The sequence below is a fragment of the Drosophila navojoa genome, chromosome X, assembly GCF_054131105.1.
Source record: "Drosophila navojoa isolate 15081-1374.11 chromosome X, UAZ_NAV_1.0, whole genome shotgun sequence".
Classification (NCBI taxonomy): domain Eukaryota; kingdom Metazoa; phylum Arthropoda; class Insecta; order Diptera; family Drosophilidae; genus Drosophila; species Drosophila navojoa.
In genome coordinates this window covers 32,704,314-32,830,022 of record NC_142895.1, presented here as the reverse complement: position 1 = coordinate 32,830,022, position 125,709 = coordinate 32,704,314, and the positions used below count along the sequence as shown (strand labels likewise).

The window sequence follows — 125,709 nt, the reverse complement described above, 5'->3', positions numbered from 1 at the left end:
TAGTACCTATCATGCGAAGATAATTTGAAGGAACTTTGTATTCATAGCAGCATTTGCCCAGTCTTCGCAAACCATATCTGTGTGTTATATTAAATAAAAAAGTAATATATATATCGGTATCATCTTTTCACTCTCAATAAAATATTACCTTATGCTAAGAATACTGTTTATTGTGCTTAGGCTCATTGAGTTCCTTAACTTGGACTTTACCAAGTTAAGCTGGCTAAATACGCGTTCCACCTCCGCGTTGGACCATGGTAATGAAAACATTTGCAGGGCAACAGCTGCCAAGTCAAGGAATCGGCGGTTGCCGCCAGAATCCTTGTAATTGGAGACTTCATTCCAAAATTCGGAGCTGTCATTAACGTTTTCCCACGTAACTAGATTAATATCATAGTACTGCCGCTCAATGTCGGCTATTCTGTCTACTTGGAGGTGTTCCAACAATTCTGTAATTACTTTTTTTTTTAGTTGACACAATTTTATCAACGGAAAAAACGTCAATGTTTTTTAAGACTTTAAAATTGTCGGGGAGACTGCAGATAAAATCAAAATTATTTAACGGTCGGTAGAAGAATCAGAAAAATTGGTTACCTCTGCTTTAGCTGCTTGATAAGTTCAATAACAAAAGAAGAGCAGCGAGCACGAATTTCTTGTTCGAGGCCTGCATCGATATTTAAAGACTTGATTTTCTTTTCAAAATCATACCCTTTGTACATATCGGATTCTACATGCTCTTTTCTTACAAGTGGCAACCGCCATGTTAACCATGGTGCGCGCAGAGGTTTGTGCAAGACTTAGCTTAAGCACTAACCAGAGAGCACATAGACCGGACACGTAGTGTAAAGTCTTTTGCACACTTATTTTCGAGGGTAATCTCCCAGTCAACTTCGTATTTGCTCGGCTCATCACTTTTAGGGGTCGGACTACAAAAATATGCGAGAGCACAATCATTTCGCTTTATGCGCTCGACCGAGATGGTCGATGGTTGAACAATAGATCCCTCTGCGCTCAATGTTTCCCTTGCTCTCTCTCTCTCTCGATGCTCTTTGCTCTCTCAAATGTGTATATGTGTGTATGCATGTGAGCAGAAGCAGCAGCTCTGAGCTGCCAGCTCACGAAAATTGAAATTTCTTCGCAGCAAGAACCCATGCCTTCCCTTCTGTGTGAAGAGTATACCGAACTTATCAAACCGTTTGCCAAGCTCGTACAAAATATGTATATGTGTTTTCGATTTTATTTGTGGAAAGAGTATGAAAGCGTTGGTGCTCATAGTGAAAATGCCTTCGCGACGAGCGTGCACGCACACACTCTCCCTTGCTACATGTACTATGAGCATTTGTGTGCCTGTGTGCGAAGCTCTTGCTGCCAGTAACAATTTTAAATCCCAGCATTTGCATTTATTTGGTCGATCTTGTGAAGTGCTCACATACATACATATGTATGTACATATATACATTTGATTGTGTGTACGCATGGGCTGCGATGCTTACAATTATGGGAGATCACTTGTAGAAGCATTTCTATGCCTATGTGATTTCATATGTGCGTGTGTGTATGGGCATGTGTGCTTGGGAGATGAACATTGGCGTGTGCCTGCCTCAACTTAGAATGATGTGAACGATTTTGGGCTTTTGTAGCTTTACTGACTAGCTGAAGCGACAAGTGCATGTGTGTAGTATATTGACTGGCGAGTAACTCGCGCTTATATTTAAGCACCTGATTTCATTTCAATGAATGCATTTTTTTTAATACTTGATATGCACTTGTCAATACAGCGTATAAGTTTTTTTTACTTGCATGCATGTATATATAATAACAGGTGCAAGGGATTGCTTTCCATTAGCTTAATGAACTTAATCAGGTATTACATATTTTTAAAAAATGCATTCATTGAAATGAAATCAGGTGCTTAAATATAAGCGCGAGTTACTCGCCAGTCAATATACTACACACATGCACTTGTCGCTTCAGCTAGTCAGTAAAGCTACAAAAGCCCAAAATCGTTCACATCATTCTAAGTTGAGGCAGGCACACGCCAATGTTCATCTCCCAAGCACACATGCCCATACACACACGCACATATGAAATCACATAGGCATAGAAATGCTTCTACAAGTGATCTCCCATAATTGTAAGCATCGCAGCCCATGCGTACACACAATCAAATGTATATATGTACATACATATGTATGTATGTGAGCACTTCACAAGATCGACCAAATAAATGCAAATGCTGGGATTTAAAATTGTTACTGGCAGCAAGAGCTTCGCACACAGGCACACAAATGCTCATAGTACATGTAGCAAGGGAGAGTGTGTGCGTGCACGCTCGTCGCGAAGGCATTTTCACTATGAGCACCAACGCTTTCATACTCTTTCCACAAATAAAATCGAAAACACATATACATATTTTGTACGAGCTTGGCAAACGGTTTGATAAGTTCGGTATACTCTTCACACAGAAGGGAAGGCATGGGTTCTTGCTGCGAAGAAATTTCAATTTTCGTGAGCTGGCAGCTCAGAGCTGCTGCTTCTGCTCACATGCATACACACATATACACATTTGAGAGAGCAAAGAGCATCGAGAGAGAGAGAGAGCAAGGGAAACATTGAGCGCAGAGGGATCTATTGTTCAACCATCGACCATCTCGGTCGAGCGCATAAAGCGAAATGATTGTGCTCTCGCATATTTTTGTAGTCCGACCCCTAAAAGTGATGAGCCGAGCAAATACGAAGTTGACTGGGAGATTACCCTCGAAAATAAGTGTGCAAAAGACTTTACACTACGTGTCCGGTCTATGTGCTCTCTGGTTAGTGGCTTAAGTGTGTGTTAGTGCTACATATCCGAACGATATACATATTAGGCTAAGGCAATTAGCATTCGATATATACAAAAAATATATACAATATTTAATACAAAGTACATGTTTTCAGTATTAAAAAAAATCGAAGTATTAAAAAAAATCGAAAAAAGCCTAATTCATTTTCAAAAAAAGCCAGAATTCCCGCTTCCCGCAATTCTTAAATATTTCCCGCAATTTGTCTTCGGAAAAAGCCAGATTTGACGGGAAAAAAGCTGAATTGGCAGCAGTGTTATGCACATAGCATTCGAGTGCGAAGGCCTTCGGGTACATTGCTTACAGCGCAAAACTCTTTCGCAATAAGTAATATGATACATCCTCACTCATCCGCTGCGTCGGCATACATATGTATGTACATATAAACATATTTTTATGTAAACATTATATATACACCCCCGTTCTGCCGCTGTTTTAGCTAAAGAATTCTTTATGTAAACTTTATGTATCTTAGGCTAAGACCTTGAACGAATAAAACACAGAGAACATTCACTGCACAACACTCAAATGAAAGAGTTGTTTTTTGTTGCCCCTGTTGGGACTACTGTAAGCCAGAATGTATTGTATGGGATGGGGGAAGTTGTTTTACATCAACGGAATTTGACCAATTTCTAGTAGAAGCAAAGGTAGAGCATATATTAGGATCGCCACAAGCGAATGGTCAGGTGGAGCGAATAAACAGAAATTTAGGTCCGATGATAGCTAAGAGAAGTTGATAATGGACAGCATTGGGATACGATAATTGAAAGTGTGGAATACGTTCTGGATAACACTCAACACTGTAGCACCAAGCAATTTCCAAGCGTAATGTTATTCGGAATAGCGCAAAAATGGGAAATTAGTAAATAACAATTAGAGAAAATAACAGGATTAGATACATCCAGTTCACAGAATTTAGAAAAAATTAGAGAACAAACACAACATTATCAATCTGCATCACAAGCACGAAACGAAGGGAACTTCAATAATAAAGAAAAGCTGCAAACGTATACAAGCCAGGAGACTACGTAATGGTTAAACATTTTTGACAGCACATGGGGAATATCAAGAAAGTTGATACCAAAATCTAAAGGACCATATGTCATAGATAAAGTACTGATGAACGAAAGGTATTTGATAAAAGACGTTGACGACTTCCAACTGTTGGAGTGCAAACAATAAAAGATATTGGATAAAAGCATAAGAGAGATTATGACTCCTATTGTATATAATAATTTCATAACTAGAGTTCAATATTATGATTAATAATTTAATTTTCAGAACATGTAAATATAATATCTATAAGAATTTTTTATCAATCATGTAAACACAATATTATTTTAAGAAGTTAAGTTGTCGACAAACAAAGATAGAGAACTATCTCATTGTCAGGATGGCCGATTTGTAGCAGGCTAGTATAAGATTTAAGGGAACAGCAATATGGTTAACCATCGATAGATACACATCTATCAATAGTTAACCATATCGGCTGGGAGGTCGTCGATATGTGACGTGCATTTTTGAGTAAAGGAAAAAGAAGAAAGTGATCGGGAGATTTAATCTTGATTGGAAGTAGAGAATACGTTTGTGTGAAAATAAGAAACTTAGAAAATAAATAAATTGCCTCTTACAACAGTTAACTAACAACGTAAATTTATACAGCTTACTTAATTATAGAGTGCTGGCTGCTGAGGCCATCTCTTGTTGTGATTATATTTTTATACACTGAACCCATTGAAAATGGGAAATCAGGGTATAATGGTTTTGTTAAAATGTAACAGGCAGAAGGAGGCGTGGCAGACCCCACAAAGTATATATATTCTTGATCAGGGCGACGAGCTGAGTCGATTTAGCCCTGTCCGTCTGTCTGTCCGTCCGTCCGTCCGTCCGTCCGTATGTTTGAACGCGTCGATTTCAGAAGATATAAGAGCTAGAGACTTCAACTTTTCTTTTAAATGTCCGTAAATACAGCGCGCATATCGAGTTTATCACTAAAAAACGATAACTCATTCCGATACTTTTTTATCGATAAAAAACCTTATCGAAGATCACTTAAATAATTATATCTCCTACATCTTTCAAGCTAGAGTCTCCAAATTTAAAATGTATATTAGGATTCATTTTATAAAATTTCGGTTTTTGTTAAAATTTACCCCCCACCCCTAAATCCACCCCCCCCATATCAAATACTAGAGACTTGTGCTTCGGTATACACATACATTTAAACATCATGATTACGTTCTGAAAGTTTCATTACGATCGTACGTCTAGAAATTAAATTATTCAACAAATAAGTTCTCATAATATTGCCAACACTGCAGCGCAACCCAAGCTCAATAGGTTATAAATTTATATCTCCTACATTTTTAGAGCTATAGTCTCCAAATTTTAAAAATATATTCCAATGCATTTTATACAATTTCGGTTTTTGTTATATTTTAGATACCAACTCCAAATTCACCAGAATCACCAGTGAAGGTCAGATGCTAGTATAGCTAATTGTGAATGATTTGACATGTTTTTTTTAAATGCCAAATATTCAATAGAATATGTAGATCATATGCTGAAAGTTTCATTAAATTCGGTTTAGTCAATCGACGTTAAAAAATAACAAAATGTTTGGCCAATTAACAAACGCACGTGCTGCAGCAACAGCAGTTTTCCAATACGTGTGCACACATACATTCAAACATCTTCTAGCACATTCTCATCAGCAGTTAGTTTCGTTTAGTTCTGCTAGATGGCGTTGCATCAGTGAATCTATTTCAGTTTTGACATTGCAAAAAATAACAGAGGAGTGGCGTCATGGTAGAGGGCGCGGCGCTCGATCGTGAGGTCTCTGGCTCAAATCCTGCTGGGCGTATTGTAGTTTTCTTTTAATTGCTTCAAAACTTTTATATATTTGATTAAATTTCTCTTATATTTTTTCAAACATCGAAATTGAAATTTTAACATTTTTATTAGTTTGGTTGTTCTTGCACATTCTTAAAGTCACATCAGCAGTTAGTTTGACTTAGATTTGGTAGATGGCACTGTAGCAGTGAATCTATTTCAGTTTTGACATTGAAAATCAAAACAGAAGGGTAGCGTCAAGGTAGAAAGAGCGGCGCTTGATCACGAGGTCTCGGGTTCAAACCCAGAGCGTGTCGTAATTATTTCCTTTAATTGTTTCAGAATTTTTATTTATTTAATTAAATGAGTTTTCTATTTTTTTAAATACATCGAAATTGAAATTTGAACCATACTAAATGTGCTTTTCTATTAGTTTGGTTCAGGGTAGTATCTAGTCGAGCGCTCTCGACTAGAGTTTTCTTACTTGTTATATGTATATTCATGTCTATTTTATATAATTTCATTTTTTGTTAAAATTTACCCCCTCGACCCCTCACCCGCACCTTTGTAAAAGGCGTATTTCAAGTAGTAGAGACTTTGGAATGTACATACATTTGAACATTATGATCAAGCTCTGAAAGTTTCATTAAGATTGGACGGCTAGAAATTAAATTATTCAACAAATAAATTCGTATTATATTGCCCACACAGTATTATACAGCCCAAGCGCAGTCGCTGCTTACTGCGCATGTGTATGTATGTGTGCCTAAAAAAAAGTGCAGAGTGATTGGAATATCAGACTGGAGGGTTCAGGGTATCTCCTAGTCGAGCAGTCTCGACTAAAGTCTTCTTAATTGTTTTAATATTTTTCGCACTTCGGTTACGCTTTGAGGTTTAAGCTCATCTAGTATTTCTGCTTCCTCTATGTTTCGTAATTCGTTGCAGTAGATTACTCCCTTAGTATATAAAATTTAGTGTCTTGTGTTCAGTGGCTTCAACTTCGATATCGGCCATATTTTTTATTTTTAGTAATTTCATTGTTTGTAAGGTATTTTTATACCCTGAACCCATTGAAAATGGGAAATCAGGGTATAATGGTTTTGTTGAAATGTATGTAACAGGCAGAAGGAGGCGTGGCAGACCCCACAAAGTATATATATTCTTGATCAGCACGACGAGCTGAGTCGATTTGGCCCTGTCCGTCTGTCTGTCTGTCCGTCCGTCCGTCCGTCTGTCCGTATGTATGAATGCGTCGATCTCAGAAGATATAAGAGCTAGAGACTTCAACTTTTTTTTTAAAATGTCCGTATATATCGCGCGCATATCGAGTTTATCACTAAAAAACGATAACTCATTCCGATATTTTTTTATCGATAAAAAACCTTATCGAATGTCAGTTAAAAAATTATATCTCCTACATCATTATAGCTAGAGTGTCCAAATTTTAAATATATATTAAGACGTATTTTATACAATTTCGGTTTTTGTTAAAATTTACCCCCCGCCCTTATATCCACCCCCTCACCCTCATCTTTGTAGAAGTCGTATATCAAATACTAGAGACTTGAGCTTTGGTATACACATACATTTATACATCATGATTACGTTCTGAAAGTTTCATTACGATCGTACGTCTAGAAATCAAATTATTCCACAAATAAGATCTCATAATATCGCCAACACTGCAGCGCAACCCAAACGCAATCGCCTCTATATGCGTGTGTGTGTGTGTGTGTGTGTGCGTGTGTTTGTTTGTATGCGTGTGTGTGTGTGTGTGTGCGTGTGTATGTGGGAATTATTATTGAAATATCAGTTGCTCGAAGGGTTCAGGGGATCTCGTAGTCGAGCAGTCTCGACTAGAGCTTTCTTACTTGTTTGTTTTAAGTAGTAAGGTGCCGGCGTGAGTTTTTTTTTGCATAAGTCGACTTCTCCTCCACATGTGCAGTCTACTGTTTTTTTAATTAGAAACTGTGATACATTTCCAAAGGATTTATTGTCTTTTCTGTTAATTACAATGTATTTTCGATTGTTTAGGTTTTGATATTTGGTGTAGATTGGTTTTGTTGTTGTGTTTATGTCGGGCGGCTTAAGCATTGTTGTTGTTTTTCTCGGGCTTAGGCCCCGCGCTTTGGTTTGTGACTCTTGCAGTTGTTGTTTTTTATTTTCGTATTCTGTTATGTGCACTTGCTTGTTTGTCTGATCTAACTGATAAGAGTTTTTGTAATGCTTTTTGGGCACCGCCGAAACGCAGAAGCAAAACGCCTTATCTCGATGAGGGTTTGAGTAAAACTGAATCTGTAATTATAAACATATAATTTCAATGAAATGATAAAATTTATTGAGCCAAATACAATTGGAACATTTCTATTACAACTGTAAAATAGAATTGCTTGGAAAATGGTAATAAAATTATAAGCATCCATCTGTGCAAACCGCAAATAAATGACATAATTATAAGTGAAAACCATTTTCAACTAGAAGTTGACCTTACACGATTGTATTCCCCAATAGAGGAGCTCTTCCCATAGAAAATTATTAATGTAAATATTCCCAAACTTTGTATATGTAAACAGGGAGCGGCCAAGCTGGCGATTCTCCCCCACGATCGACATCGATCGAAATAAAATCACAATCAACACAAAAATTATCCTATAAGATGGCGAACCGCGAACTTACTTTGCATTGCGTTTTCGCTTTACATAGCGATCATCTGCCATAACATGCAGTCTTTTGTAGTGCGTAAGTTAGATAAGAGATTTCAGCAGATTTGAATGGTGGCGAGCGCGCGCAACCTCGGAGATCAGCAATGCAACCATGCAGTTTAAAAGCTCGCGTGGGCGAATAGCTGAAGCTGTGGTGAAATTCCATTGCCATTGGCGAAAGGAACTGCGAGGCCAAGGAAGGCGAGAGCTGAAAGCTGCAAGCCAGAGTTAGTCAATTTCGAGGACTCGGCGTGAGCGCATGCGGCTCTAAAATGAAGGGCATAAATGTAAAATCAGATCGACGCGCGCACGTGACAGCAATTAGTTACCTCACTAATATATTAATCTCTTCCCCTTCTGTAATTCTTCATGTCCCGTAGAACTTAACAAATTTTCTTGAAAGTTCTGGCCCTGGTGAGACTGAGTTCTAACCGACCGTAGTAAAAAGTAACCTTACAACCCACATATAAACATTTTTTCGCAGCAGCATGCAAAGTTGCTAACATTCTGTTAGAGCTCACTTTATTATTCAATAGACACACGATTGTTAGTCTTAAGCTACTGTTCAATAAAGCAAATTTTCATAAGCTAACTTTGACTTTTTCTTTTGAATTACATTAACCTTGCTGCAAGCATATGTCGCGGCATTTATTCGACTCATAACATATAGTCAATTATATATACTCGGGTTGACCACCAACCAAGACCAAAAAGATATGGTGGATATATGTCGTCCCTTCTGTGTAAAGAGTATTCCAAACTCTTCAAGGTTTTTGCCAAGCTCGTGCAAAATATTTGCGTTTTCATTATTATTTATGGGATGGGTAAGACAGCGTTAGTGGTCATAATGCAAACTTTACGCGACGAGCGTGCACTTTACTTTATTTAATTTGATTTTAAAAAAAAGTACAATTTGATTCTGATTTCGATGAACCGCTTTATAAAATTCTTATTTGGGACTGAGCTTAACAGAACTTATTTCGTTAATTTATACTATGCGACGTCCACTGCAGTTGTTGTTGTTGTTTATGTGATCAGCTATTGGGTGATCGTCCGCAAGCGGCTGGTGTAATCCGATATTCGCTTGGAGTGTCGGTAGAAATGCAGAGTTAGCAAATATTTTAATAAAAGTTGTGCAACAGAATTGTTGTTAGCTCTTCCCGCGTAAATCCAACCTTGTCCTCAAGCGAAAGACAAAGACGACTATCACCACAATGGACAGGACGATTATCGCTGTAGCCCCATAGGTTTCTAAATATAGTGTTTTTTAATTTTTTGTTTGTTATTTATGTGTAGAGTTTGGAGAGCTTCTAGCGAGAGTATCTTTAGTCGCTTCATTTCTTCGGGGTGATTTGGATTATCGGGGTTCCTAGCTTCATCAGAGTGCTTTCGATGTTGCTGAAACCCCTGTGGTTGGCGTCGATAGTCTCGTTCCAGAAATTTATTAAGTGCCCCTTAGCTTCGTGGTGTTTATGTGTCGCGTTATAGTTCCGTTAAAGTTTTATAGTAGAATGAGTCCGTTGTTGATTTCTTCTATTTCGCTGCTTTTACTTTGCATTACTAAATTTACAAATTGATTTTTCTCGATTAAGGAGCAAATATGGGCTGTCTCTAAGACTTATGATCTCATTCTTATTACAAATTTTAATGTTATTGAAATTTTTGCAATCTTTTATAATACCATAATTTTGTGTTTTAATTAGCAGTATTTCTTTAAAATCCATTGAACAGTCAGAAGGAGGCGTGGCAGACCCTACAAAGTATATATATACATATATTCTTGATCAGGGCGAAGAGCTGAGTTGATTTAGCCCCGTCCGTCTGTCTGTCTGTCTATCCATCCGTCTGCCAGTTTGTTTGAACGCGTCGATCTCAGAAGATATTAGAGCTAGAGACTTCAAATTGTTTTCTTAAATGTCCGTATATAAAGCGTTAGTGTTTCATCCCGTTATTTTTATCGATAAAAACTTTATCGAAAATCAGTCGTAAGATCATATCTCCTTCATCTTTAAAGTTAGAGCACTAACCAGACAACACATAGACCGGACACGTAGTGCAAAGTGTTTTGTACACTTATTTTCGAGCATTGGTTCCCAGACCGTTCGTATTTGCTCGGCTACTCATTTATTAGGCTTGTGCTACGAAAATATGGGAACACAAAATCATTTCTCTTCATGCGCTCGACCGAGATGGTCGATTGTTAAACAAAAGATCCCTCTATGCTAAATGTTTCCCTTGCTCTCTCTCTCGATGCTCTCTGCTCTCTCAAATGTGTATAGGTGTGTATGCATGTGAGCACAAGCAGCAGCTCTGAGCAGCCAGCTCACGAAAATTGAAAGCTCGTAAAAAATCTGTATATGCGTTTTCGATTTTATTTGTGGAGAGGGTATGAAAGCGTTGGTGCTCATAGTGAAAAGGCTTTCGCGACGAACCTGCACGCATACACTCTCCCTTGCTACATGTACTATGAGCATTTGTATGCCTGTGTGCGAAGCTCTTGCTGTCAGTAGCAATTTTAAATCCCACCAACTTCCTTCCCCTTCTGTTTATTAATGCAATCTTTATCCCTTTCCGCTGAGTCAGCGAACTCCCCTACTAAATCGTGTATTCCTGGAATCTTGTCCCTAATTACTCGATTGAACATTAACTCAGTAGGACCGGTGCCTGTGGTTCCATGAGGGGTTACATTGTACATCAGGGTGAAAGCTTGAATTTCATCCTTAAGATTTTTCTTGGTTTGATGAGCTATCTTCAACCGCTTTACTAATGCCTTGTTCATATTCTCGACCTCGCCGTTGGCTTGCGGCCAATAAGGAGGTGTTGTTAGTTGCTCGATGCCGCACGATTTAAAGTAGTTTTTGAACTCCAGGCTTATATATTGTCGGCCATTATCAGTTCGCAATTGTTTCGGGTAACCCAGCCTACTAAATTTTTCCTACACGCCCCAATTAATGATTCAGATGTGATGGAGCGTAGAAACTTAAACTCCATGTATCTGGAGTAATAGTCTATTAGAACTAAGATATATTCATTGTTGGGTAACGGCCCTAAGAGATCTGTAGCGACCGAAATCCATGGCCCATTCGGAAATTCTGTTCTCTTCATTGGTGGTGGATTTGTTGCTTGGGACACCAGAATACAATCAAAACAATTCTTCACGAATTTTTCGGTGTCCCTGTCAATTTGGACTTTGGACCTCAATCTCCGCTTCATGGCCGATTCCCCTGGATGTTCCTCATGTGCCAGCACCAGCACTTTTTGTCTCAATGTTGTTGGGATAACGATTCGAACTCCTCTAAGCATAATTGCTCCAATAGCCGACAGTTCATGTCGAAATGGATATAATTTATTCGACATTGCCGAATCCCAAGAGCCCTGTTGAAGGCACGTCATCGCGTCTACTATTTCCTCTTCTATTGTGCTGTTTTCCGCAATTTCAGATATAGATATTGGTATTGGTGCAAAGCTTTCAACAATTCGCAATCTGCTGTGCTCCCCCTTGATGTCGTCGCAACTGGATGGTGTTTGCTCACACAACCGGGACAGACTATCAGCAATGTTTTCCTTTCCCGATTTGTAAATAACTTCAAATTTATATGCTTGAAGACGCAGAAGCCATCTCTCGATACGCGCTGGAGGCTTTGATGTTGGCTTAAAAATGGTTTATAGTGGCTGTCACTAATTCAAACTCTAGTCCTATCAAATAGAAATAATATCATACCAAAGCTAAACTCTCTTTTTCTGTCTGGGAGTAACGCTTTTCTACATCTGTTAGGCTTCTACTAGCAAATGCGATTATGTTTGGTTCCCCCTCATCGTTAAATTGTAATAGTACCGCACCCAGAGCCACAGGGCTGGCATCAGCGATTAATCGTGTTTTATTTTTGGGATTAAAATATGAGGTTCGGGATCTTAGTCAATACTGACTTTAGTTTCTGAAACCCATTTTCTTCAGTTGGTTCCCAAGTAAACTTCCGATCTTTCTTTACTAGCTCACGTAAGGGTTCCGTTAGGTCTGCTAGGTCTGCGATGAACTTGCCCACATAGGTTACTAGTCCTAGGAAACTACGAGTCTCTTCCTTATTTTTGGGTGCCCGAAATAATCTAATAGACTCTATTTTGTCAGAATCTACTTCAATTCCTTTGTCTGTTACGATGTGTCCTAGAAATTTAATTCTGTTTGTTTCCCAACTGCATTTTTCATTATTTAGAGTTACATTATTATCTTTAAAAATGCTTCTAATCTGTTCCAGTGTTTTATCGTGCTCTTCTTTGCTATCCCCGAATATTATAACGTCGTCGATATAATTCATTACGTTGTTGCACGGTGCTAAGAGCTCTTCCCTTCGTCGTTGAAAGATTTCCGGCGCCGCATTTATTCCAAACATTAGTCGCTTATACCTAAATAGGCCCCGAGGTGTAATGAAGGTCGTTATCTGCCTACTTGATTCATCCAACTCCAATTGATGATACGCGTCCTAAAGATCCAGTCGTGAAAATATTCTGGCGTTTTTTAACTTAGTCATAAAAGATTCAAATGTTGGCAAAGGGTAGTTCTCACGAAGAATCGCCCGGTTGGCTTGCCTCATGTCCAAGCATATACGAATATCACCATTACCCTTGAACGTGATCACCATCGGATATATCCACGGGCTGTGACCCTCGACCGGTTCAATGATGTCCAGTTTTTAGGCTTCCTCTAACTTGGCATTGACTCTCCCTTCGAGCGCCACCGGAATGCGCCTCATTGGTTCTTAACGGGATTAACCGGTAGTCCCACTCGCAGAACGTTCAACTTCGTTGCCGTTTCTCGTCCCAGCAGTGACTGCCGTCCTTTTTCAATTACGAAAAAGGATGCAATCACCTCGGGGTTCAACTTGATAGATATTGGTGCCTCGAAAATACAAATAACGTTAAGAATTTAATCTGAGGCATATCCCCTAAATTGATGTTGTGATCTTCCGCGGACATTAAAAACTGTTGCCTTTTTCAATTGAAGAGTTAACCAATCGTCTTGCGAGATAAGGTTAAATCGAGTTCCCGAATCAATTACTAGTGAAACATCCACTCCTCCAATTCTGCATTGCATCATCTCCTCATACTCCTCGTCACTGTCTATCTTAAAACAATTTTGTTGGATTGTCTTATTTCCCTCGGAATTGCCGTCTTCAATTCTATGCACATATTTGCGCTTGGGATTTCCTATCGCTTCTTTATTATTCGAATGTGGGTATGGGCGTTTAAGGTTTGTTCTGCATCTGCGGGCAAAATGACCTACGCGAGAGCAGCGACTGCACTTAACTTGACGTGCTGGACACATTGGACTGTCTTCCCTGTGTCCTGGCCGTCCGCACCTTCCATAATCCCCAATCTTCCCTGATTTTAAATTAGTTATTTTATGTATGGTTTCTGGCACTGGCTTCGATTGCATCAGCTGCGACTGCTTATTTATTTCCTCGTCCACTTGGCAGGCTTCGATAATTTCGCTTAAATTATGTTCTTTTTCTAATAGTTTCTTTTTTAGCTCTGTACTAACCCACGTGTCGATGATTTTATCTTTAAAACAAATTTCTTCTATTTCGACCTTTGTAGATCCAAAATTACATTTTTGAATTTGTTGAAGCAACCGCAAAATGAACTTTCCAAATGTTTCAATTTCTTCGGGATAGATTTTCCTAAAAAGGTGTCTTTCAAAAGTCGAATTCTGCTTTGGGGAGAAATAAGCTGTCAACTTATCGACTAAAACAGTAAAGACATCGTTTTGATCGGCCTCGCTAAATTCTACTATGGCACCCGGCAATGCGTATGCAACCGTTTGCAACTGGGTACCACCTAAATGTAACAATTTTGTTCTTTTCTGAATTACTGATTTGACATCTTCCACCTCCAGATAAATCATAAAAGCTCGCAACCATTTTTCTCATTCATTCTGTAGTAGTGCGTTTCCCAAGCTTTCACATAAGAAAGATTTTATGACGCTTTCGGTCATTGCGATCAAGTATAGATGTTTGTCTGTAAATAAAATCAACCATTAATTAGAGGCTTCTGTCTAGCAAGTTGCATTTTATTGACTTTCTCATCGGCGGACTGCCACTGAACACTGTCAGATAATATAAGAAATGTTTATTAAACTTTTGTTTAATATCTAATCGGCATTCCGCCTCTGACCTTTGTCAGATAATTCTATTTATTAAACATTTGTTTAATACTTATCGGCGTTTTGCCTCTGACCTTTGTCAGATAATTTATTTAACATTTGTTTAATACTAATCGGCGTTTTGCCCCTGACCTTTGTCAGATAGTTATCTTTTTAAACATTTGTCTAATGTTTAGTCGGATTTCCTTTCCCCTGACCTTTGTCAGATAATACTTCTTATTTCATAATAATTTAATAATTAATCGGCATCTCTTTCACTTTCTTCTTTTTTTTTCATTGCCCGTGAGCAACGCATTTTACTTTATTTTGCATGTTCATGTGTACGCGTCCGTATGTGTGTATACATTCACACTTACGCTTCTTGTAATTACATTGCTTTAGGGTTTCTCTTACGAATATTTCTCTTTCTTTCTCTTCGAACTCGCGAGCACAAAGAACGTCACGCGAAAAGGGAAAGACAACGAAAACTAACGGATCCTATCCAGGCATTGGAATTGCATTGACACAGCCACGCTGCATTTATATTGTTTTTTTTTTTTCTTTTTCACCGTTCTGTTTCATCTTTTTCTTTTTATTTAACTATAATTATCTAGTTTGTTATATTTTTACACTTTTTTCACCTCGTCGCCAATGTAATAACCCGCTACTTTAAATAAAACACTTTACTTCCAAAGTAATAGTGCATATATTGTTCCGCTTCAATGCGGCCGCTTAGCTTGTCACAAAAGTACTAAACGCTAGAACTTGAATGGGGAGAGAAGAAACAAGAGATTATCAAGAGAGAGTGTTAACGGGCTCTGCTTTGTAGGCGTCGCTTTTTGCTTAGCATCTCGGTGCCGGTTCCCACATCCCTCCTTTCTTCACGAGCTTGAGATTTAGTCCCTCAGTGGAGTTTCCGTGATCCTCTGCTGATGCTTGGACCTCGAATTGTGCGGCTGGCTGTGGAGTTGGTTTTGTGGCCGGTATTGGAACCGATTTCGCGTTGGTGACATCGGCCGGTTCCGTTTCACCCGGGACCCTTTTAAGGTGATTTGCATTCCTTAAGAGCGTTTTCCCTCCCCCACTCACTTGTACTATATTCCCTTCTTTTTTTAAACCTTCGTATTCAGTAGTGTCAAACATTGGTGTTAATTTGTGGGGAAAAACTACATTTTTGAGAACCACCTTATCTTCTACATTTATATTTACTTCCTTTGCTCCTCTCCTCTTGTCTGCAACTTCCTTCCCCTTCTGTTTATTAATGCAATCTTTATCCCTTTCCGCTGAGTCAGCGAACTCCCCTACTAAATCGTGTATTCCTGGAATCTTGTCCCTAATTACGCGATTGAACATTAACTCAGTTGGAGCGGTGCCTGTGGTTCCATGAGGGGTTACATTGTACATCAGGGTGAAAGCTTGAATTTCATCCTTAAGATTTTTCTTGGTTTGATGAGCTTCAACCGCTTGACTAATGCCTTGTTCATATTCTCGACCTCGCCGTTGGCTTGCGGCCAATAAGGAGGTGTTTTTAGTTGCTCGATGCCGCACGATTTAAAGCAGTTTTTGAACTCAAGGCTTATATATTGTCGGCCATTATCAGTTCGCAATTGTTTCGGGTAACCCAGCCTACTAAATTTTTCCTTACACGCCCCAATTAATGATTCAGATGTGATGGAGCGTAGAAACTTAAACTCCATGTATCTGGAGTAATAGTCTATTAGAACTAAGATATATTCATTGTTGGGTAACGGCCCTAAGAGATCTGTAGCGACCGAAATCCATGGCCCATTAGGAAATTCTGTTCTCTTCATTGGTGGTGGATTTGTTGCTTGGGACACCAGAATACAATCAAAACAATTCTTCACGAATTTTTCGGTGTCCCTGTCAATTTGGGGCCACCAGACTTTGGACCTCAATCTCCGCTTCATGGCCGATTCCCCTGGATGTTCCTCATGTGCCAGCACCAGCACTTTTTGTCTCAATGTTGTTGGGATAACGATTCGAACTCCTCTAAGCATAATTGCTCCAATAGCCGACAGTTCATGTCGAAATGGATATAATTTATTCGACATTGCCGAATCCCAAGAGCCCTGTTGAAGGCACGTCATCGCGTCTACTATTTCCTCATCTATTGTGCTGTTTTCCGCAATTTCAGATATAGATATTGGTATTGGTGCAAAGCTTTCAACAATTCGCAATCTGCTGTGCTCCCCCTTGATGTCGTAGCAACTGGATGGTGTTTGCTCACACAACCGGGACAGACTATCAGCAATGTTTTCCTTTCCCGATTTGTAAATAACTTTAAATTTATATGCTTGAAGACGCAGAAGCCATCTCTCGATACGCGCTGGAGGCTTTGATGTTGGCTTAAAAATGGTTTATAGTGGCTGTCACTAATTCAAACTCTAGTCCTATCAAATAGAAATAGTACTTCTCTACTGCCCATACTAAGCTAAACTCTCTTTTTCTGTCTGGGAGTAACGCTTTTCTACATCTGTTGAGCTTCTACTAGCAAATGCGATTATGTTTGGTTCCCCCTCATCGTTAAAGTGTAATAGTACCGCACCCAGAGCCACAGGGCTGGCATCAGCGATTAATCGTGTTTTATTTTTGGGATTAAAATATGAGAGGTTCGGGATCTTAGTCAATACTGACTTTAGTTTCTGAAACCCATTTTCTTCAGTTGGTCCCCAAGTAAACTTCCGATCTTTCTTTACTAGCTCACGTAAGGATTCCGTTAGGTCTGCTAGGTCTGCGATGAACTTGCCCACATAGGTTACTAGTCCTAGGAAACTACGAGTCTCTTCCTTATTTTTGGGTGCCCGAAATAATCTAATAGACTCTATTTTGTCAGGATCTACTTCAATTCCTTTGTCTGTTACGATGTGTCCTAGAAATTTAATTCTGTTTGTTTCCCAACTGCATTTTTCATTATTTAGAGTTACATTATTATCTTTAAAAATGCTTCTAATCTGTTCCAGTGTTTTATCGGGCTCTTCTTTTCTATCCCCGAATATTATAACGTCGTCGATATAATTCATTACGTTGTTGCACGGTGCTAAGAGCTCTTCCCTTCGTCGTTGAAAGATTTCCGGCGCCGCATTTATTCCAAACATTAGTCGCTTATACCTAAATAGGCCCCGAGGTGTAATGAAGGTCGTTATCTGCCTACTTGATTCATCCAACTCCAATTGATGATACGCGTCCTTAAGATCCAGTCGTGAAAGTATTCTGACGTTTTTTAACTTAGTCATAAAAGATTCAAATGTTGGCAAAGGGTAGTTCTCACGAAGAATCGCCCGGTTGGCTTGCCTCATGTCCAAGCATATACGAATATCACCATTACCCTTGAACGTGATCACCATCGGAGATATCCACGGGCTGTGACCCTCGACCGGTTCAATGATGTCCAGTTTGTAGGCTTCCTCTAACTTGGCATTGACTCTCCCTTCGAGCGCCACCGGAATGCGCCTCATTGGTTCTTAACGGGATTAACCGGTAGTCCCACTCGCAGAACGTTCAACTTCGTTGCCGTTTCTCGTCCCAGCAGTGACTGCCGTCCTTTTTCAATTACGAAAAAGGATGCAATCACCTCGGGGTTCAACTTGATAGATATTGGTGCCTCGAAAATACAAATAACGTTAAGAATTTGATCTGAGGCATATCCCCTAAATTGATGTTGTGATCTTCCGCGGACATTAAAAACTGTTGCCTTTTTCAATTGAAGAGTTAACCAATCGTCTTGCGAGATAAGGTTAAATCGAGTTCCCGAATCAATTACTAGTGAAACATCCACTCCTCCAATTCTGCATTGCATCATCTCCTCATACTCCTCGTCACTGTCTATCTTAAAACAATTTCGTTGGATTGTCTTATTTCCCTCGGAATTGCCGTCTTCAATTCTATGCACATATTTGCGCTTGGGATTTCCTATCGCTTCTTTATTATTCGAATGTGGGTATGGGCGTTTAAGGTTTGTTCTGCATCTGCGGGCAAAATGACCTACGCGAGAGCAGCGACTGCACTTAACTTGACGTGCTGGACACATTGGACTGTCTTCCCTGTGTCCTGGCCGTCCGCACCTTCCACAATCCCCAATCTTCCCTGATTTTAAATTAGTTATTTTATGTATGGTTTCTGGCACTGGTTTCGATTGCATCAGCTGCGACTGCTTATTTATTTCCTCGTCCACTTGGCAGGCTTCGATAATTTCGCTTAAATTATGTTCTTTTTCTAATAGTTTCTTTTTTAGCTCTGTACTAACCCACGTGTCGATGATTTTATCTTTAAAACAAATTTCTTCTATTTCGGCCTTTGTAGATCCAAAATTACATTTTTGAATTTGTTGAAGCAACCGCAAAATGAACTTTCCAAATGTTTCAATTTCTTCGGGATAGATTTTCCTAAAAAGGTGTCTTTCAAAAGTCGAATTCTGCTTTGGGGAGAAATAAGCTGTCAACTTATCGACTAAAACAGTAAAGACATCGTTTTGATCGGCCTCGCTAAATTCTACTATGGCACCCGGCAATGCGTATGCAACCGTTTGCAACTGGGTACCACCTAAATGTAACAATTTTGTTCTTTTCTGAATTACTGATTTGACATCTTCCACCTCCAGATAAATCATAAAAGCTCGCAACCATTTTTCGCATTCATTCTGTAGTAGTGCGTTTCCCAAGCTTTCACATAAGAAAGATTTTATGACGCTTTCGGTCATTGCGATCAAGTATAGATGTTTGTAAATAAAATCAACCATTAATTAGAGGCTTCTGTCTAGCAAGTTGCATTTTGTTGACTTTCTCATCGGCGGACTGCCACTGACCACTGTCAGATAATATAAGAAATGTTTATTAAACTTTTGTTTAATATCTAATCGGCATTCCGCCTCTGACCTTTGTCAGATAATTCTATTTATTAAACATTTGTTTAATACTTATCGGCGTTTTGCCTCTGACCTTTGTCAGATAATTTATTTAACATTTGTTTAATACTAATCGGCGTTTTGGCCCTGACCTTTGTCAGATAGTTATCTATTTAAACATTTGTCTAATATTTAGTCGGATTTCCTTTCCCCTGACCTTTGTCAGATAATACTTCTTATTTCATAATAATTTAATAATTAATCGGCATCTCTCACTTTCTTCTTTTTTTTTCATTGCCCGTGAGCAACGCATTTTACTTTATTTTGCATGTTCATGTGTACGCGTCCGTATGTGTGTATACATTCACACTTACGCTTCTTGTAATTATATTGCTTTAGGGTTTCTCTTACGAATATTTCTCTTTCTTTCTCTTCGAACTCGCGAGCACAAAGAACGTCACGCGAAAAGGGAAAGACAACGAAAACTAACGGATCCTATCCAGGCATTGGAATTGCATTGACACAGCCACGCTGCATCTATATTGTTTTTTTTTTTTTCTTTTTCACCGTTCTGTTTCATCTTTTTCTTTTTATTTAACTATAATTATCTAGTTTGTTATATTTTTACACTTTTTTTCACCTCGTCGCCAATGTAATAACCCGCTACTTTAAATAAAACACTTTATTTCCAAAGTAATAGTACATATATTGTTCCGCTTCAATGCGACCGCTTAGCTTGTCACAAAAGTACTAAACGCTAGAACTTGAATGGGGAGAGAAGTAACAAGAGATTATCAAGAGAGAGTGTTAACGGGCTCTGCTAAGCATCTCGGTGCCGGTTCCCACATCCCTCCTTTCCTCACGAGCTTGAGATTTAGTCCCTCAGTGGAGTTTCCGTGATCCTCTGCTGATGCTTGGACCTCGAATTGTGCGGCTGGCTGTGGAGTTGGTTTTGTGGCCGGTATTGGAACCGATTTCGCGTTGGTGACATCGGCCGGTTCCGTTTCACCCGGGACCCTTTTAAGATGATTTGCATTCCTTAAGAGCGTTTTCCCTCCCCCACTCACTTGTACTATATTCCCTTCTTTTTTTAAGCCTTCGTATTCAGTAGTGTCAAACATTGGTGTTAATTTGTGGGGAAAAACTACATTTTTGAGAACCACCTTATCTCCTACATTTATATTTACTTCCTTTGCTCCTCTCCTCTTGTCTGCAACTTCCTTCCCCTTCTGTTTATTAATGCAATCTTTATCCCTTTCCGCTGAGTCAGCGAACTCCCCTACTAAATCGTGTATTCCTGGAATCTTGTCCCTAATTACTCGATTGAACATTAACTCAGTAGGAGCGGTGCCTGTGGTTCCATGAGGGGTTACATTGTACATCAGGGTGAAAGCTTGAATTTCATCCTTAAGATTTTTCTTGGTTTGATGAGCTATCTTCAACCGCTTGACTAATGCCTTGTTCATATTCTCGACCTCGCCGTTGGCTTGCGGCCAATAAGGAGGTGTTTTTAGTTGCTCGATGCCGCACGATTTAAAGTAGTTTTTGAACTCAAGGCTTATATATTGTCGGCCATTATCAGTTCGCAATTGTTTCGGGTAACCCAGCCTACTAAATTTTTCCTTACACGCCCCAATTAATGATTCAGATGTGATGGAGCGTAGAAACTTAAACTCCATGTATCTGGAGTAATAGTCTATTAGAACTAAGATATATTCATTGTTGGGTAACGGCCCTAAGAGATCTGTAGCGACCGAAATCCATGGCCCATTCGGAAATTCTGTTCTCTTCATTGGTGGTGGATTTGTTGCTTGGGACACCAGAATACAATCAAAACAATTCTTCACGAATTTTTCGGTGTCCCTGTCAATTTGGGGCCACCAGACTTTGGACCTCAATCTCCGCTTCATGGCCGATTCCCCTGGATGTTCCTCATGTGCCAGCACCAGCACTTTTTGTCTCAATGTTGTTGGGATAACGATTCGAACTCCTCTAAGCATAATTGCTCCAATAGCCGACAGTTCATGTCGAAATGGATATAATTTATTCGACATTGCCGAATCCCAAGAGCCCTGTTGAAGGCACGTCATCGCGTCTACTATTTCCTCATCTATTGTGCTGTTTTCCGCAATTTCAGATATAGATATTGGTATTGGTGCAAAGCTTTCAACAATTCGCAATCTGCTGTGCTCCCCCTTGATGTCGTAGCAACTGGATGGTGTTTGCTCACACAACCGGGACAGACTATCAGCAATGTTTTCCTTTCCCGATTTGTAAATAACTTTAAATTTATATGCTTGAAGACGCAGAAGCCATCTCTCGATACGCGCTGGAGGCTTTGATGTTGGCTTAAAATGGTTTCTAGTGGCTTATGATCTGTCACTAATTCAAACCCTAGTCCTATCAAATAGAAATAGTACCATACCAAAGCTAAACTCTCTTTTTCTGTCTGGGAGTAACGCTTTTCTACATCTGTTAGGCTTCTACTAGCAAATGCGATTATGTTTGGTTCCCCCTCATCGTTAAATTGTAATAGTACCGCACCCAGAGCCACAGGGCTCAGCGATTAATCGTGTTTTATTTTTGGGATTAAAATATGAGAGGTTCGGGATCTTAGTCAATACTGACTTTAGTTTCTGAAACCCATTTTCTTCAGTTGGTCCCCAAGTAAACTTCCGATCTTTCTTTACTAGCTCACGTAAGGGTACCGTTAGGTCTGCTAGGTCTGCGATGAACTTGCCCACATAGGTTACTAGTCCTAGGAAACTACGAGTCTCTTCCTTATTTTTGGGTGCCCGAAATAATCTAATAGACTCTATTTTGTCAGGATCTACTTCAATTCCTTTGTCTGTTAAGATGTGTCCTAAAAATTTAATTCTGTTTGTTTCCCAACTGCATTTTTCATTATTTAGAGTTACATTATTATCTTTAAAAATGCTTCTAATCTGTTCCAGTGTTTTATCGGGCTCTTCTTTGCTATCCCCGAATATTATAACGTCGTCGATACAATTCATTGCGTTGTTGCACGGTGCTAAGAGTTCTTCCATTCGTCGTTGAAAGATTTCCGGCGCCGCATTTATTCCAAACATTAGTCGCTTATACCTAAATAGGCCCCGAGGTGTAATGAAGGTCGTTATCTGCCTACTTGATTCATTCAACTCCAATTGATGATACGCGTCCTAAAGATCCAGTCGTGAAAATATTCTGGCGTTTTTTAACTTAGTCATAAAAGATTCAAATGTTGGCAAAGGGTAGTTCTCACGAAGAATCGCCCGGTTGGCTTGCCTCATGTCCAAGCATATACGAATATCACCATTACCCTTGAACGTGATCACCATCGGAGATATCCACGGGCTGTGACCCTCGACCGGTTCAATGATGTCCAGTTTGTAGGCTTCCTCTAACTTGGCATTGCCTCTCCCTTCGAGCGCCACCGGAATGCGCCTCATTGGTTCTTAACGGGATTAACCGGTAGTCCCACTCGCAGAACGTTCAACTTCGTTGCCGTTTCTCGTCCCAGCAGTGACTGCCGTCCTTTTTCAATTACGAAAAAGGATGCAAGCACCTCGGGGTTCAACTTGATAGATATTGGTGCCTCGAAAATACAAATAACGTTAAGAATTTGATCTGAGGCATATCCCCTAAATTGATGTTGTGATCTTCCGCGGACATTAAAAACTGTTGCCTTTTTCAATTGAAGAGTTAACCAATCGTCTTGCGAGATAAGGTTAAATCGAGTTCCCGAATCAATTACTAGTGAAACATCCGCTCCTCCAATTCTGCATTGCATCATCTCCTCATACTCCTCGTCACTGTCTATCTTAAAACAATTTCGTTGGATTGTCTTATTTCCCTCGGAATTGCCGTCTTCAATTCTATGCACATATTCTTCTTTATTATTCGAATGTGGGTATGGGCGTTTAAGGTTTGTTCTGCATCTGCGGGCAAAATGACCTACGCGAGAGCAGCGACTGCACTTAACTTGACGTGCTGGACACATTGGACTGTCTTCCCTGTGTCCTGGCCGTCCGCACCTTCCACAATCCCCAATCTTCCCTGATTTTAAATTAGTTATTTTATGTATGGTTTCTGGCACTGGCTTCGATTGCATCAGCTGCGACTGCTTATTTATTTCCTCGTCCACTTGGCAGGCTTCGATAATTTCGCTTAAATTATGTTCTTTTTCTAATAGTTTCTTTTTTAGCTCTGTACTAACCCACGTGTCGATGATTTTATCTTTAAAACAAATTTCTTCTATTTCGACCTTTGTAGATCCAAAATTACATTTTTGAATTTGTTGAAGCAACCGCAAAATGAACTTTCCAAATGTTTCAATTTCTTCGGGATAGATTTTCCTAAAAAGGTGTCTTTCAAAAGTCGAATTCTGCTTTGGGGAGAAATAAGCTGTCAACTTATCGACTAAAACAGTAAAGACATCGTTTTGATCGGCCTCGCTAAATTCTACTATGGCACCCGGCAATGCGTATGCAACCGTTTGCAACTGGGTACCACCTAAATGTAACAATTTTGTTCTTTTCTGAATTACTGATTTGACATCTTCCACCTCCAGATAAATCATAAAAGCTCGCAACCATTTTTCTCATTCATTCTGTAGTAGTGCGTTTCCCAAGCTTTCACATAAGAAAGATTTTATGACGCTTTCGGTCATTGCGATCAAGTATAGATGTTTGTCTGTAAATAAAATCAACCATTAATTAGAGGCTTCTGTCTAGCAAGTTGCATTTTATTGACTTTCTCATCGGCGGACTGCCACTGAACACTGTCAGATAATATAAGAAATGTTTATTAAACTTTTGTTTAATATCTAATCGGCATTCCGCCTCTGACCTTTGTCAGATAATTCTATTTATTAAACATTTGTTTAATACTTATCGGCGTTTTGCCTCTGACCTTTGTCAGATAATTTATTTAACATTTGTTTAATACTAATCGGCGTTTTGCCCCTGACCTTTGTCAGATAGTTATCTTTTTAAACATTTGTCTAATGTTTAGTCGGATTTCCTTTCCCCTGACCTTTGTCAGATAATACTTCTTATTTCATAATAATTTAATAATTAATCGGCATCTCTCACTTTCTTCTTTTTTTTTCATTGCCCGTGAGCAACGCATTTTACTTTATTTTGCATGTTCATGTGTACGCGTCCGTATGTGTGTATACATTCACACTTACGCTTCTTGTAATTACATTGCTTTAAGGTTTCTCTTACGAATATTTCTCTTTCTTTCTCTTCGAACTCGCGAGCACAAAGAACGTCACGCGAAAAGGGAAAGACAACGAAAACTAACGGATCCTATCCAGGCATTGGAATTGCATTGACACAGCCACGCTGCATCTATATTGTTTTTTTTTTTTTCTTTTTCACCGTTCTGTTTCATCTTTTTCTTTTTATTTAACTATAATTATCTAGTTTGTTATATTTTTACACTTTTTTTCACCTCGTCGCCAATGTAATAACCCGCTACTTTAAATAAAACACTTTATTTCCAAAGTAATAGTACATATATTGTTCCGCTTCAATGCGACCGCTTAGCTTGTCACAAAAGTACTAAACGCTAGAACTTGAATGGGGAGAGAAGTAACAAGAGATTATCAAGAGAGAGTGTTAACGGGCTCTGCTTTGTAGGCGTCGCTTTCTGCTTAGCATCTCGGTGCCGGTTCCCACATCCCTCCTTTCCTCACGAGCTTGAGATTTAGTCCCTCAGTGGAGTTTCCGTGATCCTCTGCTGATGCTTGGACCTCGAATTGTGCGGCTGGCTGTGGAGTTGGTTTTGTGGCCGGTATTGGAACCGATTTCGCGTTGGTGACATCGGCCGGTTCCGTTTCACCCGGGACCCTTTTAAGGTGATTTGCATTCCTTAAGAGCGTTTTCCCTCCCCCACTCACTTGTACTATATTCCCTTCTTTTTTTAAGCCTTCGTATTCAGTAGTGTCAAACATTGGTGTTAATTTGTGGGGAAAAACTACATTTTTGAGAACCACCTTATCTTCTACATTTATATTTACTTCCTTTGCTCCTCTCCTCTTGTCTGCAACTTCCTTCCCCTTCTGTTTATTAATGCAATCTTTATCCCTTTCCGCTGAGTCAGCGAACTCCCCTACTAAATCGTGTATTCCTGGAATCTTGTCCCTAATTACGCGATTGAACATTAACTCAGTTGGAGCGGTGCCTGTGGTTCCATGAGGGGTTACATTGTACATCAGGGTGAAAGCTTGAATTTCATCCTTAAGATTTTTCTTGGTTTGATGAGCTTCAACCGCTTGACTAATGCCTTGTTCATATTCTCGACCTCGCCGTTGGCTTGCGGCCAATAAGGAGGTGTTTTTAGTTGCTCGATGCCGCACGATTTAAAGTAGTTTTTGAACTCAAGGCTTATATATTGTCGGCCATTATCAGTTCGCAATTGTTTCGGGTAACCCAGCCTACTAAATTTTTCCTTACACGCCCCAATTAATGATTCAGATGTGATGGAGCGTAGAAACTTAAACTCCATGTATCTGGAGTAATAGTCTATTAGAACTAAGATATATTCATTGTTGGGTAACGGCCCTAAGAGATCTGTAGCGACCGAAATCCATGGCCCATTAGGAAATTCTGTTCTCTTCATTGGTGGTGGATTTGTTGCTTGGGACACCAGAATACAATGTTCTCTTCATTGGTGGTGGATTTGTTGCTTGGGACACCAGAATACAATCAAAACAATTCTTCTCGAATTTTTCGGTGTCCCTGTCAATTTGGGGCCACCAGACTTTGGACCTCAATCTCCGCTTCATGGCCGATTCCCCTGGATGTTCCTCATGTGCCAGCACCAGCACTTTTTGTCTCAATGTTGTTGGGATAACGATTCGAACTCCTCTAAGCATAATTGCTCCAATAGCCGACAGTTCATGTCGAAATGGATATAATTTATTCGACATTGCCGAATCCCAAGAGCCCTGTTGAAGGCACGTCATCGCGTCTACTATTTCCTCATCTATTGTGCTGTTTTCCGCAATTTCAGATATAGATATTGGTATTGGTGCAAAGCTTTCAACAATTCGCAATCTGCTGTGCTCCCCCTTGATGTCGTAGCAACTGGATGGTGTTTGCTCACACAACCGGGACAGACTATCAGCAATGTTTTCCTTTCCCGATTTGTAAATAATTTTAAATTTATATGCTTGAAGACGCAGAAGCCATCTCTCGATACGCGCTGGAGGCTTTGATGTTGGCTTAAAAATGGTTTATAGTGGCTGTCACTAATTCAAACTCTAGTCCTATCAAATAGAAATAGTACTTCTCTACTGCCCATACTAAGCTAAACTCTCTTTTTCTGTCTGGGAGTAACGCTTTTCTACATCTGTTGAGCTTCTACTAGCAAATGCGATTATGTTTGGTTCCCCCTCATCGTTAAATTGTAATAGTACCGCACCCAGAGCCACAGGGCTGGCATCAGCGATTAATCGTGTTTTATTTTTGGGATTAAAATATGAGAGGTTCGGGATCTTAGTCAATACTGACTTTAGTTTCTGAAACCCATTTTCTTCAGTTGGTCCCCAAGTAAACTTCCGATCTTTCTTTACTAGCTCACGTAAGGATTCCGTTAGGTCTGCTAGGTCTGCGATGAACTTGCCCACATAGGTTACTAGTCCTAGGAAACTACGAGTCTCTTCCTTATTTTTGGGTGCCCGAAATAATCTAATAGACTCTATTTTGTCAGGATCTACTTCAATTCCTTTGTCTGTTAAGATGTGTCCTAAAAATTTAATTCTGTTTGTTTCCCAACTGCATTTTTCATTATTTAGAGTTACATTATTATCTTTAAAAATGCTTCTAATCTGTTCCAGTGTTTTATCGGGCTCTTCTTTGCTATCCCCGAATATTATAACGTCGTCGATACAATTCATTGCGTTGTTGCACGGTGCTAAGAGTTCTTCCATTCGTCGTTGAAAGATTTCCGGCGCCGCATTTATTCCAAACATTAGTCGCTTATACCTAAATAGGCCCCGAGGTGTAATGAAGGTCGTTATCTGCCTACTTGATTCATCCAACTCCAATTGATGATACGCGTCCTTAAGATCCAGTCGTGAAAGTATTCTGACGTTTTTTAACTTAGTCATAAAAGATTCAAATGTTGGCAAAGGGTAGTTCTCACGAAGAATCGCCCGGTTGGCTTGCCTCATGTCCAAGCATATACGAATATCACCATTACCCTTGAACGTGATCACCATCGGAGATATCCACGGGCTGTGACCCTCGACCGGTTCAATGATGTCCAGTTTGTAGGCTTCCTCTAACTTGGCATTGCCTCTCCCTTCGAGCGCCACCGGAATGCGCCTCATTGGTTCTTAACGGGATTAACCGGTAGTCCCACTCGCAGAACGTTCAACTTCGTTGCCGTTTCTCGTCCCAGCAGTGACTGCCGTCCTTTTTCAATTACGAAAAAGGATGCAATCACCTCGGGGTTCAACTTGATAGATATTGGTGCCTCGAAAATACAAATAACGTTAAGAATTTGATCTGAGGCATATCCCTTAAATTGATGTTGTGATCTTCCGCGGACATTAAAAACTGTTGCCTTTTTCAATTGAAGAGTTAACCAATCGTCTTGCGAGATAAGGTTAAATCGAGTTCCCGAATCAATTACTAGTGAAACATCCGCTCCTCCAATTCTGCATTGCATCATCTCCTCATACTCCTCGTCACTGTCTATCTTAAAACAATTTCGTTGGATTGTCTTATTTCCCTCGGAATTGCCGTCTTCAATTCTATGCACATATTTGCGCTTGGGATTTCCTATCGCTTCTTTATTATTCGAATGTGGGTATGGGCGTTTAAGGTTTGTTCTGCATCTGCGGGCAAAATGACCTACGCGAAAGCAGCGACTGCACTTAACTTGACGTGCTGGACACATTGGACTGTCTTCCCTGTGTCCTGGCCGTCCGCACCTTCCACAATCCCCAATCTTCCCCGATTTTAAATTAGTTATTTTATGTATGGTTTCTGGCACTGGCTTCGATTGCATCAGCTGCGACTGCTTATTTATTTCCTCGTCCACTTGGCAGGCTTCGATAATTTCGCTTAAAGTATGTTCTTTTTCTAATAGTTTCTTTTTTAGCTCTGTACTAACCCACGTGTCGATGATTTTATCTTTAAAACAAATTTCTTCTATTTCGGCCTTTGTAGATCCAAAATTACATTTTTGAATTTGTTGAAGCAACCGCAAAATGAACTTTCCAAATGTTTCAATTTCTTCGGGAGAGATTTTCCTAAAAAGGTGTCTTTCAAAAGTCGAATTCTGCTTTGGGGAGAAATAAGCTGTCAACTTATCGACTAAAACAGTAAAGACATCGTTTTGATCGGCCTCGCTAAATTCTACTATGGCACCCGGCAATGCGTATGCAACCGTTTGCAACTGGGTACCACCTAAATGTAACAATTTTGTTCTTTTCTGAATTACTGATTTGACATCTTCCACCTCCAGATAAATCATAAAAGCTCGCAACCATTTTTCTCATTCATTCTGTAGTAGTGCGTTTCCCAAGCTTTCACATAAGAAAGATTTTATGACGCTTTCGGTCATTGCGATCAAGTATAGATGTTTGTCTGTAAATAAAATCAACCATTAATTAGAGGCTTCTGTCTAGCAAGTTGCATTTTATTGACTTTCTCATCGGCGGACTGCCACTGACCACTGTCAGATAATATAAGAAATGTTTATTAAACTTTTGTTTAATATCTAATCGGCACTCCGCCTCTGACCTTTGTCAGATAATTCTATTTATTAAACATTTGTTTAATACTTATCGGCGTTTTGCCTCTGACCTTTGTCAAATAATTCTTATTTCATAATAATTTAATAATTAATCGGCATCTTTTTCACTTTCTTCTTTTTTTTTCATTGCCCGTGAGCAACGCATTTTACTTTATTTTGCATGTTCATGTGTACGCGTCCGTATGTGTGTATACATTCACACTTACGCTTCTTGTAATTACATTGCTTTAGGGTTTCTCTTACGAATATTTCTCTTTCTTTCTCTTCGAACTCGCGAGCACAAAGAACGTCACGCGAAAAGGGAAAGACAACGAAAACTAACGGATCCTATCCAGGCATTGGAATTGCATTGACACAGCCACGCTGCATTTATATTGTTTTTTTTTTTTTTTCTTTTTCACCGTTCTGTTTCATCTTTTTCTTTTTATTTAACTATAATTATCTAGTTTGTTATATTTTTACACTTTTTTCACCTCGTCGCCAATGTAATAACCCGCTACTTTAAATAAAACACTTTATTTCCAAAGTAATAGTGCATATATTGTTCCGCTTCAATGCGGCCGCTTAGCTTGTCACAAAAGTACTAAACGCTAGAACTTGAGTGGGGAGAGAAGTAACAAGAGATTATCAAGAGAGAGTGTTAACGGGCTCTGCTTTGTAGGCGTCGCTTTTTGCTTAGCATCTCGGTGCCGGTTCCCACATCCCTCCTTTCCTCACGAGCTTGAGATTTAGTCCCTCAGTGGAGTTTCCGTGATCCTCTGCTGATGCTTGGACCTCGAATTGTGCGGCTGGCTGTGGAGTTGGTTTTGTGGCCGGTATTGGAACCGATTTCGCGTTGGTGACATCGGCCGGTTCCGTTTCACCCGGGACCCTTTTAAGGTGATTTGCATTCCTTAAGAGCGTTTTCCCTCCCCCACTCACTTGTACTATATTCCCTTCTTTTTTTTTAAACTTCGTATTCAGTAGTGTCAAACATTGGTGTTAATTTGTGGGGAAAAACTACATTTTTGAGAACCACCTTATCTCCTACATTTATATTTACTTCCTTTGCTCCTCTCCTCTTGTCTGCAACTTCCTTCCCCTTCTGTTTATTAATGCAATCTTTATCCCTTTCCGCTGAGTCAGCGAACTCCCCTACTAAATCGTGTATTCCTGGAATCTTGTCCCTAATTACTCGATTGAACATTAACTCAGTAGGAGCGGTGCCTGTGGTTCCATGAGGGGTTACATTGTACATCAGGGTGAAAGCTTGAATTTCATCCTTAAGATTTTTCTTGGTTTGATGAGCTATCTTCAACCGCTTGACTAATGCCTTGTTCATATTCTCGACCTCGCCGTTGGCTTGCGGCCAATAAGGAGAAGTTGTTAGTTGCTCGATGCCGCACGATTTAAAGTAGTTTTTGAACTCAAGGCTTATATATTGTCGGCCATTATCAGTTCGCAATTGTTTCGGGTAACCCAGCCTACTAAATTTTTCCTTACACGCCCCAATTAATGATTCAGATGTGATGGAGCGTAGAAACTTAAACTCCATGTATCTGGAGTAATAGTCTATTAGAACTAAGATATATTCATTGTTGGGTAACGGCCCTAAGAGATCTGTAGCGACCGAAATCCATGGCCCATTCGAAAATTCTGTTCTCTTCATTGGTGGTGGATTTGTTGCTTGGGACACCAGAATACAATCAAAACAATTCTTCACGAATTTTTCGGTGTCTCTGTCAATTTGGGGCCACCAGACTTTGGACCTCAATCTCCGCTTCATGGCCGATTCCCCTGGATGTTCCTCATGTGCCAGCACCAGCACTTTTTGTCTCAATGTTGTTGGGATAACGATTCGAACTCCTCTAAGCATAATTGCTCCAATAGCCGACAGTTCATGTCGAAATGGATATAATTTATTCGACATTGCCGAATCCCAAGAGCCCTGTTGAAGGCACGTCATCGCGTCTACTATTTCCTCATCTATTGTGCTGTTTTCCGCAATTTCAGATATAGATATTGGTATTGGTGCAAAGCTTTCAACAATTCGCAATCTGCTGTGCTCCCCCTTGATGTCGTAGCAACTGGATGGTGTTTGCTCACACAACCGGGACAGACTATCAGCAATGTTTTCCTTTCCCGATTTGTAAATAACTTTAAATTTATATGCTTGAAGACGCAGAAGCCATCTCTCGATACGCGCTGGAGGCTTTGATGTTGGCTTAAAATGGTTTCTAGTGGCTTATGATCTGTCACTAATTCAAACCCTAGTCCTATCAAATAGAAATAGTACCTTACCAAAGCTAAACTCTCTTTTTCTGTCTGGGAGTAACGCTTTTCTACATCTGTAAGGCTTCTACTAGCAAATGCGATTATGTTTGGTTCCCCCTCATCGTTAAATTGTAATAGTACCGCACCCAGAGCCACAGGGCTGGCATCAGCGATTAATCGTGTTTTATTTTTGGGATTAAAATATGAGAGGTTCGGGATCTTAGTCAATACTGACTTTAGTTTCTGAAACCCATTTTCTTCAGTTGGTCCCCAAGTAAACTTCCGATCTTTCTTTACTAGCTCACGTAAGGGTACCGTTAGGTCTGCTAGGTCTGCGATGAACTTGCCCACATAGGTTACTAGTCCTAGGAAACTACGAGTCTCTTCCTTATTTTTGGGTGCCCGAAATAATCTAATAGACTCTATTTTGTCAGGATCTACTTCAATTCCTTTGTCTGTTAAGATGTGTCCTAAAAATTTAATTCTGTTTGTTTCCCAACTGCATTTTTCATTAATTAAAGTTACATTATTATCTTTAAAAATGCTTCTAATCTGTTCCAGTGTTTTATCGTGCTCTTCTTTGCTATCCCCGAATATTATAACGTCGTCGATATAATTCATTGCGTTGTTTCACGGTGCTAAGAGTTCTTCCATTCGTCGTTGAAAGATTTCCGGCGCCGCATTTATTCCAAACATTAGTCGCTTATACCTAAATAGGCCCCGAGGTGTAATGAAGGTCGTTATCTGCCTACTTGATTCATCCAACTCCAATTGATGATACGCGTCCTTAAGATCCAGTCGTGAAAGTATTCTGACGTTTTTTAACTTAGTCATAAAAGATTCAAATGTTGGCAAAGGGTAGTTCTCACGAAGAATCGCCCGGTTGGCTTGCCTCATGTCCAAGCATATACGAATATCACCATTACCCTTGAACGTGATCACCATCGGAGATATCCACGGGCTGTGACCCTCGACCGGTTCAATGATGTCCAGTTTGTAGGCTTCCTCTAACTTGGCATTGCCTCTCCCTTCGAGCGCCACCGGAATGCGCCTCATTGGTTCTTAACGGGATTAACCGGTAGTCCCACTCGCAGAACGTTCAACTTCGTTGCCGTTTCTCGTCCCAGCAGTGACTGCCGTCCTTTTTCAATTACGAAAAAGGATGCAATCACCTCGGGGTTCAACTTGATAGATATTGGTGCCTCGAAAATACAAATAACGTTAAGAATTTGATCTGAGGCATATCCCCTAAATTGATGTTGTGATCTTCCGCGGACATTAAAAACTGTTGCCTTTTTCAATTGAAGAGTTAACCAATCGTCTTGCGAGATAAGGTTAAATCGAGTTCCCGAATCAATTACTAGTGAAACATCCGCTCCTCCAATTCTGCATTGCATCATCTCCTCATACTCCTCGTCACTGTCTATCTTAAAACAATTTCGTTGGATTGTCTTATTTCCCTCGGAATTGCCGTCTTCAATTCTATGCACATATTTGCGCTTGGGATTTCCTATCGCTTCTTTATTATTCGAATGTGGGTATGGGCGTTTAAGGTTTGTTCTGCATCTGCGGGCAAAATGACCTACGCGAGAGCAGCGACTGCACTTAACTTGACGTGCTGGACACATTGGACTGTCTTCCCTGTGTCCTGGCCGTCCGCACCTTCCACAATCCCCAATCTTCCCCGATTTTAAATTAGTTATTTTATGTATGGTTTCTGGCACTGGCTTCGATTGCATCAGCTGCGACTGCTTATTTATTTCCTCGTCCACTTGGCAGGCTTCGATAATTTCGCTTAAAGTATGTTCTTTTTCTAATAGTTTTTTTTTTAGCTCTGTACTAACCCACGTGTCGATGATTTTATCTTTAAAACAAATTTCTTCTATTTCGGCCTTTGTAGATCCAAAATTACATTTTTGAATTTGTTGAAGCAACCGCAAAATGAACTTTCCAAATGTTTCAATTTCTTCGGGAGAGATTTTCCTAAAAAGGTGTCTTTCAAAAGTCGAATTCTGCTTTGGGGAGAAATAAGCTGTCAACTTATCAACTAAAACAGTAAAGACATCGTTTTGATCGGCCTCGCTAAATTCTACTATGGCACCCGGCAATGCGTATGCAACCGTTTGCAACTGGGTACCACCTAAATGTAACAATTTTGTTCTTTTCTGAATTACTGATTTGACATCTTCCACCTCCAGATAAATCATAAAAGCTCGCAACCATTTTTCTCATTCATTCTGTAGTAGTGCGTTTCCCAAGCTTTCACATAAGAAAGATTTTATGACGCTTTCGGTCATTGCGATCAAGTATAGATGTTTGTCTGTAAATAAAATCAACCATTAATTAGAGGCTTCTGTCTAGCAAGTTGCATTTTATTGACTTTCTCATCGGCGGACTGCCACTGACCACTGTCAGATAATATAAGAAATGTTTATTACACTTTTGTTTAATATCTAATCGGCATTCCGCCTCTGACCTTTGTCAGATAATTCTATTTATTAAACATTTGTTTAATACTTATCGGCGTTTTGCCTCTGACCTTTGTCAGATAATTTATTTAACATTTGTTTAATACTAATCGGCGTTTTGCCCCTGACCTTTGTCAGATAGTTATCTTTTTAAACATTTGTCTAATATTTAGTCGGATTTCCTTTCCCCTGACCTTTGTCAGATAATACTTCTTATTTCATAATAATTTAATAATTAATCGGCATCTCTTTCACTTTCTTCTTTTTTTTTCATTGCCCGTGAGCAACGCATTTTACTTTATTTTGCATGTTCATGTGTAGGCGTCCGTATGTGTGTATACATTCACACTTACGCTTCTTGTAATTACATTGCTTTAGGGTTTCTCTTACGAATATTTCTCTTTCTTTCTCTTCGAACTCGCGAGCACAAAGAACGTCACGCGAAAAGGGAAATACAACGAAAACTAACGGATCCTATCCAGGCATTGGAATTGCATTGACACAGCCACGCTGCATCTATATTGTTTTTTTTTTTTCTTTTTCACCGTTCTGTTTCATCTTTTTCTTTTTATTTAACTATAATTATCTAGTTTGTTATATTTTTACACTTTTTTCACCTCGTCGCCAATGTAATAACCCGCTACTTTAAATAAAACACTTTATTTCCAAAGTAATAGTGCATATATTGTTCCGCTTCAATGCGGCCGCTTAGCTTGTCACAAAAGTACTAAACGCTAGAACTTGAATGGGGAGAGAAGTAACAAGAGATTATCAAGAGAGAGTGTTAACGGGCTCTGCTTTGTAGGCGTCGCTTTCTGCTTAGCATCTCGGTGCCGGTTCCCACACGGTCTATGTGTTGTCTGGTTAGTGGCTAGAGTCCCCAAATTTTAAATACATATTAAGATGCATTTTATAAAATTTCGATTGTTGTTGAAATTAATCCCCCACACGCTCACCCTTACCTTTGTAAAACGTATTTCAAGATTTGTACTGCGGCATATACATACATTTAAACATTATGATTACGTTTGGAAAGTTTCATTGAGATTGTACGTCTAGAAATTAAATTATTCAACAAAAACATAAATAAATAATAAATAAATTCTCATAATATTGCCAACACTACAGCGCAGCCCAAACGCAGTCGCCTGTGTATGTACGTGTGTGTGTGTGTGTGTGTGTGTGTGTGTGTGTCTAAGCACTCGCGGAAAGTTATATTTGTGTCTATCATTTATTTATTTATTTCTTAAAGCTATTGACAAAAACGAGAGTCAAATTTAATTAAAAAAAAAAGAAAAAGCCTAAACAAAGTACAGGATATAATATCAATAGTAACACCGACCCGATGGGGGTATTTTATTTGCCAGTCCGGCCAGCTATGCCCACGTCTCACAGCCAAATATGGTCAGTGAAACTAATGATGCTATAAAAAGAAGTGTTAGTAAGAAAACTTATAAAAAAACATTATATGTAGATTTATTAACAACATATAAAATAATAAATAATTCTTAAAATAAAAAATAAAAACAAAAATAATAAAAAACAAGTAAGAAAACTCTAGTCGAGAGCGCTCGACTAGATACTACCCTGAACCAAACTAATAGAAAAGCACATTTAGTATGGTTCAAATCTCAATTTCGATGTATTTAAAAATATAAATGAAATAGAAAACTCATTTAATTATATATATAAAAATTTTGAAACAATTAAAAAAAATAATTCCGATACGCTCTGGGTTTGAACCCGAGACCTTGTAATCAAGCGCCGCGCTTTCTACCTTGACGCCACCCTTCTGTTCTGATTTTCAACGTCAAAACTGAAATAGATTCACTGATGCAACGCCATCTAGCAGAACTAAACGAAACTAACTGCTGATGTAATTCTAAGAACGTGCTAGAAGATGTTTGAATGTATGTGTGCACACGTATTGGAAAACTGCTGTTGCTGCAGCACGTGCGTTTGTTAATTGGCCAAACATTTTGTTATTTTTTAACGTCGATTGACTAAACCGAATTTAATGAAACTTTCAGCATATGATCTACATATTTTATTGAATATTTTGCATTTAAGAAAAAACATGTCAAATCATTCACAATTAGCTATACTAGTATCTGGCCTTCACTGGGGATTCTGGTGAATTTGGAGCCGGTATCCAAAATATAACAAAAACCGAAATTGTATAAAATGCATTGGAATATATTTTTAAAATTTGGAGACTATAGCTCTAAAAATGTAGGAGATATAAATTTATAACCTATTGAGCTTGGGTTGCGCTGCAGTGTTGGCAATATTATGAGAACTTATTTGTTGAATAATTTAATTTCTAGACGTACGATCGTAATGAAACTTTCAGAACGTAATCATGATGTTTAAATGTATGTGTATACCGAAGCACAAGTCTCTAGTATTTGATATACGACTTTTACAAAGATGAGGGTGAGGGGGTGGATTTAGGGGTGGGGGGTAAATTTTGAAATTTGACAAAAACCGAAATTGTATAAAATTCATCTTAATATACATTTTAAATTTGGAGCCTCTAGCTTGAAAGATGTAGGAGATATAATCTTTTAAGTGATCTTCGATAAGGTTTTTTATCGATAATAAAATATCGGAATGAGTTATCGTTTTTTAGTGAAAAACTCGATATGCGCGCTGTATTTACGGACATTTAAAAAAAAAGTTGAAGTCTCTAGCTCTTATATCTTCTGAAACCGACGCGTTCAAACATACGGACGGACGGACAGACAGACGGACAGGGCTAAATCGACTCAGCTCGTCGCCCTGATCAAGAATATATATACTTTGTGGGGTCTGCCACGCCTCCTTCTGCCTGTTACATACATTTAACAAAACCAAATTGAAGTTAAGCTGCCTAGATTGTAAGTGAGCTAACACATTATTGACAGTTTTATTTAGAAGTGATCTTTGTTTTTGTTCATTTTTTTCTACATATTCAATGTTATGTTTTTCATTTGCATATTTAAATTAATGAAATAATATTAAACAGATTAGTATTTTAAAACAAGTAAGAACGTTGCAGTACTCATTCACACCCTATTAGCAATTTAGTAGCCAAGTTTAGCTCTAATAATGTAGAAAGTTCAGTTTTCTCGATTTGCCACGCCCCTACCGGGTGTAGATACTTCATTTTTGGCCGGCTCATGGAACAAGCTAACCGTAACCTCGTTGCAAAATTAGGATACTTACGCTAAAAAAATGAAAAAATTACAGAGTATTTTTGATTACCACGCCCATAAAGAAGCGTAACAATCTTATTTGGGGAATCGATAGACGAGGTTACTGGTAATTTAACTATCCAAATTGAAGCATGTAGCTCTTATACCTTATGATACTTTGCCACGCCCTTTTGGGCGGAGATAAATCCATCATAGTCCGTTCAAGTCGGACCTTGCCACGCCCCTAATGGGCGTAGATATAGAATTTTTCCACCCATCTTTAAAGAATCGAAACATTAGCTCACGTGCCAAATTTCAGCATTCTAGATCGACAACTTTGGGAGATACAGTTTTATCCGATTTGCCACGCCCCCAACGGGCGGAGATATATTCCCCATATCTGGTGATCTTGGGTAGTCGACGCGGATCTACATACTAAATTTCAGATTTCTAGCTCTTCAACTAAAATGATTTCTGGCATATCGGGAAATGCATTTTCCACACATTGGGTAAACCTTTCACAGAAATTGCCCAAATGTTTTTGATCTCTCAGAAAACGAAAAACAAAAAGCACCTTACAAACAATGAAATTACTAAAAATAAAAAATATGGCCGATATCGAAGTTTGAAGCGACTGAACACAAGACACTAAATTTTTCTAAGGGAGTAATCTACTGCAACGAATTACGAAACATAGAGGAAGCAGAAATACTAGATGAGCTTAAACCTCAAAGCGTAACCGAAGTGCGAAAAATATTAAAAAATTATGAAGACTCTAGTCGAGACTGCTCGACTACGAGATCCCCTGAACCCTTCGAGCAACTGAGCACACACACACGCATACAAACAAACACACGCACACACACACACACACACACACACGCATATACAGGCGATTGCGCTTGGGTTGCGCTGCAGTGTTGGCGATATTATGAGAACTTATTTCTGGAATAATTTAATTTCTAGACGTACGATCGTAATTAAAGTTTCAGAACGTAATCATGATGTATAAACGTATGTGTATACCGAAGCTCAAGTCTCTAGTATTTGATATACGACTTCTACCGAAGCACAAGTCTCTAGTAATTGATATACGACTTCTACAAAGGGGTGGATTTAGGGGTGGGGGGTAAATTTTAACAAAAACCGAAATTGTATAAAATACGTCTTAATATATATTTAAAATTTGGAGACTCTAGCTTGAAAGATGTAGGAGATATAATTATTTAAGTGATCTTCGATAAGGTTTTTTATCGATAAAAAAATATCGGAATGAGTTATCGTTTTTTAGTGAAAAACTCGATATGCGCGCGATATATATGGACATTTAAAAAAAAAGTTGAAGTCTCTAGCTCTTATATCTTCTGAGATCGACGCGTTCATACATACGGACAGACGGACGGACGGACGGACGGACGGACGGACAGACAGACAGACGGACAGGGCCAAATCGACTCAGCTCGTCGTGCTGATCAAGAATATATATAGTTTGTGGGGTCTGCCACGCCTCCTTCTGCCTGTTACATACATTTCGACAAAACCATTATACCCTGATTTTCCATTTTCAATGGGTTCAGGGTATAACAAGTAAGAAAGCTCTAGTCGAGACTGCTCGACTACGAGATCCCCTGAACCCTTCGAGCAACTGATATTTCAATAATAATTCGCACATACACACGCACACACACACACACACACGCATATACAGGCGATTGAGCTTGGGTTGCGCTGCAGTGTTGGCGATATTATGAGAACTTATTTGTTGAATAATTTAATTTCTAGACGTACGATCGTAATGAAACTTTCAGAACGTAATCATAATGTTAAAATGTATGTGTATATCGAAGCACAAGTCTCTAGTATTTGATATACGACTTTTACAAAGTTGAAGGTGAGGGGGTGAATTTAGGGGTGGGGGGTAGATTTTAACAAAAACCGAAATGGTATAAAATACATCTTATACATTTTAAATTTGGAGACTCTAGCTTAAAAGATGTAGGAGATATAATTTTTTAAGTGATCTTCGATAAGGTTTTTTATCGATAAAAAAGTATCGGAATGAGTTATCGTTTTTTAGTGATAAACTCGGTATGCGCGCGATATATACGGACATTTAAAAAAAAAAGTTGAGGTCTCTAGCTCTTAAATCTTCTGAGATCGACGCGTTCATACATACGGACAGACGGACGGACGGACGGACAGACAGACGGACAGGGCTAAATCGACTCAGCTCGTCGCCCTGATCAAGAATATATATAATTTGTGGGGTCTGCCACGCCTCCTTCTGCCTGTTACATACATTTTAAAAAACCCATTATACCCTGATTTCCCATTTTCAATGGGTTCAGGGTATAAAAAGTAAGGTATTAAAAGAAATTGCAAGAAAAGTTAATAATAAAAAAAAATAAATAAATAAATAAATAAGAAATAGTAAAAAGAAAAGAGTAAAGGAAGAGCACAGAATAGAATATAGGATAGAATTGAGAAATCACTACACAACATTGACAACGCAAATGTATACCAATGCTTATGCCTGGGCATTTTGAGTGATTTCCCTAAGATAAGCTAATAGCAAACTTTTTATTTTAGGAAGAGAGAGCTCTAAGGAAAAAACGTGATAATATTTATTAAAATTAACACTAAGAACATGACACGCACTGTGCAAAGAATAATCACTAGTGCACACCGGTAAATGAAGCGGATGATAGTGTCTAGTTGTTCGGGACGGAACCGAAAAGTTTAGACGACCCAACAAAGAGGACGAATCAATATCACCACTAATCAATTTATGCAAAAAACCATTCCTAAAATTGTTCTGCGATTGATTAGCGATGGAAGATCAATAAGCTGGAGCCTACTATGCTAAGACGGTAATCGTAAATTACTGTCCCATCGAAGATCCCTTAAGGCAAAGAGAAGAAACTGTTTTTGGACCGATTCAATGCGATCTTGATGCAGTTTATGCTGCGGAGACCAAACAACAGAGCAATACTCTAAAATGGGACGCACAAGCGACGTAAATAAGCGCTTGGCGATAAAAGCATCTTTAAATTCCTTGGACCAATGTTTAATAAAGCCAAGCACACTTTTGGCTTCATTATTGATGGTAGAAATATGAAGATTAAAATTTAGTTTACAATCGAAAGAAACACCAAGATCTTTGATTGTGTGAATGCGTCGTAAGGAAATATTGCTAATTTTATAATCAACAATTAGAGGAACGGTACGACTGAATGTCATTGTCATACACTTTGAGCAATTTAAGTCCAGCTGGTTTGCCACAAATTTGCCACCAAAGTTGAAATTCATTTAAGTCATCTTGAAGGTGATGATGTCCATTTGCACTGGAGTATGGAAGGCAAAGTTTTACATCGTCAGCATACATAAATAAAGTAGAATACGAGATACAACTAGGAAGGTCATTTATAAAAAGGGAAAAGAGTAATGGACCCAAATGGCTACCCTGAGGTACACCAGACGAAACAAAGATAACTTTAGACATAGCTGTTCTGAGCAGGACTCTTTGGGTTCTACCAATTAAATAGGATGAAATCCAAGATACAAGTCTAGGCGAAAATCCTAAGCGTTCAAGCTTAAGAATTAGTATGTGATGATGTACTGAGTCAAATGCTTTACTAAAGTCAGTATAAATAACATCCGTTTGCATTTTTTTAGAAAAACTTTCATTGACAAGCGAAGTAAATTCAAGTAAATTAGTGGACGTTGATCGATTTTGTACAAAACCATGTTGAGATGGTTGAATAATCGATTTTCAAAAATGCTGCAAGCCCGATGTTATAATTTTCTCAAATAACTTCGGAATGACAGATAATTTCGCAATGCCTCTATAGTTGGAAATATCAGATCTTCCACCTTTTTATACCCTGAACCCATTAAAAATGGAAAATCAGGGTATAATAGTTTTGTTGAAATGTATGTAACAGGCAGAAGGAGGCGTGGCAGACCCCACAAAGTATATATATTCTTGATCAGCACGACGAGCTGAGTCGATTTGGCCCTGTCCGTCTGTCTGTCTGTCCGTCCGTCCGTCCGTCCGTCCGTCCGTCCGTCCGTCCGTCCGTCTGTCCGTATGTATGAACGCGTCGATCTCAGAAGATATAAGAGCTAGAGACCTCAACTTTTTTTTAAAATGACCGTATATATCGCGCGCATATCGAGTTTATCACTAAAAAACGATAACTCATTCCGATACTTTTTTATCGATAAAAAACCTTATCGAAGATCACTTAAAATATTATATCTCCTACATCTTTTAAGCTAGAGTCTCCAAATTTAAAATGTATAAGATGTATTTTATACCATTTCGGTTTTTGTTAAAATCTACCCCCCACCCCTAAATTCACCCCCTCACCCTAATCTTTGTAGAAGTCGTATATCAAATACTAGAGACTTGAGCTTCGGTATACTTATACATTTATACATCATGATTACGTTCTGAAAGTTTCATTACGATCGTACGTCTAGAAATTAAATTATTACACAAATAAGTTCTCATAATATCGCCAACACTGCAGCGCAACCCAAGCTCAATCGCCTGTATATGCGTGTGTGTGTGTGTGTGCGTGTGTTTGTTTGTATGCGTGTGTGTGTGTGTGCGTGTGTATGTGCGAATTATTATTGAAATATCAGTTGCTCGAAGGGTTCAGGGGATCTCGTAGTCGAGCAGTCTCGACTAGAGATTTCTTACTTGTTTATATAAGGGAATGATGAAAGGTTCTTTCCAAATTGAAGGGAACACAGCAGTATCCAAGGACAAGTTAAACAATTTTAGTAATTGTGACTGAAGAGAAACACTGCATTCTTTAATCACACAACTAGGAACATTATCGGCACCGGGAGAGAAAGATGATTTCAACGTCCTAATGGCCGCAGCCAGAGAGGCTGCAGTCACTTTAGGAGTATTTATAGACCCATATTCAGAAAGAGGATATGGATATGAGTTGTTGTAGAGATTAGCAGAAGAATAAGTTGATTGAAAAAAGCAAATAGATCAGAGGAATCCTGGTCATTGCAAGTTTTTTCATCACCAAGGACAAATGAGGACGGCAAACCAGAAGATTTACGCTTCAAATTTACAAATGAATAAAATTAGTATAAGATAATTCTCATAACAGCTAGAAATCAAAAGATTGAAGTTTGACTTGGCAATGGAATATTTGAACCAATCAACACTTGAACCAGACTTTTTATAATTTTTAAAACATTTAGTTTTAATGTTTCTCAAGTTCAAGAGAGTCTTGGTAAGCCAAGGTGGCTTATTTGAAACTGGCGAAATACGGCAGAGAGGGACACAAACATCCAGAATAGAGTTTAAGGTAGAGTAAAAAAACGATGCTGCCAAATTAATATCATTCGACTCATATAAAGTAGACCAGTCTATTGAATTAATTAATTCATTAAGCAAAACAAAATCGCATTTACGATAACAACGACTTGGAATAGAAGGCAAAGGAGTATAATTGGGATGATTATCGACAGCTAATAATACTTCTAAAGTGGGGTGATGTATATACTCAGGTATACAGAAAGGAGTCGATCTCACGACATTAAAGAGCGAATCGTGATTAGTAAACACCAAATCAAGTGTGCGATTTAGGTGATTAGAAATAGAGTTAATCTGAAACAGAGACAGGTTAAAAAATTCATCAAAAAGATAGTGATCAATTGTCGGAATAAAGTAATTTGTATTACAAGTTGCTGACCAAGAAGTGTTGGGAATGTTAAAATCCCCCAACACAAGAAGCAAGTCTTTATCATTCACATGCTCATAAACTTCTTTAATACAATTAATATGATGAGCATAAACTTGTAAATCAGAAGAAGGAGGGATATAAGAACATGTAATAAAGAGTGAGCGCAATGGGAGAGTTAATTTAACCCCTAAAATCTCCGCATCATGAAGGGACGAAAAGGTAAACACATCAGAGAGGATACTGGATTTAACCGCAATTAGCACTCCACCCCCTCTGCGCATTGAACGATCAAGTCTAAAATTAGTGAAATTATTTGAAAGTATTTCACTATTATGAATATTATTACTTAGCCACGTTTCAGTAAATGCAATAATATCATATTGTACACTAAAACTGTGTAAGAATAGACTTTTAAGTTTAGAATTCAAGCCGCGTACAAATTAAATATGCGAAAGCGGTTTTTATATTAAAAAAAAACGTTTATTTACTTTCGGAGTTTGATTAGAATTAACTTAAGAATAATTATACAAGTACTATTTATATGAAAGCTGCCGCTGCTGCTATTGGCGTCGCTGCTGTTGTTGCTGTTAGGTGTCTTGTGACACGATGGCTCTCACGGTGGTGCTGATCAGTGCGCTGACTCGGCGCTCGTGGCGGAAATGCTCACGTTGACCAGAATGTGTTTTGGCCAAGTGCATTGATCTTATTAATATTGCTGACGATAGGCTCCCACGGTTGCGGTTGCGTTGCTGTTGTATTCTGCTGACAAAGCGCACGTGTCAAAAGTGCATGCACTGGAGCTGTGATATAATTGGGCCGGTGCAATGCCCTTTTGTAGGGTCTGTCGTTAACTCTTCCCCCCTTAGATGCGGACGTCCTCGGTCGCAATATAGAAAACTTGAGCATTTTCTCTCTTTTCTGCTTCGGATGTTGTGACTTGGCCTGTGGTGGCTGGGGTCTTCCGTTTCAGCAAGTATCCAACTACTGCCATAATTATCAGTAGAGTTCCAGAGAGTGTTATATTGATTGCTGCTCTTGTATCGTTGCTGCTCTTTAGGGTTTCTAATTTTCTTGTGTTGTTTAGATTTATTTCCTTGAGCATTTGCAATGAGAGGACTTCATCGATCTTGTTTGTTTCCGCCATGATTTGAAATAGCGGTGGGGTGGCTTCTGCGAAGGACATTACTTTTGATTCGTATACGTCATCTTCGATGCGTATCGTGGAGTTTTCGAATTGTACCAGGAAGGTACCATGGAGCTCTACTTCCTCTTCGTCGATCTTGATTGGTCCATTGAAATCGTTGAGTAATATTGTTCCGACAAACAGCTGTTCGTGATTGGGTACGTGTTGATTGTTGATAGCACGGCAGTTTGGAGGTTGGCTTTTCAATAGTGGCAAAGTACAAGTATCATTTCTTAAATCGACTAACTTATTTTTATTACAAATTGTTTTTTCATTGTGTGACTCACATGAGTCTCTTATGGCATAGATTGCATTTTCGCATTTTACAATATTTTCGAATTTTATTTCATTGATATAGTTTTTTCTTTTAATTGGCTTAATTAACATGGTTGTACAAACTTCATTTGAGATTAAAGGTATGTTGATTATATAGAGTATATTTTTTCCATTACTTACGATTTTTATTTGGCTAAATTCTAACAATTCTTCTGCATTTAAAAACATGATTTTTTCTCTTTCTAGTATCTGTTCTATTATATTGACTTCAGATTCTGACAATATTATTGAGTTTATTGTATATGTTTTTGCCCAGTCTATGGCATGAATTAAATTAGTTAAATCGTCTTTAAAGATTTGGAGCTTGTATTTAAAAAACGTGATTCTTTCTTCTTGAATATTAGAGTGATCTTTTACAATTTTCATTATGTTGTTTGAGGTTTGTGTGATTTCGTTGATTCTATCTTGCAATACTCGATTGATGACTACTTGTCTATTATTATTTTCTAATTGTTCATTTATTTTTGAAATTAAAACCTCATGGTCACTGTGGCCATTTCCATGCTGTTCCCAATGCATTAATTGCTCTTGCCACTCTTATGGAGGGTTTGAGTCTACGCAAGTCATTTCTGACGCTATTTAATTCATAATTTAGCAGTGCGTACATCTGGTGTGAGGTACTTATATTGTTAAGGGTTTCTTCGAAAGTTTCGAAGGTTTTTTCGTATTCTGAAATGTCAAATATGTGAATAATTTTGAAAGTTCCGTTCTGCATTGCTGAAGTTCCTGTCTTTATCGGAATTAGTTGAGAGTGTGAGTAGTCGAGGATTGTGGTTATACCCAGACATAGCGGTGCGAATATCCTGTAAGTTACGTTCGAATGTTATTTTTATACCCTGAACCCATTGAAAATGGGAAATCAGGGTATAATGGTTTTGTTAAAATGTATGTAACAGGCAGAAGGAGGCGTGGCAGACCCCACAAAGTATATATATTCTTGATCAGCACGACGAGTTGAGTCGATTTGGCCCTGTCCGTCTGTCTGTCTGTCTGTCTGTCCGTCCGTCCGTCCGTCCGTCCGTCCGTCTGTCCGTATGTATGAACGCGTCGATCTCAGAAGATATAAGAGCTAGAGACTTCAACTTTTTTTTAAAATGTCCGTATATATCGCGCGCATATCGCGTTTATCACTAAAAAACGATAACTCATTCCGATACTTTTTTATCGATAAAAACCCTTATCGAAGATCAGTTAAAATATTATATCTCCTAAATCTTTCAGGCTAGAGTCTCCAAATTTAAAATGTATATTAAGATGAATTTTATACAATTTCGGTTTTTGTTAAAATTTACCCCCACCCTTAAATCCACCCCCTCGCCCTCAACTTTGTAAAAGTCGTATATCAAATACTAGTGACTTGTGCTTCGGTATACACATACATTTTAACATTATGATTACGTTCTGAAAGTTTCATTTCGATCGTACGTCTAGAAATTAAATTATTCAACAAATAAGTTCTGATTATATTGCCAACACTGCAGCGCAACCCAAGCGCAATCGCCTGTATATGTGCTCGTGTGTGTGTGTGCTTGTGTTTGTTTGCTGCCTGTGTGTGTGTGTGCTTGTGTTTGTTGGTTTGCGTATGTGTGTGTGCGTGTGTATGTGCGAATTATTATTGAAATATCAGTTGCTTGTAGGGTTCAGGGGATCTCGTAGTCGAGCAGTCTCGACTAGAGCTTTCTTACTTGTTGTGGATAATTTTTCCTGAAACTGTTCTAATGGTTGAATTTCTGTTTTCTGCTACAATTTCCTTTTTGTATTTGGGTGTGAGTTTTGAACCTAGGCGCTTGTTTACTTTTACATAGACTATCTCCCCTTGTGTGTAAGTTTTGGTTTCCTGTCTCTCTTTATTGTGGTAATTTAAGTCATATTTTTGTTTATCTAGTAGGGTGTTGGATATTATTTTCCTATTCTCTTCTGTTTTTTTCTGGGTTATCCTGAACTGTTGTGCCGAAAAATATCTCTATTGGTTTTCTTTTAGTAACTGAATGGTAGGAGGCGTTATATTCCTGTACTGCTTTAAAGAGTGTATCTGTGAAACTCATATCTTTATTGTCTTGTCTTAGGCAAGTCATTATCTCTGACAGGGTGGAGTGAAATCTCTCTATTTGTCCGTTACTTGTTGAGTTATAGGGAGGGATAGTATAAACTTCGATACCTAGTTGGTCTTGCAGCAAAAACTTTATAGAGGCTGAATTTAAAGCTCGCTCGTTGTCGATTACTACGGTTCTGGGCATGCCGAATGCAATTAGGATTTCTCTTAATGGGATTTTTATATCCTCTGCAGATCTTGAATTTAGAATCTTAACTTGAACGTATTTTGAAAATTTATCGATGCTAGTTAAAATAGTCTTATTTTCTGTTATATAAATATCTATATGAATGATTTCGCCTGGAAATTTGGGAATTGGTGTTGCTTGAATTGCGGGATGTGGAGGGTGTCTATCATATTTTGATTTTCTGCATGTTAAGCATGATTTTGTAATTTCTTTAACCTTTTTATGTAGTTGTGGGAAGAAACATTTTTCTAGAATTTGGGCTTTATTTTCCGATGCATTTCTGTGTGCTCGTCTATGCTCTTGTGTTATAATTTTATACTGTTCATCGACGCTCGTAATGTCTTCTACCTTTCTTTGAGTGTATCGTATTTTATAATTGGAAAAGTGAAGTGGGTAGAATTCCTGTATTTTGCCCATTATATGTTCTGGGGTAAATAAGCCGTTAATAAGTCTTGGGTCAAGTCGTTTCTTAAAAATGTCAATTAACTCGTCTTCAGTAAAGTGGGGTTGTGTTACTGTATGCCTATGGTATGTAGGGAAGGGAATTTCGAATTTATAATCGTACTTTTCGCCGATTACTATGAATAGCTGATTCTTGAAAACATTAATAGGTGTTTCTATTGTGGGGATGAGGTTGTGTGATGAACTTTCATCACTCATAACTGTGGTTTCTGTACTATTGACTTCGTTTATTGGGTTCCTTGATAAAGCGTCTGCTACTACGTTAGTGGTTCCTGGTTTATACTTTAACTCGTAATTGAACTCTTCTAAGTAACTCTTCCAACGTTTCAGTTTTCCGTTGTGATTTTTATTACTTAGAGCAAAGGTTATTGGTTGGTGGTCTGTGAATATAATAACTTTGGCAGTTCCATACAAATAAATTCGAAGGCTTTGCAATGCCCAAACTATGGCTAGCATTTCCTTTTCATTTGTTGCATAGTTCTCCTCTGTTTTTGACAATGTTCTTGATATGAAAGTAATGGGTCTGCCTTCTTGTTCAAGGACTGCACCGATTGCGTAATTCGAAGCATCGGTTGTTAAGTGGAATTCTTTGGAGAAGTCTGGATATTTTAAAATTACGTCATTAGAACAAAGAGTTTGCTTTATTTTATTGAATGCTTCTATTGCCTTGTTGTCTAGCTTTATCTGTACTTTATCTGATGCTTTTGCTGATATACGACCATCTTCACCTCTGAGGTGAGTTGTATAATCTTTTATGAATCTGCGGTAGTAGCCGGAGAGGCCTAAGAACGATCGTAGTTCTTTAAGTGTTTTGGGTATGGGGAATCTGGAAATCGCTTCAACCTTTTCTGGATTTGTCTTAACGCCACTGTCTGAAATGGTGAATCCTAGGAAATTTACTTCCTTTTTGAAAAATTCACACTGGTCCATTTGAATTTTCATATTAGCGTTAAGTAAAGTCGTGAAGACTTGTTTTAGGTGATGAGCATGTTCGTTTTCAGTTTTGCTGAAAACAATGATGTCATCAATGTAGACATAGCAGATTTTTCCAACATGATCCCTTAGAATATCATCTAAGGCTCTTTGGAATATTGAAGGGGAATTCTTGAGACCAAAAGGTAGTCTTGTAAATTCGTACTTCCCTCCGTTAACAGAAAATGCTGTCTTTTCTATGCTGTCTCCTTCAAAGGAATTTGGTGGAAACCACTTTTGAGGTCGAGGACCGTGAAGAATTTATTATCCCCTAAGTGGGCTATGATGTCCCCTATTTCTGGCATGGGGTATCGATCGGAGATTGTGACCAGATTTAGCTTGCGATAATCAATTACAAGTCGGTATTTCTTTTTTCCTGAGGCATCGGTTTTCTTTGGTACGATCCATACTGGAGCGTTATACGGTGATCTAGAGAGTCTAATGACTCCGTCGTCAAGCATTTCTGATATCTGCTTTTCGACTTCTTGCTTTAGAGCAATAGGATATGGGTAATGCCTGCTGTAAACCGGAGTATCGGTATTGGTTCGGATCTCTCCTACTACTTTAGTCGTGTAGGTTAATTTTTGCTCTGGGTCTGCAAATAACGGTTTAGCTTCTTGAATTAGTCGATCTATTATGTTTTTCTGGCTATCGGACATATGATTTGTTCGGACCTTTATATTGTTAACTGCTTGTGCAGGTAATTGCTTGATTCGGAATTTATTACTGCCATTTACTATCATATATTTATTTACTATCATATATATATATATATAGGATATCATTCCTGACGTCGATAACAACATTGAGTTGTTTCATTGTATCATTGCCTAGAATGCCATGAAATGTTTTTAGAGTGGGTAATACGAAAAATCTGATTGGAGTGTTGAGGTTAAAAAGATTGAGCAATATATGATGAGTTATGGCTATTTTCCCGCCTATAGAATTAGCGAAACAAGTTTCTTTGTTCTTTTTTGCGTTGGTTACTAGGGAAGATTGTATGTAATTCTGATTGGAACCTGTATCAATGAGGAAGTTCAGTACCTGTCCGTCCCTCGTTTTGCATTGGAAGTAGGGTAACGAGGAACGATTTAAGCTAAAAAATTGACATCGGACAGTAGGAAGTAGGGTAACGAGGAACGATTTAAGCTAAAAAAATTGACATCGGACATATCGGCAATTTCTGTGGTTGCTTCGTTCTCGTATGGTGTTTCGACGATACCTTGCTCCTCTGCAGCAGCATAGTAGGCCTGTTCACTCATACACTGTTCGTATGCCTCGGCATAAGCTTCGGTGGCGTATGCGTTTGCATATGCATTTGCGTAAGCGTTAGCTTCGTCATCTACGTTCTGCGCTTGGGTTTCCCCAGTATTGATATGAAATTGTCGTTGTTGTTTGAATGGGTTTTCTGCCCTAGAAGATAAGGGTCTCTTCCCAGTGAATTGGTTATTATTTGGCCTATCATATAATTCACATTCCTGGTTCTGATAGACGAGTCGACTTCCATTGGTTGTGGAGCCGGTTGTGGTTTTGGGGCTATTGGTCTTGGTGGTGCGTTAAAGAACTGTAGTGGTTGTTGGTGTATGGGTCTAGGTATGAAACCTGAATTCTGGGGGTTAAACTTAGGCTTTGGTGGATAATACAGATTCGGATTAAAGTTGGTTCGATTTAAGATGTGTGGGCTATTGTGTCGAAATGAAGATTGAGTAATTCTATTTTGATGATTGTACCTCGGAGGAAGCGAAGGGGCTCTTATAGGGTTAACGGAATTCCTAATCGACTGGTTCTCAATCAGTCGGCACAAGTGAAGGGCATGTTTAAGGTCGGTTGGCTCTTTGATGGCTAATAACCTTGGTAAGTCTCCGTTGAGACCTCTGATAAACGTAACTAATGCTTTGTCCCTATAAATCTTGGTAATAGCTCTTACTGATTCTGCAGATGAATCGTGGTTATTTATCTGATTCAATATTAGAGACAGATGATAATAAACGGCTTGGTAAAATTCGTCTATTGATCGCCCATTTTGCCTAAGAGTATAGAGTTGGTACTCCAGTGTCTTAAGATCTCTGCGATCTGCGAAATGGTCAGTGGGACATTGGGATATTGCTTTCCAATTTAGTGGGGTATTATATGCTTCTAACACAGCATCGGCTTCGCCAACTACTTTACTTCTTACTACCATTAAGATACCATAATGCTTTGGTGTTCCCAGTACAGTAGAGTAGGCCTCAAATATCCAATTTTCTGGTGGTGGCATGTTTATTTTAGAGAATGCGTTCGTTAGTTCGTCAATGGTCACGGACAGACTTAAAGAGTTTTTATCGAATCGGAAAATGGTGGTGGTTTGTTTTCAGAATATGTTCTTGGAATCTTAATTTATGTTAGTAAATTCCTACGCGATCAACGCAGTGATCTTCCTGGCTATTATTGTATGGCTTTACGGGCCATACGCTATACCGGGCAACTAGATGTCGCTCAGTAGTACAATTTTCAGAGTTTTCTTAAATACTAAGTGTTAGAGTTCAATATTTCTTTTGTTTTTCTTAATTTCTAGGTGAATTGTTTAATATCTTTGTTGCTTATTTCTTTTTTTTTTTTTCAAAACTTATTCACTATGCTTACAATATAATCATCAGCATCGTTGACTCCCGCGATGATGGTCCGGATTGCTCTCTTTCGTCGGATTCCAGTATTAGTGGTGTCTCCGTTACTAAAGATCCTGCGACGCACACTGATTACGCGGTACCCTACGGGCGGACACTTATAGGGTGGCAACAATGTTTTTGACCCACGACCGTACCTCGTTTACGTAATTAAAGTCACTCTTTCACGAACACGGTGTAGCTGCGGATTAGGCACTATTACGGATCGTTCGAATGCTCCCGTTAGTTACGGATTAGGTACTAACGTTTCGATAGTTGCGGATTAGGCACTAAAGATTTTTCGTCGCGTTCACTAGCAGCTATATTTCGTTATAGGTGCTCTCGCGAACAATAGTTGATACTATGTTTTTCGACGCGTAAACTTTCTAGGATAACAATCGCGGGTCCCTGCTCGGGCGCCAATTAAATATGCGAAAGCGGTTTTTATATAAAAAAAAAACGTTTATTTACTTTCGGAGTTTGATTAGAACTAACTTAAGAATAATTATACAAGTACTATTTATATGAAAGCTGCCGCTGCTGCTATTGGCGTCGCTGCTGTTGTTGCTGTTAGGTGTCTTGTGACACGATGGCTCTCACGGTGGTGCTGATCAGTGCGCTGACTCGGCGCTCGTGGCGGAAATGCTCACGTTGACCAGAATGTGTTTTGGCCAAGTGCATTGATCTTATTAATATTGCTGACGATAGGCTCCCACGGTTGCGGTTGCGTTGCTGTTGTATTCTGCTGACAAAGCGCACGTGTCAAAAGTGCATGCACTGGAGCTGTGATATAATTGGGCTGGTGCAATGCCCTTTTGTAGGGTCTGTCGTTAACTTACATTTTGATTAAGCAGAGACAGCTGAGAAGAATATAGAAAAGAATTTAGTTTTTTGGTACAGTGTTACATGACGATTGCACCAAAGGTATATTTACAGCAATGGGTGTAGATCTGTTACGATTTTTAGGTCTAAATTCATGAACAACCACATGAGGTGGCCAGAAGTTTGGATTACATAAAGTTTTAAAATGTTCTATCGGCACATTTAGCTTAAAAGAGGCGATTTCACGCGGAGCTGCGAAGCTAAACTTCGATTAAAAAACCTTAGCCGAAGTCTTGCTTGCTATAAAAGCATATACTGCCTCACAGGTCTAGATATGTAAACTTGCTTTCGAGGAGAGACGACTGATAAGGATATGCCGGGAGTGGCTGAATTATTAACACTCATGGCTTGAACAGCAATTGGAGAAGATTCCAATTTTTGAACAGAAGCCTGAGTATCAATAGCAGTCTCAACAGAAGAACCAATAGCTTCAGGAACAGGTGATATAGGATCGAGGAAATTAGGAGTGGATGACAAAACTGAAGCGCAAGGTGAGGGAGGGGCAAGCGAATTAGGTGACGGTGTTGGTACAGAGGGAGGTACCAACAACGATAAAGACTCCAAATGAGGTGGGGGACTCTCGAAATTATACTGGGTTAATATTTCTTCAGCAGCAGCCATATCACTGGATAACTGCTTAGAAATTTTTTGCAGTTTTAAAAACTGAGCCCTTACAGCGCTGTACATTTTAGAAAAGTTGATCTGTCTTTCTAAACAAATCGGACAAGACCAGCGTACAACCCCATTACCAATTTTTACCGTGGACATAATCTTGTCATAATCACAGCCAGTGAGACCTGCACATTTAATATGCATCATATTATCGCACAACCAGCAATTGACAAATTGCGCTTGTGCAGAGTCCACTGCCTGCCTGAACGTACAAGATTTTTTGCAGCAGCTCATATTGGCAATTGGGATCACAGTAGAAATTAAAGAAAAGCAGCAGAAATAAAAAAAAGAAGAGAGTAAAATATGCTGACAGAGCGAGTCCAACAACAATCAACCGTTAAAGAGCAGAACGAATGATTATATTGAGAGAGATAGTCAACAACAAAAACCGCCGTTACAGAGCGTAACGAAAGAAACACAGAGAGTTATTACTGTCAACCAGCTTCGTATGCGATTGATACTTGCACTACACATATCTTCAGCATCTTTAAGCTCCTTGCCAATGGCGACGACAGATACATCATCAGCAACGCCAGTGCTGTGCGCACCTGCGAGTAGTTCGAAGCGCCGTACGCCATCGTACATGATATTCCATAGGAGAGGCCCCAGCACGGAGCCTTGGGGTACTCCAGCTGACACTGTTTGAGTTTGGAGACCCTCACCAGTGTTGTACACCAGTGTTCTTTCTCTGAAGTAGCTCTTCATTATCTCTTTTAGATAATTAGGGATATTCTATTGTGATAGCGCATCCAGTATCATATCCAACTAGCTGTGTTGAGGGCATTCTTTACATCCAGTGTCGCGATGATGCAGTTTTGCTTCGTTCCGTGCCTCCATCTGGTGCCTTGGATGGCGGAAGTTGCCAGGCCAACAACCTTTTTCTAGCGCATATGTTGTTGGCCGGGCCTTCCGGAAACCAAATTGTTTAGGTGACAGACCTCCCGCGCTATCTAGAGCAAATCAGTTTTTCAAACACATTTCCCATGGTGTCTAAGAGGCAGATTGGTATATACGACGATGGCTCTTCCGGTGGTTTGCCAGCCTTGGGTAGCAATACCAGGTTCTGGGCTTTTCGTTTTGCAAGGAACGTCTCCTGAATGAAATATTCATTGTATAACTCGGCAAACGTTCTAGGGTGCAAGGCGAGGGCTCGCTTTAACGCACAATTTGGGATCTCATCCGGTTCTGAAGCTGTGTTAGCTCTGAGACCTCTGAGAACTACTAAAATTTCCTTTGGCTGTAGCTAAAACTATTTGAGTGCTCGTTAAGCTGCATAGATGGAGTTCAATCGTTCTGGAAAGAGCGTTTCCACAATTGATTTAAGCTCCAAGCGATCTGTAGGCTGCACCTGTCTACCTGCGTATAGTCTTTTAACTACTATCTTATATGCCCTGCCCCAAGGTCATATTCGGCTGAGTCAGACAACTTTAAAAAGCATTCCCTTTTACTTGTCCGAATGGCCTTTTTCAACTCTTTTTTAGCTGCCTGGTAAGCTAGTTGTTTCTCAAAAAACGTAGACCTACTGCGAGCCCATTGGTAGCTTCTTCTCGCCTGGATGCATTTGTGTCGAGTGTCACCTATTTGTACATTCCACCAATACATAGGCTCCTGTTGTCGCGTGAACTGTTTGCGACGAAACATAGTCCTATTAAAGGCACTCTGAATTTGGGCTACCATTTGGCATGCTCTAGCCTAGGCATTACCAATTGTGCCCAGAGATTGAATATCCTCTGAGAAGACCGCGGGTTCAAAAGCCGTTACGATTCTCTCCACAAAGTGGTCTGGGAACTAATGCTTGAAAAATTGTGCAAAACGCTGTACACTAGTGTCTGGTCTATGTGTTCTCTGCACATATGCAAATACATATGCAAATGCTCGTTTCACGAGGCCGACCAATGGTAAATTTTGGGTTTTACAATCTGCACTGGCAGTAAGGGTTCGTCCAAAGGCACACAAATGCTCATACATTTTTCCAGATAATGCAATAGTGTGTGTGCACGTCCGTCGCGAAATCATATTATTTATGAGCATTAACACTTTCTTACACTTCCTAGATATAATCATGAAAACGCTAACATTTTTTATGATTGTGGCAAACGCTTTTTATAACCTTCACTCAAAAGGGAAGTGCTGGGATCGTCTCGAACAAATTTCAATTTGTTGCGCTGCTGAGTTGGGTGATTGCAGAGCTCATAGAGAGGGAGAGAGAGAGAGAGAGAGAAGAGCGATAGATTGTGAGAGAGGATATGACGAATACCGCAAGGCACAAAGTGGGACCATTTCGTTTGCGTTTTTGCAGCGTACTGATTTCGTCATTCTGATTTTTATGATAAAAACAAGTAAGAACGTTGCAGTCAGGCGCTACCGACTGCGGAATACTCATTCACAGTCCGTATACATAATGCTATGTTTACAAAGGGGCATTTATTCTTATTTCAAATTTAATTTGGCTTTAAAAAAATATAGTACAAAACAATTATGCTTTTTGATTATATTGTAGCATTTGGTAATTTTTATCGAGTAATCGATAATTATTATATTGATCGTGCACTTTTTGAGTACAAATGTATGGTAATTTTCGTTGATAGCTTTCGGTCACACCTATTGCAGATTCTTAAGCGTTTGCTTACATTACAAAAGCGCGCTTTTTAGCATTCTAAGAATTGCGATTGATTTCTGGATTTTCTAGCTGTTATTGTAGTTTTGTCAGATGACGCTCTGTTATTAGCTTGTTGTATTTTAGCTACCAGATTGTCAAGCAAAGCGATAGCGTGGGTGATAGAGGCGTCGCAAGTTAAGTTACAGCGGCGGAGGTTCAAAGCCCCTTCAATGTTGTGTATTTTTTTCATAAATATTTCGTTTTTTATAAGAAAGATACTTATTTTATTCTTTTTTCTAATTGACAAATTTTATAAGTTTAAATTTGTTTCTTCTTAAATAGCCCTCATATATGTATGTACGCATTTATGCATGTATATGTATGTACATAAGTCTCCACGCATATGTAGCATCAAGCATTCCAGCCTTTCTTATGCACGCGCTCATTTGTATGTGTGTATGTATGTACACATAAATGCATACTCTAGCGTTGAAATGAGACTGATTTGTTTTTGCTTTGTTCTTGAATTTACCATCCGCTACTCTCATAACAAGAATCTTATTTTTGGATTTCATTTTAATTACGATTGTTGACAGTAGGTGGTGGCGCTGTCGGCAAAGGCGCCGGCTCAATTTTTGTTTTGTTATTTTGACAAACATGACTTGAATGCGAGTTCAAATCCCGCCGAAAACTCTTTTTTGTAAATTGCAAATTTTGTTATTTTAGCTTCAATTGTATTTTTTAAATATTTAAATTTTATTTTTAAATTTTATAAAAATGTTTCCTTCCGTGTTATCAATGCCTATTAAGCCTATTTGTATATACATGTACATACATAGATAGCTCAAGCATATAAATGTCGCAATTTGATAATACAAATGCCGATTGCCACGTAGTTGCCGTAGACACCTCATTTTTGGTCAGTTCTTAGAAAGAGCTAACGGTAACGTAAATGCGAAATTTGAATGCTTGCGCTCAAAAAATGTGAAAATTACAGGATATTTTTTGATATGCCACGCCCCCAAAGAGGCGTGACAATTATTTTTGGGGCATCGATAGAGGAGGTTACCAGTAACTCAACTATCCAAATTTGAAGCTTCTAGCTCTTAAACTGTAGGAGATATAAAGTTTTGCGGTTTGCCACGCCCCCTTTGGGCGGACATATATCCACTATAGCTTGTTGGACTTGGGAGGTCAACTCGCGTATATATACCAAATTTCAAGTCTCTAGCATCAATAGTGCCTAGAATATAGCCAAATTTGAAATATCACTATATCTTCAGGTCCGATTTGCCACGCCCCTAGTAGGCGTAGACATAAAATTTTTTCATCAGTCATTATAGAATTATAGCATTAGCTCACGTCCGAAATTTCAACATTCTAGCTTTAGAACTTTAGGAGATACCGTTTTATCCGGTTTGCCACGCCCCCAATGGGCGTAGATATATCCACCATAGCTTTTTGGACTTGGGGGGTCAACGCGGTTCTACATACCAAATTTCAACTTTCTAGCTTTTCAACTAACATGATTTCTGGTATATCAGAAAATGCATTTTCCTATTTGCCCCGCCCCTAGTGGGCGGATCGGGAAAATTTTAACACTTTATAAATCGAGTATGTGTTCCAAATTTCAAGTCTCTAGCTTCAATAGCGGCGAAATGAACTGCGTTCATACGGACAGACGGACAGACGGACGGACGGACAGACGGACGGACAGCAAGACGGACATTGCACAAAACCAATATACTAATTCACTTCGTGAATGAGTATAAAAATACCGAGCTGAGAAAATATCAAGTTGGTTGGTACTTGCGAGACAGACTTTTCTGTGTGGAAAAACTTTTATACAGCTAATTTTGTTTTTTATCATTTTGGGATTTTAAGTTTAATATTTTCAAAGTCATTATTATTGTCCTTCCAAAAGGAGTGCAATGGTCCAGAATTATAAGCAACTTGCCGTCTCTTCGAATTAAAAGGCAAGTGTTGGCAACAGTGGTTCAATTTGTACTATTTTATTGTATACAAGAACGCAAGCGCAGCTTGCACAGTGAGAGCGCATCTATGCGCAAACAGCGAACGACATTATCAGAGCGCACTCCCTTGGTCGCGCTCTCAACAACAAATATTTACAATGGCTCTTAAAAGTCTACTACGTCAATTAAGATTTCAAGGCAAATGCCTTGACATCGGCCGCGTTGAAAGGCCGTAGGGCTTCAATAAAATAATTCAGGCATGTTAGCTAATTAACAGCGGGGCAACGCGAGATTTTGTCTTGACGACAACGACGCTCACCCTACCATGGCTTCTGTCACCACGCCCAGCATCCACTGTTGTGGAGGAGCGTTGTCCTCTCCCACTAGCACGACTGCGCCGACCTCTACGTTCCGCCTGTCCTGCGACCACTTCGACTTCTGCTGGAGGCTGAGCAGGCCGTCCCTTGACCAGTCGCTCCAGAACCGCCGCTGGATGTTTGATGTCAGCTGCAATCTTTTTAAGTGCGTCAGCTTGACGTCGTGACTGGCTCGGTGGACACGGTTGGCAGCGGCACGAGCGTTGCTCCGATCAGTGCCCTGGCGTGAGCACTTCGCCTTCGTTCGGGTTGCTGCCGGGAGCGACCATTGGCCGCGAATTGAGCACGGCCTCGACCTCGACCAGCACGGTGGCCACCTCGTCCTGGCGCAAGATTGCGCTGCCCATTCCCTTCAACAGCAATCCCTTGGCAGATTTCACTGCCGCTTCCCAAGGCCGCCGAAATGCGGCGCTCGAGGAGGAATGAGAACGACTTCCATTCCCCGCTCCGCAGCAAACGTTTCCGTATCCGCGGTCCAGCGTGCGTGCAGCACCCACGAAATTGGTGGCATTGTCGCAATACAGCTTCTGGACAAGCCGACGTCGACCAAAGAACCTGGATAAACACATCAAAAATGAATTCGAGGTCGAATCGGTGACTAATTCAAGATGCTCTGCCTTCGAAGTGAAACAAACAAGTATGGCAATATATATTTTGACTGGCGATTTGCCACGAATTATCAGCGAAACTAGTATTGGACCACAAAAATCCACTCCACTGATCTCAAATGGCCTATTACTATGTAAGCGATCAGCGGAAAGATTGCCCATTATTTTGGATAAGAGTTTCGGTTTGTAGCGAAAACAATTTTCGGACTACTGCACTGCAAGCCTCTCGAGCATTGACCAGCCAAACTTGCTGCCGAAGCAGGCCCATTAGTACTAGTGGATTGGCGTGGCAATGAGAGCGATGCAAATGCTCTAAATAAAGCGTCACGAAACGACACCTTTTTGAAAGCAATAAGGGGAATTTGGCATTATGTGCTAATGGTGCCTTCAATAGACGACCTCCTACTCGTAGCAACCACAACACACGCCTGCCATGCCGATGTGGGTGCAAAAAAGGCGTCAGTTTTTGCAATGACGGTTGCAACATGATTGATTTCTTTATTTTCTCAATTTCTTCGCTGAACTCAATGTGTTGAATTACAGATATGACTGCAAGGAATGCGAAACTTAATTCAGAAGCTGTAGGAATCAGTGAAGAATGACTCTCTTGTTTTCCATTAATAAAGCGCAACATATATGCAACTATGCGGATTAACTTAGAGAATGACGAAGTTAATTCAATAAGTTGTGCGATGGGGTTTGTCACCTCATCGACCGCGATCATAGTAATTGCAGTTCTACGCTTCTCTAGCAGCTCTAACCCTTTTGATAAGGTCAAGGCTCAACTGAACATCCCCGAGATACAATATCTGCTGGGTTATCTTTCGTTGGTACATAACGCCAAGATACTTTTGTAAGGCGGCTCGCTGAACCGCCTCACATAATTTTACTATTTCTTAAATGGGTCAAGGGACGCGCGCAAGTCGCGGCGACCAGCAATGCAACCCTGCCCTGGGCAGACTGGCGCTGCCTCGGCATGGGTATGTATATGTATATATTTATGTATATATATATATATATATGCGCGGGTATGTGGACCCGACCTGCGTAACGCAAGAACGAAAAGAATAGCACTAGCAGCGGCAAACAACGGTGTAAGCGTAACGGCGCTAAAGGACAGTGCAGGCTTAACCTAATGTCCGTCACCACCTCCCGGAGACTTGTGTTTGGCTTCTTATGATTTTTGTTATTGATTATCTTTAAGAATATATGAAACTAAAGTAATGTAAGAAAAAAATTCTGAGAAAAAGTGCCTTTCCTAATAAAATATGATGTTAAAGTTGAATTTGAACAACTTTTTTTGTTTTGCAAACAATTAATGGACATACTGTATATTGAATGTTATGTTTTGAATTTATGACTTCGATAGGCAAGCACATGATCATATCCATATACAAAATAAAAGGTGCTTAAATACAAGCGCGCCTCTTCAATTCGAACCCTAAATCGGTCAATTCTAAGTTGAGGTAGGCACATAGGCGCTTATATTTATGTTAGTAGCTTTATTGACTATCTAAAGCGACAAGGGCATGTGTGTATATTTAAGCACCTGATTTCATTTCAATGAATGCATTTTTTTAAGTTCATTAAGCTAATGGAATGAAATCCTTTGCACCTATTATTATATATACATGCATGCAAGTAAAAAAACTTATAAGCTGTATTGACAAGTGCATATCAAGTATTTAAAAAAATGTATTTATGTACATACATATGTACGTATGTATGTATGTAGCAATTCACAAGATCGACCAAATGCAAATGATGGGCTTTAAAATTGCTACAGGCAGCAAGAGCTTCGCACACAGGCATACACATACTCGTAATACATGTAGCAAGGGAGAGTGTGTGCGTGCACATTCGTCGCGAAAGCATTTTCACTATGAGCACCAACGCTCTCATACCCTTTCCACAAATAATATCGAAAACACATATACATATTTTGTACGAGCTTGGCAAACGGTTTAAAGAGTTCGGTATACTCTTCACACAGAAGGGAAGGCATGGGTTATTGCTGCGAGGAAATTTCAATTTTCGTGAGCTGGCAGCTCAGAGCTGCTGCTTGTGCTCACATGCATACACACATACAGTGTGCCACTAAAGTCACCGTACTCTTGTTGTATTTTCGCGAATCACCCTGAAACTTGGCCAAAAATTTTTTAAATTAAAAAAATTTAATGCAGGATTATAAACTAATATATTTTCTTCTAAACTAAAAAAGAAAAACAGTGAAATTTCAAACTTAACATAATAATATTAATTAAAAACAATAGGAACTCCAATGTCTGCGTCAACAAAAGTCTACGTACTCTTACAAACTAATAGAAACTTACTAACTATAAGGAACAATCTTTTCAATTAAACTTCAAATTTAGTATCTAGTGGGATAACCCTTCATCTTAATCACCTCTCTGAGGCGATTTGGCATTGAAAGCACCAATTTTTCGATATATTTGGGATCTAACGCGCACCACTCCTGGTGTAATGCCTCTCGCAGGCGGTTTTTGCTGCTTATTTGGTGCTTCCTTATTTTTTTTTCGAGCATATTCCAAACATGCTCGATTGGATTGATATCCGGGCTCTGTGGCGGCGTCTCTAAAAGATGTGGAGTGTTGTACGCTAGATACAACCTAGTATTAATTGCTTTATGTTTAGGGTCATTGTCCTGTTGAAACCAGAAATCAGACCCAATTCCAAGTTTCTCGGCGCTGCTCTTTAAATTTTTTTTTTAAATATCAATGTACACATATTGGTCCATCACTCCGTCGATGAATTCCAAATTTCCGACTCCTGCTGCAGCTATGCAACCCCAAACCATATTACCTCCGCCGCAGTGTTTTACGGTTTTTATTGTATTTTTGGGGTTCAGTGCTTCTCCTGGTCTCCTCCAGACGCGGAGACGCCCATCTGAACCAAAAATGTTATATTTAGACTCATCTGAGAAGATAACCTTCCGCCAGAAGTCCATTGGTTTGTCCACATAGGCTTTGGCAAACTCTAAGCGCTTTCTCCTGTTTGTTAAATTTATAAGAGGCTTCTTGCGAGGCGTGTTGGACCTAAAGTTATAGGTTTTAATGGCTCTACGGACTGTTTCCGGGTGAACTTCCTTGTCAATTGTTCGACCCAGCTCTGACGCATTCTGCACTGCGCTACAAAAAGGATCCTTGTCCACCAGATGCTTTATTGTGCGCTTGTCACGATCGGATAGTACAGGTGGCCGACCAGATCTCTTGTTGTTTTTGATGCGCCCTTCATATTTGAATCTACCAATGACAGTCTGTATAGTAGACTTGCTTCTGGACATGATTTCTGCTATCTCTGCATACGACTTTTGCTCCTTTGTGTGGAGATGCAAAATCTTTCCACGATCTTCAAGCGATAACTCTTTTCGTGGCATTTTTACTGCAAAACTCAAATATTTTGTCCAGCTCAAGTAAAACACGCCAACTATTAAGAATTTACTCATTATTGCATACATATTTCGAAAACCCCCGTTATTTCTAAGAAGAACGCTGGCGCCAGACAGTGCAAGAAAATAAGAGTACGTAGACTTTTGTTGACGCAAATATTTGGGTATGTTTACATTCGCTGTAATATTATGGAACTAAAATTAAAAGTAAATGTTTTTCTTTTATAATCTAGAAGAAAATATATTAGTTTATAATCCTGCATTAAATTTTTTTAATTTAAAAAAATTTTGGCCAAGTTTCAGGGTGATTCGCGAAAATACAACAAGAGTACGGTGACTTTAGTGGCACACTGTATACACTATTGAAAGAGCGCAGAGCATCGAGAGAGAGAGAGCAAGGGAAACATTGAGCACAGAGGGATCTTTTGTTCAACCATCGACCATCACGGTCGAGCGCATGAAGCAAAATGATTGTGCTCTCATATATTTTCGAGGTCCGACCCCTAAAAGTGATGAGCCGAGCAAATACGAAGTTGACTGGGAGATTACTCTCGAAAATAAGTGTGTAAAACACTTTACACTACGTGTCCGGTCTATGTGCTCTGTTGTGTGGTCAGTGTTGTTCTAGTGTGATCAAATTGAGATAATACAACACTGACGTCAGTAAATGCTGATATCGAGTGTGGCTCAGGGTTGTGTTGGGTAAGTCTGATGATTGTTATCGATATTGATACATATATATATATATATATATATATATATATATATATATATATATATATATATATAATAACCAATGTTAATAATAAAATGAAGTGTGCGGCCTCGTGAGCGGATATACCTCAAGGCACGGTACAACAGGGTAAGCTAGCGGCTCTCAGGCCATAAAAGTGCAGTGCACATTGGGTTGAGAACGAGATAAACTTAGGCAAAATAAGTTACAGTAAAACTGCATAAAACGAGAAAATATAAAGAGAGGTAGAAAGGGGAAAAAAACAGTAATAAAGTAAATAAATGAATAAAGCGATAATAATAATAAACCTAAAATAACAGGTAAATAGCATTACATGAAATGATAGTAAACGGAAGTAAAATAGAACTACACAAAATTTAAAGGTGGAAAAAACATACATTTACACATGTATATATAAGTAATAATAATAATAATTTTTTTTTTTTTGTGAGTTGAGGTAGGAAAAAAATGCTTTATGCACCGTCAGTCAGGTCGTCACTCCGACCGGTGTGTCGGACTGCATGACTGCTTACCGACTAAAAAATCCTCCTCTTCTGGGGCTCGAAATCACCTTGGAACCAGGAGTTATCCCGCATTAACCTTCAAGGTGGAGCCCCATATTGTGCTCTAAATGAGCATTGCCCTCTGTGTGCCTGCGTCCAGGTCAGACTTCTTCCGCTGAAGAACCTTTTCGGCGAAGTCATAAACTTTTTTCCAAGCATCTATGCTACTGCACATTTGCTGTACGAATGTCTCTACTTTGACTTCACCGACTGTTTCTGCCAGGTCGATTCCTTCTTCCGACCACCTGTTGCAGTTGAAAAAAGTGTGTTCTGCATCGTCCATTGCATTTCCACAATAAATACAGCTGGATTCAGTAGTTTTTCCCATCTTATTAAGATACTTTCGAAAGTATCCATGTCCGGAGAGTAGTTGTGTCAAATAGAACGACGTTCACCGTGTTTTCTATTTATCCACTTCTCTAGATCGGGGATTATTCTAGCGGTCCATCTTCCATACCTTTAACATGACCATCTCGCCTTCCACGAGACTATGGTTTGCTGTCGTATACTCTTTGCCGCCCGTTCTGAGAATTCTCCTCTTTGCCGAAGATTCCATATATTTTTGCGCTCTTGGGCAAGCAAGTCAACCGGTATGACTGCTGCTATCACAGTCACGGCAGCCCCGGAGACTGTGGGGTACGCCGATGTTATCCTGAAGGCTGCTCTTCGTTGCACTGATAACATCGGCTTTCACATTACATTCGCCTTTAAGGTGTCCGCCCACACTTCACTTCCGTATAGCAATATCGCATTTGTCGCTTTCATGAGAAGTCTTCGTTTTCCTGCCGTCGGGCCGTCGATGTTTGCCATCAGTCTACTCAAAGACCCCGTTGCTGTCGCTGTTTTCCGCGTGGCATGCTTCAGCTGTTCCCAGAAGGTAAGTTTACTGTCTAATCTAACGCCTAGATAGTTCACTGTTCTCTGAGTCCTTATAAGGTTTCCGCTTACTCGCATCTCTATTTCGGTTGGGATCTGCTTCCCCGTGAACAGAAGTAACTCTGTTTTATGGGTGGCAAGTTCCAATCCTCGAGAGCTGAGCCATGTTTGCGTGCGGATCATGACTTGGGTAAGTCTCTTTTGGGCCTCTACGGTGTTTCTGGCAGTAATAACAGCTGCTGTCGGTATAACCAATTAGGAAAGTGTCTTCAGGCATATCCAGTCTTAGGATGTCGTCGTAACTGATATTCCACAGGTCTGGTCCCAGGATTGACCCCTGTGCAGCTCCTCCAGTCACTCTATACCGTTTCGTACCAGTCTGTGTGAAGTACAAGAGTATTCGATGCTGCAAATAGCTTCTTATCATATTTATCAGGTACTCCGGTATATGGAAACGATGCTCCAAGGAAGTAAGCATATCGGTCCACCTTACACTATTAAAGGCGTTTTTAACGACCAGCGTTGCTAGCAGGACCAGTGGGCGCGAGTATGCATTTCCTCTTTGCGTAGCTCTGGCTGCCTGAACCACTTCATCGATAGCTCCCATTGTGGATTTTCCAGCTCTGAACCCGTATTGCCTGGGGCTAAGTCATCCAGCGGCCTCTACTGCAGCGAGTAGTCTGGGTCTTATGAGCTTTTCTAACAGCTTCCCCGCTGTGTTTAGCATACACAATGGGCGATAAGCCGAAGGTGAGTTGGGATCGCCTTTGCCTTTGCTAATGAGCACCAGTGTCTGTTCTTTCCACGCTTCTGGGAATATCCTTTCTTTTAAACATGCGTTATACATCCTAAGGAGAAAAGCAGGCCGTCCTGATGCTATCACCTTCATTATCTCTGCCGGTATATTATCTGGTCCCGGCGCTTTCTTATTCTTTAGGGAGAGAGCCGCAATCTTGAGTTCTTCCACGGTGAAATTTGGGACTGAAACATCGAACTCAACGGGTGTCCGCACATGCGTCTCGTGGATGTGTGTTGGAATTAGTGTTTCCACTATGTGATCCATCGTTTCATCAACCACGCTTGGCACTGCTCCGTAATCGAGGGTGCGTACGAACCGCGAGAGGAACCGAACGCCGCGCTAGAATCGGAGAAGGATGAGTCCAAGCTGCTGGCCGACATGGCCGACATCTTGGACGGCTGGGAGCCGAATTTGTTCGAAATCCTTATGGGGGAGAGCCCCCCTACATTCGACCCAGCACCCTTCATCCCACCAGGCTGGAGGATCCGGTCACCGGGGGCCTCAGTGGATGAACAGACAAACCGAGCGGTACAGTGGGAGCTAGGGACGCGGAAGCTACCTCACAGAAGGGCGCGTTTCCGCGTTGGGACCGAGAGCGCCACGGTCAACGTGACGGTCGCACCCTCGGTGAACCTCGCTGAACCACCTTACATAATTTTACTATTTTTTAAATGGGTCAAGGGACGCGCGCCAGTCGCTGCGATCAGCCGACGCCGTGGTGAGTTGTATTGCCGACGCCGAGGTGGATCGCGCGGCGGAAACGTGGAGGCGGCTGACTAGGAGAGAAATTATAAGTTTTCGAGCAGCGGAGAACAGCGGGTGAGCGCGAACAGCTGATTAGAGTTTGAGCCTCCTCAGAGCTGTATCTATGCAGTATGGTATGGTGCGGCTTAGAGCACACACGACAGTGAGCTGATTTGCAAGCAGCCACTGAGTGTCCCGTTCGCAAACAATTTATACAGAGCGGATAGCTCTTTGCGAACGCAAACCGTTTCTGACAGGACATTGCTGCGAATGACGAGCACGAGTGAATGAAGTGATCATTCTTTTTACAAAACACGCATTTAGGATTCTGTGGCTGACTTGGCAGAGCGACAGCCAGTGAAGTTTTTCCAATTCTTTTCTTACTATCCTGAGCTACCTTACGACTTGGACCAGATGATTCTTCAGCACTTAAATGCTGATACCGTCTGTTCAAGGCAGCTTCACAATCTTGCCACAATGGAAGTTTATTGTAGTCAAGATTCTCTTCCCACCTAGAGCGCGTGCCAGCGTCCGCTTTCATCATTACTAAATGGATGAGCATGGCATTCGAAATCTGCTTATCAGATCCTAGCGATAATAGAGACTCGTAAATGACACGTACTGAGTCAATCAGCATGAGCAACGATGATGCTGATGGTTCGGACATGTGTGGGAGATCAAATAGTTTCGAAATGCTGTTAAAAAATATGAGACACTGATTGTCGTACACATTTTTTAAAGCAGCTAACGCTTTTGGGTAATTAGCATCTGCCACCTGATATGCCTTGACAGTACCTAATGCTTCCTTGTCCAAGCATGACAACAGGTGATTAAACTTCCCTATATTTGATAGCCCTTGCTCGTTGTCAACTAAACTCTCAAAAAGTCTGATGAAATTATTATATTCCGAATATTCTCCGCTAAACTTTGGCAACTTTATATTCGGTAGATTACTAGAGTGTGACAGTGAGCTAATCATTATAGTTAGCGAGACTCTCAATTTTAGGTTGGCTATCATTACCTCGCTTCATTGACACACATAAATTGGTTGACACGCATAAATCCTCTAACGTTGACCGAGGTACTAAATCTGCGTTAATGTCGTCCAACTCTTGTTGTGTCTTAAATGCCCTTTCTATGTAGCAGTTCAGTATCTCAAGTCGACCTTCAATTTCAAATGGCTCTACTGGTTTAGTGTAATCCTTCAATGATTTGTTTATGCGAGTTATATCGTTTGTAACATTTTTGTATACGGCCAACAGAGTTCCGATGTTGACTCGACCATGGACCGATTCTTTCCTCGCTTGCCAGTCATGATGCAATAAGTGATGCTTTAATCGAAACAAATCAAAGTTCACTTTATTTATGACAACAAGCGAAGAGCAACTCAAGAATATTAACAAATGCGCGCGATCGTAATAAATCTCAATATATTACGCTGGCAGTGTTAATCTATACTTGAGTGACTGTTACCGACAGCTGTTAACAATATAGCGAAGAGTGAAACCTAACTATGTAAATCGATTGAGTGCAATGCATTCACACATACACATGCTTAAGCGAGAGAGCGCCGGTATGTGAAAGTGAGAGCTCAACGATATTGCAAGCTTGAATGCCAAAGATTAATTAGTGCGGATCGAGCTCATACGATGAGCGCAAAGCGAGAGTGATAGTTTTGAGCGACAATAAATCCAAATTATGAGCGCAAGTAGTGAGCGCGCAACGAGAGCGCTCTTGTGTGTGCAAGCGAGGGTGCAAACGATATTGCAAGAGAGCATGCAATGAGCGCAAAGTGAGCGCTCACTAATATGTGCAAGCGAGACAGTAGAAACGAGAGCGCAAAGTAAGAGCGCAATTTACTGTGCGCGTGTGTAAACGATATTGCAATCGTGCATGCAAATTAAGAGCGCAATGCTCTTCCTTCGAATTAAAAGGCCAGTGGTTCAATTCGTACTATTTTATTGTATATAAGAACGCAAGCGCAGCTTGCACAGTGAGAGCGCATCTATGCGCAAATAGCGAGCGACATTATCAGAGCGCACTCCCGTGGTAGCGCTCTCAACAACAAATATTTACAATGGCTCTTAAAAGTCTACTACTTCAATTTAGATTTCAAGGCAAATGCCTTAACAATTATTGTATATTGTGTACAAATACAGATATGTATTTATATTGCCTTATAATCGCTGTAAGTGAAATGACATCAAAGGTATTCTCTATTTATACAAATGCTTTGTTACTACGATGATAAATGAATATATGTATATATAAAGGTATATTATAAAAAATTTAATCATATGTTCCAATAATTTGTAGATTAAAGAACTTTTTTGAGAGTAACAATTAATTAGAGTACATATAAAATAAAAAAAAAAAAAAACATAGTAAACTCGGCATAGGCCTTGATAGCAGAAAAAAGGCCATACTTGAGATGCACTTTAAAATAGCTAGATTAGCATCACTGTAGATAAAGATAGTAATATGCGAGTTCATTTCAAGTTATATACATATGTATGTACGTATGTACCTTCAGTTTCGAATTTTAATTTAATTCGTACTTAAAGAGTCTTGCTTTAGTTGAATTTTTTAAACAGTGCTACTCTTAAGAAAACAATCTATTTCGCTTGGATCTGTCGTAAACAATAAACACTCAAATTTGACCATTAACAACACAAAAAAGCAATTAAATCATTATGGTACATTTATAATTATATTATTAGTCTATAAAAACTTAGCGTTGAATTGTTCCGCCGCTCTGTGAACATTAATAAAAGCAACAATATTTTTTACAAATTTAAAAACAAAAAATTAAACTACGTATTAATATTAGCATTGATGTTAAGTTATTTATAATGTAAATGGATTAGTATTATGGAAATTGAAACATACAACGAAATACATACATATGTATGTATGTACATATGTATGTAGTACACTACGCGTCATCAGGTTAGCGCCCACCAACACACCCAACTTCAATGCTAAATAAAATCAAAACCATTAGAGCTTCATCTCTAAAATTTTATTTATATTGTACTTAATGTATTTCTCTTCAAAATAAAAAATGGGTACTGTAACAATGTAATAAAAATTTGGTCGTCAGATTAGCGCCCCTGCGATAAATTCAATTTATTTATGTAAGTTGATGACCAAAAATAACACTTGTATATTAAGTTATTATTATTTTCAAGTGATATTAGTAGTGCGTAGTGCCACCTTTGTTTGAGATTACTTCAAAAATTCGATTAGGAATGGAATTATAAAGTTGCTCAATATAATTCAAGGATATGGTTGACCAAGCGTGTTCACGTTTTCAATGATGTTAAGGTCGGGTGAGTTTGGTTGCCGCTCCATGAGATCAACTTTTTGGCTCTGAATCCAGCACTTCGCAGATCGTGCGATGTGAATTGGAGCATTATCGTGCTGAAAAGTCCACTGCCGGTCTTGAAAAAGGTTTTGGAAATGTGGAAAAGCAGTTCTTAAAACGATGTTATAGTCCTGTGCGTTCATACGGGATGTCAAAAATTGAATCTTGCAAGTGCCGTAGTAAAATATACGGTGGCTCACACCTTATTTCGTGCAGCAGCATAGTAAAACTTTGAAACCGTATTCCCGCTAAACCAGTAAAGATATCCAAAAAATTTAAATGGGGTCTTATTTATTAGTTATTCATTATATATTAACGCTTTCAATTATTTTTCTATTATAATTAATAAGATTTAAAACTAAAGAAAACTAAAAAAACAGCCCTTTTCCGTGTCACAGCTTATTTAGTGCACTTCACTTTCAATGGCTTTATTGTCCAAAAATTCTTAAATTAGGATTAAATTAGAATTAAACCAAATATGAGCTATGGCAGTGGCTGTTGCATGGTTGGGCCTGCAAGTCTGGTTTGGGAGTTGGATACTTAATTTTCATTGATGGTAATATGAACAATAACATGGTACCTATCCTTTTTGAAGAAGAATTTGCTCCAAAATGCAGGAAAACTGGGTCTAGAAGGGCGATCTCGATTGCATCAGGCAAATGACCAAAACAATAAACCGGGTATTGACTAGTCCTGGTTGATCTGGAACAGTCCAAATGTGGTAAATCCGCTGGCCCAGTGGTCATATCTGAACGTTATAGAAAATTTGTGGGCAAAACGGCGGAATCACCCGAAAATGAGTCAACTCGATGGAATCACGATTCAAAGAAGTGATTAAACAAAAATGAGTTTAAAAAAAATCCTAATTTAAGAATTTTTGGACGATAAAGTCATTGAAAGTGAAGTGCACGAAATAAGCTGTGACACGGAAAAGGGCTGTTTTTTTAGTTTTCTTTAGTTTTAAATCTTATTAATTATAATAGAAAAATAATTGAAAGCGTTAATACATAATGAATAACCAATAAATAAGACCTCATTTAAATTTTTTGGATATCTTTACTGGTTTAGCGGGAATACGGTTTCAAAGTTTTACTATGCTGCTGCACGAAATAAAGTGTGATCCACTGTACCTACACGAATGCCACACCACCGCCCCGCCGCCAAAGCTTGGCAACTGTTCCAAATAATGTTATTCCATGCGTAGGGAAATCAGTGTATAATGTTTTTGTGAAAAAGTATGTAACAGGCAGAAGGAATCATCGCAGACCCCATAAAGTATATATATTCTTGATCAGCACGACGAGCTGAGTCGATATAGCCATGTCCGTCCGTCCGTCTGTCCGTATGAACGCCGAGATCTCAGAAGATATTAGAGCTAGAGAGCTGAAATTTGTGCATACTCGTGTATACAATATGCAGTACGAGCTTGCTTTATTTTTTCGATAACTCATCCGATAACTTTTTATCGTGAATAATCGAGAAATTGATTTTGTTTTTTGAGCCTCATAGTAATAGTATTTGTATCAACCCGTGTTTGCCCGGGTCTAAGTAAACACAGTTACCGGTTAGTTGATTTGCAAAGTAATATTTATTTATTCACCCGTCGTTTACAATGATCAGCCACGCTCGCTGGCAAGAAGAATAGAAGTAGTCAAAGGAACAAAAGTAACAACAGTAATAAAGCTCGCATACGAAAGCTCATTCCGTGGCTTGTGCCGCGGAGCTTTCTGTGTGTGGAGCGTCATCCACAGAAAGCTCTCGTGGTACGGGTCTCCACATCCCTCCAATATTTTTCAGCTTCATCTTCAACCCATTGTCCTGCGCGCCGGCTCCAGTTTCCGGTACTTGAGGCGTTTGCCTATGTGTGACTATGTTCTGGACACTATCGGTTGTCGCTGCAGCTCCATGAGTGCCTGTAACTGTAATCTTTTTTAAATGACTCACCTCCCTTGTTAGTGTTTTTCCTCCTCCTTGCACTTGAACTATATTCCCCTTTCTGTTGATCACCACGTACTCGGTTATATCGAACGTGGGTGTCAGTTTATGTGGGCACAGGACATTCTTCAGCACGATTTTGTCGCCGGGTTGGATATCCGATGTTTTGGTGCCTCTTCTCTTGTCTGCTCTCTCTTTTCCCTTTTGTTTGTTTAAGCAATCTAAGTCTCTTTACGAGGATTCACCAACATCACCTACCAAGTCCTGAATGTTTGGTATCTTGTCTCTAATAATTCTGTTAAATATCAATTCCGACGGGGCTGCTCCTGTGGTCCCATGCGGTGTTACGTTGTACATCATGACGAAGTTTTGAATCTCTTGTTTATAGTCTTTCCCTTTCGACCACGTGATTTTTAGGCGTTTTACTAAAGACCTGTTCATATTTTCTACTTCGCCATTCGCCTGTGGCCAATATGGTGGAGTCGTTATTTGGGTAATACCGTTATTCCGGCAAAAATCTTGAAATTCGAGACTTACGAATTGCCGACCGTTGTCGGTTCTCAGCGTTCGTGAAAATATCTCCTGCATTTGTTCGATTAATACTTTCGAAGAGATAGTTTTGATAAATTAAAATTCCATGTATATGGAAAAGTAGTCGATTAACACCAGTACATGGTCGTGGCTTGGCAAAGGGCCCAGTAAGTCGGATGCGACACATTGCCAAGGGCCAGCTGGGAGCGCATATCGATCCATTGGTGCTGGTTTATTTGCCAACGATACGGAGATGCAATCTTTATAGGCCTTGACAATTTTGGTTCCGCGTAAAAGTACATTGCCAACATCCGATAGCTCCCATCGGAATGGATAATATGGACTGGATGCGTTTGCCTCCCATGAGTTGGTACTAAGGCAGCTTATTGTATCAATTATTTCCTCGTCCTGCATACTTTTGTCCATGATTTCCGATATGGTTACCCCTTTTTATACAATTTGAAAATTTCTAAAGTCTTATGGTCTGTTATCAGATCAAATTCCAGTCCCGCTAAGTAGTAGTAGAATTTCTCCACTGCCCACACTAGTGTTAAACTTTCTTTCTCCGTTTGTGAAAATCTTTTCTCCACGTCAGTTAGGCTTTTACTGGCGAACGATACGATATGATGCACGTTGCTGTCATCAATCTGCACTAGAACAGCTCCCAATGCCATCGGGCTTGCATCGGCTATGAGACACGTACGAAAATTTTTATTAAAATATGACAGATTTGTTACCCCAACGACTTGCTTCTGCAGGAAATCGAAAGCTCGTTGTTCCTTGTCGCTCCATTCGAATGTGGTGTTTGCCTTTATTAATCTTCTCAACGGCTCAGTCGTGTTGGCTAGATCTGGTATAAATTTTCCAAAAATTAAATTTTCTCCTTATTTTTGGGGGCCAGGAAGCCTGCGATCACCTTGACCTTCTCTAAATCCGCTTCAATACAGTCTGACAGAATGTGACCTAGGAATTTGAGTTTATTAGTTTTATACACACATTACTGCTCATTCAGCACCCCGTTGTGGGCATCAAAGATTTTCAGAACTGCTTTTAGTGCCTTGTCGTGCTCCTCTTCGTTTTTGCCAAATACGATGACATCGTCAATATAGTTAAGAGCATTTGAACAGCCTGCTAGCAATTCTTCCTGCCGCCTCTGGAATATTTCTGGGGCCGAGTTAACCCCAAAGAATAGTCTTTTATAACGAAATAGTCCCTTGTGTGTAATAAATGTAGTGATCTGCCGACTCGATTCGTCGAGCTCCAATTGGTGATAGGCATTTCTCAGATCCAGCCTAGAAAAGTATTTTGCCTCTCGAAACTTGGTCATAAACATGTCGAATGTTGGCAGTGGGTGATTCTCTCTTGAGATGGCTAGATTCGCTCTTCGCATATCCAGACATAGCCTTATTTCTCCGTTCCTTTTAAATGCAACTACCACTGGCGAAATCCATGGGCTCGGTCCACGAACTGGTTCTATGATATCTTGCTGCACCGCCTGGTTTATCCTTTATGCGATTTGGTCCTCTAACGCAGTCGGGAATCTGCGCATTGGCTGCTGCACTGGTCTCACATTGTGGTCAATGGCCAGTCTCACAGGTGATGCTTTCCATTTGGGAAAACATGTGTGAGCTTCCACTCTATTTACGTTTAAGCCAAGTTTTAGGACGTTGAGTTGCACGGCTGTGTCTCGACCCAGTAACGATTGTCTCCCATTTTCGATTACATAAAATGTAGCAATCATTTCTGGTCTTTCTTGAACTCTAATCGGAGCTTCAAAGACGTTAACCACTCTGAGCGTCTCGTCCGACGCATACGCTTTGAATTGGGTAGCCGAAGTGGTGCGAATATTAAACACCGTCGTATGTTTACGATTCAGTCGCAGCCTATCGCCGTGGCTTATCAGGTTGTACCGCGATCCTGAGTCAATGATCATCTGTAGCTGGGATCTCCCAAGTAGGCATGACACGGTTTCTTCTCCTCTTGGTTCGCTAATCACTTCAAAACAGTTTGACCAACCCTGGCCGCCCTGACTTTTAGTCTCTTCCTCATCGATGGCGTACACGTGGGACTGCGAGGTTCGCGGTCGCTTGCGTTGATACTCATATGGTGTGCTACGCTGCCTCTTTAATGAGGTTTTGCACATACGAGCATAATGTCCGAACCGGGAACACTTATTACATTTCGATTTCCTTGCCGGGCATGCCATATTCCGTTTATCATGGTCTTCTGCTCCACACTGGCCACACACGACACCTACTTTGTCTTGTCTCCTTGACTGAACCGCGATTTTCTTTACAATCTCGGTATCCGCCGGGATCAGCATTGCCTCTGACTGCTGGTTCACTTGTTCTTCAATGGTGCACATATTTCTTATCTCCTCCAGCTTCAGCTCCGATTCCAGTAGCTTCTTTTTAAACGTGGCCTTAGCCCAGGCATTAATTATTTTATCAGCAATGCAGATCTCCTGGATTTCAATCTTGGTTGTTCCGAACGAGCACTTGCTGGCTTGTTGTCTTAGACGCAACAAGAACTCGGCAAAGCACTCACCTTGACGAGGCGTCATGCTGCGAAACATGTGTCTCTCGAAAACTGCGTTACGTTGCGGTGAAAAGTATTCATTCAGTTTATCCACCAGTGGAGTAAATACGTCATTTTCGATGTTCGCATCGTATGGCACCAACACGCCTGGAAGACTGTACACTACCTCTTGTAGCTGTGGTCCCCCTAGATGGAGTAATTTGTTTCGCTTTTTGACTACTGACGAAATTTCTTCTGTGTCTACGTAGATATTAAATGACCGTAGCCACTTATCCCACTCATTGCGCCACAACGATTTTTCTATGCTAATTCTGTCATTCTACCGATCTGTTGTAGCTTGCACTTTTTATACCCTGAACCCATTGAAAATGGGAAATCAGGGTATAATGGTTTTGTTAAAAGTATGTAACAGGCAGAAGGAGGCGTGGCAGACCCCACAAAGTATATATATTCTTGATCAGGGCGACAAGCTGAGTCGATTTGGCCCTGTCCGTCTGTCTGTCCGTCCGTCCGTCCGTATGTATGAACGCGTCGATCTCAGAAGATATAAGAGCTAGAGACTTCAACTTTTTTTAAAATGTCCGTATATATCACGCGCATATCGAGTTTATCACTAAAAAACGATAACTCATTCCGATACTTTTTTATCGATAAAAAACCTTATCGAAGATCACTTAAAAAATGATATCTCCTACATCTTTCAAGCTAGAGTCTCCAAATTTAAAATGTATATAAAGATGTATTTTATACAATTTCGGTTTTTGTTAAAATTTACCCCCCACCCCTGAATCCACCCCCTCACCCTCATCTTTGTAAAAGTCGTATATCAAATACTAGAGACTTGTGCTTCGGTATACACATACATTTTAACATTATGATTACGTTCTGAAAGTTTCATTACGATCGTACGTCTAGAAATTAAATTATTCAACAAATAAGTTCTCATTATATTGCCAATATTGCAGCGCAACCAAAGCGCAAACGCCTGTATATGCGTGTGTGTGTGAGTATGCGTGTGTTTTTTTGTATGTGTATGTGTGTGCGTGTATTTGTTTGTATGCGTGTGTGTGTGTGCGTGTGTGTGTGCTAACTATTATTGAAATATCAGTTGCTTGTAGGGTTCAGGGGATCTCGTAGTCGAGCAGTCTCGACTAGAGCTTTCTTACTCGTTTATCGATAAAAAACCTTATCGAAGATCAGTTTAAAAATTATATCTCCTACATCTTTCAAGCTACAGTCTCCAAATTTAAAATGTATATTAAGACGCATGTCATACAATTTCGGTTTTTGTTAAAATTTACCCCCCACGCCTAAATCCACCCCCTCACCCTCATCTTTGTAAAAGTCGTATATCAAATACTAGAGACTTGTGCTTCGGTATACACATACATTTAAACATCATGATTACGTTCTGAAAGTTTCATTACGATCGTACGTCTAGAAATTAAATTATTCAACAAATAAGTTCTCATTATATTGCCATACTGCAGCGCAACCAAAGCGCAAACGCCTGTATATGCGTGTGTGTGTGGGTACGCGTGTGTTTATTTGTATGTGTATGTGTGTGCGTGTATTTGTTTGTATGCGTGTGTGTGTGCTAATTATTATTGAAATATCAGTTGCTTGTAGGGTTCAGGGGATCTCGTAGTCGAGCAGTCTCGACTAGAGCTTTCTTTCTTGTTCAAATATATATATTTTTTTTTGCGTTCTTTCATTAATCAACTTGCACGGACGTTTGTTTTGCCTTGCTCAGCTGTTTTTCTCTTATTGGCATGTCTTAGAGTCGCCTTTGCGCTCTCTCAACTCAGCTCATGTACTCTTGTACTTTTTGCGATAGTTTTTTTTGTGTGTGGTTTGTCTTAGAGTCGCCTTTGCACTCTCACAACTCAGCCTACGTATTCACGTATTATTATTACAATGATTTTGATTATTATTATTTTTTTTTTTTATACCCTGAACCCATTGAAAATGGGAAATCAGGGTATAATGGTTTTGTTAAAAGTATGTAACAGGCAGAAGGAGGCGTGGCAGACCCCACAATGTATATATATTCTTGATCAGGCCGACAAGCTGAGTCGATTTGGCCCTGTCCGTCCGTCCGTCCGTATGTATGAACGCGTCGATCTCAGAAGATATAAGAGCTAGAGACTTGAAATTTTTCCTAGGTCCGTGTATATCACGCGCATATCAAGTTTATCACTAAAAATCGATAACTGCTTCCGATATTTTATTATCGATTAAAAACCTTATAGAAAGCTGGTTATTCATTTATATCATCTACACCTTTAGAGCTAGAGCTTCTAAATTTTAAATGTAGACTTATGTGTATTTTATATAATTTCGATTTTTGTTAAAATTTACCCCCACCCCTAAATTCACCCCCTCTCCCTCACTTTTGTAAAAGGCGTATTTCATATACTAGAGACTTGTGCTTTGTAATGTACACACATTTTAAACATTATGTTTACGTTCTGAAAATTTGATTAAGATCGTACGTCTAGAAATTAAATTATTCAACAAACAACTTCTCATAATATTGCCCACACTGCAGCGCAGCCCAAGCGCAGTCGCTGCTTATTGCGTAGTTGGCAGAGCGAGTTCTACTACGTGCGTTTTTATGTATGTGTGCCTAAAAGAAGTGTAGAGTGAGTAGAATATCAGATTGGAGGGTTCAGGTATCTCCTAGTCGAGCAGTCTCGACTAGAGTTTTTTCTTTTGTTTATGGCGGTGCTCTGTGGAGTGCTGGATGGATAGATTCGTATTTAACCTCACTTTTTTTTCCAATTGGTAGGCCGCGTTTTCTTTATGTTCTCTTTCTTCTTTTTTTTTTTTGTGTTTTCACCTCGTCGCCAATGTATCAACCCGTGTTTGCCCGGGTCTAAGTAAACACAGTTACCGGTTAGTTGATTTGCAAAGTAATATTTATTTATTCACCCGTCGTTTACAATGATCAGCCACGCTCGCTGGCAAGAAGAATAGAAGTAGTCAAAGGAACAAAAGTAACAACAGTAATAAAGCTCGCATACGAAAGCTCATTCTGTGTGTGGATCGTCCTCCACAGAAAGCTCTCGTGGTACGGGTCTCCACAGTATTCCTATTTGACGTGGAGACATCTGATTTACTGTGTATATACATATGATGAATACAAACATTTTGTAATCAACAGCTTTAGGATACCACGCTTCCTTCGCCTTCAATTTCTAAAAAACGTATTTCAAATAGTAGAGACTTGTGCTTTGGAATGTACATACATTCGAACATTATGATTACGTTCTGAAAATTTCATTAAATTGTACGTCTACAAATTAAATTATTAAACAAATAAATTCTCAAAATATAGCCAACACTGCAGCGCAGCCGAAGTGCAGTCGCTGCTTACTGCGCAGTTAGCAGAGCGTGTTTTTATACGTGTGTGTGGATGTATGTATGTGTAATTTAGTCTGTTTTAGGTGTATGTAAAATTTCAACCTCCTTGCTCTGTTTATATAATTGATGCCAAATTTCGGGCTTTTTTCCAATAGTGCACTGCAGCCCATATGTATGTATGCAATACATATGTATGTATGTTTAATGTTTAATCAGGAAGAAGCAAAGAATTATTTATATATTAGTTCCTCGAGTGGTCCAGGGAATCTCGTGGTCGAGCAGTCTCGACTAGAGCGTTCTTACTTATTAGAAATGTATTGGTTGCGGAATATTTAAAATATTTAAGACGGTATATATTTTTGTATGTATATACATACATACATCATACATATGTATGTACATACATACAAAAATATATATCGTTCTAGATATTATGTATGTATACGTACATACACATATAAATCGTCTTATATGTATTATGTATACATATGTATGTACATATATATGTATTTAAATGCATTTGCATTTTTAAAGTATTAGTCCAAAGCAAGTGTTTTATGTGCTTAAAAAAAAAAAATAATTTGCTATTAACAAGAACTGCATTCTTATACATTATAATACTTTATTTGATGTAGGAAATTCAACAATTGGAAATATTATGCAAGCAGCTCTATGAAGCAACAGACGCAAACATACGTGCTGATGCAGAAAAGAGACTGGTGATATTTGTTAATAGCCACGATGCTTTACCAAAATGCCAGTTACTGTTAGATCGAGCTGATTCCAGTTATGCACAACTTCTTGCAGCTTCTACCCTAACAAAACTTATTCAAGGAATAACTCTCGGACAACGCATTGATATTCGCAGTTATGCTCTTAACTATTTGGCAACCAGACCTAATTTGCAACACTTTGTAGTGCAAGCACTTGTAACACTTTTAGCAAAAATTACAAAATATGGATGGTTTGATTCATGCAAGGGAGAATTTATCTTTCAAAACATACTTGAGGACGTAAAAAAGTTTTTACAGGTTCGTAATTATTAAAAATGCAAATTATCCTTATAAGCAAAGCACTTGTTTTTTTTTTAACAGGGCTCAGTTGAGCATTGTACTATTGGCGTCCAAATTCTGTCGCAGTTGGTGACAGAAATGAATTCAATTGTGGAGCTAGATGCAAACTTGTCATTTTCAAAAAACCGTAAGATAGCTACATCTTACCGAGATCACCAACTGTACGATACGTTTCTACTTTCCTGTTCCCTCTTGATAAATGCTCGAGATAATAGCAAGAATTTAAACTTTCTGGATGAGTCGCAACAGGCGTAAGTTCATCAAAAACATTAAGATAAGAAGACTAATTATTTAGATAAATAAAGGTCTAAATTATTTATCCAATCTAGATGTCCTATGCCATAATACCATTTATACTCTGCTCAAAAGGGAAGAAATTATATTGGTTGCGATGTCCATTATATTGTGCAATGTCCGTCTTGCTTTCCGACCGTTCGACTGTATGATTGCAAACCATTTATACGTTATTGAATTTAAAAACATGAAACTTATAACATATTCTTGATCAGGGCGACGAGTTGAGTCGATTTAGCCCTGTCCGTATGCTTGAACGTGTCTATTTCAGAAGATATAGAGCTAGAGACTTTAACTTTTTTCTAGGTTTGTGTATATCACACGCATACCAAGCTTTTCGCAAAAAAATCGATAACTTGTCCTGTTATTTTGTTATATTATCGGTGATAATTTAATAATTTACCCCCACCATTATATTCCTTTATATTGTAAAAAACATATTTTAAGTACTGGAGACTTATGCTTTGGCAAATACACACCTATGAACGTTGCTATAACGAGTTGAGTCGATTTAGCCCTGTCCGTCTGTCCGTATGCTTGAACGTGTCTATTTCAGAAGATATAGAGCTAGAGACTTTAACTTTTTTCTAGGTTTGTGTATATCACACGCATACCAAGCTTTTCGCAAAAAAAATCGATAACTTGTCCTGTTATTTTGTTATATTATCGGTGATAATTTAATAATTTACCCCCACCATTATATTCCTTTATATTGTAAAAAACATATTTTAAGTACTGGAGACTTATGCTTTGGCAAATACACACCTATGAACGTTGCTATAACGTCTTGAGCATGTTCCCACTACAAGAAAATTATTCAACAAATAATTTCCCATAATATAGTCCCTATTGCAGCTCAAGCGCAGTCGCTGCTAAAATTAAGCAGAGCGCGTGATTATGCGTAGGTGGAAATGCATGCGTATGTGTCTGTGAATGTGTTTTTGTATGTTTGCATAACAGTTACATAGATTGCTTGAAAAATCAGCTCATTACAGGGTTCAAGGACCTCATAGTCTAACAGCGTCGACTACAATACTATTGTGATACAGTTTCTCAGTTTCTATACTCATTCACGAAAGTGAAATGAACGCAATTTATTTTATATATACATATACAGTGTGCCACTAAAGTCACCCTAATCTTGTACTTGCGCGAATCACCTTGAAACTTGGCCAAACTTTTGTTAAATTAAAAAATTTTATTGCAGGATTATAAACTAATATATTTCAAACTTCCGACTCCTGCTGCAGCTATGCAACCCCAAACCATTATACCTCCGCCGCCGTGTTTTACGGTTTCTATTGTATTTTTGGGTTCAATGCTTCTCCTGGTCTCCTCCATATACGGAGACGCCCATCCGAGCCAAAAATACTATATTTAGACTCATCTGAGAAGATGACCTTCCGCCAGAACTCCATTGGCTTGTCTATGTAGGCTTTGGCAAATTCTAAGCGCTTTCTTCTATTTGTTAAATTTACAAGAGACTTCTTGAGAGGCGTGTTGGACCTAAAGTTATAGGTTTTAATGGCTCTACGCACAGTTTCTGGGTGAACTTCCTTGTCGATTGTTCTACCCAGCTCTGAAGCAATCTGCACTGCGCTACAAAAAAGCTCCTAGTCCACCAGATGCTTCATTGTGCGCTTGTAACGATCGGATAGTACAGGTGGCCGACCAGATCTCTTGTTGTTTTTGATGCGCCCCTCATATTTGAATCAATCAACCAATGACAGTCTGTATAGTAGACTTGCTTCTTGACATGATTTCTGCTATCTTTGCATACGATTTGTGCTCCATTGTGGGGAGACGCAAAATCTTTCCACGATCTTCAAGCGATAACTCTTTTCGTGGCATTTTTACTGCAGAACTCAAATATTTTATCCAGCTGAAGCAAACCACACCAACTATTACGAATTTACTCATTATTGCAAACATTTTTCGAAAACCCCTGTTATTTCTAAGAAGAACGCTGACGTCAGACAGCGCAAGAAAAATAAGAGTACGTAGACTTTTGTTGACGCAAATATTTGGGTATGTTTACACTTGCTGTAATATTATAGACCTAAAATTAAAAGTAAATGTTTTTCTTTTAAATTATAGAAGAAAATATATTAGTTTATACCTGCATTGAAATTGTTTATTTTAATACAAATTTGGCTAAGTTTCAGGATAATTTGCGCGAGTACAACAAGAGTACGGTGACTTTAGTGGCACACTGTATGTCGGCGCAGTTCGTGCTGTGTGTGTGTGCGTGAGGCATTTAACACGAATGTTATTTCATAATAATGTGAATATTGCATCAGCCTTTATTTGAGATGCGATTGGCTGATGGCATTTTGAAGTTTTGGAAAGTACGGTTTTAGCGCGGCGACAGCGTGAAAGCTAGTTGTTGAATTATATCTACTACACCTTTAGAGCTAGAGCTTCCGAAATTTAAATTTAAAATCATGTGAATTTTATATAATTTCGATTTTTGTTAAAATTTATCCCCACCCCTAAATCCAACCCTCTTTTTTGTAAAAGGCGTATTTAAAGTACTAGAGACTTGTAGTTTGGAATGTACATACATTATGTTTACGTTCTGAAAATATCATTAAAATCGTACGTCTAGAAATTAAATTATTCAACAAATAAATTCTCATAACACACTGCAGCGCAGCCCAAGCGCAGTCGCTGCTTACTGCGCAGTAAGCAGAGCGCGTTCTAACACGTGCGTGTGTAGAGTGAATAGAATATCAGATTGGAGGGTTCAGGGTATCTCCTAGTCGAGCAGTCCCGACTAGAGTTTTCTTACTAGTTACTGACTGTAATTCCCTTAAGGACTAAAGATGATCTTGTTCCCAGGGCGCAAAGATGATGGCCTTACTTACGTTTGAATTACAATATAGGGAAGGAAGGCTCACCCTGATTCCTTCTCAAGAAATTTACCTTCAACTGAATTGCCGGCCACAAATTGTAAAACTTCTGAGAAACGAGTTTACTTGGCAGAAATTTCCAGCAATTGGCTTTTGGCTGAATAACGTCAAAATTTCGAAATGATTAGCATCGTAAATTAAAAGACAATTCTCTTTCCATAGACGTTGCAAAAACTTAGGAGTTGAGAGCAGGAATACTGTATCGAAAAATTCAGCGTAATGCGTAAAAACTCGATCCTTGTCAATTGTTCCTCGAGTGCTTAGATGGTCCGTAATAAACCATATTCATGAATCAATAATGCATTTAGGATGGAAAAGACGCTAGACAAGGCCTATGATTATTACTGGTTTGATAATATGTCCAAATATATTCGAAAATTTGTTGAAAACTGTCAAAGTCCTCTTCTGTTAAAATTCAAGCTAGTCTTCATCCAATACCAAAAGTAAGCACACCTTGGCATACTATTCACATAGACATTACTGGGAAGTTGAGTGAGAAGTCTGATCAAAAAGAGTATGTCATCGTGGCAAATCTCGGTAGGTTTTTTTGCCAGCACTAGATTCAGTGAGTTTTGTGCACAACAAAAGATAGATTTGCAAACGGCGCAAGCACAGCAAATGGGCAGTTTGAACGCACTATGGGTACTTTGAAAAATTTATTAACCGCAGTCGAAACCAACAGCAGGTATTGGCAAGATGCATTGGGAGAAATCCAGTTGGCCTTAAACTGTACGGTGAGTCGAGTGACAAAAGCAAACCCCTTAGAATTGTTTATTGGTAAAGTTGCTTGACCATTGGGGTTACATCCACTCTGGTTGATGAGATTGATTTGCCGGCAGTACGAGCTCAAGCAATTCAAAATATTTCGGCATCTTGCAACAAAGCAAGAGTTGTTGAATGCAAAGTTGGCGATTTCGTATTATTAAAAAATGAGGAGAGGCATCAAACAAAGCTTGACCCAAAGTTTAGAGGCCCTTTTGAAATAACCGAATTAATAGAAGGGAATAGGTATGTGCTCAGGTCATTGACAAACAATAGGAAATATAAATTTGATCATGACGATGTGCGGAAAATGCCAGATGGTTATGTACCAGTTGAATATGAAATGGTTGAAAATGAAACTGTTGAAACAGACAGTGTTCAAAATGTTGAAAGTTAAACTGTTGAAATAGGCAGTAGAGGTGCCTGAAGGGCTGGAAATGAAATGCAAGCACAAGTGAACAACAGTTGTTTTGATCACGGCGTGTAGAGCATAAGATATAATGTATAAAATTTGTTAAGTTAATAATAATGGAAATATATTAAGTATGTTAAAATAAAATGTTTGTTTAAGAATGAAAATAAAAAAAAAGAATAATGAATGAATTTGAACATTACGTTTGTCAATGTTTAGTATTGGTTTTGTAAGAAAACTTATCTTTGTTAAATTGAAGTTTGTATAATTTGTCAATAAAATTTTATTTTTGCACGAGGTCGTGTAATGGTCTGGATGGCCATGTCGGCGCGTGCAGTTCGTGCTGTGTGTGTGTGTGGCAGGCATTTCCCAAGAATGTTATTTCATCATAATGTGAAGATTGCATCAACCTTTATTTGAGATGCGATTGGCTGATGGCATTTTGTAATCTTATAAAATTATGACTCCCACATCTTTAAGGCTTGAGTCTCCAAATTTAAAATATATATTAAGATGCATTTTATACAATTTCGATTTTGTTGAAATTTACCACCACCACCCCCCTCCCATAATCTACCTCCCCACCATCGTATTTGTAAAACGCGTATTTCAAATACTAGAGACTTGAGCCTCGGAATATACACACAAGTTTAAACGTTGTGATTATGTTCTGAAAGTTTCCTTAAGATTCGCCGGGAAATTAAATTATTCAACAAAGAAATTCTCATAATATTGTGAGTGTGTGTATGCGTGTGTGTATACGTGTGTGTGTGTTTTTATACCCTGAACCCATTGAAAATGGGAAATCAGGGTATAATGGTTTTGTTAAAAGTATGTAACAGGCAGAAGGAGGCGTGGCAGACCCCACAAAGTATATATATTCTTGACCAGGGTGACGAGCTGAGTCGATTTGGCCCTGTCCGTCTGTCTGTCCGTCCGTATGTATGAACGCGTCGATCTCAGAAGATATAAGAGCTAGAGACTTCAACTTTTTATTTTTAAATGTCCGTATATATCGCGCCAATATCAAGGTTATCACTAAAAAACGATAACTCATTCCGATACTTTTTTATCGATAAAAACCCTTATCGAAGATCACTTAAAATATTATCTCTCCTACATCTTTCAAGCTAGAGTTTTCAAATTTAAAATGTGTATTTGCTAATTATTATTGAAATATCAGTTGCTTGTAGGGATCAGGGGATCTCGTAGTCGAGCAGTCTCGACTAGAGCTTTCTTGTTTTTTTTTTATATTCGTTTATTAACAACTTTATTTACAAGGATAGCGCGCGATGCTTGCGGGACGGTCGTAAAGCATTGCTCTGAATAGCTCGTATTCGCTCGATTCTGCCCCATTCTCCATCATGATTGTGGTCGCGAAGGTGCTTATAAGTTCCCAAGCTGCCTCCGATTCCAACATCACGTTGACCATGTTGTCCACATTCAAATAAGACGTGATTGGCGTCCTCCACCAGACCTCGTCCGCGCCAAGAACATTCGTCGGCTTCATCGTGGCCAAAGCGCTTCAAGTAGCTCCGAAAGCATTCGTATCCCGATAGAATCTGCGAAAGATAAAAATTAACTTCGCCGAGTTTGCGGGTTATCCATGGCTCAAGCTCAGGGATAAGAGCATGTGTCCACTGCCGTTTAGTTGAGCTGTTTCACCTTCTTTGCCGTGCTATGCTGTTCGCTCTTATATCATTGCGTCGTATGCACTCCGTTCCACGGCCTCGGCGATTAAGTTCTCCAAAGGCACCATGCTGACTATGAAGAGCGTCGCGTCGTCAGAGACTGTTCTGTATGCGCAGCGGACTCTGATCACGCTCAGTTTGTAGATCGCGCAAATGTCCTGGCTGTAGCTCGGCATTGCCATCGCGCTTGCCCATATTGGCGCAGCGTAGAGGATGGCAGACCTTATGACGCTCATTAAAAGAAGACGTCGTTGCTGTTTTTAGCGCATCCAGTATCATATCCCAACTAGCTGTGTTGAAGGCATTCTTTACATCCAGTGTCGCAATGATGCAGTATTGCTTTTTTTCCTGCCTCGATCTGGTGCCCTGGATGGCGGAAGTTGCCAGTCCAACAACCTTTTTTTAGCGCATCTGTTGTTGACCGGGCCGTCCGGAAAGCAAATTGATTAGGTGACAGGCCCCCGGCGCTAGCAATAGCAATCTAAAGCAAATCAGTTTCTCAAACACATTTCCTATGGTGTCTAAGAGGCAGATTGGTCTATACGACGATGGCTCTTCCGGTGGTTTGCCAGCCTTGGGTAGCAATACCAGGTTTTGAGTTTTCCATTTTGCAGGGAACGTCTCCTGAATTAAACATTCATTGTATAATTCGGCAAACGTACTAGGGTGCAAGGCGAGGGCTAGCTTTAGCGCACGATTTGGGATCCCGTCCGGCCCTGGAGCTGTGTTAGTTCTAAGACCTCTGAGAGCTACTAATATTTCCTCGTCTGTAACTAAAACAATTTGAGTGCTCGTTGAGCTCTGATCAGCAGCATCGGACACAGGGGCATGTATGGAGCTTAATCGTTCTGGAAAGAGCGTTTCCACAATTGATTTAAGCTCCAAACGATCCGTAGGCTGCACCTGACTACCTGAGTATAGTCTTTTAACTACTATCTTATATGGCCTGCCCCAAGGGTCATATTCGGCTGAGTCACACAACTCTAAAAAGCATTCTCCAAATGGCCTTCTTCAACTCTTCTCTAGCTGCCTGGTAAACTAGTTGTTTCTCAAAACACGTAGACCTACCACGAGCCCGTTGGTAGCTTCTTCTCGCCTGGATGCATTTGCGTACATTCCACCAATTGTTGTCGCGTGAACTGTTTGCGACGTAACATGCTCCTATTGCAGGCACTCTGAATTTGGGTTACCACTTGGCGGGAGGCCGGCAGCAATCTAGTGGCGCGATCAAGCGCCAGCGTTGTCGCCGGCATTCGCTCGCAGACCACACAATTTTCACTGCCGGAGATTCGTCCGGCGAACGGGTTGAAACCACGTTCAAACTACCATTCAGCGCAGCTACAGTTAGTTATGGTTAACGTTTAGGGTTGGCATGTCAGACGAGTTAGCTGTAAATAAATACATGACCATGTTCATGTATGCTTACTTTATTACACAGTATTTACAATTCCAAGTCTAGCTTACCACGCTATTCGACCCCAAACAAAAAAACAAACGGTCGCCTGCGCCGACCGTCAAAATTATTCTCGATTATCTAAACCCGTCTGTTCGCTTCGAGCGCACAAAACTCATTAAAATCTGCACGCAGCTTTTAATTCACTTCTGCTACCGTGCAGATTTCACCACGGCGTCAGCAATACAACTTTCACCACCGGGAGCTTTCGAGCCGCACGGTTGCATTGCTGATCACGCGCCCGCCCGCTAATTTGAATTATGTTTATATCCTAAAATAATTGCTACGACACTTACGACTACTTATTAACTAATTAGCACTACTTTACAAACTAACATTTATCCTACTTATCACCGAACTTACTGTCTACCAAAATACTTATCTGCTACAAAATATAATTCAAGTATAGTCCAACAGTTTCACCTACCACAAAATATATCTATTGGCTTCAACTTATTCGCTACAAAATGAACGCAATGAACGCACACCTCCCTTACTTCGACAAAAAGACGACAACACCCCCCGATGAGTTGTCCGTCACCATGTAGACGCGTTCGCCTGCCGCGACCTGGAAACGGGTCCTCCTATGTCGTCGTCTACGCTTTTCCACCTTAGTAACTGGATCACCTCCGCGCTCAATTCAGGGCCAGCAGGTTATACCCTCCAGATCAAGGGCAGCATCCTCTTCGACTCAGGGTCCGCTTCGTTGAGCACCTCTTCGAGGTTCAGCTCCCAGCCATCTAGCAACTCAGCCATGTCCGCTCGTGAGCGCCTCTCCTCGTTTGAATCGGTGTCCGCCGACTCATACCGACGTCCGTCGCTCGCTCCCGGGCTTATTCCTCTTCCGGCGCCGCCGACGTGTGAATGAACCCTCGGCGCCATCTGCCGATTTCCCCCGGCCCGTAGGAATGCGGGGGCCCGGTTCGTGGTCGGGGACCGGTCGTCTTCGTCGTTAAGCGACGCTGGCTGCGCCCCAGCCACCGTTTCTCCGGCCTCAACTTCTGGGATCACTTCGATCTCCTCCTCTCCTCCTCGGTGAAATGGTTTCAGCTGCGCTATATTGGCCACTCTCCTTTTGCGTTCGCCTTCCGTCTTCAGGCGCACCACATTGTGGGAGATGAATTTGACGACTTTGTACGGGCCATCAAATTTAGGCGCCATCAGCCCGGCCGGCTTTTGTTGTACGCATTTGAATTTTTGGCACGTCTCGCAGCGCTTCCAATAGTACCTCCCAGCCAATAGTACCTCTGCGCGAGTCGTGCTGCCGTTTTCCTCACTCCCTGATGTCCAGCTGTAGGAGCGTCGGGGCACTCCGTCATCACTCTGCTCCTAAAACTGCTAGGGACGCAGAGCTTCCATGGGAAAAAATCCTCCTCGTCTATCCGATGACCCAAATTCCGATATAGTTGTCTGTTCTCCTCCACGTAGTCCTGGAACTTTTCAGGCTCCTTTGCAATCCTCTCTCTCATTTTCTGTATCCACCCGCAAGGGAGACAGTGCCGGGACAGTGCGTCAGCCACTATGTTTAGACTCCCTCGACGATAACGTATGTCGAATTGTTACTGCTGCAACTCTAACGTCCACCGAGTTGAGCCGTTTCAGCGCCATTTGATCCGCGACCACGTCGAATCGGTAGCCTTCCAGGCCTTCGCATCTTTCTTTGTTAGCCTGTCCTTGAGTTCCCATAGTGCCTCTTCCTGCTCCTCGCCTCAGATCTACTTTTGATCCTTCTTGAGAAGCCTTTGGACGAAACGTGTATACCAGGATGCCATTCCTAGGCATTGCCGAAAGAGATTCGAAGGTAATGGGAGGCTCCGGATCGCCTCAACTTTCGCGGGATCGGTGCAAGTCCCCTCACCGCTTATCATGTGGCGAACATATGTCAACTTCTCTCGGAAAAAACTGCATTTCTTCCTGTTGACTCTCAAATTGGCCGCCCTCAATCACCGGAAAACTTCCTTCAGATTGACTACGTGTTGTTCCTTCGTCGCCCCGACGACCACTATGTCGTCCAAGTACGCAAATGCGTGGAGTTCCATGTCGGCCCTCTGGAATGTCGCCCCCGCCGAATGCAAACCAAATGGCATTACTCGCCCTTGGAATAGTCCTCTGCCTGGCACAGCGAACGCCGTGTATTCTCTACTATCCGCCGCCATCGGGATCTGCCAGTAACCGCTTTTTAGATCCAGCGTGGATATGAATCGTGCGTATCGCAACCTCTCCAAAATGTGGAGGATCCTCGGGTCGGCAGCTCTTCCATGGCCCCAGCTTAAAGCAGTTCGTCCACTTGTTCGTCGATCACTTTTTGCATAGCCGGATTTTTAGGGTAGTACCTTTGCTTCAAAGGCTTGTCGTCCTTCATTCGGATGCTATGCTCAGCAATTTGCATTACGCCTCCGAGATCTTCAAATAGTGCCAACTCCGCTTCTAGAAACTCCTGTAGTTCTTCCTCCAAATCGTCCGGCTACTCCTTGCTAGCGCGGATCGTACATTTTCTCCATGTTCATCCTCTCACCTTCCTTTTCTAGCTCGACTGATTTAAACTCTGGCGGGAGGCCCAGCTCCCTTTCTCTGGTCCAGGGCTTTGCCTCATTTCTCTTCATTCTTCCTCATCGCCGGAAGCTCCTCTCCAATCCTCTCCAAGCCGTTCCTTTGTTCATTCGCTTCCTCTTGTGAATGATTTTCTTTTTGCTCGTCCATTTTCTCTCACCCATCTTTTACTGCTCGTTGGGTGGCGTACCCAGGCTCGACGCGCACTGCACGTCAGCTGTCGATATCGCGATCGACGACCTTGGGTCTTCCTTTGGTGTCGAGGCGTCGCGCAACACCTCTGGGCCCGACTCCTTCGCGAGCTGGTCCCGTCCTCTGAAACCGCTGCTACCTTTCTCCATGCCTTGTTTACCCGTCCACCTTCCTCATTTCCAGCTCTGCCTTGCCGCAACGCACCGTGGTGTCGATGGCGCAGAGAAAGTTCATCCCGAGGATAACATGGTCGAGCATGGTCGGCATTGCAAGCAGGACCGTTTCCGCCGTCTTCCCAGCTAGACTCACGTCCGTCTTTATCATCTTCGTTACGTTCAGCGCCGATCCATCGGCCAGCCTGATTCGCGACTCCACCTGGCAGCACTCGCCCCGCATCGTCCGTTGGCGCACACAGTCCTCGCTGACAAAACTGCGCGTAGCCCCGGTGTCAATCGTGGCGGTCATCCATTGACCCCCGATGACCACCGTTGCGACGACCTTCCACTCTTTTACTTGGAGCGGGTACCTTTCTTCGTCCTCAGTATTTAAACGGCGCCGCTCCGCTCCCTCGGAGTGCGCCCCTTGCCGTTTCCCTCGCTGTTCCGTTCGCAGCACTCCTTCGCAGTCCGGCCTCGTTGTCCACAGTGTCGGCAGAATACCACTGGCGCGTTACGACATTCACGCGTTACCGCCCTGGATGAACGATGATAATCTCTCCTTCATCGTCAAGGCCGAGATCTCGTGCTACAGCTATCAATTCCTCTTTGCAGCGCTGGTAGACCCAGCCGACGCTTAATCCCGAACTGTGGGGTAGTCCTTCTATTCCTGATGCCTTGATACTCTGCTTCTTTTCTTAGCTTATACTAGTCCTGTCCTGTTGCTTTGATTGATTTCGATCGCTTAATCAAGTTTTCTTTTCTTTATTCTTTCTTTCGTTTTCTTCTTATATATATTGTTGTTTTACTCTTTCCGCTCTAATTTTACCTGACTTTTCTTTAGTTCGCTTCTCTTTACCTTACTTTTCTCTATTTAGTTTCACTCTCCTCGACTTCACTTTACTTCACTTTGCTTCACTTTTCCTTTTTTTTTTACCTTAGCTTTATTTTGCTCGACTTGACTTTATTTTTACTTTAATTTGGTCGACATTGCTTTATCTTCTTTGCTTTGCTTTCATTTCGCTTGATTCTGTTTTTACTTTTACTTTACATGACTTCTCTTCACCCTGATTGACTTTACTGACTTTGTTCTGCTTTACTTCACTCCCATTGCTTTTATTCCGCCTCACTTCGCCTTTCATTTGTTTCAATTTTATTTTATCTACCTACTATTTATTCATTATTCATTTTTGTTTTCCCCTTTCTCTTTAATTATCAATTATTCGTTTATTATTTATTTTATTTTATGTTTATACCCTGAACCCATTGAAAATGGGAAATCAGGGTATAATGGTTTTGTTGAAATGTATGTAACAGGCAGAAGGAAGCGTGGCAGACCCCACAAAGTATATATATTCTTGATCAGGGGGACAAGCTGAGTCGATTTAACCCTGTCCGTCTGTCTGTCTGTCCGTCCGTCCGTCCGTCTGTCCGTATGTATGAACGCGTCGGTCTCAGAAGATATAAGAGCTAGAGACTTCAATTTTTTTTTTAAATGTCCGTATATATCGCGCGCATATCGAGTTTATTACTAAAAAACGATAACTCATTCCGATATTTTTTTATCGATAAAAAACCTTATCGAAAGTCAGTTAAAAAATTATATCTCCTACATCATTATAGCTAGAGTGTCCAAATTTTAAATATATATTAAGACGAATTTTATACAATTTCGGTTTTTGTTAGAATTTACCCCCCGCCCCTATATCCACCCTCTCACCCTCATCTTTGAAGAAGTCGTATATCAAATACTATAGACTTGAGCTTCGGTATACACATACATTTATACATCATGATTACGTTCTGAAAGTTTCATTACGATCGTACGTCTAGAAATTAAATTATTCCACAAATAAGTTCTCATAATATCGCCAACACTGCAGCGCAACCCGAGCTCAATCGCCTGTATATGCGTGTGTGTGTGTGTGTGTGTGTGTGTGTGTGTGTGTGTGTGTGCGTGTGTATGTGCGAATTATTATTGAAATATCAGTTGCTCGAAGTTCAGGGGATCTCGTAGTCGAGCAGTCTCGACTAGAGCTTTCTTACTTGTTTCTATTTTATTTTATTTTATATAAATTTATTTTATTTTATTTTCTTTTATTTTATTTTTACTTGCTTCTACATTGGCCTTGGCCCAATGTCCGTTCTCGCGATCAAAATCGCCTAATGTCACATGCGCATATTCACACATACACGTACCCCCATATGCGCACATATATACATACTCTATTACTCTGGCGTCGGTCCGCTGTTCATTCTTACAATCAAAATCGCCTAGCTTCATTTGCGCATCTTTACACATATACACGCACCCGCATATGCGCACATATATACATACGCTTGACCGTATGTTCTCTCTCAGTCGTTATCGCACACACATATATACGTACGCGCGCTTGCCCATGCCCGCATAAATACCTACCCTGCACTCATAATGTTCTATGGCCCTTATGATATTTTTATATCATATTAATTCTCACATTTCCATTACTTACTCTTGAGGTGCGCACATATACCCACTCTACATATGTCGCTTTTCGATGGCTTTTTCTTCTTTACCAGATCTCGACGACGCTTGCCATGCTGCCCCCGCGCGTGCCTATGCTTGTGCATGTGCGTGCTCGACTTGCGCTTCTTCGCAACATTTTTTGCACGCACTGTACTTTCGGCGACGTAACTGTTTCTCGCTTGACGCTTCCCGAAATTTCTAACCCGCGACCCCGCAGCCATCGTAGGGTGTCATTGCTTACTAATTTTTGCACTTTTTTACCACGAATGTTTTCGATTTTCGCTGCTTTTACACACACATAACCTCATAATCGCCTCTATTAACCATCACCTCTATTTGGGTATGCCGGCAGGTTTTTACGCCGCCAGTATACCACACTCTATCCAGCCCCGCAGTCTCTGGTCGGGCGCTACTTGTAAAGTTACTTTATCTCAGGCCGGGGTCAAAGTCTCAGTCTACCCAGGGCCATAACTTATAAGAAATTTATAAGTTATTACGGGACATATAGAGTTAGCGAAATGGGAGAGGAGGGGGGCTGTTATAGGCTAGGCAACTACGCGGCCTGAACTCGCCGAAAACGCCCACGCAGCAATCGAGTGGCGCGATCAAGCGCACTCTAGATTGCTGGGGTCGGGGTTGCTAAGGCGTGCTGTGGAGAGTGAGGCCACTGCGTATAGTAGACCGTGGGTCGAGGAACGCCCAGCGTTGTCGCCGGCATTCGCTCGCAGACCACACAGTTTTCACTGCCGGAGATTTACTCGTCCGGCGAACGGGTTGAAACCACATTCAAACTACCAGTCAGCGCAGCTACAGTTAGTTATGGTTAACGTTTAGGGTTGGCATGTCAGACGAGTTAGCTGTAAATAAATACACGACAATGTTCATGTATGCTTACTTTATTACACAGTATTTACAATTCCAAGTCTAGCTTACCACGCTATTCGACCCCAAACAAAAAAACACACGGTCGCCTGCGCCGCGCGTCAAAATTATTCTCGATTATCTAAACCCGTCTGTTCGTTTCGAGCGCACAAAACTCATTAAAATCTGCACGCAGCTTTTAATTCACTTCTGCTGCCGTGCAGATTTCACCACGGCGTCAGCAATGCAACTTTCACCACCGGGAGCTTTCGAGCCGCACGGTTGCATTGCTGATCACGCGCCCGCCCGCTAATTTGAATTATGCTTATATCCTAAAATAATTGCTACGACACTTACGACTACTTATTAACTAATTAGCACTACTTTGCAAAACCAACTTTTATCCTACTTATCACCGAACTCACTTTCTATCAAAATACTTATCTGCTACAAAATATAGTTCAAGTATAATCCAACAGTTCACACACTTACACTACAAAATATATCTATTGGCTTCAACTTATTCGCTACAAAATGAACGCCATGTAAGGTAATGAGCCACCTTACAACCCCCCATCCCTAGATCCACCCCCTCACCCTCATCTTTGAAAAACTCGTATTTTGTCGACCAATCTCGACTAGAGCTTTCTTACTTGTTATACCCTGAACCCATTGATAATGGGAAATCAGGGTATAATGGTTTTGTTAAAATGTTTGTAACAGGCAGAAGGAGGCGTGGCAGACACCACAAGGTATATACATTCTTGATTAGTGCGATAAGCTGAGTCGATTTGGGCCTGTCCGTCTGTCCGTATGTTTGAACGCGTCGATTGCAGAAGATATAAAAGCTAGAAACTTGATTTTGATAACTATTCCCGATATTTTATTATCGATTAAAAACATTATGAATTAAGGCAAATGCCACTGTAGCTTATTATGAATGATTTTTAATTTTTTCGAATTTGTCAATGATTCAATAGAATATGTAAGTCATATGCTGTAAGTTTAGTTAAATTTTTGTAAGTCAATCGACGTTAAAAAATAGTAAAATGTTTGGCCAATTAACAAACGCACGTGCTGCAGCTACAACAGTTTTCCTATACGTGTGCACACATGCAAACTTCTTTTAGCACATTCTTAATATCTCATCAGCAGTTAGTTTGGCTTAGATTTGCTAGATGCCGCTGCAGCAGTGAATCTATTTCAGTTTTGCCATTGCACTTTCGAGCCGTGAGGTGGCGTCGTGATAAAAGTTGTGGCGCTCGATCGGGAAGTTTCGGGCTCAAATGCAGAGCGGGTCGAGGTTTTTTTTTTTTTTAATTTTTTAAAAAATTTGTATATGTATATTTGATGAAATGAGTTTTCTATTTCATTAATATTTTTAAATACATCGAAATTGAAATTTGAACCATACTAAATGTGCTTTTCTATTAGTTTGGTTCAGGGTAGTATGTAGTTGAGCACTCTCGACTAGAGTTTTCTAACTTGTTTTCTTTTTATATTCGTTTATTAACAACTTTACTTATCTAATACAATATATGTTTTGTCGGCTAAAGGTAACGCACGTTGCTTGCGGGACGGCCGTAAAGCATTGCTTCGCAAGCACTTTGCACTCCCTTAGCTTGGAATAGCTTTCCCATGTGTGTGTGTGTGCTGCGAAGAAATTTCAATTTTCGTGAGCTGCTGCTTGCGCTCACATGCATACATACATTTACATAGTGTAGAGAGCAGAGAGCGCCAAGAGAAAGAAAGAGAGCAAGGGAAACATTGAGCATAGAGGGATCTTTTGTTGAGTGTTAAGTGTCCGGTCGATGTATTCTATGGTTAGTAGTCGAACTGAGCTAAGATATAGAGACCTGAAATTCGTTTTAATATGTCCGCATATAAAGCATATCGAGTTTATCTTCAAAAATCGATAACTCATCTCGTTATTTGGTTATCGATTAAAAGCTTATCAAATATCTATAATAATTTTATATATGCTATATCTTTAGAGCTAGAGTCGCCAACCATGTCTTCCCTTCTGTGTGAAGAGTATACCGAACTCTTTAAACCGTTTGCCAAGCTCGTACGAAATATTTGCGTTTTCGTTATGATTTTTGGGAAGGGTATGAAAGCATTGGTACTCATAATAAAAATGTTTTCGCGACGAGCGTGCACGCACACACTCTCCCTTGCTACATGTACTAATAGCATTTGTATGTCTGTGTGCGAAGCTCGTGCTGTTTGTAGCAATTTTAACTACTGCATTTGGTTGATCTTGTGAAGTGCTCACATACATATATATGTATGTATGCATATACATTTGATTGTGTGTGTATGTATGCATATACATTTGATTAGCGAATGGGATCTGAATCGAACAATTATGAGATATCACTTGTAGAAGCATTTGTATGCCTATGTGCTTCTACATGTGCGTGTGTGTATGTGCCTGTGTGTATGCATGGGACGAGAACATTGGCTGTCTACCTCAACTAAGAATTGTCTGAATGATTTTGAGTTCGAACTAAAGTGACAACTGCACTTGCCAATACTTTTTGACACTGTGACTGGCGAGTAACTTATACATATGTTATTAGAATAGGATGCTGTGCATTTGGATGAATGAATGCTATGAATTTGAATTAATTCTTATATACTGCTCATATAGGTTAATATCACAAGTTTTGCGGCTTACGAAGAACTGCCTAAGCTTTGACTTCATTGGCAGTTCCACCGATGAGTCAGCAGATGATATGAACAATGTCCAGGTAAGTTACTTTTTAAAAACTGATTAAAATATGATTAATGTCCTTTAATACACAGATACCAACAGCTTGGCGTCCTGCATTTCTTGATACAAACACATTAAAATTATTTTTTGACTTATATCAAATATTACCGAATGGCTTAGCCAGTTATTCACTGTCATGTCTAGTACAAATGACATCCGTACGTCGGTCTTTATTTAGTAACTCTGAAAGAACGAAATTTCTCACAAATTTGGTAGAAGGTGTTAAAAATATTCTCTCAAATTTGCATGTAAGTGAGTTATATAAATATATATTTAACAGTACCGCTTAAATGTTTTACTTCAGGGTCTAAGTGATCCAGATAATTATCATGAATTTTGTCGATTGCTAGCACGTTTGAAGTCCAATTACCAACTTGGAGAGCTCATAGCCGTTCCTTGTTACCCTGAAGCCATAGAATTGATAGCAAAGTTTACCGTGCAATCATTACATGTGAGTATATTTTTTTTAGTAAGTTTTAAAAAATGGACATTGTTAATGTTCACAGATGTGGCTCTTTGCTCCAAATAGTGTGCACTATTTACTTACCTTATGGCAGCGTATGGTTGCATCAGTACCGTATGTGAAATCGCCGGATCCACACTTGCTTGGCACGTACACACCAGAAGTTATTAAGGCGTACATAGAGTCTCGTCTAGATGCCGTGACGTTGATTGTACGTGATAATATGGAGGATCCATTGGACGATCTTTGTATGGTGCAACAGCAACTTGAGCAGTTATCGGTAATCGAGCGCTGCGAATATAATAAGACTTGCAATCTTCTTGTACAACATTTCGACCAAAAGGCCCGAGAATACGAAAATCTCTTACAGACACATAATTCAAGCCCCATAGATATAACTGTTCATGAGTTACAGCTGACATGGTTGGTTTATATAATTGGTTCGGCTATTGTTGGAAGACTTTCTGTAACTACCAGTGACGAGCACGATAATATGGATGCAGAGCTTGTTATTCGTGTACTGCAGCTAATGAGTTTAACTGACTCACGTCTACCTCAAACTGGTTGCGAAAAGCTCGAACTGGCCATTTTAAGCTTTTTAGACCAGGTTCGCAAAATGCATAGCAGTGATCAGGCTCAAAAGGCTACTGTTTATAAACGACTCAATGAAGTCTTCGGACTAAATGATGAGCAGATGTTGCTCAGTTTTATTAACCGTAAAATGTATGTATTTTCTATCAATTTGATAATGGCTAATAACTTTTAAATTTTGCAGTATTACAAATCTGAAATTTTGGGGCCGCTCTGAGCAAATAATTACAAAAACTTTAGTTTTATTATCCGATCTTTCTGTACATTTTAATTCAGTGCGAAAATTAGCGCGCCTTGAAGAAGTACAGTTTATGTTAACACATCACACAAGCGAACACTTTCCTTTTCTTGGTACGAGCTCATCCCTGAACGAAATGCGTTGTCGTACAATGTTTTACACTTCTCTAAGTAGATTGTTAATGTTTGATTTGGGAGAAGATGAAGAACGATTCTATAATTTTCTTACTCCACTTACAAGTAAGTCGATTTTTTTATTAATTATCAATTATTAAGAATATAATAAATGTTGTAATTTTGCAGATCAGTTTGAATCGCTTGGAAATGTGTTAATGGATACAAAATGCTTCCCTAATGAAGAGGTCAAAAAGGCAATTATTGGATTAGCTCGGGACCTACGGGGCCTAGCATTGCCGCTTAATGCTCGCATTCAATATACAATGCTTTTTGAATGGCTGTATGTGTATTCATTATATATATGTATTATATTTTATCTTATCTTATTTATATATTTTTGCTTAAAGTTATTATACAGACTACTTACCGATACTGCTTCGTGCAGTTGAATTGTGGGCTCATGAACCTGCCATTACTACGCCTGTGTTAAAGCTTTTTGCTGAATTAGTGCATTGTCGAACCCAGCGTCTAGCAGGAAATGTGTCAAGCCCTATGGGAATTTTACTTTTTCGTGAGGCTTCAAAACTTATTTGCATATATGGCAACCGTATTTTACATCTAGAAGTAACGACTGATCAACTTTACCCGATGAAACTGAAGGGGATATCAATATGCTTCTTAATCTTAAAAAATGCGCTTGGAGGGAACTATGTGAACTGTGGTGTGTTTAAGTTATACGGTGATGATACATTACATAACGTACTTGATATTATTGCCCAACTTATTCTCTCCATACGACAAAGTGATTTATTGGTAAGAATTATAATAAAAAATTCAAAATAAAATAAAAACCGAATAAAGTAACCTAAAAATTATTAGGAGTATCCAAAATTGGCATCGGCATATTACAATTTGTTAAATTGTTTGTCTCAAGATCATGTAACATACCTTACCGCTTTGGAGCCACGAGCATTTGTATACATATTGGAGAGTTTGAACAAGGGCCTTGCAGCATTAGGTACTCATAATTAGTTTTTACATTTACAATTATTATAAATTTCATTTATTTCCTTAAATTGCAGATTCAGCAATTTATATAAGCTGCTGTACAATTTTGGACAGTATTGTTTCGTACATATTTAAGCAACTACAATTAAAAAGTAAAGATAAATATAAATTTTAATAAACAATATATTCAGTGTTATTTAAACATAAATTATTTTGCAGCTTCAACATTCCCAAATAAGAAGTTACGAAGTTTGTCACAAGAAAACACTCAATTTCTTAAGGTGTGTATTTTAATACCCTTTGAACCCTTTGAAAATATTTGTAACGGGCAGAAGGCGTGGAAGACTCCATAAAGCATATATATTCTTGAACAGGGCAACGAGCTGGATGGATAATCAGGTCCATCTGCCTGTTGACACATCGATCTTATAAGATGTAAAAGCATACAATTGTAATTTTGCATGGATATTCGCGTGTACCATACGCTGTACAAGTTTTTCATATATTTTCAAAACCTCATATGATTTCTTTAATCGAACGATAAATTTATTTCGTTTTTAAATCTAATTTAAACACTATAAAACCTAGAGACTTCTGATTTACTGTGAATATACATTTGGCTTATACGAGGATTTGGTAATTTACAGCTTTAGGATAAATGGCCCCTTTCACCAGAGACGTGTGCTTAAACACATTTGAATACTTTAATCACTAAGGGATAAATTATTGAACAAATAAACTCTCATAATATTGCCCACACTGCAGTCCAATTGCAATCGATGTTAACTGCGCAGTCATCTTCTAATCGAACAATCTTGACTAGATCACTCCTACTTGTTGTATTAGGATATTAGATCGTTATTCTATTAATCAAAATATATCTATCATAATAGAAAAGCTTCGCTGTCTATTCTGTCCGTCTGTGCGTGTGAACACGTTAACCTCAAAGCTTGTAACAGAAAATTTTTATAGGCCCCTGCACATATCCTCGCGCATATTTTTATACCCTCAACCTATTGAAAATGGAAAATCAGGGTATAATGGTTTTGTGAGAAGTATGTAACAGGCAGAAGAAATCATCGCAGACCCCACAAAGTATATAAATTCTTGATCAGGACGACGCACTGCCGTCTTTCCGTCCGTATGAGTGCGTCGATCGAAGATATAAAAGCTAGAGAGCTAAAATTTGGCATGCATACTCGTGTATACCATACGCAGTATAAGTTTGTCTTATATTTTATTGTAATAACGTATTTAAGGTACTACAGACTTGTGCTTTAGAATTTACATGAGTACATTCGTTTAACGTTTAACGTTATGATTACGCCCTGAAAATTTCAATTAGATTTTCCATCTACAAAAGAAATTATTCAACAAATAAATTCGCATATTTCCTGCGCAAGCGCAGTCGCTGCTTACTGCGCAGTTAGCAGAGCGCATAACAGTGTGTGCATAACAGAAGTGCAGAATGGAGGGTTCAGAGTATCTCCGAGTCGAGTCTTCTTACTTTTTTGTTTTTAAAAATTCGATAAATCATTACAATTAAATATTATTGACTAACCTAATCAAAATTCGTTTGAAAAATTATATCCTCTAAATCTTTAAAGGAAGTTATAGTTATGGTAGTTATTTTATACAGTTTGGTTGTTTATATCCCCTAGCTATTGAAAATGTAGTCCCTGCGTCAACAGCGCCATCGCAGCTATCATAGTATGTGATTATATATCCTGCGTATGTGTATGTGCATATATTGTTTAATATATGTATTTACACAAAATAAACATAAACTTTTCAGTTCTTTGTAGGGCTCTGGAGGTCAGTATTCAGAGGCCATGAGTCTCGCAATAGAGCAGACGTACACTTTTTTGAAGAGTATAATATTATTAAATTATTAAATAAATACACAATTAAAATTCATTTGAATTTCTTTCTTTGTATTTTTAGGTAGTTGAATTGAATTCTGAGTTGCTACAGAACATGATGTCCTCACTATTAAACAATGTGTTGGCTGAAGATTGTCGAAACCAATGGTCCATGTCTCGCCCATTATTGGTACTTATATTACTTTACGAAGATTTTTATCGGTTAGTAAAACATCAAATCATGTTCTTGATCTTATATTTGTATTTTAATAATGATTTTTTATTAGCTCATTGAAAGAAAGTATTATACGTGGACAACCCATTGATAAACAGCCGATGATGGCGCAGTGGTTTGAAGATTTAATGCTTGGTATTGAACGTAATGTCTCCAGTAAAAATAAAGAAAAGTAAGAAGCAACACAACAATTTATGATATCGTATACCATGAACCATGATACCGTATAACGGCTTTTATGCCCTTGCCGTCCGTCTGTCTTTTCGTATATTTCCCAGAATATATAAGAGTTAGAGAATTAAATCGATAACTCATCCCGTTAGTTTGATATCGACTAAAAGCCTTTTCGAAAATGTACTTTATAGAATTTTTATACCCTGAACCCATTGAAAATGGGAAATCAGGGTATAATGGTTTTGTTGAAATGTATTTAACAGGCAGAAGGAGGCGTGGCAGACCCCACAAAGTATATATATTCTTGATCAGCACAATGAGCTGAGTCGATTTGGCCCTGTCCGTCTGTCTGTCTGTCCGTCCGTCCGTCCGTCCGTCTGTCCGTATGTATGAACGCGTCGATCTCAGAAGATATAAGAGCTAGAGACTTCAACTTTTTTTTTAAATGTCCGTATATATCGCGCGCATATCAAGTTTATCACTAAAAAACGATAACTCATTCCGATATTTTTTTATCGATAAAAAACCTTATCGAAAGTCAGATAAAAAAGTATATCTCCTACATTATTATAGCTAGAGTATCCAAATTTTAAATATATATTAAGACGTATTTTATACAATTTCGGTTTTTGTTAAAATTTACCCCCCGCCTCTATATCCACCCCCTCACCCTCATCTTTGTAGAAGTCGTATATCAAATACTAGAGACTTGTGCATCGGTATACACATACATTTTAACATTATGATTACGTTCTTAGAGTTTCATTACGATCGTACGTCGAGACATAAAGTTATTCAACAAATAAGTTCTCATAATATTGCCAACACTGCAGCGCAACCCAAGCGCAATCGCCTGTATATGTGAGTGTGTGTGTATGCGTGTGTGTGCGTGTGTTTGTTTGTATGCGTGTGTGTGTGTGTGTGCGTGTGTGTGTGCTAATTATTATTGAAATATCAGTTGCTTGTAGGGTTCAGGGGATCTCGTAGTCGAGCCGTCTCGACTACTGCTTTCTTACTTGTTTTTTTTATTTTTATTTAATAATTCACAGAAAAGACGCGAAGAATTAGTGAAATATCTGTTAAACGAAGAGGATCTCGTAGATCGACCCTGTCCGTCCATCCGTCCGAGTACATGAACATGTCGATCTCGGAAGATATAAGGCTCGATGTAATATTTTTTTGTAAATCTGTGTCTTGTACGCCTATATCGAGTTTGTTTAAAATAATCCTATTACTTATCGCTGAATTTGCGGATTATCAAAAATATTTAAGCTTTAACTAAAATTTTGGTGGAGTGATTTCCTATCTGACTATTAGTTTCAATTGATTCTCTCGTTTAAGATTTAAAACTTGGATTATTAGTCAGAGAATACTTGAATATTCAATAAATATTTGTTATCATTTTAAGGTTTACACAGAATTTATCCACCTTTCGACGAGATGTTGCTAACCTACCAAAATCACACATACACGACACGTCAACATATTCAACAGGTATGTATATAATCTTCAATACAAAGGAAATCCACTTATTAAACTATAAAAAGTCCAGGAATGTAAACTAATAACCGTAGTGCTGGTCTCAGAGACTATATGTATGAACAAGTCTCAAGTCTTATTGAAAAAAAGCAAAAAAGTAAATAAAAATAAAAATCTCCAATATTTATTATACTCTGACCCCATTTAAAAATAAATTTTAAATTTAGTTTGTTTCAAAAAATTAATAACTATTCCTGATTAAACGTTATCGAAAACAGCATGTATCTTATATAATCTCGATTTTCGTTAAAACTGACCCCCACCCCTATGTCAACCGCTTTACCCTCATAAATATTTGTTGTTTAAGATTATAATATAATAATTTAAATTGCGTGTAAATATTATAGTGCACTTATGAGTTTTTTATTACAATTATAGCTTTATACCCTGAACCCATTGAAAATGGGAAATCAGCGTATAATGAATTTGTGAAAAAGTATTTAACGTGCAGAAGGAATCATCGCAGACACCATAAAGTATATATATTCTTGATCAGGACGACGAGCTGAGTCGATATAGCCCTTCCCTCAGAAAATACAATAGCTTGAGAGCTAAAATTTGGCATGCATGCTCGTGTGTAACATACGCAGTATGAGTTTATCTTTTTTTTTTTTGATAAATCATAACTTTTTTTATCGAGAATAATCGAAAAATTGATTTTGTTTTTTCAGCCTTTTTTGAACACTTTTAGACCTGGAAACTTAATTTTGTAACTTACAGATTTTGGATACCACGCCCCCTTCGTCCCCAACTTTTAAAAAACGCTTCTCAAATACTAGAGACTTATGCTTCGGAATATACAAATATTTACAAAGATTGTACGCCTATAAAATAAGTTATTCAACAAATATATTCTTATAATATTGCCCACATTGCAGCGCAGCCCATACGCAGTCGCTGCTTACTGCGCAGTTAGCAGAGCGCGAGCTTGTGCGTGCGTGTCGCTGCATGTGTATGTATGTATATGTGTATAAAAGAAGTGCAGACTGATTAGAATTTCAGATTGGAAGGTTCAGGGGATCTCCTAGTCGAGCAGTCTCGACTATAGCCTTCTTACTTGTTAAACACATAGAAATTGAAATTTCGATCCGTTGTATCTAGTCGAGTACTCTCGACCCGAGTTTTCTCACTTGTTCTCTAATTAAAAGACTACCTACACCGGATTCCGGATCAAAAAAAGTATGCGTACAGACCAAAATAACAACAAACAATTAAGAACGTTGCAGTTGGGCGTTACCGGTTCTCATTCTCATCGCATCTGCAATTTAGTAGCAAAGCTTAGCACTAATTCTGAAAAAAATTCAGCTATTCTCGAATATCCACGCTCTACTAGGCGTAGATACCTCACAGTTTTTAGAACAAGTTAACGGTAACATAACTGCGAAATTTGGATGCTGACGCTCAAAAAATGTGAAAATTCAGGGTATTTTTATATGCCCCTAAAGGGGCGTAACAACACAACCCTATCAATGGCATACAGCTATTGTCCACATGAGTTAGTTTAGGGTAAACGAAGTAATTTAGCTATCAATTTTAATCTTCTAGCTCTTATAGTTTAGAAGAAATAAACTTTTGCGTTGCGCCACGCCCCCACGACATATATCCCTGTTAGCTTTTGGACCTTGGGTGGTTAATCCGACTTTATATACAAAATTTGAGGTCTTGTAACGAACCTGACTATGGATTCGTGCCAACAAATTTATTTGTTGAAGCCTCTGTTATATTATTTAGTCACTTGTGAGTTATGATCTAGAAACTTACAGTATATTTTCTTGAAGGTTTTATATAATTTTTACACTTCACTTAAGTATAAACTTATATGCTGATTCGCTGATACGCGGTACGCCTGTTGGGCTCAGCGCACTCCGGCTAGGAGAGTGTTGTGCTAAGACGCGCTAGTTTCACTTGAGCGATTCGGAAAACGCGAGGATCTGGATGTATAACTCCGGCAGCTCGCTCGGCTATACAGATCTCTCCTACTATTCTGTTCACTCTGAGCAAACACTAGCTTATTTCACTCACCAAACTTCTCTTACGGACGGCTACGTGAACTTACTCAGCTATGCAGGCCTCGCTTCAGCTGCTGGTCTGCACCAATGTCCTTCTTGGTGCCGCTGACGATCCTCGTTGTCTCTTTATCCGTCGCAAGGATTACCACTGGATGTCCTTGCTGTTCCCACGATGCCCTGGGAGTCCTTTGAAGTCCTGTTTGCACTCTGACTTTCACTAATCACTCTTCAAACTCTGACTCCTTTCTCTCCAACTCCGACTTTTTACTCTAACTCCCCGTATGGAGCCGCCGGTGGCCTTTTTGTCCACTACTATCACCTGGCCCGAAGGGCACCTTGGCTAACGGTCCTCGATGATCCTCGTGTGTGCGACGCGAACCCATTGCTGAATCTGTAGGAGCGAAAGAGGCCGACTATAGTCGGACCTTGACCCCTTTCCAGTCGCGAGGGTCGCTCTTACAGTACTCGCGTCGCTGTGTGGAGCAACATGTATATGCACGTATATGCATATAAACGCACAGCAAATACGTACGTTCATATACATTAATACGTGCATACCTATATTGCTCCTCACAGTCTCAAGCATCAAAACTTACTATATTTTCAGGTATGATTTGCCAAGTCCATATGCCAAGACATATACTTTCTCATGTGCAAAACTTCAACGTTCTAGCTTTAAAAGTCTAAAAGATATAGTTTTGTCCAATAAAGCCCACCGTTAAGCACAGTGAGCCAGCACTCTGATTTTGCTTGATGGTTAGGGGGTGTACGGCTTAAAATGGAGCGCTCAACTTTGTATTCCTTGCCTGCACTATGGATCACAAGGTCTATCTACAAATTTGCATTTAATGTTATTTTAGTTAAAAAATGAATTTTTATACCTGGAACCCATTGAAAATGGGAAATCAGGGTATAATGGTTTCGTTGAAATGTATGTAACAGGCAGAAGGAGGCATAGCAGACCCCACAAAGTATATATATTCCTGATCAGGGCGACGAGCTGTGTCGATTTGGCCCTGTCTGTCCGTCCATTCGTCCGTCCGTCTGGCTATATTTTTGAACGCGTCGATTTCAGAACATATAAGAGCTAGAGACTTGATTATTTTAAATGACCGTATATACAGCGCGGATGTCGAGTTTAGCTTCAAAAATCGATAACTATTCCCGATACTTTATTATCGATTAAAAACATTATCAATCAAGGTAGATGCCACTGCAGCTAATTGTTAATGATTTGTATTTTTTTCAAATTTGTCAATGATTCAATAGAATATGTAAATCATATGCTGAAAGTTTCGTTAAATTTTTTTTAAGTCCATCGACGTTAAAAAATAACAAAATGTTTGGCCAATTAACAAACGCACGTGCAGCAGCTACAACAGTTTTCCTATACGTGTGCACACATGCATTCAAACTTCTAGCACATTCTTAGAATCACATGAGCAGTTAGTTTGGCTTAGATTTGCTTGATGGCGCTGCAGAAGTGAATTTATTGAATATACAGATGAGGTGGCCTCGTGATAAAAGGGGTGGCGCTCGATCGTAAAGTCTCGGACTCAAATCTAGGGCGCGTCGCAGTTTTTTATTTAATTTTGTCAAAATTCTTGAATGTTTAATTAAATGAGTTTTCTATTTCATTTATATTTTTTAATTCGTCGAAATTGAAATTTTAACCATATCAAATGAGCGTTTTTATTAGTTTGGTTCAAGGTAGTATTTAGTCGAGGGCTCTCTACTAGAGTTTTCTTATATGTTTTGGTTATTTTAGTTTATACACATACTGTTTTTGGTCCGAATCAGATATTTTTATACCCTGAACCCATTGAAAATAGGAAATCAGGGTATAAAGGTTTTGTTAAATGTATGTAACAGGCAGAAGGAGGCGTGGCAGACCCCACAAAGTATATATATTCTTGATCAGGGCGACAAACTGAGACGATTTGGCCCTGTCCGTCTGTCTGTCAGTCTGTATGATCGCGTCGATCTCAGAAGATATAAGATCTAGAGACTTCAATTTGTAAAAATGTCTGTGTATAGGCGTGCATATCCAATTTATCACTAAAAAACGATAACTCATTCCTATATTTTTATCGATAAAAACGTTATCGAAAGTGAGTTGTAAAATTATATCTCCTACATCTCTAAAGTTAGAGTCTCGCAATTTTAAATATATTAAGGTTGATTTTATACAATTTCGATTTTTGTTTACCCCCACCCCTATATTCACCTCCTCACCATCATGTTTGTAAAAGGCGTATTTCGAATACTAGAGACTTGGGCTTCGGAATATACACACATGTAAATAATATGATTACGTTCTGAAAGTTGCATTAAAATATTACGTCTAAAAATTAAATTATTCAACAAATAATTTCTTAAAATATTGCCAACACTGCAGCGCAACCGCAACCGCAAGCGCTCGTGTTGTATACCAGTGTTCTTCCTCTGAAGTAGCTCTTGGTTATCTCTTTTAGATATTTAGGGATATTCTATTGTGATAGCTCATCCAGTATCATATCCCAACTAGCTGTGTTGAAGGCATTCCTTACATCCAGTGTCGCGATGATGCAGTTTTGCTTCGTTCCGTGCCTCCATCTGGTGCCTTGGATGGTGGAAGTTGCCAGGTCAACAACTTTTTCTAGCGCATCAGTTGTTGACCGGGCCTTCCGGAAACCAAATTGTTTAGGTGACAGACCTCCGATGCTAGCAATAGAAAACTCCAGTCGAGAGCAAATCAGTTTCTCAAACACATTTCTCATGGTGTCTAAGAGGCAGATTGGTCTATACGACGATGGCTCTTCCGGTAGTTTGCCAGCCTTGGGTAGCAATACCAGGTTTTGAGTTTTCCATTTTGCAGGGAACGTCTCCTGAATTAAACATTCATTGTATGATTCGGCAAACGTAATGGGGTGCAAGGCGAGGGCTAGCTTTAGCGCACGATTTGGGATCCCGTTCGGCTCTGGAGCTGTGTTAGTTCTAAGAGCTCTGACAGCTACTAATATTTCCTCGTCTGTAACTAAAACAATTTGAGTGCTCCTTGAGCTGAATGAATGGAGTTGAATCGTTCTGGAAAGAGCGTTTCCACAATTGATTTAACCTCCAAGCGATACGTAGGCTGCACCGGTCTACCTGCGTATAGTCTTTTAACTACTATCTTGTCCCAAGGTCATATTCGGCTGAGTCACACAACTCTAAAAAGCATTCCCTTTTACTTGTCCGAATGGCCTTTTTCAACTCTTTTCTAGCCGCCTGGTAAGCTAGTTGTTTCTCAAAAACGTAGACCTACCGCGAGCCCGTTGGTAGCTTCTTCTCGCCTGGATGCATTTGCGTCGAATGTCACCTATTTTTACATTCCACTAATACATAGGCTCCTGATTTCGCGTGAACTGTTTGCGACGTAACATGGTCCTATAGCAGGCACCACCTTCGTATTTTATAAAATAGATATTTTATTGGGAAGGCACTCAATACTTTTTATACTCATTCACGAAGTGAATTAGTATATTGGTTTTGTGCAATGTCCGTCTTGCTGTCCGTCCGTCTGTCCGTATGAACGCAGTTCATTTCGCCGCTATTGAAGCTAGACTTGAAATTTGGAGCACATACTCGTGTATAACTCCGATTTATTTGGGCTACCATTTGGCATGCTCTGACCTCAGCATTACCAATTGTGCCCAGAGTCTGAATAGCCTCTGAAAAGATCAAAAGCCGATACGATTCTCTCCACAAGGCTGACGCCCGAATGTTGCTTTCCGAAAGAGGGATGAAGTGACATAAGTAATTTCAATTATAGATCCATATCCAGCCCGACTGAAGGTGAACTCGTAGCCAGTGTTGAGTGTGCAGTGTGCCAGTGCATCATCAAGTGTTGCGAAGATATCCAGTAGGATACGGCCATTGGCATTTGTTGTGTAGCTACCCCATTCTAAAGCCCGTCTATACATCTTGGGCATCAACACAATGAATTAAGTTAAGGTTCACGGTAGGATGGGCACTTGAAGCTGCCTGCTAAGTGATCCGTCTGATTTTCACCTTTCCGGGCGCAGAGGCTACATTTCGGTGCCATATTACCGTAATCGAGACACTTGAAACAGAGTTTAGGCTGATCCACGGCTCGTATACGGCATACTACCCATCCTATTCTGATTTTGGACAGCTCGAGCAGAGTTTTAGCTTTCTCAATTGGAAGAACAGCCGTATCTCTTTGATGTCCACCAAAAGCTGGTCGAAGGGATTTGATAGCCTAAATGGGGAGTGAGCTATCCTTCAACTCCACCCTAATTGCCTCCAAGATCCCCGCTATGCTAACTCATCTAGATCTCGAATCTCAAATTGAGCCGATTCGGTGTTTTAACTACCGCTCGGTCACCCAAGGCCTTGCCTACAGCTTCGTGCAGAGCCTTAGCGCTATGCTCCGGCTTCCTTCTCAATTGCAACAAAAGGTTTCCCTTAGCCTCCCGAATGCCTTGAACGTCGCACAGTGGAGCCTTTGCTCATTTTGCGTTACAAAAATCATAACTTTTAAACCAAGCAAGATATTTCAAACATTTAAAAAGCATTCGACAGAGAATTCTTCAAGCTATAAATAAACCAAAATACAGGGTGATGCGTTAACAGGGTGCTTCACAGTTTTACCTCAAACCTGAAAAATGTGATTTTTGTCCTAAAATGTATGTTTTTGTATGAAAAACTACAAATTTTTTTGTTGAAATTGATTTTTTTTTAAATTATATGCAATAAATATAACAAAACAAATAAAAAAATAGAAAAAAAAAAATTTAAAAAAAAATTTTTTTTTTTTTATTTTCTGTAAAGTAGTTTTGCCGTCGGCATTTCTACCTACGGCATGCAGCTGCATGCAGATTTGACCTTTTTTATGCCGACTTTGGGTTAGTTTTTTGCTATAGAAACCCGGGGTGGAACATGGTGGCAGCAAAAGTTTTATTTATATTAAAGAGGACATATTCAGAAACACGTGTGTATAAATTGAACTCGGAACTCGGCGGAACTCAAAAGATATAGACTACTTTAGGTAAAAAAAATGGTCAAATTTAGAGGTTTAGTAAATTTAAACCAGCTCTGCAATGAAAAGTCGTATTAACTTAATTTTTTGTTTATTCTATTAGTAATAATCCATCATTTAAATCGCAACCAACACTGCAAAAATTGGTGAAAGATTTTTCCTACAATTCTATTGACAAGTGGGATATTTTTCACAAAAACTCGCTGCTTTTCACAACTTTGCCACTTTCCCAAATTTTGAAGGGCTATAACTACCCTTAAAATTGACCGATTTTCAAAAATCTTTCGGCTACAAACCAGTAGATCGATTTATTTTCATATGACATCAACTTTTTAAAAATCGCTTAAAGTACCTTTTTTGGTTTTTGCCACGCTATTTCGGCAAAGGCTCCACTGTGCGTCGCCGCTGAAATGCTTTAAATTTGGGTCGCTCTTGACCACACGTAGCATATCCGCATAGCTACAACCACCTACGCCTGATATCACAATTGCGTCAGTTCTGGGACGTTTTTGCATAGGCTTGCGTCCTTTGACAACTGTCCAGCTGCTCGGGTTTGTCGACCTGCCTGGTTTGGATTTTCGGTTGTAGCCCGCAAAGCTATTGGCGCTTTTTGGTTCGCTGCACTATTATTGGGCCTGAGGGAGTTTTCCTCTGTTCGGAGGCAACTTCCCATGACCGCTTGGGCGTATTGCTACCTGGAATCGCTCTAGCGCTAGCTTTCTCCACTACTTTCTTGACCGGCGTGTACCTCACAGTTTTTAACCGGTCGATTTCAGACCGCTTCGGCCGTCTTGTGGAGACTAATCAGCCTAGCCAGCTCTTCTCTGATTAAGGCATTTATATGCGACTGACCTCCAAAAAAGGCAGACAAACCCTCTAGGGTAACTCCTATTTGGGTTAACGCTTCTTTTAGCGACTTAGGTGCCTAGCACTCAACTGATTAGAAGTCAACGGCTGCGGCAACGCCCTCTGTTGTTGCTGTAGCGATCGCTGCTGCTCGTCCACCATCATGGCATCCATTTTTGCTCGGATTACCGCGGCGTGAAGCCTGTATTGGGCAATGGCTACTAATATAGTTTGAGTTTAGAGACCGCAGTAACTTAAACTCAGCTTAACTACAGTGAGAGTCCGAAAGTATGCACTACTTTTAATAACTGCTACTTCACTCGGGCAGCTAGGTTGCTGTCTTTGCTAAGACTTAGTAACTCACCAAAGTTAGTGAGCAGCTGATTGTCCGCTGCAATTTCCAACACTAGGATCTTCAAATCACATGTAAAATTGATACAATTTTCATTTATTTTTTTTTTATATTTTGGATACCGGTTGCAAGCTAGCAGCAGATCAACGCGAGTTTCCTATACATGTGCACACTCATCGTTTATTCTATGTGTACAGACAAAATGCAACAAAGAATTGCGATTGATTTCTGGATTTTCTAGCCGATACTGTAGTTTCTTCAGGTGACGCTCTGTTGTTAAGTTATTGTATTTTAACTACTATGATGTTAGTTATGTTAGAGTAGCGGATGCTCAAGACCTTCGTATTTTATAAAATAGATATTTTATTGGGAAGGCACTCAATACTTTTTATACTCATTCACGAAGTGAATTAGTATATTGGTTTTGTGCAATGTCCGTCTTGCTGTCCGTCCGTCTGTCCGTATGAACGCAGTTCATTTCGCCGCTATTGAAGCTAGACTTGAAATTTGGAGCACATACTCGTGTATAACTCCGATTTATAAAGTGTTAAAATTTTCCCGATACGCCCACTAGGGGCGTGGCAAATCGGAAAATGCATTTTCCGATATACCAGAAATCATGTTAGTTGAAGAGCTAGAAAGTTGGTATGTAGATCCGCGTTGACCCCCCAAGTCCAAAAAGCTATGGTGGATATATCGACGCCCATTGGGGGCGTGGCAAATCAGATAAAACTGTATCTCCTAAAGTTCTAAAGCTAGAACGTTGAAATTTCGCACGTGAGCTAATGCTATAATTCTATAATGACTGATGAAAAATTTGAAAAATCACTATATCTTCAGGTCCGATTTGCCACGCCCCTATTAGGCGTAGACATCCTAATAGGGGCGTGGCAAATCGGACCTGAAGATATAGTGATTTTTCAAATTTGGCTATATTCTAGGCACTATTGATGCTTGAAATTTGGTATATATACGCGAGTTGACCTCCCAAGTCCAACAAGCTATAGTGGATATATGTCCGCCCAAAGGGGGCGTGGCAAACCGCAAAACTTTATATCTCCTACAGTTTAAAAGCTAGAAGCTTCAAATTTGGATAGTTGAGTTACTGGTAACCTCCTCTATCGATGCCCCAAAAATAATTGTCACGCCTCTTTGGGGGCGTGGCATATCAAAAAATACCCTGTAATTTTCACATTTTTTGAGCGTAAGCATTCAAATTTCGCATTTACGTTACCGTTAGCTCTTTCTAAGAACTGGCCAAAAATGAGGTGTCTACGGCCACTAGGGGCGTGGCAATCGGCATTTGTATTATCAAATTGCGACATTTATATGCTTGAGCTATCTATGTATGTACATGTATATACAAATAGGCTTAATAGGCATTGATAACACGGAAGGAAACATTTTTATAAAATTTAAAAATAAAATTTAAATATTTAAAAAATATAATTGAAGCTAAAATAACAAAATTTGCAATTTACAAAAAAGAGTTTTCGGCGGGATTTGAACTCGCATTCAAGTCATGTTTGTCAAAATAACAAAAACAAATTCAGCCGGCGCCTTTGCCGACAGCGCTACCGCCTACTGTCATTCTTGTTATGAGAGTAGCGGATGGTAAATTCAACAACAAAGCAAAAACAAATCAGTCTCATTTCAACGCTAGAGTATGCATTTATGTGTACATGCATACACACATACAAATGAGCGCGTGCATAAGAAAGGCTGGAATGCTTGATGCTACATATGTGTGCAGACTTATGTATGTACATACATATACATGCATATATGCGTACATACATATATGAGGCCTTTTTAAGAAGAATAAAATATCTATTTTATAAAAAACGAAATATGTATGAAAAAAAAACTTAACCTTGATGGGGACTTGAACCTCCGCTACTGTAACATAACTTGCGGCGCCTTTAGCGCCCACGCTATCGCTTTGCTTTACAAACTGGTAGCTAAAATACAATAAGCTAATAACAGAGCGTCATCTGACAAAACTACAATAACAGCTAGAAAATCCAGAAGTCAATCGCAATTCTTAGAATGCTAGAAAGCGCGCTTTTGTAATGTAAGCAAACGCTAAAGAATCTGCAATAGGTGTGTGATTTGTACTCAAAAAGTGCACGATCAATATAATAATTATCGATTACTCGATAAAAATTACCAAAAGCTACAATATAATCAAAAAGCATAATTGTTTTGTACTAATTTTCTTTAAAGCCAAATTAAATTAAATTTACAAAGGGACTGTGAATGAGTATTTCGCAGTCGGAAGCGCCCGACTGCAACTTGTTTTTTTCTGAGCCGATAAATTTTTCCCATTGGTTTTTAAGTTTCCTGACTCTACTCTGGCTTTTCTTTGATATATGGCGTCATAACAATAATTCCATTTCATTTTAAATAATATTGATCAAAACGACGCTATAGTGCTGTAGTGCCAGCGATCTTTATTTGACTTATTTTGACAAACATGCTAATTGCAAATTTTTGTTATTTTAGCTTCTTTTATATGCTGTCCGTGTTATCAATGCATATTAAAGCATTTTATAAATGTCCCAATTGGCTTTATAAATGCCGATTGCCACAACCCTAGTGGCCGCAGACCTTGAATTTTCGGCCAGTTCTACGAGCCCAAACCACTAATAATTCGAACAGCATGTTTTTATACCCCGAACCCATTGAAAATGGGAAATCAGGGTATAATGGTTTTGTTAAAAGTATGTAACAGGCAGAAGGAGGCGTGGCAGACCCCACAAAGTATATATATTCTTGATCAGGGCGACAAGCTGAGTCGATTTGGCCCTGTCCGTCTGTCCGTCCGTCCGTCCGTCCGTCCGTATGTATGTATGAACGCGTCGATCTCAGAAGATATAAGAGCTAGAGACTTCAACTTTTAATTCGAACAGCATGTTTTTATACCCCGAACCCATTGAAAATGGGAAATCAGGGTATAATGGTTTTGTTAAAAGTATGTAACAGGCAGAAGGAGGCGTGGCAGACCCCACAAAGTATATATATTCTTGATCAGGGCGACAAGCTGAGTCGATTTGGCCCTGTCCGTCTGTCTGTCCGTCCGTCCGTCCGTCCGTATGTATGTATGAACGCGTCGATTTCAGAAGATATAAGAGCTAGAGACTTCAACTTTTTTTTTAAATGTCCGTATATATCACGCGCATATCTAGTTTATCACTAAAAAACGATAACTCATTCCGATACTTTTCTATCGATAAAAAACCTTATCGAAGATCACTTAAAAAATTATATCTCCTACATCTTTCAAGCTAGAGTCTCCAAATTTAAAATGTATATAAAGATGTATTTTATACAATTTCGGTTTTTGTTAATTTACCCCCCACCCCTAAATCCACCCCCTCACCCTCATCTTTGTAAAAGTCGTATATCAAATATTAGAGACTTGTGATTCGGTATACACATACATTTTAACATTATGATTACGTTCTAACAGTTTCATTACGATCGTACGTCTAGAAATTAAATTATTCAACAAATAAGTTGTCATTATATTGCCAACACTGCAGCGCAACCCAAGCGCAATCGCCTGTATATGTGCGCGTGTGTGTGTGTGCGTGTGTTTGTTTGTATGCGTGTGTGTGTGCGTGTGTTTGTTTTGTATGCGTGTGTGTGCGTGTGTGTTTACTAATTATTATTGAAATATCATTTGCTTGTAGGGGATCTCGTAGTCGAGCTGTCTCGACTAGAACTTTCTTACTTGTTTTTTTTTTTTTTTTTTTTTGCAGTGCGCAATGTTTAACACACTATATTACTACAATACTACAAAAATTAACGCATACCAATGCTTTTCGTCTTAAAGAGAATTTTATTCTTTTCACGATAAAAAAAAATGTTTGCCATATTTCCAAAAACAAAAATATGAGTAATATATTCAAACGGTTGACTTAAGTAATAAGATAAAATTGACCACTATTAATTAAAACGCTGCGTAATGTGATTTACCATCACACTTAAGACAATAATTTAATTCAAATTATAATTCTGCGGTATTATTATTGGCGTTAAAAATATTTTTGGGGCATAGATGATAGAGGAGGTTACCAGTGACTCAACTATGCAAATTTGAAGGTTCTTGCTCTTAAACTATAATAGATGAAAACTTTGCGGTTTGACACGCCCCCTTTAGTCGAAGATAGCCACTGGACTTGGGTGGTCAACCCGTCACCAAATTTCAGGTCTCTAGCATCAATAGTGCCTAAGATACTGCACAATTTTAAAAATTACTATATATTCGGGCTCGATTTTCCACGTCCCTATTGGGCGTAGTTATATCATTTTCTCACTAATCTGTGGGCGTTCTTGCTTTACATCTTTAAAAGATACAATATATCCGACTTGCCAATCTGCCAATAGCCGTTGATATATCCACCTCGTTGATCTTGGATGGTAGGTTCTAAGTACCAAATTTCAGTCATACGTAACGAGTCAAGCTTCAATAGCGCCGGACATTGCACAAAACCAATATAGCTCAATTCACTTCGTGAATGAGTACAAGAACTAGATCTCATAGCGACATAAAATTTGTTGTAAACGGTTCATAATGAATGTGTTATTCATAAAAAAATATCATATTTTACCACAAAAGTTTTGCAGCATGTACGCATATTTATTCTGGCAACTGTATTTGTAAGTGTATATATTTTGTTTTTCTTTAATACAGTGAGTTATTATAATTTTATTTAAACAAAGATTTTTCTTCTGATTCTTTTCAGACAATTCGTACCAGGTCTATACTGAAACAAATTACTCAATATCGGTGTAAATAGCGGAACACAATTATCTCGTCTACTGGCTAAACCTGTCAACAAGTTGTCTTAATTTTTTATTCTCATAATATTTTTATTCTCATAATAAAAAATAAAATACATAATGTACGAAGAAAATTAAAATTTTATAATTATTTATACTTTTCTTAAATAGTTTGAAAATTTTAAAGAATGTCATCTATTAAATTGTCTGTTACTAGTAAGAATGCATGCAAGCATATCATTTTTGTGTGGCATAAATATTTTGAAGAAATCTCCTTTCAATTGTCTATTACTTTTGAGCATAGTAGATTCTCTGTCATTTATTATGGACTTTTGTATCAAATGGGATAGATAACTTCATTCTTATCACTGGCTCAATAAAATATGGTCAGCATTTGAGTATCCTGAAGGATTATATGTTTCTTTCCGACGATAGTCAGAAAATAATTAGGAGGATAAAGCTCGGGTGATATTTAGCTATGTTAAATATTTGTATTCCTATATTTGATTTGGCTCCCTTTAAGTCCATATATACATACATACAAACGACGAGAGTCTATTGAAGCGCAAAATAACAATTCGGCTAACGCAAAAAAGGGGACAGTTTTTTCCTTTGATAAGAAATATCTCCTGATATTTTGTAAAATCTAGCGCATTCTCGTCTGCGACCTGACCAAACTTTTATTGAAGGTTAAAGAAATGGGCCTTTGATTAAATTTGTCTTCATTCCTTTACTTCTGTTCAGCTTAAACTTTTTTCTTGTTATTGAATTTTTGTCAAAATATGCCATGCCCTAAATTTAAATATAATATATAGTGATTAAAGCTTTTTTGAAAAAATTTGTAGTGGCATATTTTAAGTATCTATAATTCAAGCCAATACATTTTCTTTATTTGTGATGCAAAATACAACTGACTCAATTCTAAGGGAACATATGTATATGTATACCATTCTTCATACAAGCAATCTAGAATATTCTCTTTGATTCTTAGGTATGATTATTTATGTTTGCAATATTGAATATACTTGAGTGCCTTGAAGCTGGGGCATGCTAAAGTATGTTTTTATACCCTGAACCCATTGAAAATGGGAAATCAAGGTATAATGGTTTTGTTGAAATGTATGTAACAGGCAGAAGGAGGCGTGGCAGACCCCACAAAATATATATATTCTTGATCTGGGCGACGAGCTGAGTCGATTTGGCCCTGTCCGTCCGTCTGTCCGTATGTTTTGAACACGTCGATTTCAGAAGATATAAGAGCTAGAGACTTCAACTTTTTTTTTTTTTAATGTCCGTATATATAGCGCGCATATCGAGTTTATCACTAAAAGACGATAACTTATTCCGATATTTTTTATCGATAAAAAACCTTATCGAAGATCACTTAAAAAATGATATCTCCTGCATCTTTCAAGCTAGAGTCTCCAAATTTAAAATATATATTAAGATGCATTTTATACAATTTCGGTTTTTGTTAAAATTTACCCCCACCCCTAAATCCACCCCCTCATCCTCATCTTTGTAAAAGTCGCATATCAAATACTAGAGACGTGTGCTTTGGTACATACATACATTTAAACATCATGATTACGTTCTGAAAGTTTCATTACGATCGTACGTCTAGAAATGAAATTATTCAACAAATAAGTTCTAATAATATCGCCAACACTGCAGCGCAAACCAATCGCAATCGCCTGTATATGCATGTGTGTGTGTTTGTTTGTATGCGTGTGTGTGTGCGTGTATTTGTTTGTATGCGTGTGTGTGTATGTGTGTATCTCGACTAAAGCATTCTTACTTGTTATTATACTCATTCACGAAAGTGAATGCTTTCGTGGTTGGTTTGGTCCAATGTCCGTCTTGCTGTCCGTATAAACGCAATCTATTTCGGAGCTATTGAAACTAGAGACTTTAAATTTGGAACATATCCGCTCACTAGGGGCGTGGCAAATCTGAAACATTTTCCCATATGCCAGAAATCATGTTAGTTGAAAAGCTAAAAAGCTGAAATTTGGTATGTAGATCCGCGTCGACCAACCAAGATCACCAACTATGGCGGATATATCTCCGCCCATTGGGGTCGTGGCAAATCGGATAAAACTGTAGCTCCCAAAGAAATTTTGGCAAATCGAATCTGAAGATATAGTGATTTTTCATATTCTGCTATATTATATGCACTATTGATGCTAGAGACCTGAAATTCGGTATATATACGCAGGTTGACCCCAAGTCCAACGAGCTATGATGGATTTATCTCTATCCAAAAGGGGAGTGGCAAACCGCAAACTTTTATATCTCCTAAAGTATAAGGGCTAGAAGCTTCAAATTTGAGTAGTTAAGTTACCAGTAACCTCCTCTATCGATTCCCCAAATAATATTGTTACGCCTCTTTAGGGGCCTGGTATATCAAAAAATACCCTGTAATTTTTCATTTTTAGAGCGTAAGCATCCTAATTTCGCAGCTAGGTTACCGTTAGCTTGTTCTAAGCTGACCAAAGGTGAAGTAGGGGCGTGGCAAATCGAGAAAACGGACTTTATACAGTAAAACTTAGCTACTAAATTGCTGATGGGGTGTGAATCAGTATTCTGCAGTTGGTAACGCCCGACTGCAACGTTCTCACTTGTTATGAAGCTGGGCTGGGACAATTGTTTATATTTACAATATTGGATATACTGAATGGCTTGCAACTGGGATATGATAAAGTATGTTTATTTTGTACAGCTGTGTTGTGACAATTATTTATGTTTGTATTAAGTGAGTTACAATAGGTTCCAATATTCATATAATAATTATGATTGATAGATTGAACTGATGCTAATGGTATGACAGCTGATACTGTGGGGGGTGATGTTGATAGCGTAACTCCTCCCCTCTTAGAGCATGAATTCTCCTCCGTGGCAAATCGGATAAAACTATATCTCCTACAGTTTTTAGGCTAGAACGTTAAAGTTTTGCATGTGAGCTAATCTTATGATTCTATAAAGATTGATTATTATATATCTACGGTAACTGGGGACCTGGCAAATCTGACCTGAAGATATAGTGATTTTTCAAACTCAGCTATATTTTGGTGTACTATATCTATAGCATCTGCTAGAGACCTCAAATTTGATATATAATATATATTTGATATATATATACTGACCTCCCAATCATCATAATGTTCAAATGTATGTACATTCCAAAGCACAAATCTAGTACCTCAAATACGCCTTTTACAAATGTGATGGTGAGGAGGCGGATATAGGGGTGGGGGTAAATTTGAATCAATGTTTTAAATTTGGAGACTCTAGCTTTGAAGTTATAGGAGATATAATTTTAACGTTTTTTATCGATAACAAAATAACGGTATATGTCATCGATTTTAAGTGATAAACTCAAGTCTCTAGCTTTTATGTCTTCTGAGATCGACGCGTTCAAACATATTTGTACATACATTTGAACATTATGATTAAGTTCTGAAAGTTTCATTAAGATTGTACGTCTAAAAATGAAATTATTCAATATATAAATTCTCAAAATATTGCTAACACTGCAGCGCAACCCAAGCGCAATCGCCCGTATATGTGCGTGTGTTTGTTTGTATGCGTGTCTGTGTGTGTGTTTTTTTTTATTTTTTTATAAAGAACTTTACTTATATACAATATGTGTTTTGGCGGCTTAGGGTAGCGCACGATGCGTGCGGGACGGCCATAAAGCATTGCTTCGCAAGCTCTTTGCACTCCCTTAGCTTGGAATAGCTCGTCTTCGCTCGATTCTGCGAAGCTCCATCATGATTGTGGTCGCGAAGGTGCTTATAAGTTTCCAAGCTGCCTCCGATTCCAACATCACGTTGACCATGTTGTCCGCTCTAATGAAGCGGCCCAATGCTTCTTGCAGGAATGCTTCTAGGAAGCGTCCGCAATCGAATATGACGTGGTTGGCGTCTCCCACCAGACCTCGTCCGCACCAAAAGCATTCGTCGGTTTCATCTTGGCCAAAGCGCTTCAAGTAGCTCCAAAATCATCCATGTCCCGATAAAATCTGTGAAAAATAAATATTAACTTCGCCGTGTTTGCGGGTTATCCATGGCTCAAGCTCAGGGCCTATGCCGAGCGCCGCGTCGTCAGAGACTGTTCTGAATGCGCAGCAGACTCTGATTGCGCTCAGTCTGTAGGTGACGTAAATGCCCCGGCTGTAGCTTGGCGTTGCAATCGCGCTTGCACATATGGGCGCAGCGTAGAGGATGACGGACCTAATGACGCTTATTAGAAGGAGACGTCGTTGCTGTTTAGGTCCCCGCGTGTTAAGAGAGGGAGCCCGAGAGAGCTCTACAAGAATCAGCTGCCTTTTTTTGCACATACTCTAAGTGCTCGCGGAAAGTTAATCTTGTGTCTATCATGACACTAAGATACTTTATCGCCCTCTTTGACGCAATGGTGACGCTGCCGATCTTTATATTGGCAGTTTCCACTCTTTTGCGACTGCTGACTAGGACAACTTCAGTTTTGTGTGCCGCTAGCTCGAGCCCAGCTCCAGTCAACCAGCTTCGTATGCGATTGATACTTTCGCTGCACATATCCTCTGTATCTTTGAGCTCCTTTCCTATGGCTACGACAGCTACATCATCAGCAAAGCCAATGGTGTGCGCACCTGTTGGTAGTTCTAAGCGCAGTACGCCGTCGTACATGATATTCCATAGGAGAGGCCCCAGCACTGAGCCTTGGAGTACTCCAGCTGACACTGTATGAGTTTGGGGACCCTCACTCGTATTGTATACCAGTGTTCTTCCTCTGAAGTAACTCTTTATTTTTTCTTTAAGATATTTAGGGATATTATATTGTGACAGCGCATTCAGTATCATATCCCAACTAGCTGTATTGAAGGCATTCTTTACGTCCAGGGTCGCAATAATGCAGTATTGCTTCGTCCCATGCTTCCATCTTGTGCCATGGATGGCGGAGGTGGCCAGACCAACAACTTTGTTTAGCGCATCCGTTGTTGACCGGGCCTTCCAGAATCCAAATTGGTTTGGTGACAGGCCTCCGGCGCTAGTAATCGCAGTCTCCAGTCTGGAGCAGATCAATTTCTCAAATATCTTTCCCATGGTGTCTAAGAGACAGATCGGTCTGTATGAAGATGGCTCATCTGGTGGTTTGCCAGCCTTGGGTAGCAACACCAGGTTCTGGGCTTTCCATTTTGCCGGGAACGTCTCTTGTATTAGACATTCGTTGAATAATTCAGCGAACGTATTAGGGTGCAAGGCGAGGGCTAGCTTTAGCGCACGATTTGGGATCCCGTCCGGCCCTGGAGCAGTGTTGGTTCTAAGACCCCGGAGAGTTAATATTTCTTCCTCTGTGACTAAAACAATTTCAGTGCTCATTGAGCCCTGATCAGCAGACTCGGACCGAGGGGCGTGAATGGAGCTTAAACTTTCTGGAAAGAGCGTTTCCACAATCGATTTAAGCTCCAGACGATCCGTAGGCTGCACCTGTCTACCTGCGTATAGTCTTTTAACTACTACCTTATATGCCCTGCCCCAAGGGTCATATTCGGCTGAGTCGCACAACTCTAAAAAACATTCTCTTTTGCTTGCCCGAATGGCCCTCTTCAACTGTCTTCTAGCTGCCTGGTAAGCCAATTGTTTCTCTAAAAACGTAGACCTACCGCGAGCCCGTTGGTAGCTTCTTCTCGCCTGGATGCATTTGCGACGAATGTCACCTATTTGTGCATTCCACCAATACGTAGGCTCTTGTTGTCGCGTGAACTGCTTGCGGCGTAACATACTGCTATTGCAGGCACTCTGTATTTGGGCTACCATTTGGCATGCTCTGGCCTCAGCATTACCAATTGTGCCCAGAGACTGAATGGCCTCAGAAAAGACCGCGGGATCAAAAGTATCTAGCCGATACGACTCCCTCCACAAGGGTGACGCCCTGGCAGGTAGCTCACCTATTGTGAATAGAAGTGCCGTATGATCGCTGCCCGTATAGCTATCGCAATGGCTCCATGTTGCTCCCCGAAAGAGGGATGAAGTGACAAAAGTAATGTCGATGACAGATCCGTATCCCGCCCGACTGAAGGTGTACTCGTGCCCAGTGTTGAGCAGTGCAACATCTAGTGTTGCGAAGATCTCCAGTAGGATACGACCTCTGGCATTTGTTGTGAGGCTAACCCATTCTAACGCCCAGGAGTTAAAATCTCCAGCTATAATGGCCTTCCGACCCCTAGCATCCTCGGCAAGCTCGTCGAGCACCGTCGTGAATTCACTGAGCTGCATGCTGGGGGCCAGATAGCAACTGTAAAGCCATGAGTTGCCATATCGGCCGCGTACGAACCCATTGAATGACTTACCATTCGAAAGTACGTTCGTTGAGTTGCCGCATACCCACAACGCAGCTTTGCCATTAACGTCAGTTGACCATGTCCTAGGGCAGCTGGTTATACAGTGGTCGGGCTCACTGATTAAAGCTACGTCTATACATTTTTCCCTAACGGTCTGCTCAAGAAGGTCTTGGGCAGCAATACAATGATTTAGGTTAAGCTGCAAGAACCTTAAAATTTCATTTTACGAGCAGCTTCACGGTAAGATGGGCAATTGAAGCTGCCTGCTGAATGGCTACATTTTAGTGGCATGGTGCATGCCTTTGCACTGTGACCCATCTCTCTACACCTGAAACAGGCGCCCTTTAGGTGACAGTCGCTGCGACAGTTTGCTGCCATATGACCGTAATCGAGGCACTTGAAACAGCGTTTAGGCTGTTCCACGGCTCGAATACGGCATACTACCCATCCTATTCTAATTTTGGACAGCTCGAGCAGAGTTTTAGCTTTCCCAATTGGAAGAGCAACCGTAGCTCTTTGCTGTCCACCAAAAGCTGGCCGAATTGATAGCCTCAATGGGGAGTGAGCTATCCTTCAACTCCACCCTGATTGCCTCCAAGATCTCCTCTTTACTTGCTAACTCATCTAGGTCGCGAATCTCAATTTGAGCCGATTCGGTAAATGTTTTAACTACCGCTCGGTCACCCAAGGCTTTGCCTACAGCTTCGTGCAGAGCCTCAGCGCTATGCTCCGGCTTCCTACTCAGTTGCAACAAAAGGTCCCCCTTAGCGGTCTTCCTAATACCTTGGAAATTTGGGTCGCTCTTGACCACGCGAAGCATGTCCGCATAGCTGCAACCACCTACACCTGAAACCGCGATGGCGTCGCTTCTGGAACGTTTTTGCAGCGGGTTGCGTCCCTTAACAACCATCCAGCTGTTCGAATTCGTCTGTCGACCTACCTGATTGGTTTTAACGGCTGCAGCCCGTAGAACCAGTGGCTCTATTGGATTTGCTGCGCTTTTATTGTGCCTCGGCTTTTTCGAGGGAGTTTTCCTCTGCTCAGTGGCAACTTCCCTCGACCGCTTGGGCGTATTACTACCTGCTGTAGCACTAACGCTCGCTGTTTTAGCCTTCTGAGCTACCTCTTTGACCAGCGTGGTCTGCACCTCGCAATCTTTGACCGGTCGGTTGCAGAACGCTTCGGCCGTCTTGTGGAGACTGACCAGCCTAGCCAGCTCCTCTCTCATTAGTGCATTTATATGCCGCTGCCCCCCAAATAGGGCAGACAAACCCTCTAGCGTAACTCCTATTTGAGCTAACGCTTCTTTTAAAGACTTGGGTGCCTGGCACTCAGCCACTGGAGACTGGTTACAAGTCGACGGCTGCGGCAACGCCCTCTGTTGTTGCTGCGGCGATCGCTGCAACGAGGAACGGCGCGCGAAAGCTTGCAGCTCCTCCTCCATCATGGCCTCCATATTGCTCCGACTACCACGGCGTGAAGCCTGTAGTGGGCACTGCCTACTAATATAATTTGAGTTTAGAGGCCACAGTAACTTAAACTCAACCTAACTACAGCGAGAGCCCGAAAGTATGCACTACTTTTAGTACCTGCTACCTCACACCAGCAGCTGGGTTGCTGTCTTTGCTGAGACTTAGCAACTCACCAGAGTTAGTGAGCAGCTGATTGTCCGCTGCAATTTCCAGCACTACTATCAGCTGTTAGAGTGAATGCACCTGATTATTTATTATTTGCACATGTGACGCCTAATGTGACAAATTATTTCGCGCTTAAAAAGAAAGGGAAGGAGAAAAGCCCTGACGCCAAAAACAGAGACGCTATTGCCCCCCTCTCTTGCACCACCGGATTGTACCACTGGGGTACTCCGCGAAACCGCCGCGAAGTAAGTTTTTATTGTTTTTGTTTTGCCGTCGCTGGGTGCGTCGCGCCCACAGCAACCACGTTGTCTACAGTTCTTTCCACTTTCACAGGGAAAAACAAAGATCAAGCTATTGTCCACGGTGGATCGCGATGACATCGACCGTACTCCACGAAAACGTGTGTGTGTGTGTTGTGAGGAGCAATATGCACGTATTAATGTATATGAACGTACGTATTTGCTGTGCGTTTACATGCATATACGTGCATATATATGTTGCTCCACACAGCGACGCGAATACTGTAGGAGCGACCCTCGCACTGGAAAGGGGGTCAGTCTTGTTAGAGGCGGTCTCTTTCCCTCCTACAGATTCAGCAATGGGTTCGCGTCGCACGCACGACGATCATCGGGGACCGTTAGCCGAGGTGCCGTTCGTGCCGGGTAGTAATAGCCGGGTAATAATAGTAATAGTAGTGATCACTTTCACTCGCAGGGCACCAACGGTACTTCGGCCAATGGGAGGCGGTCACGCAATTTGGCGGGCGAGTGGCGTCACCCGGATCACGCCACTTTACCGTTGCTGTGGAGCCGAGGTGCCGTTCGTGCCGGGTGATAGTAGTGATCACTTTCACTCGCAGGGCACCAACGGTACTTCGGCCAATGGGAGGCTGCCACGCAATTTGGCGGGAAAGTGGCGTCACCCGGATCACGCCACTTTACCGTTTCTATGGGCACGAGCGGCTGAAAGGCCCCGCTCCAGAGCTGAACGGGCCCCGTTATCACCCGAAGCAGGGCCTGTGGCTGGGCTATAAAAGGCCACCGGCGGCTCCATACGGGGAGGCTGGATAGGCTTGAGAAAAGTGAGAGGCGTGAGAGAGTTTGGTGATTAAAGGATTGAGTGACGATTAAGCGAGTGCAAAGTGATTAGTGAAAGTCAATGCGAGTGGTAAATCAGGACTCCCAGGACTTCAAAGGACAGCAAGGACATCGTGGGAACAGCAAGGACATCCAGTGGGAATCCTTGCGATAACGAAAGAGGCAATCAGCAGCATCAGCGGCACCGATCAGAACATCGGTGCATATCAGCGGCTTTAGCGAGGCCTGCACATCTGAGTAAGTTCACGTAGCCGTGCGCAAGAGAAGTGTTTGTGAGTGAAAACGAGGCTAGTGTTGTGCTGTGAGCGAGTGGGATAGTAGGAGAGGCCTGCATATCTGAGCGAACCGCCAGAGTTTTGTTCAGACCGAAGTCCTGGCGATTCCCGAATCGTCCCGGTAACTAGCGTGTTTTAGCACAATACTCTCCCAGCCGGAGTGCGTTGAACCAGCGCTCGGTAGGTGTGCTTCGCTAAAGCCAACCAGCGAGCCAGCATAACTTTAAGTGACGTGTACACTTAAACTTATTCAAGAGAATATAGTCGTAGTCGATAAGTCTCGACTAGAGCTTTCTTACTTGTTAATTACTACTATTAGTAAATAAAAACATAAAAATTATATTTTTCACGAAAATAAAATTTAAAAAAATATTTCGGATTGCTTGAGGGTTAAAAATTTGGTAGCTTTCGGGAGCGGGTAAAATTTGGTTCTTCGGTTCTTCTTTTGGGAATAACATGAATTTGGAACAATATGAGTCCCAAGCTTTCTCAATAAAGCAATAAAATATAATTAGTTAAGTATTTTGTTTTAATATTTTAAATTTCTTGCAAATCCTTCTGCAGTTGTTTTTTTGATTCGCGCCTCTGATAGATGGTTGTAATATGCTATTGATAACATTAAATAGGTTCAAGAGCTATTACAATATCCATTTATTCGTTCCGGTTGGTAATCGTCAAGCAAGGACGGTTAAAACTTGTGGCTCTGCTCTTTATATATGACGTTCATTTGCATTATGCACTGCTGCAGCTGATCCTACAATTAAAAAATACACTTAATGAACACAAGATATATGTATATATAATAATGTTAGGCAAACCTGTTTTACACTTGTCGAATCAGTCAAAAAGATAGAAGGCAAGTGTATGTTATCCGCAGAAATTTTCCATTTGAGATTATTCATTGATGCAACAATACTCGAAGCTGCAATTATGCTTGCCGCATACTTGGAAAATCTATATTCTGTGAATTATATAGTCGTTTAAAATAGAAGAGCATATTTAAGATATGTTTATTTTAATTTATTTTTTACCATTATTATTCTTATAATTAATAAGTGTTGGTTACGATGTGATAACATATATGTGCAGGCATGACCGTACAAGCATACAATGATCGTTAATATACCTTCTACGCATTCAACAATTAGCGAGTAGTGCGATGCACAAATATAAGAGGAGGGCACTATAAATAGACAAAAGAACAATGACCCTGACCCTCCCCGATAAAAATATGTAAGACGAACGCGGAGTCTTACAAACTCATCGATAAGTTAAGACTTATCGATAGCATAACACGATCTTGCAAACTAGGCATAAAAACTCTGATTCATAAGAATAAAGATCAATACAAAACTAAACACCATCATAATCAAGTATATTCGCTCAGAATGTTACAAAACATTAACTTTACAAGTGAGGGGAAATGCTTTGCGCTTATACGGACGGAGAGATGCGAATGAATACAGCTTAAATAATACGCGTATATTTATAATGCTATAGTATCTCTTTTAATTTTTAAACTAGAAAGTCATAATTATATCAAATAATTGAAATACTAATAAGGTGAAGAGAGGAAAAATTAGATGTGGTCAACAAGACCACGCATAGCAAAATATTCAATAATTAATATTTTATACTAAGTTTCTGAGATTGATACAATTTATTAGACGAACAGATGAATAAATGTATAAACTAAGGTAAAAACAGTATTTGTTATGTTATTATACATACCTTTAGCGGCAAGATATATAAAAGTCTGAGCATTGTTGCGAACTGTGTTGATGTTTAAGCCAGAAAAGACTTTACATCTCACAGAAAGTTGAATGATAAAAAGCTCCAAAAAATCCAAAGGGGTCACGGATGATAAATCCCAGCCTAGACTGCTCAACACGTATAGCTCCCATTTCTGACAATAAATGAGATAACACAAAATATAAGATAAGAGATAAGATAATGTTTAAATATGTTTAATTAAGATGAGAATAAGGGGTTTATTAACCAACAAAAAGTAAGAATGCTCTAGTCGAGACTGCTCGACTGATGAACCCAGCAAAGGATCATATTCATCACACATACAAACACTCATGCACGCATACATGCATCCACATGGCAGTGATAAGCACGCGCTCTGCTAACTGCGCAGTATGCCGCGACTGCGCTTGGGGTGCTGTTGAATAAATCTACACCAACGATGTGGTTTACAAAACCTGTAAATTACAATTTACAAAATCAAATGCGTAAATACATATAGTGAAATTGAAGACTCTAGGTCGAATTGTATTCAAATTACGTTTGTAAACGGTCGAAAATCAATGTATCGATTATTGTCAATAACAAGTAAGAAGACTCTAGTCGACACTGCTGACTAGGAGATACCCTGAACCCTCCAATTCGATATTCTACTCACTCTATTCTTTTAGGCAGACATACATACACATGCACGTATTAGAACGCGCTCTGCTAACTGCCCAGGAAGCAGCGGCTGCACTTGAGCTGCGCTGCAGTGTGGGCAATATAATACGAATTTATTTGTTGAATAAAATAATTTGTAGGCGTACAATCTTAATGAAACTTCCAGAACATTATCATAATGTTCAAATGTATGTACATTCCGAAGCATTTGACAAATGTGAGGGTGAGGAGGTGGATATAAAGGTGGGGGGTGAATTTAAACAAAAACCAAAATTGTATAAAATATAAGTCTACATTAAAAATATGGAAGCTCTAGCTCCAAAGGTGTAGAAGACATAATTAAATAAGACATAATCGATAAGGTTTCTAATCCATAATAAAATATCGTGAGAAGTTATCGTTTTTATTATACCCTGAACCCATTGAAAATGGGAAATCAGGGTATAATGGTTTTGTTAAAATGTATGTAACAGGCAG

The 125,709-nt window shown here is 39.8% G+C and overlaps 2 protein-coding genes, 2 long non-coding RNA genes and 2 pseudogenes across 6 annotated transcripts in view; 1 reads left to right on the top strand and 5 right to left on the bottom strand.

Moving 5' to 3' along the window:
* Nucleotides 1-4,550: 4,550 nt before the first annotated feature.
* Nucleotides 4,551-75,906, bottom strand: LOC149090876 (uncharacterized). Its single transcript, XR_016197485.1, has 2 exons — nt 75,386-75,906; nt 4,551-4,777 (listed from the first exon to the last, which is right to left on the bottom strand). It is a non-coding gene; the product is annotated as an uncharacterized LOC149090876 (long non-coding RNA).
* On the bottom strand, nt 43,278-44,751 carry LOC149090879 (uncharacterized; annotated as a pseudogene).
* Nucleotides 57,019-57,735, bottom strand: LOC149090878 (uncharacterized; annotated as a pseudogene).
* Nucleotides 60,268-61,426, bottom strand: LOC149090877 (uncharacterized). The gene is made up of 2 exons (XR_016197500.1): nt 60,798-61,426; nt 60,268-60,752 (listed from the first exon to the last, which is right to left on the bottom strand). It is a non-coding gene; the product is annotated as an uncharacterized LOC149090877 (long non-coding RNA).
* Nucleotides 67,538-113,611, top strand: Ranbp16 (Ran-binding protein 16). 2 transcript variants are annotated; one of them, XM_089264614.1, is made up of 17 exons: nt 67,538-67,561; nt 77,238-77,633; nt 77,697-77,926; nt 94,120-94,219; nt 94,275-94,490; nt 94,547-94,693; nt 94,749-95,428; nt 95,481-95,773; nt 95,837-95,990; nt 96,058-96,463; nt 96,530-96,668; nt 96,733-96,810; nt 96,878-96,939; nt 98,603-98,742; nt 98,808-98,927; nt 100,338-100,423; nt 113,450-113,611. In XM_089264614.1, exons 1-17 carry the CDS (start codon nt 67,559-67,561, stop codon nt 113,497-113,499), a joined length of 3,300 nt encoding a protein of 1,099 aa, XP_089120740.1. In that variant the 5' UTR covers nt 67,538-67,558; the 3' UTR covers nt 113,500-113,611. The 2 variants fall into 2 exon arrangements, with proteins under 2 accessions (XP_089120740.1, XP_089120741.1); XM_089264615.1 differs by lacking the exon at nt 94,275-94,490 and having other exon boundaries at nt 67,539-67,561.
* Nucleotides 113,612-123,331: 9,720 nt separating this feature from the next.
* The window catches only part of CycD (cyclin D), a 21,961-nt gene continuing 19,583 nt past the window's right edge, over nt 123,332-125,709 (bottom strand). For both annotated transcript variants that reach the window (XM_089264669.1, XM_089264668.1), the window contains 3 exons: nt 124,552-124,726; nt 123,639-123,781; nt 123,332-123,574 (listed from right to left, as the gene is read on the bottom strand). In XM_089264669.1, coding sequence (XP_089120795.1) covers nt 123,509-123,574; nt 123,639-123,781; nt 124,552-124,726 — 384 coding nt within the window. In that variant the 3' untranslated portion in view covers nt 123,332-123,508. The remainder of the gene's footprint in view (nt 123,575-123,638; nt 123,782-124,551; nt 124,727-125,709) is intronic.

Bases quoted from the DNA above. Each gene is read 5' to 3' on its own strand.
- Ranbp16 (XM_089264614.1), top strand. The intron at 95,991-96,057 runs GTATGTGTATTC...TTTTGCTTAAAG, and splicing joins ACAATGCTTTTTGAATGGCT to TTATTATACAGACTACTTAC. The intron at 96,940-98,602 runs GTGTGTATTTTA...TTGTATTTTTAG, and splicing joins AAAACACTCAATTTCTTAAG to GTAGTTGAATTGAATTCTGA.